Genomic DNA, 118,444 nt, shown 5'->3' with positions numbered 1-118,444 from the left:
TGAATACAAACAGGCTGGAAGTATTTCTGATGTATTGCAGCTGCCGACTTTAAGTGAGACTCAAGCTAAAGAGCTCTATGAGGCACTGCAACCTTATAGCAACACGTTTAGCACCAAGCCTGGCAAGACTCACTTGGCTCAGCATCATTTTGTCACGGGGGACACCCCCCCTATTTCCTCACGTCCATATCGAGTTGGTGAGGCACATGCGCAGAACATTGAGACTGAACTGAAAGAAATGCTGGAGTTGGGAGTTATAGAACCTAGTAAAAGTGCTTGGGCTTCTCCCATAGTACTGGTTCCAAAACCCGACGGATCCATTCGTTTTTGTGTGGACTATAGGAAAATTAATTTGGTCACTGTTCCTGATGTGTTTCCCTTACCTAGAATTGACACATTGATTGAGAAGCTGGGACGGGCGAGATTCATCACAGTCAGGGATTTGACAAAAGGGTACTGGCAAATCCCACTGTCCCCAGAAGCTTCTGAAAAGTCTGCTTTTGTTACGCATGTAGGCTTGTACCAGTTTAAAGTGTTGCCGTTCGGATTACGAAATGCTCCCGCAGCTTTCCAACGGCTAATTAACTCCCTGATTCATGACCTGAATGAGTTTTGCTGTGCTTATTTGGATGATCTAGCAATATTTTCTGAGACTTGGCCAGAACACCTTAAGCATGTGCAAAGAGTTTTGGCCCGGTTGCAAGAGGCAAACCTGACTGTTAAAATATCAAAATGTCAGTTTGCCCAAGGAGAAGTGGTGTATCTGGGATTCAGAGTGGGGTCGGGAAACATCAAGACTTTGGAGGCCAAGGTGCAGTGCATTCAAGAATGGCCTCGCCCCATCGTGAAAAAGGATGTACAGTCTTTTATAGGGTTGGTGAATTATTACAGGCGCTTCGTCAATCACTTCGCAACCCTAGCTGCCCCTCTTACCAACCTTTGTAAGAAATCTCTGCCAGTCAAAGTAAATTGGACTGAGGAGTGTCAAAGGGCTTTTGATCTGTTAAAACATGCCCTTATGAGCTCCCAAGTCATGTTGGCCCCGGATCAGAGACGTCCGTTTGTAGTGCAAACTGATGCCAGTCAGACTGGGCTAGGAGCAGTTTTGCTCCAAGAAGATAAAGAAGGGAATTGGCGTCCTGTGGTTTACTTGAGTAAAAAGTTGATCACTTCTGAACAAAATTACTCTACCATCGAGAAAGAGTGTTTTGCCTTGGTCTGGGCTCTGACCAAACTGCGTCCTGGGGTAACCCCTTTGAGGTTCAAACTGACCATTCTCCCCTGTGTTGGTTGGAGAGGGTAAAATCATCCAACCAGAAACTGCTTAGGTGGAGTATGGCCCTTCAAGATTTTCAGTTTAAAGTCACTCACATTGCAGGAAAGAACAACGTTGTTGCTGATACTTTGTCTAGAATGTATCAATCTGTTCCATGAGATGTTATTATTGAGAACTGTCTGAAAACTGTGTAAATATCGGATTAAGTGATGTATGTTTAAAAGCTGCTGGAGCCCCCTGGACCGGATGATCTACCTCAGTATGTAAATAATTTTCTTTGATGAAATTATGGGACTTCACCGTATAATTTCATCTTAGAGGGGAGGGTGTAGTAAAGTTAGAATTATTTAGAAAATTATTCTTTGGTCAAGCAAAAGGGAGTGAGGCCTTGTGGGGGTTTCACCAGCCACAAGGGCCCTGGGAAAGAAGTTGTGTATCTTTAAAACCCTAGACTAGCTGACTCCTCAGCTGGAAGGTTTATTAGAACCAAGGAAGTCTTGATTTAATGAAAAGAACTAACACCTGAGTTCGATGGTGTAAACATCCCCCCCCCCCGATGAGGCTATCTGTCCTTGAATTGCTTGGGAATGTGTTTCTGGCTAATTTCCACGGAAGGGAGGAAGCCCTTTGATTTAAAGTTTAAATTCCAAATTGGCCCAGCTGTCAAGAGGTAAATTGATTGACTAGCAAGCTGGTCATTGGCGCATTCAAAAATAATTTGAGTCTTATGATTGGCTTGAAAGTTACGACGCCAAGTGCCAACTGTGAATAAAAGATCAAGGAATTGTCTTGCTCTTTGCTCTCTGCCTTGCTCTGCAAATCGCAAAGATGCCCGGCTTTATTGTTCCAACTTAATAGCCGTCGTTTGTCCTTTTGAAATGGAGATCTTCGAAAGTATTCAACTTACAGATTCCTAAAGGACTTCAGCTATCCTATTTTGTGTTAGAGCTTGTGAGTATGTAGACTTAGTTACACTATGTACCTTTGTTATTTTCTTATCTGTAACGCTCAAAAGATGTGCCTGCTATTCTAGCATGTTTCTTATGTTATTTTAAAATAAACTTTTTAGAATGAAACTGTTTTAGTTTGCGTGCCTTTCCGGAGGGAATAGCTAAGTCCTAGCCTTACGCTGGGTTACGCTCTACCGTAGAACTTCTGCCTGCAAGTCTGTGGATGCAGCTTGTGGAGTGGGGGACGGCCAGGATAGCGGGTCACAGCCTTCTCCCTGGGTTGTGATTCTGGGTCCCCTGGACAAGAGGGAGTGGTGGCAGCCCTACCGGGTCGTGTTTGTTCTGTTTTGCAAAAAGTAAATACGTCCGCCAACCCTGCCCTGGGAGTCCTGAGTCTGGCCGGAGAGCAGAGACAGGAGAAGGGAGGGGCAAGAGGTTGGGGACGACATTACTACATGTTGGCAGCGTGGTGGGATTGAACTTCCCGCGGAAAGGCACTTTGATCTTTTTAACTTGGCACAAATCTTTTGTGGGTTACAGGTGGTTTATTTTTTTGGATAGTGATAGTTAGGAGAATGGAGGACAGTTCCGCAACTTCGCAACAGCAATCGTTACAGACTTTAGATCAATGGGGAGGAGAGGGAGAAGATAGCTCCCTCCCGGTGGAAACCGAACCCCCTAAAACTGTGAGCCCTGGGGTGAAATCCGCTTCCTGGTTTTCGGATGAATCAGAAGAGGAGGAACTGGTGGATGCCAGCGTAATCCGGAGGGGCCAACAAGAGTCCTGCATTATGGACAGAGGGAGGGGTACTCCCATTAAACAAACGCTATCTCCTCGTGAGGAAGTGGAGGCGGCGAGGGCCTCCACGCGTCCTAGGGAGAACTATTCTGTTTATGCAGAGCCTAAAGAGATGGACGTCTTGGAGGAGTATGATGTGGAGTGGGTCCGGGATCCGGTGAACGGTGGATTCCGCTGCCGAGAGAAATATCCCAAGATGGGCTACTCTATGAGACCGAGAGTCAGCCGGATGGCGTGCAACTAACAGGATCTGCCACAGCAGTTCCAGGAGGTGACTGTGGGAGACAGCCGCCGAGAACAGCTTGCGCCCGACGCCCGCCGGAAGGTGAGACAGCGTTCGTTCAGCCCAGGCAGGGTCTACCCGCCGGTTAGGGCTAGAGAGGTGCGCGTGCCGGTGCGAAGGTACGTGGCAGAGGAGGAGGAGTGCTTCCAGAGACCCCTGCGTGGATACGCAACAACGGCAGCGGAACAGCTACACGCCGAGGGGCAATTGCCTCCTGACCCTGCACCAAGGTATGAACTTGTCCCAAGGAGGGGGGGAGATCGAAACCAACGGTCCCCTCCAGGACTGACTTTAAGTAACCTCAACTGGAAGGTGTTCCAGAAATACCACCCCCCCCCACTGATGTCCTTAGTTATCTAAATCTTTTTGAGGTGACTTGTAAGGACATGAGAGTGGCACCGGAACTGTATATGGCTGTGCTACGTCCCTTAGTTTGGGGTGACTTGTCGGAGCTTATGGGGCACCTCCCCCCAGATGAAATAAATGACTATGAAAGCTTTAAAAGACTAGTCATGCAGCGGCATGGCTTACATCCTGAACATTATCGAAAAGCTTTCCGGAAAGTGGAAAAGGGTGGGCTCACTGACAACATTGCGGTTTTTTCGGCAAAAATGGCCCAAAACTTTGAACTGTGGCTTACAGCCGAGGGGGTGGAGGATTTGAAAGGGATCAAGCAGCTGATGTTAATTGAACAACTGATGCGCTCCCTGCCCCCAGAAATTGTTAGCTTGGTTGCAGATAAAAAGCCAAGGACGCTGGCAGAAGCCACCGCCCTTGCCGAATCTTTTTGGCTGAACCGCACCCATCTTGTCAATAAAGGACAGAGTAACATGTATAAAGCTACAGCGTCTTTGGGAAGGTCCGCCCCCCCCATCAAAGAATCCAACAAGGGATTGTCTACACCTGCTAAAGACTCTGTTGCAGCTGGGGGAGAGCGGGCTAAAGTGCCCCCGAGTTCTGGACTGTGCTTCTTTTGCAAAAAACCTGGGCACATGAAAACAGCCTGTCCCCAGCTGGCTGGGAAAAAGCCCCCTGTCCTTACCTCCACACCTGCTGTTCGCATGATACAGCGGCAGGAAGAAGATTGGGAGGAGGAACCGGCCAAATCTGGAGCGGTGGAGAGCTTGGCTCCGGAGGGGGAGGGTGGGGTGACACCTGTTGTGAGTAAACCTGAACCATCTGTTATTACCGTGGGTCCTGTCTGCACCCGGGGGATTCGAAAATCACCCCATGTGAATTGGGCAAATTTGGAGTTTTCTGCTCCTATAGAAATGAATAAAACTGTTGTGAACTCTTATCGTGACACTGGATCGGACATCACCAGCGTTTCGAAGGATTTGGTTTTACCCAGTCAGATGCAGGATAGACCCCTAAAAATCAGTCCTTACGGAGTGGAAGAAATTTTGCAGCCAACAGCAATAGTTCCCCTTAAATACAAAGGTTATAGTGGGGACCACCTGGTAATTGTCCATGATCCAGAAGTCTGCAAAAGTCCCGTTTTGGTTGGGAATGATCTTGGGTTCCAAGTTTATTTGCAACAACAGTTAAATGTGAATCCGGTAACTGTAGCAACCTTCCCCACCCTCTCCCCGGCAGGGAAGGATGTGGTGGAGCCTGAGAAAGGGTTGGAAGGAAAACCCGGAGGGGAGGGAGAGTTGCCTGTCTTGGCTGAGGATGCCAGGGAGGACCTTAATGGTTCTGTTGAACTGGGAAATTTGGGAGAGTTTGCTGCTGAGCAAAGGGCTGACCCCTCCTTACAGGATTGTCGGGAGGCAGTCGGAACTCCTCTTCGAGGAACAAAGAGGGCCCAATTTGTGTATAAAAAGGGACTTTTGTATCGACAATTTGTACCAAAGAAGGTGAGAGACAAAGATTTTGTTTTACAGCTAGTGGTTCCAGAAAAGAAGCGATCTACTGTTCTTAGCTTAGCCCATGAAGACGGCTTGGCAGGTCATATGGGACTACAAAAGACCTTAGAAAGACTAACTCGTTACTTTTACTGGCCTGATGTGTATCGAACCACTAAAGCATATGTGCGTTCTTGTGTGATTTGCCAGAAGGTGGGAAATGACCGTGATAATTTACCCAATGAGTTACAGAGTGTCCCTTTGGAAGCAAATGTTTTGGAGAAGTGGGGAATTGATTTAGTGGGTCCCTTACCAAAAACCCGCTCAGGAAAGCAATTTCTATGCGTGATCATTGATTATGCGTCTCGTTATGTTTATGCCACCAGTTTGACCAATACCTCTGCTAATAGTCTGGTTAAGGCTTTAATTTCTGCCTTTTGTTCCCTAGGAATCCCCAAGGTTTTGGTGAGCGATTTGGGAACTAATTTTATGGCTAAGGTAACCCAGGAGGTCTTGCGTTTGTCTGAGGTTCGCCACCATACCTCCATTGCTTATCAGCATCAGGGAAATGGGTTGGTGGAAAAAGTGCAAAAGACCTTGGTTCAGATGCTGCGCAAGTATGCCCTGGCCCATGGTTCCAGCTGGGACCAAGATTTGCCTTTGGTGGTGGCTGCTTATAATGATGCCCATCAAAGAAGCCTTGGGTTTGCACCCAATCAGTTAATTTTTGGGAGGCTTCTAAATACCCCCCTCTCAATGCTCCGAAAAGAGTGGGAAGGTTCTGAGGAAGAGCTAAAACTGCCTTCTGTCAGTGAGTATTTTGCCCAATTAAAAGGAACTCTGGCAGACGTTTGGCAACTGGCCAAAGAGAATTTAGAGAGTGCTCGATTAGAACAAAAAAGAGTACATGATGCCAGAGCTGTGTGCAAACAGTTTGAGGTGGGAGATCAGGTATGGATTTTAAGACCGTCTCGCCCCCACAAGTTAGATGTGAAATGGCAAGGTCCTGGTGTTGTGGAAGCGAGGCTGAGCCCTGTGCGTTATCTTGTAAGCTGCAAGGAATTGCACCCCACCGCTCGTGAGTATCATGTTAATTCTTTGAAAGAGTGTGTTGAACAAAAGATCTCTGTGCTGGCGATTACGCGGAGCCAGGAGGAGCTGTGCCTGCTTCACCTGTGGATCTTTTAACTGAATACAAACAGGCTGGAAGTATTTCTGATGTATTGCAGCTGCCGACTTTAAGTGAGACTCAAGCTAAAGAGCTCTATGAGGCACTGCAACCTTATAGCAACACGTTTAGCACCAAGCCTGGCAAGACTCACTTGGCTCAGCATCATTTTGTCACGGGGGACACCCCCCCTATTTCCTCACGTCCATATCGAGTTGGTGAGGCACATGCGCAGAACATTGAGACTGAACTGAAAGAAATGCTGGAGTTGGGAGTTATAGAACCTAGTAAAAGTGCTTGGGCTTCTCCCATAGTACTGGTTCCAAAACCCGACGGATCCATTCGTTTTTGTGTGGACTATAGGAAAATTAATTTGGTCACTGTTCCTGATGTGTTTCCCTTACCTAGAATTGACACATTGATTGAGAAGCTGGGACGGGCGAGATTCATCACAGTCAGGGATTTGACAAAAGGGTACTGGCAAATCCCACTGTCCCCAGAAGCTTCTGAAAAGTCTGCTTTTGTTACGCATGTAGGCTTGTACCAGTTTAAAGTGTTGCCGTTCGGATTACGAAATGCTCCCGCAGCTTTCCAACGGCTAATTAACTCCCTGATTCATGACCTGAATGAGTTTTGCTGTGCTTATTTGGATGATCTAGCAATATTTTCTGAGACTTGGCCAGAACACCTTAAGCATGTGCAAAGAGTTTTGGCCCGGTTGCAAGAGGCAAACCTGACTGTTAAAATATCAAAATGTCAGTTTGCCCAAGGAGAAGTGGTGTATCTGGGATTCAGAGTGGGGTCGGGAAACATCAAGACTTTGGAGGCCAAGGTGCAGTGCATTCAAGAATGGCCTCGCCCCATCGTGAAAAAGGATGTACAGTCTTTTATAGGGTTGGTGAATTATTACAGGCGCTTCGTCAATCACTTCGCAACCCTAGCTGCCCCTCTTACCAACCTTTGTAAGAAATCTCTGCCAGTCAAAGTAAATTGGACTGAGGAGTGTCAAAGGGCTTTTGATCTGTTAAAACATGCCCTTATGAGCTCCCAAGTCATGTTGGCCCCGGATCAGAGACGTCCGTTTGTAGTGCAAACTGATGCCAGTCAGACTGGGCTAGGAGCAGTTTTGCTCCAAGAAGATAAAGAAGGGAATTGGCGTCCTGTGGTTTACTTGAGTAAAAAGTTGATCACTTCTGAACAAAATTACTCTACCATCGAGAAAGAGTGTTTTGCCTTGGTCTGGGCTCTGACCAAACTGCGTCCTGGGGTAACCCCTTTGAGGTTCAAACTGACCATTCTCCCCTGTGTTGGTTGGAGAGGGTAAAATCATCCAACCAGAAACTGCTTAGGTGGAGTATGGCCCTTCAAGATTTTCAGTTTAAAGTCACTCACATTGCAGGAAAGAACAACGTTGTTGCTGATACTTTGTCTAGAATGTATCAATCTGTTCCATGAGATGTTATTATTGAGAACTGTCTGAAAACTGTGTAAATATCGGATTAAGTGATGTATGTTTAAAAGCTGCTGGAGCCCCCTGGACCGGATGATCTACCTCAGTATGTAAATAATTTTCTTTGATGAAATTATGGGACTTCACCGTATAATTTCATCTTAGAGGGGAGGGTGTAGTAAAGTTAGAATTATTTAGAAAATTATTCTTTGGTCAAGCAAAAGGGAGTGAGGCCTTGTGGGGGTTTCACCAGCCACAAGGGCCCTGGGAAAGAAGTTGTGTATCTTTAAAACCCTAGACTAGCTGACTCCTCAGCTGGAAGGTTTATTAGAACCAAGGAAGTCTTGATTTAATGAAAATAACTAACACCTGAGTTCGATGGTGTAAACATCCCCCCCCCCCCCCGATGAGGCTATCTGTCCTTGAATTGCTTGGGAATGTGTTTCTGGCTAATTTCCACGGAAGGGAGGAAGCCCTTTGATTTAAAGTTTAAATTCCAAATTGGCCCAGCTGTCAAGAGGTAAATTGATTGACTAGCAAGCTGGTCATTGGCGCATTCAAAAATAATTTGAGTCTTATGATTGGCTTGAAAGTTACGACGCCAAGTGCGAATTGTGAATAAAAGATCAAGGAATTGTCTTGCTCTTTGCTCTCTGCCTTGCTCTGCAAATCGCAAAGATGCCCGGCTTTATTGTTCCAACTTAATAGCCGTCGTTTGTCCTTTTGAAATGGAGATCTTCGAAAGTCTTCAACTTGCAGATTCCTAAAGGACTTCAGCTATCCTATTTTGTGTTAGACCTTGTGAGTATGTAGACTTAGTTACACTATGTACCTTTGTTATTTTCTTATCTGTAACGCTCAAAAGATGTGCCTGCTATTCTAGCATGTTTCTTATGTTATTTTAAAATAAACTTTTTAGAATGAGACTGTTTTAGTTTGCGTGCCTTTCCGGAGGGAATAGCTAAGTCCTAGCCTTACGCTGGGTTACGCTCTACCGTAGAACTTCTGCCTGCAAGTCTGTGGATGCAGCTTGTGGAGTGGGGGACGGCCAGGATAGCGGGTCACAGCCTTCTCCCTGGGTTGTGATTCTGGGTCCCCTGGACAAGAGGGAGTGGTGGCAGCCCTACCGGGTCGTGTTTGTTCTGTTTTGCAAAAAGTAAATACGTCCGCCAACCCTGCCCTGGGAGTCCTGAGTCTGGCCGGAGAGCAGAGACAGGAGAAGGGAGGGGCAAGAGGTTGGGGACGACATTACTACAGGTGGAGATGCCCAAAGATTAAGACCTTTTGGGAGATGATATATAATGAAATGAAAAAGGTATTTAAATATACCTTCCTGAAGAAACCAGAGGCCTTTCTCCTGGGCATGGTCGGCCAATTGGTGCGAAAGGAGGATAGAACTTTTTTTATTTACGCCACAACAGCAGCAAGAATATTCATTGCAAAGTATTGGAAAACACAAGATTTACCCACCCGGGAAGAGTGGCAGATGAAGGTGATGGACTATATGGAACTGGCTGAGATGACTGGCAGAATCTGAGACCAAGGAGAAGAGTTGGTGGAAGAAGAGTGGAAGAAATTTAAAGTTTATCTTCAGAAATATTGCAAATTTGAGGAATGTTAGAAAGATGTTGGGGAAACAAAAATTATGTGGTTTTAGCAGAAAGGATATAAAGGATTAAGTAAAAATGAATTGGTGAAAGAGAGAAGGCAAAATTATAATATGTTAAGATAAATTATTAGGATAAAAACAAAGTTGGAAGGATTTGCTGGAATATTTAATTGAATTAGAATACAAAAACGGGAGGCGTGAGGAGGTCACGGAAATAAGTAAATGAAAGACAGGACATGGAAAGATTGAAATGTTTTTATTTGGTTTTTTTATTCTTTTTTGTATTATCTATCCCTTTTGTGTGTTTTTTCCCCTTCTGTCTTTTTTCATATTTGTAATTTTGTTGAAACCTCAATAAATAGTATTTAAAAAAGAAAAAGAAAGGGGAGTGCCTGATCACCTCATCTGTCTCCTGAGAAATCTCTATGCAAGGCATTTGACAAGGTGCCCCATGATATTCTTGTAAAGAAGCTGGTAAAATGCGGTCTTGACTATGCTACCACTCAGTGGATTTGTAACTGGCTGACTGACCGAACCCAAAGGGTGCTCATCAATGGTTCCTCTTCATCCTGGAGAAGAGTGACTAGTGGGGTGCCACAGGGTTCTGTCTTGGGCCCGGTCTTATTCAACATCTTTATCAACGACTTGGATGATGGACTCAAGGGCATCCTGATCAAATTTGCAGATGACACCAAACTGGGAGGGGTGGCTAACACCCCAGAGGACAGGATCACACTTCAAAACGACCTTGACAGATTAGAGAACTGGGCCAAAACAAACAAGATGAATTTTAACAGGGAGAAATGTAAAGTATTGCACTTGGGCAAAAAAAAATGAGAGGCACAAATACATGATGGGTGACACCTGGCTTGAGAGCAGTACATGTGAAAAGGATCTAGGAGTCTTGGTTGACCACAAACTTGACATGAGCAACAGTGTGACGCGGCAGCTAAAAAAGCCAATGCAATTCTGGGCTGCATCAATAGGAGTATAGCATCTAGATCAAGGGAAGTAATAGTGCCACTGTATTCTGCTCTGGTCAGACCTCACCTGGAGTACTGTGTCCAGTTCTGGGCACCACAGTTCAAGAAGGACACTGACAAACTGGAACGTGTCCAGAAGAGGGCAACCAAAATGGTCAAAGGCCTGGAAACGATGCCTTATGAGGAACGGCTAAGGGAGCTGGGCATGTTTAGCCTGGAGAAGAGGAGGTTAAGGGGTGATATGATAGCCATGTTCCAATATATAAAAGGATGTCACATAGAGGAGGGAGAAAGGTTGTTTTCTGCTGCTCCAGAGAAGCGGACACGGAGCAATGGATCCAAACTACAAGAAAGAAGATTCCACCTAAACATTAGGAAGAACTTCCTGACAGTAAGAGCTGTTCAACAGTGGAATTTGCTGCCAAGGAGTGTGGTGGAGTCTCCTTCTTTGGAGGTCTTTAAGCAGAGGCTTGACAACCATATGTCAGGAGTGCTCTGATGGGGTTTCCTGCTTGGCAGGGGGTTGGACTCGATGGCCCTGGTGGTCTCTTCCAACTCTATGATTGTATGATTCTAAGAATCTACAGTTTGAACTGGATATGGAACAACTGACAGGTTCAAAATTGGGAAAGGAGTATGGCAAGGCTGTATATTGTCTCCCTGCTTATTTAACTTATATGCAGAATTCATCATGCGAAAGGCTGGGCTGGATGAATCCGAAGCCGGAATTAAGATCACCAGAAGAAATATCAACAACCTCAGATATGCAGATGACACAACCTTGATGGCAGAAAGTGAGGAGGAATTAAATAACATCTTAATGAGGGTGAAAGAAGAGAGTGCAAAATATGGTCTGAAACTCAACATCAAAAAAACAAAGATCATGGCCACTGGGCCCATCACCTCCTGGCAAATAGAAGGGGAAGAAATGGAGGCAGTGAGAGATTTTACTTTCTTGGGCTCCATGATCACTGCAGATGGTGACAGCAGCCACGAAATTAAAAGACGCCTGATTCTTGGGAGAAAAGCAATGACAAACCTAGACAGCATCCTAAAAAGCAGAGACATCACCTTGCCAACAAAGGTCCGTATAGTTCAAGCTCTGGTTTTCCCAGTAGTGATGTATGGAAGTGAGAGCTGGACCATCAAGAAGGCTGATCGCCAAAGAATGGATGCTTTTGAATTCTGGTGCTGGAGGAGACTCTGGAGAGTCCCATGGACTGCAAGAAGATCCAACCTCTCCATTCTTAAGGACATTAGCCCTGAGTGCTCACTGGAAGGACAGATCCTGAAGCTGAGGCTCCAAGACTTTGGCCACCTCATGAGAAGAGAAGATTCCCTGGAAAAGTCCCTGATGTTGGGAAAGATGGAGGGCAGAAGGAGAAGGGGACGACGGAGGACGAGATGGTGGGACAGTGTTCTCGAAGCTGCCAGCATGAGTCTGACCAAACTGCGGGAGGCAGTGGAAGACAAGAGGGCCTGGCGTGCTGTGGTCCAGGGGGTCACGAAGAGGCGGACACGACTACACGACTAAACGACTAAATGACTAAACGACTAAATTATTATTATTATTATTATTATTATTATTATTATTATTTATTAAACAACAACAAGTAGGTTCTTTGGTCCAGGGGGAGGCTTTAGGTAATTCCTGGAGGCTCCGGGTGGAGCTCTACTCGGTGGCAAGATAACGAATCGGGCTGGGGCTTAATTCCCTGATTGAATTCCCACACAAATACCCTCCCCTGAAAGAGTGGCGCAAGTCTTGTTCTTGCAGGAGCAACTGGGTGTTCCATTGTGTGGCAAGATTTCAAAACCTCATGTTGGAGCAGCTTTTTGATGTGAGCTTGCCGCGTCCCTTCCAGAGTGAAACAGCACCTGAAAAAAACAACTTTGACAAAGTTCCCAGAAAACTTTCACTTGCTTTTTTTTTTTTAAAAAAAGAAGTTACTCTTGAGGTCCTTGCTTAGAGCAGGGGGTGGGTAAACTTTGGCCTTCTGCGTTTATGTTGTTGTTTCCCCCCCAAGAATATTTATTAAGGTTTTCAATAATAATAGAATAAAGATCAAAAAGTAAAAAGACAAAGAGAAAAAAGAAAAAATACATAAACAATATAAAAATAATTAAAAACACATAAGATTTCCATGGCTTCTTTTTCATTAACTTATTTCCCAGACCTCCTCATACCTCCCTTTTTTGTATTCCAATTCAAATTATTAGTTCAGCAAATCCTTATTAATAAATTTTAGCCTATTTCTAAACCCTTTTCTTTCATTTTCCCCCCATATTCTCTTAAAGCATTACAGCAGGAAACCACTTAATTTCTATCCGACATCATTCTAACATTCATTAATTTTGCAGTATTTCTGTAGATAGTCTTTAAATTTCTTCCAATCTTCTTCCACCGACTCTTCTCCCTGGTCTCGGATTCTGCCAGTCATTTCTGCCAATCCCATATAGTCTATCACCTTCATCTGCCATTCTTCCAAGGTGGGTAGATCTTGTGTCTTCCAATACTTTGCAATGAGTATTCTTGCTGTTGTTGTTGCGTACATAAAGAATGTTCTATCCTTCTTTGACACCAATTGGCCAACCATGCCCAGGAGAAAGGCCTCTGGTTTCTTCAGGAAGGTATATTTAAATACCTTTTTCATTTCATTATAAATCATCTCCCAGAAAGCCTTAATCCTTGGGCACGTCCACCAAAGGTGAAAGAATGTACTTTCATTTTCTTTGCATTTCCAACATTTGTTATCGGGCAAATGGTAAATTTTTGCAAGCTTGACTGGGGTCATGTACCACCTGTAAATCATTTTCATAATATTCTCTCTTAAGGCATTACATGGCGTAAACTTAATACCTGTGGTCCATAACTGTTCCCAGTCAGCAAACATAATATTATGTCCAACGTCTTGTGCCCATTTAATTATAGCAGATTTAACCGTTTCATCCTGAGTGTTCCATTTCAACAGCAAGTTATACATCTTTGACAAAATCTCAGTTTTAGGTTCTAACAGCTCTGCTTCCAATTTTGATTTTTCCACCTGGAAACCAACTTTCTTGTCCAAATTATATGCCTCCATTATCTGGTAATAATGAAGCCAATCTCGCACTTTGTTTTTTAGTTTCTCAAAACTCTGCAGTTTCAATCTATCTCCTTCTTGTTCCAAAATTTCCCAATATTTCGGCCATTTGGCCTCCATATTGAGCTTTTTCTGAGCTTTCGCTTCCATTGGGGACAACCACCTTGGGGTTTTATTTTCCAATAGATCTTTATATCTTATCCAAACATTTATGTTGTTGGGCTTTAGCTCCTAATTAGCCCCAGGCAGCATGACCAGCAGTTCAGGATGATGACACAGCAGCCAAGAGATAAGCATGCAAAACTGATGTCCTACTACTTGCATGAACTGAGAAACAGTCTGTATTGCCTTTAGATCCAAGCCGTGCTGTTGCTGCAACAGCCTTTAGCAAGAACAGATGAGAAGGAATCATTTGGAGAAACCTTATTCCGTATGCTGAACAACCATTGTTGCATCAGGGCCATAGTCTTCCCACACAAAATTATTACCAACCATTCAGCAAAGGATGATCCAGTTTCTGGGACAGTGGGGGTGCACTGTGTTTGTTAACAAAGGGGAAAGCAAAGAAGAATCTGGAACCCGACCCCTTCGGCCGCTAGGCGTGGGATGGGATACTGTCTAGCAGCTACGGGATTAGCAGATGGTCATGGGGGGTATATTTCTAGCCCTGCCCGAGGGGTTATCTTCGGCCCATAACTCAAGATTCATGAGGCGCCAGTGTTCCCTGTTGCAATGTTGACCTCATGGGAACCTGCTTTTGTTGGGCCCGGTCTATCCTAGCAAGTCTCTTCCTCCCCTCTCAGGGCCATTGCCCCATATGCTCCCGGCTGGCGAGGTGGGGTCCAGGCAGGTCCCCCGGGGGGTGGGGGGGTGCCATGGGTGCCGGTCACAAAATGGCTGCCATGGAGGGGGAGCGGTTGTAGGAGGCTGAGCGGGGGGAGGGGAACAGCCTCCTGCCCCTTTTAGGGTTTCAAGGCGAGGATATTGTTGTAAGAATTCTATGGTCTCAAATATAAATTAAATGCTCATTGTTACGGTAAAATCTGGGTGCGAGGCTGCTCTGCCACCCAGCTCGTCGGACTAAGTCCGCGGGTCCCTGCGGAGGAAAATGAGCTCAGCCGGACAGGAGCAAAATGCGGGGATCCAAGGTTTATTGCGCAACAGGTTCAAGGCGAGATTGAACAACGAGAAAGGGGTGACATGAGTTTTTGAAACTTCCCTCTATGTCCGAGAATACATTGCAAAATACATCATAGTTGCGTCATGAATACATTAAAGAGAGGTTGGGTTACACGGATTGCATCATGAATATTTTAAGGAGAGGTTGGGTTACACAGATTAACATATGGAGGAGGGAGGGGGAAATATGCAGAGTTGAAGATATGCGCGGATAAGCGCTTCCTGAGTACCGTGATGGGAAGACAATAGTCGAAGTATGTAAAGTCTATCACTTGGCATTGCCCGGAGGAAAGGTTGGGCAGAGTGATTTGACCGGATTAAGGTCTTCCTGTGTACGTGACTCTTCGCTCGAGGGATTATGGAGGCAGAGGAGGTGTCATAAAGTCCTGAGGAAACTGAGTCGATTGGCACCAAAACGAAGGAAATCGGGGCTATGGTTGATTTTATACGAATTTCAGAAGTTTTTAGTCCATTTCGGTCTATTCTGATATTGATAATTGAAGTCGGAAACAAAATAGATACATTGTTGCGAGATTTGACATTTTTAGGAGTTCACGAGTTTCGGTTCCATTGGGGAGCCGTCAGCAGCTTGTCAAGAGGTTAAATGAGGGGTGCAGGAGCTCGCTGAGCCAGCTCTGCAAGACGAATGCATGGTTCTGATTGGGTAAAGCGCAGCCATTGTAGTGAGTGGAGGACACAATTCAATACGGTCTACCCACGTTAGAAATGGAGCGAGAGGGAGGCTTAAGGAAAAGAGCAGGGCTTATTTCGCCCGTATAGAGAGAGAGAAAAGCACTTTATTTATGAGGCTGAAGGAGTGAAGACCAGGGGTCCACTTTGGAGAGCCAGGCTGGAGCCATTTTATAAGCTGAAAGCCATCTTAGAGAGCAAACTAAAAGCCAAAAGACATTTCTCTCTCCCCTGCTTGCCCCTGCTTGCAAAGACAATATTTTGGCAACACAGCGAGTTTGCAAGAGGATGCGGTCAGGGGATTTTGCTAGTAGTTGAGCTGTTTCTGAGAAACTGTCTGTTTGCCCAGGATGTCTGCCCACCGCAGGATTCTAAATGCAGACTTAGGCCTAGCAACTGCTAAAACCACAGAAAGAGGTGGGGGTCAAGGAGCATTTACTGGAAACAGCAATTAGATCAAATAGTTTATAAGCTCGCAGCGCCACCTAGTGGATAATGCAGCTTGGAACCGAAAGGCCAACATCAATTCTTTCATTGGTTGAGCTTCAATGAATATGCATAAAGGGGGATGTCTGGGAGGTGGAAAGGGGGGCTGAACTGTTGCTTTGCCTTAGAGCATAAAAGTTGTCTGCATCTGACTGACAGTGGGCATTCTCTCATTTTTCCTGAATGCACCCCTTTTTGCTTTTGTCTGACAAAATCAAACTGCATTCCCAACTTTGAGCTATGTGGAGTTAAAAGGGACAACCCAGTTATCGGGCTGTCAGTGTGCAAAAGAGAACTGTCAAACTGCTGATACTGTTATTGGAGCTTAACTGATACATAGACTGAGACACTAACGTCTAAACATTGTTGCTGGGACCTTTCTTGACACCTTGTGGCTTTTCTTCAAGAAAAAGAAAGCCTGTGGAAACTTCCTTTTGTGCTCTGGAACTACTAAAGACTTAACATAGGGAATATAAGAACTTCAATGGCGGACAAGAGCTCTCTCCTTCCTTGAAACTTTGAAATACCCCCACCTAGAGGATTGTGGAGACATAGAGGCCTGGGAACTGTACTTTATTGTGATTCTCTGTGGTTAAATTGTTTACACTCTGGACTTTGTCTAACTTATGAAACAAAAGAAAATTTGACCTTGAACAGAGGCAGGTGTGGAATGAGTGGCACAGGGAGAACAAGAGCAGCTAAAGCTAAAGAAAAAGAAAAGAAACCAGGGCAACTTGTTCAAACAACCCTATCTCATCAACGAAGATCATCCGTCCCAACTGTGCTGACAGCACAGGAGGTGGAAATTGAAGAGCCTGCTGCAGAGCCTGCTGCAGAAGATATGGCAACTGGAGGATCTGAAATAGTCCTGAAACAAATCTTGGAACAACTTGGAATTTTAAACCAAAAAGTGGACAATCAATCATCAAAAATTGACCAAGCTACATCCTCTATTACTAAATTATCCGAGCAAGTTTCTCATCATACTCAGGCAATTGAAAAATTGCAAGGGGCAACGACTGAAAATTATAAACTTGCTGTGGAAGCTAGTCAAAAAGCAGAACAGGCGAACAAAAAGGTTGATGAGATTAGGGGGGAAGTAAGTCCTCTGAAAAGACAGGTAGGGGAACAACAAGCCTACCTGTCATTGGTTGAATTGAAAAGTAAGGAAAATAATCTCAGATTAAGGGCTATCCCAGAACTGGAGGAAGGGAATCTACAGGGATTTTTAACACTTTTGTTCTCCAAATTCTGGGGGATAGAGGAAGATAAGGACTTTAAAATTGTGACTGCCTTTAGACTGGGAAAATTGATAAAGAAGGACAAGTCCAGAGACTGTTTGGTTATTTTGAGATCGAGAGAGGAAAGAGACAAGATACTAGGCCTACATTTCAAAAAATCTTTGGAGATAGAAGGTAAAAAGGCTGAAATTTACAGAGATATACCTAAACACTTATACAGATTTGACCAAACTGGTGAGATACAACACAATCCCTTACAGGTGGGAGTTTCCGCAAGGACTATCATTTACCTACAAAGGAAGGAAAGTAAGAATCAAAACACCGGAGGACCAACAGAAGTTCCTACACGACCACGAGGAGGACCTCCAGAAAGGAGCTGCAGCTTCTTGGCCTCCACCACCACCGGGACCATCTCCAAAGCCTACACCGCCTGGATCTGGACCAACATTACCACCTCCGGGATCGGAGGGAAACCTAGACACCCCATTGTAGACCCACCAATTAGACCAGGATGTCGCTGCAGCTTCTTAGTTGGAATATAAATGGCGGAAATTCTCCGGAAAAAAGAAGAAAAGTATTTCATATCTTGAAAAAAGAACAATTGGACATTATTTGCCTGCAAGAAACGCATGTGACAAGGCTCCACAGAAAAGTGCTAATTAATAAAAGACTAGGCCAAGAATTCATCTCTTCGGACAAAGTGAAGAAAAGAGGAGTGGTGATATATGCAAAGGAGAGCCTGTCACCAAAATTCTTATTTAAAGATGAACATGGCAGAATTTTGGCGATTGAAATTCAGACACAAGGAGAAAAATTTTTGATATTAGGAATATACGCCCCAAATGAAGGAAAATCGGAATTTTTCAGGAAGCTGCATGAGATTATGCTGGACTACCTAGACTACAACAACATCATCATGATGGGTGATATGAATGGGGTTGTGTCTGTAAATATGGATAAGTCGCAAAGTGCCAACATAACGAAAGATGGCAGACTACCTAAAACTTTTTTTGAAATGACTGACAATGTGGACTTAATTGACATATGGAGGGTTAAGAACCCCCTAGGAAAAGAAGGGACTTTCTTTTCTGAAGCTCATCTGACATGGACACGAATCGACCAAATATGGATAACTAGAGGACTGGCACCTAAGACTAGAAAGGTGGAAATCTGCCCAAAAACCTGCTCTGACCATAATGCTTTGAAAATGGAACTCAGACTAAATACAACCGGATCCTTCAGATGGAAAATGAATGACACCCTACTAAGGGATGAGAAGATTGTTAAGAAGGCCCAAAAAACTTTAAAGGACTATTTCGAGATAAATTTAAATACTACTGTGGAAAAAAGAATAATCTGGGACGCAAGTAAAGCAGTTATGAGAGGGTTTCTAATACAACAAAACACGATCAAGAAAAAGCTCTGGAATGAAAAGAAGGAGAAGATATTGGAAAAAATAAGAGATGGAGAAAAAAAACTAAGATCCAGGCCCAAGTCGAAGGAAGTGCTGAGAGAAGTGAAATTTTTCCAAGCACAATATTTGAAATTGATAAATCAAGAGGTGGAATGGAGAATTAAACAAATGAAACAAAGATCTTTTGAATCAGCAAATAAGTGTGGGAAACTGCTAGCATGGCAGTTGAAAAAGAGACAAAAACTTAATACAGTTACAAATCTAGAGATTGAAGGGAGAATGGTACAGAAACCCGAGGAAATTAGAAAGTGCTTCCAGAGATACTTCAAAGAGCTTTATTCACAAGGGCCACAGAAAGATTCGGAGGTGGACCAATTTCTTAAAACCAACGGATTACAGAAAATACCTCAGGAAATGAGAACAACCCTGAATAGTAATATCACACAGCAAGAAATTGAAAGCGCCATTCAGAACCTCCAATTAGGCAAATCTCCAGGCCCCGATGGACTTACCTCCAAATACTATAAGGTTCTGAAGGACTATTTGATACAACCTTTGTTGGAGGTTTGTAACCAGATTATGGAGGGGAGGAAGGCACCGGAAACGTGGAAAGAAGCCTTCATCACACTGATACCTAAACTAGAAACTGAAAAGACCCAGCTTAAGAACTACCGCCCCATCTCACTCCTAAATGTGGATTACAAAATTTTTGCAGACATTTTGGCAAGTAGGTTTAAAAAAGTGCTTAATGAAGTGATCCATAAGGACCAGGCTGGCTTTCTCCCTGGTAGGCATTTGTTTGGCAACACAAGAAACATTATTGATATTTTGGAGCTTTTACAAACAAAGCTTAACACTAGAGCGGTGCTAATCTTTATTGATGCGGAGAAAGCCTTTGACAATATTTCCTGGATGTTTATGAAGAAAAATTTGGAAGGGATGGGAGTGGGGCGGGGGTTTGAAAATGGAATAGAAGCAATATATTCAGAACAAAAAGCGAAATTGATAGTAAACAATGTGGTGACAGAGGAGTTTAAAATTGAAAAAGGGACACGGCAGGGTGCCCCCATCCCCCCTATTGTTTATTTCAGTTCTGGAGGTGCTATTGAACATGATTAGAAAGGACCGGTTGGTACAGATAATTGAGGTCGGAGTGAAACAATACAAATTGAAAGCATTTGCAGATGACCTGGTATTAACATTGCAGGAGCCTGTCTCTAGTACTAAAAGAGTGTTAGAATTAATTTCGGACTTTGGTCGGGTGGCGGGATTTAAGTTGAACAAGCAAAAAACTAAGGTTCTAGCAAAAAAATTGACAATTACAGAAACAGATGAGTTCGTGAAAGAAACAGAATTAAATGTGGTTAAAAAAGTAAAATACCTAGGGGTGTATCAGACCTCCAAAAATTTGAATTTGTTTAAAGACAACTACGAGAAATGTTGGTCAGAAATCAAAAGAGATTTGGAAACGTGGTCAAGATTGAAACTTTCCTTGTTGGGCCGAATAGCAGCTATAAAGATGAATGTATTGCCAAAAATGTTATTTTTGTTTCAGACCCTACAGATCGTGGACAAGGTGGAATGCTTTGGAAGGTGGCAGAAGGATATCTCTAAGTTTGTTTGGCAGGGCAAAAAGCCCCGAATAAAGTTTAAGATATTAACTGATGCGAAAGAAAGAGGGGGATTTGCCCTGCCAGACTTGAGGTTATATTATGAATCCGCAGCCTTCTGCTGGTTGAAAGATTGGATCTTACTGGAAAACACTGATCTGGAAGGGTTTGACAGTGCTTTTGGGTGGCATGCATATTTGTGGTATGACAAGGTTAAAGTGCACAAATTGTTTAAAAACCACATTGTCAGGAGAGCAATTTTAATGGTCTGGACAAAATATAAAGACTTATTGGAGAGTAAGACTCCGAGGTGGCTCTCACCGGTGGAGGCCAAGGCACGTAAGAGACCTAATATGGAAGCCAATTGGCCTAAATATGAGGAAATTATTGAAAAGATTGGAGACAATTGGAGGTTGCAGAGCTTGGAAAAACTAAAAAACAAGGTGCGAGATTGGTTGCATTATGCACAAATTCAAGAGGTCTTTAAAGTAGACAAGAAGGTTGGATTCCAGGTGGAAAAATCGAAACTAGAGACAGAACTGTTAGAACCAAAAAGTAAACTACTTTCGAGAATGTATAACCTGCTGCTTAAATGGAATACTCAGGATGAGACAGTCAAATCCGCCATGATAAAGTGGGCGCAGGATTTGGGGCATAACATTATGTTTGAAGACTGGGAAAGGTTATGGAACACCGGAATGAAATTTACGGCATGTAGTGCCTTGAAGGAAAACATTATGAAAATGATATACCGGTGGTACATGACCCCAGTCAAGCTTGCTAAGATATATCACCTGTCTGATAATAAATGCTGGAAATGTAAAGAGGCGGAAGGGACATTCTTTCACCTCTGGTGGACCTGCCCGAAAGTGAAGGCCTTTTGGGAAATGATTCATAATGAACTAAAAAAGGTACTTAGATTTACCTTACCCAAGAAACCAGAGGCCTTCCTCCTGGGCATGGTGGACCAGAGAGTGCTTAAGAAGGACAGAACTTTTTTTATGTACGCTACTACAGCAGTAAGGATCCTGATTGCAAAACATTGGAAGACACAAGATTTACCCACACTGGAGGAATGGCACACGCAGTTGATGGACTACATGGAACTGGCCGAAATGACTGGCAGAATCCGAGACTTGGGAGAAGAAACAATCGAGGAGGACTGGAAAAAATTTAAAGACTATTTGGAAAAACATTATAAGTTGTATGAATGCTAAAAAACGCACCTTTTAGGAAATTCTAGCTTCAGTAATGTTAAATTAAAGAAATGGAAATTAAGGTACAAGAAGTCAGAGATAGAATAATGAAACAACTTTATTGTGTTAAAATGAAAACGTACATGATTTGGGTCATAATATATTTGAAATTGGGTAACATGATAAAATGGAAGATACAATAAGTATTGAAACAAGTTAACAAATTGCAGATGTTATGTATCACAGAGAATGCAGGGTTGGGAGGACGCGGGGAAGTCCAGTAGATTTGGAAAAAAGAATAAGAAAATTTGTAACTTTCTTTTTCTACTTTTATAATATGCTCTTTATTCTTTTTTCTGTATTTCATAAAACTAATAAAAAATATTATAAAAAAAAAAACAGAGTCAGAACGGTTTCAGAGAGAGACAGAACTAACTGTGGTTAAAAAAGTAAAGTACCTAGGGGTAAACATAACAGCAAAAAATCTGAGTCTTTTTAAGGATAACTATGAAAAATGCTGGTCCGAAATTAAGAGAGACTTAGACAGTTGGACAAAATTGAAACTTTCTTTTTTAGGCCGAATTGCTGCTATTAAGATGAATGTATTGCCAAAAATGTTGTTTTTGTTTCAAACACTACAGATTGTGGACAAGATGGAGTGCTTCTGGAAATGGCAGAGAGACATCTCTAAGTTTGTCTGGCAGGGCAAAAAGCCCAGAATTAAGTTTAAGATATTAACTGACGCGAAAGAAAGAGGGGGCTTTGCCCTGCCAGACCTAAAGCTATACTATGAGGCCGCAGCTTTCTGCTGGCTAAAAGACTGGCTACTTCTGGAGGACACTGACGTTCTGGATCTGGAAGGTTTTAACAATGCTTTTGGTTGGCATGCATACTTGTGGTATGACAAGGTTAAGATCAATAAGGCCTTTAAGAACCATATTGTCAGAAAAGCAGTGTTTAATGTCTGGACAAAATATAAAGACTTATTGGAAAATAAAACTCCAAGGTGGCTTTCACCACTGGAAGCTAAGGCCCGAAAAAGACCCAATATGGAGGCCAAATGGCCAAAATATTGGGAAATATTAGAAAAAGATGGAGACAATTGGAAATTGCAGAGTTTGGAGAAAATGAAGGATAAAGTGCGAGACTGGTTACACTACGCTCAGATTAATGAAGTTTTTAAAAATGACAAAAAGTTAGGGTTCCAGGTGGAGAAATCGAAATTGGAAACAGAACTGTTAGAACCTAAGACTAAGGTACTTTCAAGAATGTATAACTTGCTGTTAAAATGGAATACACAAGATGAAATGGTTAAATCGGCTATGATAAAGTGGGCACAGGACATTGGGCATAATATCATGTTTGAGGACTGGGAAAGGTTGTGGACCAACGGGCTGAACTTCACTGCATGTAATGCTTTGAAGGAAAATGTAATGAAAATGATATATAGATGGTACATGACCCCAGTTAAACTTGCCAAAATATACCATTTGTCTGATAACAAATGTTGGAAATGTAAAGAAAATGATGGAACATTCTTTCACCTCTGGTGGACTTGCCCTAGAGTGAAGGCCTTCTGGGAAATGATATATAATGAGCTGAAAAAGGTATTTAAGTATACCTTTACTAAGAAACCAGAGGCCTTCCTTTTGGGTATTGTCGGCCAGAAGGTGTTAAAGAAGGACCGAACATTTTTTATGTATGCAACAACGGCAGCAAGGATACTCATCGCTAAGCACTGGAAAACTCAAGATCTACCCACCCTGGAAGAGTGGCAGATGCAACTGATAGACTATATGGAATTAGCCGAGATGACCGGCAGAATCCGAGACCTGGGAGAAGAGAAGGTTGAAGAAGATTGGAAGAAATTTAAGATTTATTTAAAAAAGCACTGTAATTTGGTTGAATGTTAAGATGGAGGCTAGATCATAAATAATTGACCACCACTAAATTAGATGCAATTAGGATGATAAGTGAGATTGAGGAAAAATCATAAACCTTTAGGAGAATTATTAGATTATATTCTAAATGAATGGGACATAAGAATGTAAACAAGATGATAAATTGTGGGCAAGAATTGACAATGATGCAAGTGGGAGCGGGAGACGTGAGGGAGTCCAAAGAAGTTAAGAAATTATGTTATGATATATGTTATATTGTTCATTATATCTGCATTTATGTTTACAAATTTTAATAAATATATATATATTTTTAAAAAAGTTTGTATGCAAATGAAGGATCGAAAGTGACGTTCAGTGATTGGATAGTTTGTATGCAAATGAAGGATCGAAAGTGACGTTCAGTGATTGGATGGATACTGTAGATAGTTATGCTAATGAAGGATCGAAAGTGACGTTCAGTGATTGGATAGTTTGTATGCAAATGAAGGATCGAAAAGTGACGTTCAGTGATGGGATAGTTTTAGAAAATGGCAACAGTTACATTGTTCTGGAGCTCTATATAAGCAGGCTGACTGAGGCCTTCAGTTCTGTTCTGTTCCAGCTTACAAATAAAGAGCTGCTTTGGAAGAATCGCTGTGTCGTCTGATATGTTCACCCCCAACTTAACAGATTCAGCACGGACTGGAACAAAGGACAATGATCAGCTCTTCCCTCTGGGGGCAGGAAGCTGCAAACTCCCCTGGAAAGTACTCATGGGGAGGGGGAAAGGGGGAACCAGCCAGGTGACAGGACACTCAGGTTACCACCACCACCCCTCCCTCAACCCCTCCTTTCTGTGATGTATGCATGAAGTTTATAGGGGTGGGCTTGATCTACAGAGTGGGAATTTCAAAAGTCTTTATAAGGCCTTGCACACCATTTTTTCTGGGTCCTTCCTCTCTCCTGCAAGTGAGGGGAGCACTCTGTTGCAACAGATCAATAAGGGCCAAGCCCACAGGCTGCTGTTTTGCTCCAAGTTATCCTGGTTGGTGTCTTTGTTTTTGTCCAAGGGAGCCCTCGGATTTTCCCGGTAACAATGCTCAGAGGAAATCTGATTGTTTCTTATGAACACTGTAAAGGGTTCTTTTGTTAATAAAACAGCCTGGACGAGTGGGTGGCGATATGCACTTCCTCCCAGAGTCTTGCTGGTCAAGCCTCGTGTGTATTTTATTAATCAGAGTCCAATCCTTCCTTGCTTTTGGGAAGCAACATGTTCTCTCTTCCATGGGGTAGCCCTTGAGATATTTGAAGGTGGCTCTCTGATCTCCTCTCAGTCTCTCCTCTTTTCCAGGCTAAATATCCCCAACTCCTTCAACCGTTCCTCATCAGGCTTGGCTTCCAGACCCTTGATCATCTCAGTCACCCTCCCATTCCAGCTTGTCAATCTCCTTAAACCGTGCCGTCCAGACCAGATTCTAGTTGGGGTCTGGCGTGAACCAGCCTGTAACCCCCCCCCCCTGAAAAACACACCTGTGCCATGGCTGCCTGCCTGGGTAGTTCCTGGAGTGGAGGGCATTGCTGAGCTGCCTTGGCCCCCTCCCTCCCCCAGAGGGCAAGAGAAGGAGGAAATTATGCAACAGCAGCTTTAATAGCAAAAAATGTACACCCCTAAAGAAAGACCCCCCCCACCCCAAGGGCTGTCAAGGGCCCTGCCAGGTGCCACACCCCCCACGCGGCCGCACGGCGTCGAAGATGAAGAGGCCCAGGAGGACGCAGAGGGCAAAGAGCAGCGCCACGGCCAGGACCACGTAGATGGCGGTGGTGATGGCGAAGGCAAAGAGGAAGACGGTGCGCTGGCAGAAGGCGGGGTGGCCGGCCGGGTCGTAGTTGGGGGGGTAGATGGTGTAGACCCACACGTTGCCTGTTGGGAGAACGGGAGGCAGGGTTAAAGTGGGGGGGGGGGCAGGCGCAGACAGGCACCCGGCTCAAGGGCACAGGCCTCCATGCAAATCCCAGAATTGTAGAGGGACACCCGAGGGACATCTAGACCAACCCCCCCGGAGATTTTGTTGGGGGCCAAACAAGGGACTTGGGCGGGGAGGAGTAGGGGTCCCGCCTCTGACCTGCAGCTCTTCCCCAGATGCTTTTCTGCAGTGCTGCCCCCCCCCCCAGCCCAGGAATCTGCAAGCACGTTGGCACCAAGACGATGCCCCTTGCGCCCCTTTCAGGCAGGGAAGTACCTGCCTGCCTGCCCATCCGAGGCAAACCCACTGAAGACCCCTGTTTTGAATGGTTCATGGAGTCAGAGGGGGCACCCAGAGGCCATCCAGCCCAACCCTCCAGGATGCAGGAATCGCAGTTTAGGCATCCCAGCCGATCTCTGCTTAGAAACCTCCAGGGTAGGAGCAATGGAAAGCCTTGGGCTCCCTTTTATGGGTGAAATAAAAAAAATTAAGGTGTTTTATATATGTAATAAATGTTCATAAATGTACCAAGCAAACACGTACATAAATATATAAACCACATGTCTGAAGCAGCACAGGAAAACAGGCCTGGAACAATTTTGACCCCCAAACTGACCAAACGATTTCTCTGCAAGGTCAACGGAAAATGGAAAAGCCTCCCCATTGTCTTTTCCTTCACAAATCCTGCCTTAAGGGCACATTTTAAGATATGAATAGGGTGAGCCTGTGACCTGGCTCAGGAACTAAGTATTTGTCATGACAAAAGACTGGCCAGGCTCCCCAGGCAATCCAGTCAAGTGCGCATTAACAGGTAATCTGCCAGACATAAACAACACACCCAGATTTCTGTTGTAGACCACCTTTTATGTGATGTAGGTGTGATGTTTCTGGGGGTGGTCTTGGACTCCAGGGTGGGCAATTTAAAATGTCTATATGAGGGTGGGCACACCTTTGTTCGGGGTCCTCCTCCTCTCTCCTGCATGAGAGGGGAGCACCCCGTTGCAACAGTTCAATATAGATCAGACTAGCTGCTTTCCTTCTCCATATTCTCTGCTTGGCCTCTGTTCTTTTATCCAACCGAAGGAGAACCTGCAAAGGACTCTCTAAGGGCTCTTATGTCCCCCATAAGGGCAGATTTTCGTTTATTACAGCGGAAAAAGAGGGCCTTTCCCTGCCTCTCCCCCTCGAACCCTAGAGATTTTGTTGGGGGGTGAACAAGGGGTGTGGAGGAGTCCCATCACTGACCTGCATCTCCTGCCTGCCCATCCGAGGCAAACTCACAATTCATTTGTGGGAGTTTCATTGAACCCCCTTCTGAACCCCAGTTCTGAAGACCCCTGTTTTGAATGGTTCGTGGGAGTCATAAGGGGCACCCAAAGGCCATCCATCCCAACCCTCCAGGACGCGGGAATCGCAGCTTAGGCATCCCGGCAGACCCCTGCTTAGTGATGCAAAGCCCCGGGCTCCCTTTTATGGGGAAAGGGAAGGTTTCCGCCCGGAGCGGTGCCAGGCCAGGCCAGCCCCCACACACCACCTTCAATTTCCACTTCATAAACACCCCCTTCTGCCGGGCAGCAGGTGCCAGGTATGTGGGGAAGAGGCAGGTGGGGAGACTCACCTGCCAGGAACCAGATGCAGAGGAAGAGGCAGCAGGCGGCCCGGAAGCGCTGTGCCCAGGGGTTGGGCCGGTCTGTGCCATCTCCGCAGGGCAGGCAGCTGAGCAGCAGCAGGAGGAGGACAACTGCACTCAGGACAATCAGGTAGATGGGGATGAGAGGCTGCTGGGGACACTGGCCCAGGTAGACTGCTCCTGCAGGTGGAGGCACAGATGGAGAGGCTCAACACCCAGGAACCCCAGACTCTCCCCCTATGGGACCTCCTCTCCTGGTCTGCCCCGCAGAGGACCTTAAGGTCCATGAAGAACCATAGTTTAGAGGGCCCTAAGGAAGTCAGACTGTCCTCCACCAGGGCCAGGGCCTTCTCAGTGGTGACTCCGACCTGGTGGAATGCTCTGTCCCAGGAGACAAGATTTAACCTCCTTCTGTCGGGCCTGTAAGACAGAGCTATTCCGCCTGGCCTCTAATTTGAATTCAGCCTGATCTTTTATTTCCCTTCCCTTCCCTCACCCGCTCTGAGACCCCACAGCTAATTCTCCCCTGGTCTCCTCGCTGGTCCAAATAGGACCAATTCAGCCAGCTGGCCTTGGAGATTATCTAATGCCTATTTTCCCTAAATTGATTTTTTTTGAATTTTATTGTTATTCATGTTTTTATACTGTATTTTGTGCTGCTTTTATAATGAAGTGTTTTAAATTTGTTTGTTAGCCGCCCTGAGCCCAGTTTTTGAACCGGGAAAGGCGGGGTATAAATAAATAAATAAATAATAATAATAATAATAATAATTATTCCTCCTGGCCGCAGATGCGGACCCCCCCACTGCCACTGCTGTTTCCCAGTGCTCAAAGTTAGGAGACCCCCCCCCCCAGTGCAAGGAATCACAGCTGCTGACTGCCCTTCGGGTGCAGCCCATTGCCAGGGTGGGGAGCCAGGAGGCGGCGCCCTGCCCCAAACAGCAGCCCCAAGAGGCAGTGTGGCTTAGTGGTTGGAGCACCTGACTAGGACCTGGGAGAGACCAGGGTTCAAATCTCTCTGCTCAACCACATAGCTCGCTTTGCGTGACATTCGGGGTAGTGGTCGCAGGGTGGTTGTGGGGATTAAAAGAGGAGGGTAGAGAACCTCGTATCCCGTCTTGAGCATAAATAAAGCAAATACAATCCTATTATGGCAGCAGCAGCAGGAGGAAGACTCGCACCCGGCTCCAGGATGTTTGCCAAATAATCAGAGTTGGGGGAGAGCTATGCAGGCCACATGCAAAACCCCAACCAACTAGCTGAACAGCCACCGATCAGGGATTTTTTCAGTTGGGATTCCTTTATTTCAGGGGGTTGGACTAGATGACCGCATGGGCTCCCTCCCTAGTCTGGCCACAAACCAGGCCTCAAGCCCAGGACAGCGAGCGTTTCTGGATGAGCCTCTTAACAACACAGGCTGCTGCCCAGAGCTTCCCTGATCTGTGCTGGAACTGCGTGCGAAACACTTCCCTCGCTTTGAGCTCAAGGTTTTTCTGCTCTTATCGCTTTCAAGGTTGCATTTCCTTATCGCATTTCCTTCGGTTGCATCTGTACTTGCAGTTCTGAGCTGTCACAGATTGCAAGATAGCTGCTGATTTCCTGATGAATTAGTTGCCGCTCATCTGCGGCAGGGGAAGGTATGTGCATGTTGCGGAAAAAGAATACGAACTGTAGGAAAAAACCCAGCATTAAACACTGGTAGAAATATCTCTACACCTGTGCATAAAATCTGTTTAAACAGATAATGACAATAAAAACAGCACAGCACCAGCCCTTTCTGTAAAAGCAGCCTGTTCCCCATACAAGGAAATCTCCAAGCCTGGCTTCTCCAGGGAGAGAGTGGCCAAATCGTGGAACTGCAGAACTGGAAGGGAACCCAGGGGTCATCTAGCCCAACCCGCGTCTGCAGTGCAGGAATCCTTTGCCCAAGGGAGGACTCAAACCCACGACCCCAAGACTGTGAGCAAAGAGGTATAAACACTTTGTGCTGCTGCAAATTCCCTTGCCCTGCAGTGCTCTTTTGCTGAATCGGATCGGGTTAATATCGCCTTCTTTTAGTGGGTCGTGCAAGCAGCTATTCTCAATAATGCTTTTGTGCGCATGGTTTGGGGATGTTGGGGTGAGTTTCTAAAACTAAGGGGAGGCAAGGACTAAAAAACAAACAAACCTGGGGAATCTCTGGTCTGGTCAGTAGCAATGCATTAGCAGGTTAATCCAGGTTAATGCATTTTAATGTTGTATTTTAATTTTGTTTTTTAAGCTGTGCTTCAATCAATTGCTTTTATATCTGGTGTTAGCCGCCCTGAGCCTGGTCTTGCCTGGGGAGGGTGGGGTATAAATAAAATGTATTATTATTTATTATTATTAATCCACAGGTGCAGAGACAGACAGGCAGACAGAGATCGAGTTTCTGCGCAAGGAAAGCATTGCACATTATTTTTCCGGACTCACCTACAACGATCCCGGCAATGATCGGGGCAGCGAACAGGATCTTCACCAGAACTGAAAGGAAGAAAAAAAATCTGAAATAAGAGATTTAATGACGGATTGGTTGCAGTATCGCCAGGTAAACGATGTCTTTAGCAGCTAATCAAAGTTTGGGTTCTCTTTTGTTGGGGGCTTCCATCTTGTTCCACCTGGTGGCAGGTGGGAGTTGTGATAGGAATTCTGAGGTCTTAGATATATGTTAAATGTCCATAAGTGTACCAACCAAGCACATGCATAGATCAGCACAGGAAGACCGACCTGGAACCATTTTGATTCCCAAACTGAGCAAATGTTTTCTCTGCAAGGTCAAAGTGGGAAACCTCCCCATTGTCTCTTTCCTCACAAATCCTCTCTTAAGGGTATGTCTGTGTATGAATAGCGTGAGCCTGTGACCTGGCGCAGGAACTAAGTATTTATCATTACAAAAGACTGGCCAGGCTCCCCAGGGTATCCAATCAAGTGAGCGTTAACAGGTAACCTGGCAGACAGGAGGTAAACAAGGCACTCAGATTTCTGCTGTAGACTGTCCTTTCTGTGATGTAGGTATGATGTTTCTGGGGGTGGTCTTGATCTTCAGGGTGGCAATTTCAAAAGTCTATATAAGGCCTTGCACACCATTGTTCTGGGTTCCTCCTCCCTCCTGCGTGTGAGGGGAGCACCCTCTTGCAACAGATCAATAAAGATCAGGCTTACTAGCTGCTTTGCTTCTCAATATTCTCTGGTTGGCCTCTGTTATCTTCTACTACCAATAGAGAACCTACGTAAGGACTCTATATGGGCTCTTGGATACCCCATAAGGGGAAAAGGGCAGATTTTTGTTTACAACAGTATGGGGCTTCCATCTTGTTCCACCTGGTGGCAGGTGGGAGTCCTGTCTCGAGGGTCTTCAATCAAGACCAAGCCGACTGGCTGCTGTTTGGCTCTGGTATTCCTGGCTGGCGTCCTTGTTTTTTTGTCCAAGGGAGCCCTCCGATTTCTCCGTTCACAGCGGGGAGCAGGGTCCAGGGAGAAGGACCTCGCATGATGGTCACTGCTCACAGACGCATCACAGGGGGTGGTCTGGATGACCGCTGGGGGGCCCTTCCAACTCGACAATTGGCAAATTTGGGAAGGGAAGAGGCAGCGACTCACCCATCAGGACGGAGTGGAGCGTGGACTCCTCTGTGGCTGTCAAGAGGGCCGAACGGCTGCCCTCCAGCAGCGGTGTCTCCTCGGCCATGGTGCCAACGGAAGCTGTGAGCCTAGGAAATAAAACCAAGCAGGTGGAAGGAACAGGAGCATATCCCCCCTCCAAGCTTTAAGTAGCCTTTGCTTCTCTCTTAGGGGCTGCTGGGACCAGGTGTGGCCTGGCCTCACCTGCACCTGGGAAAGAGATGATTGTGCTTTTGCCCTTGCAGGATCAGGCCCAGACACCCTGCCTGCATTCAAGGGAAGGGAGGGCAGGTGAGCCTGGCATTGCCAGGTGCCAGCCCTGGGGCCAAATGCGCACCCCACCTTGGAGTGGGGCTCATGGGTGCTGGGGGGGCAGGCACACTTTGCGCCAAAGCACTTCATATCCGCAGACAGTGGGGCTTGGTCAGGGATGAGGCAGGTGCACTCTGCACATGCCCAGATGGCACCTAGTCTTCCTAATGCATCCTAGGCATGCACAACACAGATCCCAGGCCCTTGTTCCAGGCCATAATAATAATAATAATAATAATAATAATAATAATAATTTATTATTTATACACTACCCTTCTGGCTGGGTTTCCCCAGCCGCTCTGGGAGACTTCCAACAGAACACTAAAATACAATAATCTATTAAACATTAAAAGCTTCCCTAAACAGGGCTGCCTTCAGATGTCTTCTAAAAGTCTGGTAGGTCTTGTTCTCGTTGACATCTGGTGGGAGGGCGTTCCACAGGGCGGGCGCCACCACCAAGAAGGCCCTGTGCCTGCTTCCCTGTAACCTCACTTCTCCCAGGGAGGGAACTGCCAGAAGGCCCTCGGTGCTGGATCTCAGTGTCCAGGTGGAACGATGGGGGTGGAGACGCTCCTTCAGGTCTACTGGGCCTTTAAGGCCATTTAGGGCTTTCAAGATCAGCACCAACACTTTGAATTGTGCTCGGAAACGTACTGGGAGTCAATGTAGGTCTTTCAGGACTGGTGTTATGTGGTCCCGGCGGCCAGTCCCAGTCACCAGTCCAGCTGCCATATTCTGGATTAGTTGTAGTTTCCGGGTCACCTTCAAAGGGAGCCCCAAGCTGGAGATAACTAGAGCATGCACCACTCTGGCCAGACACACAGCGGGCAGGCAGGGAGGGTCTCATCCTGCGTCCCAGATGGAGCTGGTAGAAAACAGCCCTGGAGACAGATTTGACCTGTGCCTCCATGGACAGCTGTGAGTCCAGAATGACTCCCAGGCTTCACACCTGGTCCTTGAGGGGCACAGTGACCCCATTCAGGACCAGAGAGTCCTCCACTTCTGTCTTGTCAGGATTCAACCTCAATCTGTTAGCCGCCATCCATCCTCCAACCGCCTCCAAGCACTCACACAAGACCTTCACCGCCTTCACTGGTTCTGATTTGAAAGAGAGGTAGAGCTGGGTATCATCCGCATATTGATGGACACCCAGCCCAAACCCCCCTGGTGATCTCTCCCAGCGGCTGCATGTAGATGTTGAAAAGCAGGGGGGAGAGGACAGGCTTCAACGGAATGATACTCTTGGCATGCTCAGAGGAACTCCCGCCGTAATTATCCCTTCCTCAGTTGTGGCCGAGGCCTGCTGTTGTGCCCCCCACGCCCCACCCAAGACCCCCTCCCTGGGCCCTGCTGGCACCCTGAGCTCAGCACCCAAGCTCTGCGGTGGGATTCAGGAAATCCTGTCTCTTTTCCTGCCCCAGTGCAAACTGGAGGAAGGAGCAAGCGGGGGAAGGATGGGGCAGGAAATCTGGGGGTAATTAATTTGTATTATTTTCTTTACATATTCGTTTCTTACATTTCATCAACACACACCCATGACTCCCCTCCCTTCAGTTTGGTATCCCATATTCCATCCATTCGCCTATTTCATCTTTTCATTTCCTATCCTCTACATTGCAGGAGTTCCTTCAGTCCTGCGGGTGCCTTTAGTTTTATACAACTACCCTTTAAGCATACAGTAAATTTACTCCAATTTCCTTGGAATCTCCGATCGTCCTGATCCCGAATTCTTCCAGTCGGTTTGGCTAACTCTGCGTATTCAGTCATTTTCGCCTGCCGCTCCAAACTTCTTTCAATTTCCAATTTTGGGCTGACAAAGTCCTTGTAGCAGCTGGGGCGTAAATCATCTTTTATATTAATCTCCTTTCCTATCGAGCTGAGTAAAAGAGCCTCCAGCTTTTTGGGGAAGGTATATTTTAATATTTCTTAAGTTCATTATAGACCAGGGCGCTTTTCTGGGGTCGGGGTGAGTGCGCTGGGTGTTCAAAAAATGGGGCACCCACCCTATAGCCCTCTGTTTTCAAGATAGGGGGCCACCCACGGCCCTGCCCAGCCACCCTAGACCCCAAAGCATGCCCGGCTCACCTGCCAAAGCCCCCCAAGCCCACACTGCAGAGTTAGGGTTGCCCCCAGGGCCGAGGGAAGGGGGTCTGCCCCTCTCTCTCTTTTACCTGCGTCCGGGGAAACTGTGCACAAAGGACTTCGCAGCCTAGGGACCCCGATTTTGTGGGGAAACCTCACCCTTCATCTGCCGCCCGCAAGGACCAGCTGACTCTCCCCACTTCCTGCCTGGCCGTGGGGTGGGCGTTGGGTGGGGCGGGGGACCCTGGTGACGGAGAGACCCCATGACTTCTTCCTGCCCACGCTGGCCCAGCCCAGCCCCTCTTATCATCAACCTTTGCTTGGGCCCTATCTCAGAGCAGATGGAAAGAAGCCGGTGACGCAAGAGGACTCGGAGGCGGAAGAAAACGGTTTATTGTGGCTGCTCTGATTCGGAAGGCAGAGAGAGAGAGAGAGAGAGGGAGAGAGACGGAGGGCAAAGGTGCTCCTCTCGCTTCGACGCAGAAGCACCGGACTGCAGTGAAAGAATCACAGAATTGTCATGTTGGGACTCCCGGGGGTCATCCAGCCCAACCCGCTGCAATGCAGGAATCTCAACTAAATATAAATCACGGGACAGTAGAGGGGGAGGTCGGGAAGCCAGCGAGGGATCAGTGGTAGGTTTCCTGGAAAGACAAAAACAAGGCAGAGCGTGAATGTGGGGCAGAGGAAGGGGCTTTCTGTGGGGAGTGGGGAAGACCCCAGGCTTCCCTTGCCAATGCTGGCTTTGCAAACTGGGCCCAGTCCAGATCAGCGGCACCGTCCCTTTGAAGGACCACAGGGGCACCCCTCTCTGGCTGGCCAAGGGGGGCCAAGGCACAGCTATGGATCCGGTGGAGTTGGCGGGGACCCCAAAGGTCATCTAGCCCAACCCGCTGAAAGGCAGGAATTGCACACTCCCCGCCCCGCCCTCACTTTAAGCTCTCCATCTCGTCACTGGGACACATTGGTTAGGGCAGCAGCAGCAGCAGGAGTTGGAAGCAAGTAGGGCACCCAGGAAGCCCCCAGAAAAGAGGGGGTCTGCCCCAGACGTGCCCCATTGCTGCCTCCTCCTCCAGAGAAAGGGGGGCTGCAGGAGCTCCTCCTGCGTCTCCCCCCCGTCCGCCTTCCTGCAAGGCCTCTGCTCACAGGGAGCCGCAATCCCACTGAGTAAATAATAATAATAATAATAATATACCGTATTTTTCCATGTGTAACACGCCCCCATGTATAAGACGCTCCCTATTTTGGGGGACTCCAAATAGAGAAAACAGGGGGAAGATTGTATCCATCCGTAAGACGACCCACAATTTTGAAGGTAATTTTTAAATAAAAAAAAAACCCTGGTCTTACACACGGAAAAGTACGGTAATTGTTTTATTATTAGCTGGATATTAATTAACTAACTTTGCATACCACCCTTCACCCGTAGATCTCAGGGCAGCTGACGACATAAAGACACAAGCACAAAATACCAGAAAGAAGAACAAGAACAGACCGATAACTACCCCCTCCATAACGGGGGGGTTGGGCTAGAGGACCTTTGGGTTCCCCTCCAGCTCGACAGTTCTGTGGTTCCAGGAGCTCAGTGGGGCTTCCTCCGCAGGGCTGCTTGCGACTGGTCTTCCCCCACCCCCCAGGTTGGGCTAGTGAGGCAGCTGCCTTTGGTGGGGGGGGGGGCTGCAGCGAACCCACCTTTTCTTCCTCGTTGCAGGTTCCGCAGACGCAGCCAAAGAGACCGTTGAGGATCTGGAGGGCGCAGAGGCAGAACTCCACCAGGCCGGAGGCCAGGATGATGGAGAAGAGGATGACGTTGAAGCGGGTGACGCCGGGGGGGTCCCGGCAGACGTCCCACAAGCTCGTGTCAAAGAGGTAGTTTTTCTCGCTGGAAGAGAACGGGGCAGAGAAGAGATGGGCGGTCTCGTCACGCTCACAACTGTCTTCCTCACACAAGCCCTGGGCCCCTTTCTTCACCCTGAATGAGGGCAGTGAGGGCCCCCAAACTGGATGGTGAGAAAGATTCAGGGAGGAGGAGAGGGCTATGAAGGGCTGCTAGGGGGTTAAGCTTCTGGAAACCGCAGGAGGGGAAGAGTTGGTCTTGTGTTCGAATCCTGATTGCGGATCACCTGCGAGAACAAACGGGATGCTGGACCAGGTGGAACCTAGACTTAGGATGGGAGAAAACAAGGAGGGCCATGGCAGGGCCCCACCCTGGGATAAAGGGACCCCTGACCATGAGGTCCAGTCGTGGCCGACTCTGGGGTTGCGGCGCTCATCTCGCTTTACTGGCCGAGGGAGCCGGCGTACAGCTTCCGGGTCACGTGGCCAGCAGGACTAAGCCGCATGGAAACGCCGTTTACCTTCCCACCTGAGCGGTACCTATTTATCTACTTGCACTTTGACGTGCTTTCGAACTGCTAGGTCGGCAGGAGCAGGGACCAAGCAACGGGAGCTCGGCCCGTCACGGGGATTCGAACTGCCGACCTTCTGATCGGCAAGTCCTAGGCTCTGTGGTTTAACCCACAGCGCCACCCGTGTCCCTGGGTTAGGAAGAGACAAAAAGAGCTTTAAGTCAGCAAAGCTGATCTTGAAGGGGCAGCCTCTCTTTGCCTCCAGCGACGCTGTACATAAATCAAATACCAACAAAAAAATGGCTTTGTGCCTCCAGAGCTCTTTCCTTCAAAGGGAGCCTGGTTTGCACAGCCCCTGGAACTCCCTGCCACTTGAGACGCCTGGCGCGAGTAATGTCTCCTTTAAATTAATGTCTCTGAAGGGTCTCCCATGTGCCAAAACTGGAGCTAGCTGAAGCCGCTCCCCGCAACACCCTCCAGACCCCTGGCTCACCTGAAATCCTCCAAGCTGCTCTCAAAGGGGCGGCCCCACTCCAGCGTCCCGTTGGCCAGGGGGTACTGACACATGGGCCCGTGAACAAGGCCCAGACAGGAGGTGGCGACGGCGTAGACGCCTCCCAAGGCCCCCACAGCTGCGAAGATGATCGAAAGGCACATCTGGGGAGGAAATGTGGGGCGGGGGTTAGTGGGCAGCCCCAGGGAAACAAGAGCCCTGAAGGGGGGACTTGGTTCTGGGTGGAGCACCAGTTCCCCCTGATATTTAATGATAATCATGATAATCAAATAATTCTATTTATATCCCGCCCTCCCCAGCCAAAGCCAGGCTCAGAGCGGCCAACAACAATAAAAGCAACACAGTTCACATAAAACCACAATCCAGCAATTGAAATGCATTCTAAAATCAATTCATTTAAAATCAATTCAAAATCAAATTGATGGCAACCATTGGGCTAGAGTTCTGTGAGGATTACCAAAGGAGGGGGTCAGACTGTGCCCTGGCCAAAGGCCTGGCGGAACAGCTCCGTCTTGCAGGCCCTGCGGAAAGATGTCAAGTCCCGCAGGGCCCTAGTCTCTTGGGACAGAGCGTTCCACCAGATCGGGGCCACGGCCGAAAAGGCACTGGCGCTGGTTGAGGCCAGCCTAACCTCCCTATGGCCCAGGACCTCCAAGATGTTTTTATTTGAGGACAGTAAGGTCCTACGTGGGACACACCAGGAGAGACGGTCCTGTAGGTACGAGGGTCCTAGGCCGTATAGGGCTAATATTGTTATGAGTTTCACCCCCTAAATTCCTGGTTCCAGTCGGGGCTAGGATTTAACCCGTGCTTGGAGTCTTACTCGAGTGTCAGTCCTGAGATTTAGCAAGTGTTCCCAGCATGTTCGCACTCCTGTCTCAGGAAATGCTCTACGGGGAGCTGGTTTCTGGTACCAAGCCCCTTGGGCAGACCAACTCTGCACTACAAAGCTGTCTGCAAACGTGACGTGAAGACAGGCAACATCAACCCCGCCGTGTGGGAATCCCTTGCAGGAGATCTTGGTGCCTGGAGATGAGCAGCCAAGTCCATAGCAATGAACGGAGAAGAAATGACCGCCATAGTGTCAGGTGTGACTCATTCCCAAAAGGAAACACGGACGGAAGCGCCTGGAATCTCACGCCGCTTGGAGATTGGGGTGGCATGCAGTAATATATACCGTATTTTTCGCCCTATAGGACGCACCGTCCCATAAGGCGCACCTAGTTTTTTTTGGGGGGGGGAAATAAAGGGGAAAAAATTATTTTCCCCCCCCAGGCGCGGGGCTGGGGAGGCCCAAGCTTCCCCCGACCCCAGCCCCCAAACAGGTGGCTCTCTGCAAGTCGTGGGAGCGCTCCCGCTGCACACTGACCCCTCTCGCTCTCCAGGCTTCAGCGAAAGCCTGCATTCGCCCCATAGGATGCACACACATTTCCCCTTCATTTTTGGAGGGGGAAAAGTGCGTCCTATAGGGCGGAAAATACGGTATATATGGGGAGGGGGCTTTGAAATAACAGCATGGGAGCGCAGAATGGAGAGGGTGCCGAGGTGATAACGGAGAAAGGGGATGTTTCACGGCACTGCAGGGGGCCTAGACGAGGATGACCCGTGCGTTTCTTCCCGCTCTACAGTTTTATGAGCCTTTGCCTGGGAGTTTGTGGCACTTTGCCCGCCCCTGCTCCACGCTGGCATGTGCAAACAAACAAGGGGGTGGGGAAAAGCAGAGGTTTCTGCCCCACATCTCACCCCGCAGCGGTTCCCACAGCAGCCTTTGCGCCCGGTGGCCTGGATGTGGACAGCTGGAACCATCACCTGGGGAGGAGAGAAGACCCATCAGCTCAAGAAACGTGATCATAATGTCGCCCCCCCCCCGAAACACACAGATAACGCCCCCCCCCCGGTCTCCTGCTTTCTCATAACCACGACATCCTCCCCCCCCCATTCTGAACCCACAGGCCAGCTGTTGGCACTGGGTGTGAACAAGGCAGCCAGCCTGGCATTCAGATCCCATTTCTGCAGGAGACAAATCACACTCTCTCCCTTAGTCCTCACCCACCCGCCACAAGGGGAATTCTTAATCTGTATGGCAAGTGGCCTGCTCTTCAGGGTTGGCGCGCAGCTGATTAAGAACTGTTTCCCAGCTTTACTCTACTTATCACACACACACACAGAGAGTCATGAGGTGGTCGCAAAACCCACTAAAGGCAATTCTCCACCGAGATGTGGTAGCCGCGATCCCTGCCTTGCCCGGGGTTGGACTGGATGACCCTTGGGTCCCTCACGCCACGATTCTCAAAACCTCTCAAGGCAGCTTGCGAGCAAAATGAAAACACCTCAGGAGGCGAAAATGCCCAGGGTCCTTCCCTTAAGGGCTGTTCATCCTTCTAGGGTCCCAGAGAGAGTTGAAGAGGGGCAAGGAGGAGAGAAAGAGCCGGGTTTCGGCACAGCCCCCCCCCCAATATCCTCTGCCAGATTATTCCTTCTGTTGCAAAGACCTTACAGGATTCCTAATAGCGGCTCCCTCTTGCCGTGGCTGCTTACCATGATGCCCCCTCCGATGATCCCGCCGAGGTAGAGGATTTCGGGGGTCAGGTACTCTCCCCAGTGGTGGACATACTGGGTCTTCCAGTCCGGGAAGGCAAGGACAATGTTGCAGACAATGCACAGAAGAGCGAAAGGCCAGAGGGCAGCCCCCAGCACGCGGGAACAGGCCCCCGTGCACATGGCAACGCCGAAATGGGGCTCTGCGGGGCAAGAGGCAGCCTTATACGCCCGGGGGGTGGCACCTGGCAGACTCGAGAGGAGGAAGTGGGGAAAGTCTTTGGACTTTCTCAGCGCAATTGGCTCGTAAATGCCACCTTTGTCCCCTCGGATGCTGTCCAGCAAGTGGGGTGAGCAGATAGTGGCGCTGGGGGCAAGGGGTTTCTGGCGTGGGCAGAGCCCTCTCCTCCAAAGCATGAGTCAGAGAGGCATAGAGGAGCAAGGGACCTCCAGGGGTCATCCAGTCCAACCCCCTGCAAGTGCAGGAGTCGCAGCTGATGCAATGGCCACCCGACCGCTGCTTAAAAGGAAGTAGAAGCTGCCCCCTTCCGAGGTCGCAGAATGATAGAACCGCATTTCTCTCCTAAAATCTACACCCCGCATTACTGCAAAAAAAGAGAAAGACCTCTCACAGCGGTTTCACAAAAGGATAAAACGACCAAGAAACATTTTCAAGGCTTTAACGTACCCGAAGTTAAAAGACTGAACACTTTCTAAGCATCTGGGACGGCTTGTCTAAACAAGGAAGTTTTTAGAGAAAGAGAACAGGGAAGGTTCCTGCTTGATATCATTTGTATCAACAGGCAGGGAGTTCCAGAGTTCCCCCAACCGAAGCCGTCAATCTTGCATGTAAACTGGTCCCAAGTTGTTAAGGGCTTTGTGTACTAATAGTATTGCCTTGAACTTGGGCCAGTAGCAAACTGTTAGCCAGTTCAGATTTCTGGCACAGGTGTTGTGCACTGACAAGGCCTCCGTCCCGTCAGCAATCGTGCTGCAGCATCCTGCACCAATGGCAGCTTCCAGCTCAAGAGTAAGGGAAGCCCCACAGTGAGTGCATTGCGGTAGCCCAGCCTTGACGTAACGAACGGATGAATCATTGCAGAGTTGGGAAAACCTCTGAGGGCTATCAAGCGTGGGATATACAGCTGTCAGTCAAGTCCAACTTTCTGAGAGGACTAACTGCCTCTGTGTGGCAGGCAGTTTTGTCGGTTGCTGCAAGGAGCGTTAACTGGTAACCTTCTCATGACTCACGACTATCTAGGATATAGTTTATCTGTTATGTCACCTAAGCCTGCCTTCAGGAACAACTCTGTAAAACCTGATTGAATCTGATAATAAAGCATTTAATGTTAATACGATTCAGATTCATGTGCGCTTTCTTTAAGAGGGACAGAAAGGGATTATCAACTAGGAAGGTATTGATAGGGCTCAAACGAGTTAGTTGTCGCTGCATAAACTCAAACAGGGGACCGTTTAAACTCTGCTAAATTATATAAACGTTCCCACATGTAGTACAACCTCCTGCAACACAGGGATCCTGCGCCCTCCCCACCACCTCCAGACCACTAAGGGGATAAAAACAGGAAGCAAAGGAACAACAGCCAGAAAAGGCTCGAGCAAGCTAGCCAAGGTGCATCTGGCAAGGGAGCGTAAAAAAAAAAGTCCATCAGGGTTGCTAAACAGAGGGAGGAGGGTCTTCTGTGGCCACTGTCAAGGTGTTTCTGGGCGCAATTAGTACAAGGGTTAGGTAAAGGGACCCCTGACCGTTAGGTCCAGTCGTGACCGACTCTGGGGTTGCGGCGCTCATCTCGCTTTACTGGCCGAGGGAGCCGACATTTGTCTGCAGACAGTTTTTCCGCATCATGTGGCCAGCAGGACTAAGCTGTTTCTACCAAAACCAGAGCAGCGCACAGAAATGCCGTTTACCATCCCGCCAGAGATTTATCTACTTGCACTTTGACGTGCTTTCGAACTGCTAGGTTGGCAGGAGCAGGGACCGAGCAACAGGAGCTCACCCCATTGCGGGGATTTGAACCGCCGACCTTCTGATGGCAAGTCCTAGGCTCTGTGGTTTAACCCACAGCGCCACCCACGTCCCTTAGTACAAGGGTTAAAAGCCCAGAATTAATTGGAATTCAGGTACTTGAAAATATTTATTTATTTCATAGAATTGTAGAATTGGAAGGAACTCCCAGGAAACCTAACGCAGGAATCTCAGCTAAAGCATCCATGGCAGATGGGGCCGCCCAACCTCTGCTTAACACCCCCCAATGAAGGAGAAAGTTCCACCCCCCCCCCAAGTTTCCACTGTCAAAATGTTCTCACCGTCAGAAAATTCTTCCTGATGTTGAGTCGGAATGTCCTTTCTTGGAGCTTGAAGCCATTGGTTTGACTCCTGCCCTCTGGAGTGGCAGAAAAGAAGCTGGCACCATCTTCCATGGGGCAGCCCCTGAGATATTTGAAGTTGCCTCTCATATCCCCTCTCCTCTTTCGCAGGCTAAACTTCCCCAGCTCCCTCAACCGCGCCTCACAAGGCTTAGTTTCCAAACCCTTCATCCTCTTGGTCACCATTTTTGTCAGGGGATGCAGAGCAGCTCTGCAGCTCTTGGCTGGGGCCCTGGAGTCCACCCAGACCCTCCCCTCGAGACCCAACTCCTTCCCTGAAGACTTGGAAGGGTCCCCCGTGCCCTGGCACGATGAGGTCCGCCATGCCCAGGGCACGGGCCCTGCTCCCTGCCTGCCGTGCAGGGTCCTCGCTAAGCGGCTCCCAATCTCCTTCATCTCCCTCGCGCTCAAAAAGGTCTCCAGCCACAAGGACGTCCCCCAGGGAAGTGCCGCGGACCAGTAGGCTGACGTCGTTCCCCGTGTGGCCCGGGGTGGGCAGCACCTCCAGGTGCCCCTTGTGGAGTGGGTAGGGGAGACCCCGGCGCAGATCCGTGGGGAGGTAACGTCCATCAGGCCGGCTGACGTCCGTGCCCACGACCAGCAGGGCCTCGGGAAAGAGGTTGAGGTTGCCCACGTGGTCCGAGTGGCCGTGGGTGCAGACCACGTGGCGGACGTCTCGAGGGGAAACACCCTGCTCGGCCAGCCCCGCCAGCAGCCGCTCACGGCCCCAGGGACCCCCTGTGTCCACCAGGGTGAGGTGGGGACCCAAGACCAGGGAGACGGTCCCATCCGCTCGGGTGCTGCCGTCGCAAAGCTCCTCTGAAAAGCCCTCCTGGAGGACCAGCACCGAGTAGGGCGAGCCGGGGATCAGCCGTGAGGGGAAGGGGGCTGTCCGTGGCTTCGAAGAGGTGGAGGCCGGAGAGCAGAGAGCCATGGAGAGGGAGATCCGGAGGGGAAAGGGTCCGGGGGGGTCCTTTCTTTCTGCCTGGCGGAGGGGCAGCTTGAGGGCAAAACTCCCAGCGGGTCCTGGCAAAGCAGATCCTGAAGACCTTTAACACACAGGATAAGGAAGAGTTAGACGGGTGCCCCCAAAGTTCACCTAACCCAGGGGCAGCAACCTTTTTCAGCCGTGGGCCGGTCCACCGTCCCTCAGACCTTGTGGGGGGGCGGACTATATTTTTGGGGGGTGGGAAGGAATGAATTCCTATGCCCCACAAATAACCCAGAGATGCATTTTAAATAAAAGCACACATTCTACTCAGGTAAAAACACGCTGATTCCCGGACTGTCCGCAGGCCGGATTTAGAAGGCAGTTGGGCCGGATCCGGCCCCCGGGCCTTAGGTTGCCTACCCCTGATCTAGCCCAACTTCCTGTGACACAGAGATCCTTGACCAGGGGCTGGGGCTCTGTTTGCCAACCTGGCAGAGATTTCTGAGGCTGCCTTTTGACAGGAAGACAGGAAAATAATAATAATAATAATAATAATTTTTTATTTGTATCCTGCCCTCCCCAGATGGGGCCGGGCTCAGAGTGGCTAACATCATAAAGACAATACAATATGCATAAAAACAGACATCAATTAATTAAAATACACTACCGTTGCTAGTGGCCACCAAGCCCCCAGAGAAATGAGGACACAGCACCATCCATGGTAACATCAGGGGTGAAATGATGCCAGTGGAAAGGAGTGGACAACGGACCAGGCACATGCAGGGGTGGCCTCCCTGCGGCCTCCACTGAAGCCAAAACCCATCAGGCTCATCCAGGAGGATCAGGCAGAGGAGTAGAAGGTAGGCTGGGGCTGGCAAGAGGAGACACCGCAATGGCCCTTTCCTCCCTTGACTTTGGGGGGCAGGAAAGGTGCCCTGAGAGGCACATGCCGGGAATCTGGGGTGGGGAGAGGGTGGGGCTGTGGAGTTCACCTCCTTCCCTGGCAATGTGAGAACGGGGCCTTCTCTGTGGTGGCTCCCCGTCTCTTCCGCCAGGCCCTGGCTGACCTCCTGGTTTTTTATACCGTAAACCACCCTGGAGAGGGGCAGGGGGATTTCAGAAATAAATAATTTATTTATTCATACCTGTCAAACCACCTTTACCAAAGAAAAACAAAACCGAGAACCGCTAGGAAAAAAACCGAAAATAATTGGGAAAGCAATTAACTCGTAAGCCAACAGTGACCGAAGCAAATACACCTGGAGACTGTTTTCTATTTCCCACTTCGTGACGTCACGTCCGCCGCACGCGCCGGAAGTACGCGCGCTCACGCAGGCGCCGCTCTAGCACCTCCTCTTCCTCTGTGCTCTCGCCGCAGCGACTTCCTCCGCCAATCCCGAGAGGAGGAGGAGGAGGAGGAGTGCGCATGCGCGTGTGGATAAAAAAAACAAAACACCCCCACCAACCAGGAAAGAAAGAAAGCTCCGCCCACCTCCTCCTCGCCCTTTGAGCACTTCCGGTGGGGGCTGTGGGCGGGGCTTGGGTCTCCCCGTCGCGGGGCAGGGGCGCCGTCGGATGACGCCGCCTGGAGCGGGCTACCGTATATGCGGATGTAGGGGCGCCGCCTGAGGCGGCTGTACCGTATTTGCGGCCAGGGAGGCTTCCGCCGGCGGTAAGTGGCGCGCCGCTGGCTGGCTGCGCTCTGCACATGCCCCGGGGGCAGCGGGCGAGCTGGTTCCTGCCTGGCCGGGGGGGGTGGACTAGATGGCCCCTGGGGTCCCTCCCCGGCCCCAGAGGCGGGCAGCCTCGCCCCGGCTGGGCGTCCTTCTTCCCCCGGCGGCCTCGCCAGTCCGGCAGCTCTGCAGGGGGCTGGGACGCCGGTTCGGGCATTCAGCCGCCGTCGCCCTTTGGGCGCCCATTCCCTCCTCACCTGAAGGAGCCCAGGATGGCAGGCAAGCAACAGGACGGTGCTACCTCGGGGTACAGACCCTTCGCTAACCCAGAAGTAGTAGTACCTCGGGTTAAGAACTTTGCTTCAGGATGAGAACAGAAATCGTGCTCTGGCAGCGCAGCAGCAGCAGCAGGAAGCCCCATTAGCTAAAGTGGTGTTTCAGGTTAAGAACGGGCCTCCGGAACGAATTGAGTACTCAACCCGAGGTACCACTGTAATAGTTTAAAAACCATAAAAGCAGTGGTTTCTGGGTTGCCCAGAAAAGCATCATTTGGCCGTCGGAATACCTGCTCTTTAGATTTCCTTGCGAAAGTCCCTAATAATAATAATAATATATTCTTATTCATACCCCACCTATCTTGCTGGGTTTCCCAACAGAATATTAAAAACACGATAAAACATCAAACGTTAAAAACTTCCCTAAAGAGGGCTGCCTAGTGAGGGAGAGATTGTGGGCAAGTACAGTGGATGCACGTTCGCAACCCACAGCGTTCGCAACCCACAGCGGCACATCTACTCATGCGCAGGTTGGGATTCAGCGCTTCTGCGCATGCACAAAGCGTGATTTAACACTTCTGCGCATGTGCAACCGCCGAAACCCGGAAGTAACCTGTTCCGGTACTTCTGGGTTTCGGTGGTCCACAACCTGAAAAAAAACACGATCTGAAGTGTCTTAACCCGAGGTAGGACTGCATTGCAGTTCAGCATTGGGGTCTCTGCCTGCAATGCATAAAACTACTTCCATTTGTTACCCAGATTACCAACTCCACATCTTCTTGGCTTTCCTCAGTCGCCTCTGTTTCTTTCCCGTGCTCCAACAAATAATATTGAGTTCACAGATAGGTTTTGTTATGTATGTTTTGTTTCTTACCATGTACTTCTTACATGTCCACAGAAATCTCAATGAAAATCAGTTGGCAAAGCAATAATAGCAGGGGACGCAGCAATACGTCTCCAGGGAGGGCGTTATGCCAACGGGGAGCCACCACCAAAAAGCCTTCGCAATGAGTTGGCCAATGTTGGGGTCTGAGAGGGTTGAGGCAGAAGGCTGCCTGGAGTGAGGGATGCCGGTGACCAGAGCAGATCTTTGTGGTCTTTCCACCCGCAGGGGCAGCCGTTGAGCCAAGATGGCGGAAGAGAAGAAGTTGAAGCTGAGCAACATGCAGCTGCCCACCGAGTCCATGAAGGTCATGGCCGAGTCGATGGGCATCGGGCAAGTCCCTGAGGAGACCTGCCAGATGCTGGCGGACGAAGTCAGCTATCGCATCAAGGAGATCGCCCAGGTCGGTTCTTGAACACAGAGTTCAACTGCAGAACTCCCCCCCACCGGAGGCAGGGCTGGCCACCAACTCAGATAGCTTTGAAAGAGGATGAGCAAACAAACCCCAGTGTTGCAAAAAGTGAATCGGCAATAGGAAAAGCAACACGATGGCCAGAAACAATTACAATGTGAAAAACTTTATGGAATAATTCAGAACATCGGAACTAACAAACTGAAGTCTCTGAAAGTCCTGTTTCGTTGAATTCTTCATCATGCATGAGCCCTGTTCCAGAATATTTTTCATTCTCATGTACAGTGGTACCTCGGGTTAAGTACTTAATTTATTCCGGAGGTCCATTCTTAACCTGAAGCTGTTCTTAACCTGAAGCACCACTTTAGCTAATGGGGCCTCCTGCTGCCGAGGTACTATTTCTGGGTTAGTGGAGTCTGTAACCTGAAGCGTATGTAACCCGAGGTAACACTGTATATTATATCTATTCAGGGGGGAGATTGGTTAATCAAGAAATTACATATCTTTCTACTTACGAGTGTTGAAGTAATTGGCTGATGAAGAATTCAACGAAACATGTCAAAATATTGCTCTAAAAATGACATTTTAATAGGCTTAGAGTAAAAAATGTAAGCAATAACAAAACCAATAGAGAAAGAAGGAAAGATCAGAATTTAACAAAAATAATTTATTATAGAATGCAAGGGGGGAAAGGTAGAAAAAAATATAAAGAAGTCGAATTGCTGTGGAGGGAAGTAGAGGACGGGGGGGGGGGTTATAATTAAGTGTATAACTATGCAAGGGGACGCAGGTGGCGCTGTGGGTTAAAGCCTCAGCGCCTAGGACTTGCCGATCAAAAGGTTGGCGGTTCGAATCCCTGCGGCGGGGTGCGCTCCCGCTGCTCGGTCCCAGCGCCTGCCAACCTAGCAGTTCGAAAGCACCTCCGGGTGCAAGTAGATAAATAGGGACTGCTTACCAGCGGGAAGGTAAACAGCGTTTCCGTGTGCGGCTCTGGCTCGCCAGAGCAGCGATGTCACGCTGGCCACGTGACCCGGAAGTGTCTCCGGACAGCGCTGGCCCCTGGCCTCTTAAGTGAGATGGGCGCACAACCCCAGAGTCTGTCAAGACTGGCCCGTACGGGCAGGGGTACCTTTACCTTTACCTTTATAACTATGCAGCTCTTGTAATTTAGATATTATATTTTATGCGAGGGAATCATTGGGAATTTTGGTTATTGTGTATATATGTTAAGTTTCAATAAAGATCTTTGAAAATTTTAAAAAGAATTCAACGAAGCAGTAGTTGTTATCCGGAAACACTGTTGCAGAGTTCAGAGTTGGACATCAGAATTGGACATTTGCTGATTATACAAAGCTGTTCACAGCTTGCTTTCCGCCGGGTAAAGTCTGGCACCGTGATTCATTTAAGGACTTTCAGAGACTTCAGCTTGTTAGTTTTGATGTTTGGAATGATTCCATAAAGTTTTTCACATTGTGATTGTTTCTGGCCATCATGTTGCTTTTGAAAGATGACAGAGAAGAGGGCTTTGAAGGGCTACCAGCCACGATGTCTACGCTCTGACGCCAAGTTTGGAGGCAGTAAATGCTCTTCTCGTGTTCACGTAAAGATTCAGGGGACCCCAAAGGTTTGTGGGGCTGTGCGTATCATCTCCGCTCACCCTGCTTGACTTCTAACTGTGCTGGCCCCAGAAAGCGTCAGTGTGCCATCGGTTGATTGGCAGGCGGTTGCCCTGCCGGGTTTGGGGAGGTGGGTAGGGGAAGAGGGAGCAGAAGCTTTGGCCTCCCCTCTTTGAGGTGCACCCAACCCTTTGCCCCGTCTCTCTTTTCCCCGCTGCGACTTCCACCCGATCAGGATGCCTTGAAGTTCATGCGTATGGGCAAACGCCGAACCCTCACCACGGGGGACATCGACTTGGCCCTCAAACTGAAGAATGTGGAGGTGAGTGTTTGGGTGGGGCGGGCAATTTCGGCAGGGCTGGGGGTGTTTGTGCGGAAGCAGAACTGTCATCTCAAGCTGCATGTTCCTGCGTTGTAGGGGGTTGGACTAGATGACTCGTGGGGTCCCTTCCAACACATCTGTGATTGTGTGTTCATTGCTGCCTCAGAGAAATTGGCATAGTGGCTAAGAAGAAGAAGAGTTTGGATTTGATATCCCGCCTTTCACTCCCTTTAAGGAGTCTCAAAGCGGCTAACATTCTCCTTTCCCTTCCTCCCCTACAACAAACCCTCTGTGAGGTGAGTGGGGCTGAGAGACTTCACAGAAGTGGGACTGGCCCAAGGTCACCCAGCAGTTGCAGGTGGAGGAGCGGGGAATCGAACCCGGTTCACCAGATTACGAGACTACCGCTCTTAACCACTACACCACACTGGCTCTCAAGGGGTGATCCCATCTCTATTTGGGGTTTATTTTTTATTAAACATACAGGTGAAACTCGAAAAATTTGAATATCGTGGAAAAGTTCATTTATTTCAGTAATTCAACTTAAAAGGTGAAACTAATATATGAGAGAGACTCATGACATGCAAAGTGAGATACGTCAAGCCTTTATTTGTTATAATTGCGATGATCATGGTGTACAGCTGATGAAAACCCCAAATTAACAATCTCAAAAAATTAGAATATTGTGGAAAGGTGCAGTAGCTATTCAATCCATAATGCCTGCCATGGGTTCATGAGCCTTTAAATGGTCTCTCCGTCTGGTCCAGTAGGAAGCACAGTCATGGGGAAGTTCTGCTGACCTGACAGTTGTGCAGAAAGCCATCACTGAGACCCTCCATAAGGAGGGAAAGCCTCAAAAGGTAATTTTCCACTATATTCTAATTTTTTGAGTTTCACCTGTATGGCATCGCAGCCACATGGGTGCCAAATTCCTTACATTTGGCGGCATCTGTAAATAGATGAGCCTTTTCTTTATTTCCCTGCCTCTTTCATTGTGTCAGTTGTGTTTTCATGCCCCAGGTACAATGGCATCCATTTCTTTCCCCCCAGATTTTGACCCTGTTCTCGAAAGCTTCTTGTGCTGAACTTAACAGTACTTTCCCTCCTGATCCGTGTCATAGGAAAGAACTAAAAATAAATGAGCAATCCTGGATTCATAGAATTGCAAAGTTGGGAGGGACCCTGAGGGTCATCTAGTCCAACCCCCTGCAATGCAGGAATATTTTGCCCAACGTGGTGCTTGAACCCTCGACCCTGAGTTTAAGAGTCTCCTGCTCTACCAGCTGAGGCGGGGGAGGGTGGCAGCCGGGTGTTTTGAGTTGGATTCAGGGAGGGAGGCAGCAGGGCCTTATCCGGGGCGACCCCTTTTGGGTCCTTGACCCGCTTCCTTCCTCTCTTTCCGCCCCAGCCGCTGTACGGCTTCCACGCCCAGGAGTTCATTCCCTTCCGCTACGCCAGCGGCGGGGGGCGCGAGCTGCACTTCTACGAGGAGAAAGAGGTGGACCTGAGCGACATCATCAACACCCCCTTGCCCCGCGTGCCCCTCGACGTCTGCCTCAAAGGTGAGGTGGGGGGTGGGAGCCCAGGGGCTGTGTGGCGCTCAGATCCAGGGTGGGGGGCTCCGGGGAAGGTGGGCGCCTCCTGTTGGCAAAGTAACGTTCATGCAGGAGGAGAGGGCGATGGAGGCCAAGCAGCCACAACGTCTTAATGTTGTATTTTAATCTTGTTTTTAAGTTGTATTCATTCAACTTGTTTTTATTATCGGTTGTTAGGTGCCCTGCACCCGGCCTTGGCTGGGGAGGGCGGGGTATAAATAAAACTTATTATTACTATTATTATGAATGGCTAGTCACTGCCCTCCACTGTAGTGATCAGGTGGGATTGCTAGGAGGAATTATATGGAGCAAGCAATTTGTGCCAGCAGTGAAAGCGTAGCGTTGACTGGGTTTGAGCCATTTGGGTATGATTTCTGATCAATCCACGCCTCTGCATCCCTGTCCTATTTCTCTTGCTTGGCAAGTACACAGGCCAGTGGCTTCACCGAACATCCTCCGTACATGAAGATAGTAGGTCACTTTGATGTAGCTAATCTTTGGATAGATCTTAAGGGCCAGGAAGAGAGTTCACAAGGATACTGCCATCCTTGTTATTATAATCCTAGTTGTTATTCATGTCTTTTATGCTGCTTTTATAATTAAGTGTTTTAAATTTGTTGTTAGCCGCCCTGAGCCCGGTTTTTGTACCGGGAAGGGCAGGGTAGAAATAAATTTTATTATTATTATTATTCTTGACCCTTGGCAGTCCCTTCTGGCCCTGGTGTGAGGGACCTTGGCATTCTAGACTTAGAAAGAACCCCAAGGGTCATCCAGTCCAACCCTCTGCAATGCAGGGATCTTTGAAGAGGTGCTTTCCAAGCGTCTAGAAGCGACTCTTGAGATTCGCGCTGGGATCCTCAAGCTTGTGGGTCGGCAGCTGAGCCAAAGCGTGTGGGGGTTTGCCTCTCTCTTTCTCTCTGAGGTTTCTCTTCCCCTCTCTCGTAGCCCACTGGCTGAGCATCGAGGGGGTCCAGCCCGCCATCCCGGAAAACCCACCCCCAGGTGAGTCGCCTGCTTCAGTTGATGTCGTGAATCTGATGGGGCACTTTCTTTTTTAAAAAATTCATTTTTATTAAGTTTTCCACTTTTAACAATCCAATCCAATCACATTAAACATGTTGGAAGTTCAAGCCCTTCTCACGAGAAGCTGGCAGCAGTCCCAGGCACCCGGCTTGAATTCCTGTTGACCTCCCTGGCTGCATTCCCCAGCAGACGCAGGCAAGGTCTCGATCGGCGATTCTTCTCAAACGTGAGAAGAACACACCCCTCTTTCCTGCCTCCCCCAGGCAGGGGAAAGAGATAGATAGAAACGTATTTACATGCTTTTATTTCTGTCTTTGCAGCGTTACAAAAAACATGACTGCTCTCTCCATACTCCAGCAGTGTAGTGACTAAAACTTCCTGTACATCCAGTACAGCTCATATTACACTCTGAGGTAATTCCGGTGCTGCGCACTGTGAAATGACTGCCCCTCTGTTCCCACAGCAGTCCCAACATTCCCATCATGTTTACACTTCAAGCTAGGACTTTGCAGCTGCATTGCTTCATATCCAATAATCCAAATATTCTGCCAAATTATAATTTTTTTAATGGGACTTCCCATGTTAGGAGCGTTCTCTCTGTTTGGTGTATGTTAGGAAGTCAATAAACGAAACTTCATTTACACAAAGAAGAAGCAGACCCTGACTTCGATCCATCTTTTTTCCTTCCTCGCCAGCCCCGAAGGAGCAGCAGAAAACAGAGGCCACTGAGCCCCTCAAAGCAACAAAACCAGGGCAGGAGGAGGACGGCGCCCTCAGGGGCAAAGGGCAGACCACTGTGGCTCCCGATGGCAAAGGTCAGGTCTTGGCAGGGCAGCGGTGCTCTGTATTTTGATAAATGTTTGCCCATTTATTTTTTTGATGGAGTTACCAGCTTGGTGGACCAGGGGAACGCTGTGGACATAGTGCATATTCTTGCAGAGAAGCTGGTAAAATGTGGACTGGACAAGGTACCGTATTTTTCGCTCCATAAGACGCACTTTTTTCTTCCCAAAAAGTAAGGGGAAATGTCTGTGCATCTTACGGAGCAAATGTGTGGTCCCTGGAGAAGAATTGCCCAGGGGAGAAAAGCAGGTCATGCTTTTTTTTTTTTTTTTTGAAAGAGGTGATTGGCAAGCGATCGGGAGAGAGATAAGGGACGCTAGAGATAAAGGAGGCTTCCTGGGAGAGAAGAGGTAAAGACAAGTAAAGGAGTCAGGAAGACTAAAGCAATAAGGAGAGAAATGAGAAGAAAAGGAGGAGCAAAAAACTGCTCCAGCTAAGGAAAAGACACTAAGGCAAACAAGAGGGAAGGGAGTGTTGAAAGGAAGCAGCTGATTGGTAAGCGATCGGAAGAGAGGTAAGGGGGGAGGTAAATGCCCATGGATCCTCAGGATTTTTGCCGACCTGCGTAAGGAAGCTGGAGGGGTCAGCCAGATGGAGATGTCCGTTGTCAACCAACCTGGCGCCCAGAGTTCTCCAGCTGGTCAGTTGGACCTGCGCCAGTCGCCAAACCCTTTGCTGCCCCGCCGTGACCCTGCCTGCCTTCCTTCCCTCCCTGCCAGGCAAAGAGAAGAAGGGCCCCCTTTTGGAGGGCACCCCCCTGAAGCTGAAGCCTCGGAGCATCCACGAACTCTCCGTCGAGCAGCAGCTGTACTACAAGGAGATCACGGAGGCCTGCGTGGGCTCCTGCGAGGCAAAGCGGGCGGTGAGAAACCCTGGGATGGCAGGGACCCCTGAGATCCTCTAGTCCAGCCCCCTGCACAAGGCAGCAGTCTCAGGAGTTGGGGACCTGCTTCTGCCCAGAGGAAGCCGGCTCTGAATCCAAGCTCAGCTGGCTTAGGGCACCAGAAGAGCCTGGCAGCAGGATCAGGCCAGCAGTTGCCCATCTGGCCCTCTTCTTGCACTGGGCAGCCAGGTGCCCATGATGGGAAACAGGCAGCAGGATCTGAGCATGTGCACCCTCTCCTCTCCTGTTGTTGCCAGCAACTGCTGTTGTGGCAGAGCCCTCACTCCTTCATCAATTTGCCTAATACTCTTTGAAAGCCAGGTTGGTGGCTATCCCAGCCTGCTGTGGCAGGGAGTTCCACAGCTTAACCCTGCGCTGCAACAATAACAACAACAACAACAATAATAAATTTATTTATACCCTGCCCATCTGGCTGGGTTTCCCCAGACATTCTGGGTGGCTTCCAACAAAACACTAAAATACAATAACCTATTAAACATTAAATGCTTCCCTAAACAGGGCTGACTTCAGGTTCTTCTAAAAGTCTGGTAGTTGTTTTTCTCTTTGACATCTGCTGGGAGGGCGTTCTACAGGGTGGGCACCACCACCGAGAAGGCCCTCTGCCTGGTTCCCTGCAGCCTCACTTCTCGCAGTGAGGGAACCACCAGAAGGCACTCGGAGCTGGACCTCAGGGTCTGGGCTGGATGATGGGGGTGGAGACGCTCCTTCAGGTATACTGGACAGAGGCCGTTTAGGGCTTTAAGTTTCAGCACCCATGCTTTGAATGGTGCTTGGAAACGTCCTGGGAGCCAGTGTAGGTCTTTCAAGAAGTGCTTTATTTGTCCTGAATCTTCTTAGCTCTCCCTCCACCACCACACTGGAGAATGGACAGTGAGGGGCTCGTGGGGCCAGTTTATACCGTGGGACCTCTGTGAGTCCGCCCCACTTAGTGTCCATTTCGTGGAACGTCCGTGGCAAACCTGGAAGTACCGGAATGGGTTATTTCCGGGTTTGCCGCTCGTGCACGTGCAGAAGCGCTGAATCGCTCACTCGCGTGTGCAAAACGGCGCTTCGTTGAGCGTCCGGGGCTCCAGAACAGATCCCGGACTCAAAACAAGGTACCACTGCAATCCCACCTTGGAGGCCTCCTGCTGGTGACTTGGACTACAACTCCCAGTAGCCAGTATGCCCAGCGCTGATGCATCATGGGAAGTGGAGTCCACCACTTCTTGAGGCCTGTGGCTGGGAACCACAGGAAGGGAGACCATTGCTCTGCTGCTCAGATCCTGCTTCTGGAGTTCCCTTTGGGGTGTCTGGTTGTGAGACCAGGATGCTGGCCAAGTTTCCTACAATTCCCATGTGGAGCCTCCATGGACAAAGCCAGTCTACCTCAGAGTGGCGGAGAACAAGAGCAGGAGGAGGCCGCTGCCCTCACATCCTCCTTGGGGGCTTTCTTCTCTTTGGGGCGTTGGGTCAGCCACTGTGAGGATGCCAATGGCCTGATCCGGCTACAACGCCCTCCCTGTTTCCTGACATTCTGCCTTTTTTTCTGCAGGAAGCTCTTCAGAGCATCGCCACAGACCCCGGCCTGTACCAGATGCTGCCTCGTTTCAGCACGTTCATCTCCGAAGGGGTAAGGGGTTTGTGTGCAAAGGGCGGGGAGGATTTTAGAAAAGTATTTCAAAACCAGATTAAAACTCGCACCCGCTTCCTAAGCATCCGGACAGGTTTGCCAAAGCGAAGCATGTTCTCAGTAGGCGCCGGAAAGAGTACAGCGAGGGTGCCTTTGCTCGATCTCAAGAGGCAGGGAGTTCCAGAGTCCAGGCGCCGCCACACTAAACGATCGAGTTCTTGCAAATGTGGAATGGGTGTCGCACAACACCTGTGGCGGTGCCCCTCCTGCTGCTGAGATGGGCGCATGTGGAGTTAGACGATCATGCAGGTCTCAAGCTTTTTAAGGGCTTTGTATCCTGATAGTGAGGGACGCAGGTGGCGCTGTGGGTTAAACCACAGAGCCTAGGACTTGCCGATCAGAAGGTCGGTGGTTCAAATCTCCGCGACGGGGTGAGCTCCTGTTGTTCGGTCCCAGCTCCTGCCAACCTAGCAGTTTGAACGCTCATCAAAGTGCAAGTAGATAAATAGGTACCGCTCCGGCGGGAAGGGAAACGGCGTTTCCATGCGCTGCTCTGGTTTGCCAGAAGCGGCTTAGTCCTGCTGGCCACATGACCTGGAATCTGTACGCCGGCTCCCTCGGACAATAAAGCGAGATGAGGGCCGCAACCCCAGAGTCATCCACGACTGGACCTAATGGTCAGGGGTCCCTTTACCTTTACCTTTTAACCTGATAGTAGCAGCTGCACCTTGAAGCACGTCCTTTGCCGGATCAGACCTCCTCAGCAAAGGCACTCAGTGCAGGCAAGGCCTCCTTGCTCCTGTCAGCAATTGTGCTGCAGCATCCCACACTGACTGCAGCCTCCGGTTCAGGCATGAAAGAAGCCCTGCATTCGAGGGCACTTTTTTTTTTTTTTGCGTTTTTGATAATTTTATGCATATGAAACAAAGCCATTTCAAACATTAAAGTGCATGGTTCTTTTGAACCTTCAGACAACCATCCATCCTTCCCTCCCTCCTTCCGTTTGGTTCTATGTTTAAATTTCAGTTTGCTGCATCTTTTACCGTTATCCATCCATTATATGACCATAGTTGCCATAAATTGTTCCACAGTACAAGTGTCTTTACATCCCTGCCAAAGATTTTAACTGTTTACAGTGGTCTTTTAAACAAATTACAAGTTTACTCCAGTCTTTAGAAAACACTTGAGCTTCCTGGTTTTGAATCTTCCCCGTCAGTTTCACCATCTCTGCAAACTCCATCAGTTTCATCTCCCATTCTTCTTTCATTGGTACTTCTCCTTACTTCCATCTCTGGGCTAGTAGCATTCTCATTGCCGCCTTTGCATACATAAAAAGTCTTTTTGCTTTTTTGCCCCTGGGCAATTTGGCTCCAGGGACCACACATTCGCTCCGTAAGACGCGCAGACATTTCCCCTTACTTTTTAGGAAGAAAAAAGTGTGTCTTATGGAGCGGAAAATACAGTATACCATTTCCCAGAAAGCCTTTACCGATGTGCATGTCCACCACATGGGACGCAGGTGGCGCTGTGGGTTAAAGCCTCAGCGCCGAGGGCTTGCCGATCGAAAGGTCGGCGGTTCGAATCCCTGCGGCGGGGTGCGCTCCCGCTGCTCGGTCCCAGCGCCTGCCAACCTAGCAGTTCGAAAGCACCTCCGGGTGCAAGTAGATAAATAGGGACCGCTTACCAGCGGGAAGGTAAACGGCGTTTCCATGTGCGGCTCTGGCTCGCCAGATGCAGCGATGTCACGCTGGCCACGTGACCCGGAAGTGTCTCCGGACAGCGCTGGCCCCTGGCCTCTTGAGTGAGATGGGCGCACAACCCCAGAGTCTGGCAAGACTGGCCCGTACGGGCAGGGGTACCTTTACCTTTTTTTACCTTTATGTCCACCACATGTGGTGAAAGATGCCTAGAGGCCGGCTGCCTTTCCCAGTCTGGTCTGGAGTCTCTCACCTGAGGCCCCCATCTCCCCATCCCTCTCTCTCTCCCTCCCTCCCTCCCTCCAGGTGCGGGTGAACGTGGTACAGAACAATCTGGCTCTCCTGATCTACCTTATGCGGATGGTGAAGGCCTTGATGGACAACCCGACCCTCTACCTGGAGAAATACGTGAGCCCCTCTCTCTCTCTCTCTCTCTCTCTCTCTCTCTCTCTCTCTCAGGGATGGAGGGACCATTAAGCAAAACAAGGCCGTTCTTAGGGCATCAAAGTAAGGGGGGAACCACAGGCATGGTCCATGGGCCACATGGTGCCGCTGAACCAGGTTCCACCGGTGGGGGGGGGGGGGAGAAAAAGGCTGAACTTATGAAATAAGTGTAGAAGACTATATTGAGCGTGGCTCATCCAAACACTTTGGTATACAGTGGTACCTTGGTTTACGAACGTAATCCGTTCCGGAAGTCCGTTCTTAAACCGAAGCGTTCTTAAACCAAGGCGTGCTTTCCCATAGCAGCGGGGGGACTCAATTTACAAATGGGACACACTCAACAGGAAGCGGAACATGTTCTTATTCCAAGGCGAAGTTCACAAACCAAAACACCTACTTCCGGGTTTGCAGCGTTCTTAATCCAAGCTGTCCATAAACTAATCTGTTCTTAAACCAAGGTAGCACTGTATTTGCCTTGGTGTATTTTTAACAAGAACGGTGTCAAATGGCTCAGCTGAGCGTTCCTTTTCTCAGCTAGAAATCCCAGCAGAGCAACTAGGCAGGCCGGACGCCCAATCTCGACAAAGTACAGAAGCAGGTGTGTTACGTAAGATTAGTTTTGAGGATCCGATCAAGGTGAAAATTACCATATTTTTCGCACGATTGGACGCACCGGACCATAGGACGCACCTAGTTTTTTTGGGGGGGGGGAATAAAGGAAAAAAAAATTCCCTTTATTTCCCCCCCCCCAAAAGCAGGTCAGGGAAACCGAACCAGGTCGAGGAACAGCGGGATAGTGGTACTGCGCCTCCCTGCTGTCCCCCGAGCTTGTGGGGCTGGCTGATGTCTGCCTGGCGTGCGGGGCGCTCTGCTTCAGGGCGCCCCACCCGCCAGGCAGCAGGCTGCTATCCGCAGCGTGGGGAGCCCTGTGGGGAACTCCTGCAAGGCTCCCCATGCTGTGGATGTGTTCCTGAAGCGCCGGGCGCTCTGCTTTCAGGGCGCCCGACGCTCCGGGAAGCAGGCTGCTATCCGCAGCCTAGACACGCTAGCGGAGCGCTAATCCCGAAGCTTGGGGCGTGCGGAGCTCAGCGCCCCCAAGCTTCTGGGTGCCGGCAAGGTCTAGACGGCTAGCGGAGACCTTGCCGGCACCCAGAAGCTTGGGGCACGCTGAGCTCCGCACGCCCCAAGCTTCGGGATTGATGCAGCGCTCCGCTAGCCGTGGGAGAGCTAGGTCTCCCACGGCTAGCGGATAGCTTCCTGAAGCCTGGAGAGCGAGAGGGGTCGTGCGCACCGACCCCTTTCACTCTCCAGGCTTCAGCGAAAGCCTGCATTCGCTCCATAGGACGCACACACATTTTCCCTTGCTTTTTAGGAGGGGAAAAGTGCGTCCTATGGTGCGAAAAATACGTAACCCACACATTCTTTTATAAGCAGTTGTTAACAGTCGTCCACAGGTTTACCATACCCCTTAAGTCAATCCCCCATCTCCCTCTACCCTCCTGAGAAAAACCCCACCCCACCCTCCCACTATATATAAGGGTCTGGCGACTTCTGTTTCAGTGTATCTGAAGAAGTGTGCATGCACACGAAAGCTTAGACCCAGAACAAACTTAGTTGGTCCATAAGCTGCTACTGGAAATTGTTAAAAAACTTTTTTATTCTTTTATAAATTATATTTATTATCTGAATAAATAAAAAAGGTAGCAGGCTATTAATATTTACATATCAACTCGTTCCAGATAATCGCCATACGGTGGTACTTCGGGATGCGAACGGGATCCGTTCCGGAGCCCCATTTGCATCCTAAGTAGAACGTAAGATGCATTTGCACGGGTCACGCTTTTCCCCTTCTGCGCATGTGCGTGACGTCATTTTGAGCGGCGAAACCCGGAAGTAACGGGCTCCGTTACTTCTGGGTTGCCGTGGAGCGTAACTTGAAAACACTCAACCTGAAGCACATTTAACCCGAGGTATGACTGTATTGGTTCAAATAAATTCTCCGTCTGCAAGTGGCTCAGTTTTTTTTATTATCTTTTGAATTGGGTATATACAGGGGCACCAAAATCTTTCCGAGTGCGAAAGGTCTTAATCCAGCCCTGCTCTGGGGGGCTGGGGTCCACTGGGCAGGTGGGTGACGGGGAGACACCCAAGGGAGCCTCTGCCAGCTCCCTTTGTGGCACAACCGCAACACAAGCAGCCTCATCTTGCTGCTAGCGGGTCTTAGTCTTGTACTGAAACAGCCCTTCCTCTTCTTCGTCCAGCCCGGGGTGGGTGGGTGTCCTGGGGTGCCCCAAAGTGAATCGGGAACGGGCGCTGACCTTAACGCCATGGGCATCTTTTCTTCCCCACCCCCTGGCAGCTCCACGAACTGATCCCGGCCGTCATGACCTGCATCGTCAGCCGCCAGCTGTGTCTTCGGCCGGACGTGGACAACCACTGGGCGCTGCGGGACTTCGCCGCCCGGCTCATCGCCCAGATCTGCAAGAACTTCAGCACCACCACAAACAACATTCAGTCGCGCATCACCAAGACCTTCACCAAGGTGCATTGTAACGCCGGAACACGCGGGCCTCCGATGGAGCTGAGCGTGGGGAGGTTGAGTTGGACTGCGGAACTCCCTGCCACCGCAGGCAGCGATGGGCTTGGATGGCTTTAAAAGAGGGTTGGGGGGATTCATGGAGGAGGGCAGGGCTATTGAGGCCTCCTGGGATGTTTCTGAGCACAATTCAAAGTGTTGGTGCTGAGCTTGAAACCCCGAAACGATCTCAAAGGCCCAGTATACCTGAAGGAGCATCTCCACCTCCATCGTTCAGCCCGGACACTGAGGTCCAGCCCCAAGGGCCTTCTGTTGGTTCCCTCCCTCAAGAAATGAGTTTAGAGGGAACCAGGCACAGGGCCTTCTCAGTGGTGGCGCCCTCCCATCAGATGTCAAGGAAATAAAGAACTATCTGACTTTTATAAGATATCCGAAGGCAGCCCGGTTTAGGGAAGTCTTTTATGTTTTATGGTGCTTTTAATATTCTGTTGGGAGCTGCCCAGAGTGCCTAGAGAGGTTTTAAAAACGCACCTACCGTAGTTTTTAGAGGAGAAAAGGATATCTGCCCGAAGCGGGAACTCCCGCGGGCTCCCCAGGCTTGCGGATAGCTTCCTGAAGCCTGGAGAGCGATAGGGGTCCGTGCACACGGACCCCTCTCGCTCTCCAAGCTTCAGCGAAAGCCTGCATTCGCCCCATAGGATGCACACACATTTCCCCTTCATTTTTGGAGGGGGAAAAGTGCGTGCTATGGGGTGAAAAATACGGTATTTATCTACTTGCACTTTGATGTGCTTTCGAACTGCTAGGTGGGCAGGAACAGGGACCGAGCAATGGGAGCTCACCCCGTCACGGGGATTCGAACTGCTGACCTTCTGATCAGCAAGTCGTAGGCTCTGTGGTTTAACCCACAGCGCTACCCGTGTCCCTTCCAGACTCGTCCTACATGGGCCAGAAAAAAGCCAGGGAAGTCCCGAAGTAGGAGTTCCATCAGAAGGAGAAAGGAAAAAGGAAAGAGGGGAAGGGGATCACATTGATTCCAAGCCAAAGGCCAGGCGGGACAACTCTGTCTTACAGGCCCTGCGGAAAGAAATCAGATCAAAATATGCATTTTGGGAGCCCCCTCCCCTACCTCTGACTCCTCTCTCTCTCTCTCTCCTTCCCCCACTAGAGCTGGGTGGACGAGAAGACCCCCTGGACAACACGCTACGGCTCCATCGCTGGGCTCGCTGAGCTGGGGCACGACGTGAGTAGCCTCAGACCCAGTTGTGGGCACGGCAGGGGCATCCCGGGGGCTCACATCTCCCCCCTCACTCTCTCTCCTCCTGCCTCCCCAGGTGATCAAGACCCTCATCTTGCCACGGCTGCAAGTGGAGGGGGAGAGGGTCCGCTCCGTCCTCGAGGGGCCGGTCGTCAGCAACATCGACAAGATCGGGGCCGACCACGTCCAGAGCCTCCTCTTGGTAAGGGGGCAGCTGGCGGGGGGTGGGGGGTGGCTGCTGCCGAATGGCTTGCCTGCGTACAGAGAAAGAGCTGGTCCCAAGCACAGGGAGAAGCTGTGGGGAGGAAAATATAGGTCACCCGTGTGGGGTAATTGATCGGCTGGAGCCCTAGATTCAAAGTTTGGGGCCGGACAATCTCTCCAGCAAGAGGGGAGCTCCCAGAAAAGTATTAAGGTCACAGAATGAAGCATGAGGAATGCAGCAGAATTGGTTGGAAGGGACACCAGGGGTCATCTAGTCCAACCCCCTGCAACACGAGAATCTTTTGAACCCACAACCCTGAGTCTCATGCTTGACCGACTTAGCTGCCCCTTATATAGGCAGTTGGAGCCTTTAAACATCCCATTTAGTCCAATGCCCGTCTCTGCCCCTCTGGCAACGAACGGACCACACCGTTAGGAAGTTTAAACGCTTTACTTACAAACTCCAAAGGTCAGATTCATGCGTTACTGCATGCAGCAAGGAGAAGAACATGGGTTGGAAATTCAGAAAAATATTTCTGAGCGCATGGTCTGGGCAGTGCATCAATCTCCTCCTGTGCAACTTCCCGGCGCTTGAATCCTGCTTGCGGGCTTGCCAAGGGCATCTAGTTGGCATCTGTGAGGGCAGGACGGTGGAATAGGTGGGTCCCCTTTTTGCCCGACCAGCTTCAGGGCTCTTCTGCTCTTCTGATAGAACCTCCACATCCAGGGGCACTCTTTCTCGATGCCCGGGCTCTTAGTCGCTTACGGCTGCCGCGAGGCTGGGACGCTGGGCTTGGGTGGTCCTCTCCCCCCGCTGCTCTTCTTAAATCTCTCCTACGCCCTCCCCCCACCGCAGAAACACTGTGCTCCGGTCCTGGCGAAGCTGCGCCCCCAGCCCGACAACCAGGAGGCCTACCGGGCGGAGTACGGGGCGCTGGGCACCCTCCTGTGCACCCACGTGGTCAAGGCTCGCGCCCAGGCAGCCATGCAGGCCCAGCAGGTGAACCGCACCACCCTCACCATCACCCAGGTAAGGGCAGAACCCCCACCCCCAAGCACCCACGGGCTCTGCCTCTTTCCCTGGCTGCGGTTCCCCTCTCCCTTCATAAAAATAATAAATTTTGAAATTTTATTTAAACAGGCAGCCCTGTTTAGGGAAGCTTTTAATGTTTAATAGGCTATTGTATTTGTTGGAAGCTGCCCAGAGTGGCTGGGGGGACCCAGCCAGTTGGGCAGGGTATAAATAATAAATTATAATTATTATTATAATTATTATTAGGGCCTGGAACAAGGGCCTGGGGTCTGTGGTGTGCACGCCTAGGATGCATTAGGAAGACTGGGTGCCATCTGTGCATGTGCAGAGTGCATTTGCCCTGCCGCTGAAGGAACTTGCACTTGGTAGTGGCACCTGCCCTGTGGAACTCCCTCCCACCAGATGGGAAAAAACACCTAGCAGACTTTTAAAAGACTCTGAAGGCAGCCCTGTTTAGGGAAGCTTTTCATATCTGAAGGGCTATTGTATTTTAACATTTTGTTGGAAGCCGCCCAGAGTGGCTAGGGAAGTATTATTATTATTATTATTATTATTATTGTTGTTGTTGTTGTTATTGTTATTATTATTATACCTCCCCAGCCAAACACCAGCTATAAAACAATTGATTCAAATACAGTTTAAAAAACAAGATTAAAATGAACCTGGGGGGGGGGATGTAACACGCTCCACGATCCTCTCTCTGTCTCTCTCTCTCTCTCTCTGCAGCCTCGCCCCACGCTGACCCTGTCCCAGGCCCCCCAGGGGGGCTCCGGCAGCGCCTCTCGGGCCCCCAGCATCATCAAGATGCCCGGCTCCCTGGCCCTCCCCATGCAGACGCTGGTCTCTGCCCGGCCGGCCACCCCCACCCAGCCCTCCCCGCCGCCCACCAAGTTCATCGTCATGTCCTCCTCGGCCTCGGGGACGCCCACCTCGCAGCAGGTGATCACGCTCAGCGGGGGCCCCGCCTGCACCTCCACCTCCCCCGTCACCACCACCGTGCCCAGCACCCAGCCCCTGGTCAAGCTGGTCTCCGGCGGGCAGGCTGCCCCCAGCCCCCCCGTCTCGGGCAGCGTCCAGAAGTACATCGTGGTCTCGCTGCCCGCTGCCGCCGAGGGCAAAGGAGCGGGGGCTGCCCAGCTCTCGCCCTCCTCCTCCTCCTCGGGGGCCGGCAGCTTGGCCCTGGCAGGGGGCATCAAGCAGGAGCACGGCGAGAGCCCCCCGCCCCCCGGGAGCAGCGCCAGCACCTCCGCCGCCACCGCCTTCCTGGCCAAGGCCAACGGGGCACAGGGCCTGGTGCCGGAGTCCCCGCAGACGCCCTCCCTGTGAGGCCAGGCATGTCCCTGGATTGCAAGACGGCTGGGGGGCCGCAACACAGCACAGCACCTCCCCTTGCCCACTGTGTGCCAAGGAAGGGGGCGACGGTGGCATCTCAACAGCCTCTGCATGACGTTAAGGGTGCTGTCTATTCCCTCCCCACCTTTGGAGCAACTTGGGGGGCAGAGGAGAAGGAATCGAGACTCTTGCGTGATGTTTTTTCTGCCTGCGAGCAGCAAGGCCGAATTGGGGGGCGTGTGTGTGTGTTTGTGAACGTTGGGGGGGTCCCACGTTTGATGTAGTAGGAAAGCCCCCTCTGTCCTTTTGTCTGTGTCGCAGAACTGTAAATAGATCCTCTTTTAAGTTCCAATAAACTCAAGTCTTCTACCTGTGGTTGTCTGTGAGAGTGGTGTTTGCCCTGTTCCCTTGTGGGATTCCCCCCCCCCCAAAAAAAAATCTAGGACACAGTAAAAGGAACCCCCTTCCTCTTGAAAGGCACAGGGAGATTGTGACGGCCAGCTGGGCTTGGCAGGGCAGGCCTCTAACCCAAAGCAGGCAGCTGTGAGTGCGGCAGATGCAGCTCCCATCAGAGAGTCCTGGACTTGGAAGGGACCCCGAGGGTCATCCAGCCCAACCCCGAAATAATAATGCAGGAATTGCAGCACAGGAATCCCCGACAGGTGGCTCTGCTGAGAAACCTCTGAGGAAGGAGAGCCCCCCTTCTTCTGCGGGTGCCCGGCCCTCTCTCCTACCTTCAGAAAGTTCTTCCTAACATCTACTTGGAGAATCTCGCTGGTGTGGACGACACTGCAGGGACCCCAGTTCTCCATCTGCTGCTGCCGTGTGCAAATGAGGCCCTTGCTTTTGCTGCATCCTGGCGCTTTCTTGGCACGCCAGTCCAGGGCGTGGGGGATCCTGGCTCCCCAACCGGTTCTGCCAGCTTCCCGTGGGGCTCCCTGGTAGGTCTGGATGTGGGCCTGCCCCTCTCTGCAAGCTCCAGCCTGCGCCTCCCGCAAAGAGGAAGCTGTGCTGGACCCACGGGAGGAAGCAGGTAAGAGGCCTCACCTTTGCCCACCTGTTGGGAGGGGAGGAGAAGTCCCTGGGGTGGGACCAGCGGCAGAGCGCAAGGCCTGGGAAAAGGGTTTGTGTAAAAGCACCAACGCCAAAAAAAGAGCCTGGGGCAGAAGCGAGAAAGGGGTGCCTCTGGAAGAACTTTCTGAGGGTGAGATCCTCAGAAGGAGGTGGCCTCTCCTTCCTGGCTTCTTAAACAAGAGTTTGGGTGGCCAGGGATTCCTGCAGCGTGGGGTTGGACTAGATGGCCCCTGGAGGCGCCTTGCAGCTCTATAATTCCAGGGTTGATTTTGAAGCCCCGCAGGTTGGACGCCCTCGCTGCCTCCGGAGATGGCGAGTGCCACCACTTTTGGCTGGCAAGGGTCCTCTAGTTGTCCAGCCCCCTGCGACGCACGGTGCCCCTCACTGCCTCTCCGTCGGTGAGGGGCAGGATCCGGCTTCCCTTTCCCACGGATCCCTTCCTAGCCCCGCACCAAGGCCGCTTTTCGGAGGCGAGCCTCCCAGGGCGCGCGAGCGCCCGGGCACACGGTGGCAGCAGCCTCCGCTCCCCACAAACACGCGGACAGGTCGGGGGCTCACTGGGCGACTTCTTTACTGACCCGGGCGGGCGAGGCCCCCCCTGGCCGCCTGACGGGGGGCGTCCGGCTGCACAGCTCCCGGAGCTGCTGGGGGAGCAGCGTCGCCTGTCCGCCCTCGCCCAGCACGCAGGGGAGCCAGCGCGCGTCGTAGACCACCTGCCCTCGAGGGGCGCCGCCGCAGCTCCCTTTGGGGACTTCGCCCTTGGAGTCCGTGCGCAGGATCAGGATCTTGGAGGGGCAGGGGGCGCGCAGGCGGCGCTCCTGAGGGGACGGCGATCGGCTCGGCACCTGCGGCCCCGAGCGCCGGTGCCGCCCCGACGGGTCCTCCAACTCCTCGGGTTGCTGCTGCTGCTCCCGCCGCCGGGCGCTGCTCGACGGCTCGGGGCGCTTCCCGTCGGTTCCGTCCCGCCTGGAGCCCCGACGGCTCACTCCGCTGCCGCCGCCGTCGAGCGCTGCCAGGCTGGAGCTGTGTCGGTGCGTCCGGGGAGCCGCCTCTGGTCGAGAGGAGGCGCGGTGGGTGCTGCGCGCCCTCTTGGGGCGTCCGCCTTCTGCAAATTGGGGTGCGGGGGGGAAGAGAGAGAGAAATTGTGAGGTCCGAAGGAGGAGGGTCCCCAAATTGCTGCTCCCTCTCTGTGCCCCCGTCCCAATTTCGTGCAACTCTGCGCGCCCCGATCTGCGGACCTTTCCGTGCGCCAGAGGCACTCGGCCGTTCCGGTACCCAAAGCCACACCGGCCCACCGAGGGGAGATTTTTATTGCATGAGATTTTTTTTGGAACTGCCTGTTTGTAGGCAACGGCGACAGCAACGCCCTCCAGCGGTTTACCAGGAAAATATACCGTTACCCAGGAAAATGGGGAATAATTTGCAACCCGACTTTAATGCGCACAAGACAGAATGCAATTTCTAAGCACCTGGCGCCGGAAGTAGTGCCGTTGAAGGCTCCTGCCTGGTGTCAAAGCGCAGGGAGTTCCGAAGTTGTATGTGCTGCCACACTATAGATTTCGTGCAAGGGAAGCCCCTCCAAGGGAGCATTGCTGGAAGGCGCTCTGCACATGCTTGAGAGCAGCCTGTCCTATGCGCCTAACTCCAGTTGCTACTGGGCTGAGTTCTGCTGGGGTTGCAAGCCAGGCAGCAGGGGCTGGGTGTGTATGTGAGAGTGTGGTTGGTCCTGCGAGCTACGGAGAAGTTTTCCTGCCTCAACCACAACAGCAAAGACTCTCTCTCTCTCTCTCTCTCTCTCTCTCTCTCTCTCTCTGTGTGTGTGTGTGTGTGTGTGTGTGTGTGTGTATGTGTATGTGCATAGCAGCCAAAGTCAGCCAAGTCTTGGAGGTCCCGGGCCATAGGGAGGTTAGGCTGGCCTCAACCAGAGCCAGGGCCTTTTCAGCCGTGGCCCGGATCTGGTGGAACGCTCTGTCCCAAGAGACCAGGGCCCTGCAGGACTTGACATTTTTCTGCAGGGCCTGCAAGACTGAGCTGTTCCACCAGGCCTTTGGCCAGGGCGCAGCCTGACCCCCCTCCTCTGGCAATCCTCAGTGGCGTAGCGTGGGTTGTCAGCACCCGGGGCAAGGCAAGTAATTTGCGCCCCCTAACCCGTGGATTTGCGCCGCCTAACCCTAACCCCCAGACGTTGTGCCCGGTGCGGCCGGCCCCCCTGCACCCCCCACGCTACGCCACTGGTAATCCTCACAGAACTCTAGCCCAATGGTTGCCATTAATTTGACTCTGAATTGAATTTAGAATGAATTGATTTTAGAATGAATTGATTTTAGAATGTATTTCAATTAATTGACCGTGATTTTATGTAAACGGTGTTACTTTTACTGTTGTTAGCCACTCTGAGCCCGGCTTCAGCAGCTGGGGAGGGCGGGATATAAATCATCATCATCATCATCTGAGCTAGAGAATCCTGCAAGCAGCAGGTTTTCTTTCTTTTCCACTTACTTTTTAAATGCAACTATTAAAATTCATTTTCTCAACACCCCAAAACCAGTCGCCTGAGGCGGCCACCTCACTCTGCTCAATGGGAGGGCTGGGCCTTCTTGGGCGCGAGTGACTCTGCCCCCCAGCCATGAGTGGAGCTAGGATTCTTGTTAGGTGCGGCAGGACTTTTGGTTTTTTTTGGGGGGGGGGAGAACCAATGTGGTTGGTCAGTTAGTTAAGTGTTTCTATTGTTTTGCTGAAGACAGGAGTGCCTGGCGTGCTCTGGTCCAGGGGGTCACGAAGAGGCAGACACGACTGAACGACTAAACAAACAAAATTGTTTTGCTTGATGGGGGGGCAGCTGCCCCCTGCCCCCCCCCCGGCTACACCTGTGCCATCTCCAAACTGCCCAGCCCTTAAATCCAGTTTTTCCTTGACTTTTTATATACACCCTGTCTTGGACCTAAAAGCAGAGAGGGAAGAGAGTCTCCCATCTGACACACCGTGGGGCTGGGGCCTTGGGTTCAGGGCCCCCTCCACAACACACCCAGCTAGGCCTGGCAAGCCCCAGAGACTGCTGCTGCTGGCCCGTGCAAACAGTACTGGTCTAGATGCACCCAAAGGGGGCTTGGATTATTTGTGGGTTGGGGACATCCTCACCTGGGATGGGGCGGAGAGACAGGAGGAGCCTCAGATCCGCTTTAAACAGCAGTGCAGACAAGCCCCGGAAGTTTGGGAAGGGGGCTCTTCCTGGCGGGAAGATGGGCAAAGGGAGGGAGCCTGGAAGAACCTGCCTGATGCTCCAAGCTAGGCCAGCGGCGCCTACACAGCGCCTGGACTACAACTCCCATCACCTCCTCGTGGTTGAGGGAGGTGGGAATTGTAGTCCAGGCAACGCCCGAGAGCCCAAAGTCAAAGAACAGGGCCCTATGCCCACTGGCCGGCCGCATCTCTCCTTGGGTTGCCCGTCTGCCTGCAGATGCTGTCAGGACACGAACTCAGGGCCTTCTGCAGACAGGAGCAACACAGGCCATCCTGGACTGTGCAGAGTCCAGGCAAAGATCCTGTGTGGGGTCCCTGCAGAGTCTGGGGGAGAGCATCTTTTGGGGGCCCTGACGTGGACAGGGATCTCAGTCCAAGGCTGCCCTGCGTTGTTCCTGCCCCCCCGGCCTCTGGGGGCTCCCCAAGTTTTCTCATCCCACAAAAAACGACCCCCCGACCTCGGCTGCTTGTCGGCTCCAGCGCCTCCTTTGCCTCCTGCTCCTCTGTCTCCTGCTTCTCTCTCTTGCGCTTGCTCCGGGGAACCTCTTTGCTGCTGAAGGACGGCGGAGGCAGGCAGAGCTGGGGCGGGGGAGAGAAATAATAATAATAATAATAATAATAATAATAATAATAATAATAATAGTAATAATTTCTTTATATCCTGCCCATCTGGCTGGGTTTCCCCAGCCACTCTGGGCAGCTCCCAACAGAATAATAATAGCGATAAAAGATCAAACATTAAAAACTCCCCTAAACAGAGCTGCCTTCAGGTGTCTTCTGATAGTCAGATCGTTGTTTATGTGGGTGTTCCAGGCAGGCGCCACCACCAAGGAGGCCCTCTGCCTAGTTCCCTGTAACCTCACTTCTCCCGACCAAGGTGGTTCCAGTCCCGTGATGAGGCCTGAATCCCGACTGGAAGGGATCCAAATGGTCTGCTTCTTCCAGGTGTGCCTGGAGTCGTTCAGCAACCACCCGCTCAATCACCTTGCCCAAGAATGGAAGATTTGAGACCGGGTCTGGGAACGCTCCTTCACAGAGGAAGGCATTCCCTGCCCCACAGAGCCCATCACCCAGCCCTACCCTGCTACTTTTTATGAGGTCAGCAGGTCCAGTGAGCGGGGCATCAGGTGCCCTCCTCCAAAATACAATCCCAGCTTCAGGTGGGCCACCTGGGCTTGGGTCATTCCTGCATTTCAGGGGGTTGGTCTAGATGACCCTTAGGGGTCCCTCCCGAATCTACAGGTCTACAATTCTTGAATTTCCTGCCCCAGAGCCAGAGGGAAGAGGTCAGGGGTGGACTCTGGCACCCCTGGCTGGCCACTGTTGGCAGCTGGAGACAATATTTGGGGGTGTTAACGGAGAAATGTGAGGGCTCCCTTGGACAAAAAAACAAGGACCCCAGCCAGGAATCCCAGAGCAAAACAGCAGCCAGTCGGCTTGGTCTTGATGGAAGACTGTCGCGACAGGACTCCCACCTGCCACCAGGTGGAACAAGGTGGAAGTCCCAAACAAAAGAGAACCCAAACTTTTATTAGCTGCTCATCCCCATGTTAAAGGTAAAGGTAAAGGGACCCCTGACCATTAGGTCCAGTTGGCGCTCATCACACTTTACTGGCCGAGGGAGCCGGCATACAGCTTCCGGGTCATGTGGCCAGCAGGACTAAGCCGCTTCTGGCAAACCAGAGCAGCGCACGGAAACACCGTTTACCTTCCCGCCGGAGGGGTACCTATTGATCTACTTGCACTTTGACATGCTTTCGAACTGCTAGGTTGGCAGGAGCAGGGACCGAGCAACGGGAGCTCACCCCGTCACAGGGATTCGAACTGCCGACCTTCTGATCAGCAAGCCCAAGAGGCTGTCTAGGACTATCAAGGTTGGCATGCCAACTGGGTAGGGCTCCTGTAGACGTGTTGGTATGCTTAAGGGATTATGGCTGCCCTGTATCAAACCATCCTCCTTTGATAGTTCTTCCTTCATATAGGAAAATAAAAGTGGAACGGTACAGATCCGATGCATGGGTGATTTTCTATGAATTTATAACAGAAGTGTTGCGTATGTCATGTGTGAATATGTGTGTGTGTGTGTGTGTGTGTGTGTGTGTCTGTCACGTTTGTACAAACTGAATGATCGGGGTGTTTTTTTTACTGCGACACCTGTGAGTCAGTACATAGATCCATTGATCAGTGAATTCTGACATTTGGTATCATGCAGCAGAGGCCCTTTGAATAGACAGGAAGAAACTGTGATGAAGTGTTTTGTGGGGACAAGTCACAAAAGGGATTGTGCTCATTTTGGTAGTGGGCTGCAGGTGCAGGATATCTGCTGGAGGGGCAAACACCCCCCCCAACCTGTACATTAATTCCTGCAATAGGGGGCTCTGGCCTAACAGGGCATTATTCCTCCCCCCCCCAACTCCTCGCCCGTCCTCACCAGAGCAATGACGTTGTTGGCTACGCAGAGCAAGACCAGTCCGCCCAGAAACTTGATGGCCACGTCCCCAACCTCCTGGCAGGAGTTGTGGTTGGAAGACATGACAGGAGGTAGGCAGCCATTGCAGACTGAGGACCAAGAAACCAGCCGGTGTGGTGGGGGGGGGCAGGGAGGAGAAGCCATTGTGAGGCGGCAGCGATGAGCTCACAGTAGGAGAGGAGGGGGCAGTGAAGGCCTGGCATTGTGTGGGGTCTTCCCTCCCTGCCCTATAAGCCCCCCGTTGACCCACAAAAGGCAAACTCTCAGGGATTTTTAAGGAATTGGCAGGCTGCGTTGATTCCTGTATTGCGGGTTGGGATGGATGACCTTTAGGGGTCTCCCTTCCCACTCGCCAATTCCGTGATTAGTTTTCAAAAGAATAAAAGTCAAATCTGCCTCCTATTTTTTCTTCTTCCTGTTTTATTCTGTCACTTTGGGGGCTGCTTCTTCTTCTTTTGAATTTGCATTTTATTTATTTGTTAACATTCTTATATTACATCGGTAAACATTGTCCTATTACATTACAGGACTTACTGTAATATAGTTTCCAACGTGTATACCAAAATTATATACAAATTTTATATACGTAGAAAGAAAATGAAACAAAAAAAAAGAAAGAACAAACAGAAAAAACCATTCCCCCCCCTCAAATCATATACATACAAACACATTTGACTTCCTGTCTTTCCCGTTGTATATTCCTTTTTTTACAAATGAATGTACTCTTATTATTGTATGTTTCTTCACATTTTATCTAATACATTCCTGTATCAATATGTGCTCTTAGTCTTATTTCTCAACTCAGTCTCACTCCAACGTCAATCAAATGCTAGCTATGGAATTCTGCCTCCTAACCTGCGTTTTTGTTTTATTTCCCCCCTACCCCCATAATTCTGACCCAGGGTCCCTCGTCCCTCCTCCAAGGGCTACAGCCCCCTGCCCTGTTGAGGCATCTGATCAAGGCCTGTATTTTAAAATGAGCTTAAAGATTTGCAAATGTTTCATGCCAGGCAGAAAACCAGCTGGCTAAGGACTTTGGCAGATGTTTATCCTCCTGGACAAGGGCCCCCCTGATTTATAGCAGAAGCAGGAGACAAAATTCTCAAAGTTGTAAAAGGGAATTGCAGGCTGAGAGCAAAGGTTACACTGACCCTACATATTACAGAATACAATCAAGCTGCAAAAACACTAATTAAGTGTTAGTAAATAGTAGGATTTATTGTTTAACAGAAAATAATACCATGCGCCTGCCATTAGAGACTAGCCACATTTTCCTAAGGTTAAAGGGCAAGAGCTAATGGGAAAAGCAGCTGGCTGGGGTGTAAACTGAAGAGTTTTACTTTGAAAAGGCCTTTTCTTCTAAAAAGCTATCTATGTTAATGTATGAGCTTTGTTGGCTTAAATGTAATTATGCAAAGGATTTAGAAAGTAAGAAATGTTAGATTCTTATGTTAGATTCTTATTTCATTGATGGTGTGTGAGAATGTGAACCCAAGATCTGTTTAAAACCATGAGCATCTGTTTTAGCCATCTATTTTGGAATAGGGCAATAGGGCAATAGGGCAAAAGATGATCTGATAATTAAAGTGCTTTGTCGAGGCAAATGTAAGATATATGGCTACTTGTTTGCCATTTATAGATAGAAGGAAATATAGCTCTTTGTCTCCCATAAAAGGTAATAGGAAATGGGTGTATCTTTTATTATTGGTTCTAGCAAACAGCCAATAGGAATTTCAACCAGGCTGATTGGACAGAGGCAGCCAAAGGAGGAGCAAGGGGGCTGGGTTGAGGAAATATAAGTGCTGGCCAGAATGGCAGGAGGATGGGCAGAGCTTTGGTAACCATATACCACTGTGCCTCTCATTTATTTGTCTGACAAATAAATTATTATTTTAATTTCTCTATTGCTGCGTTGAATATTTCATTCCAGCTAAGCGTTAACCACAAGCAGGGTGCTACACTGTGCCCCCCCCCCCAGGTCGCCATGCCTTCCAGGCTGAAGTTCTTCCGGGGACAGCGCTACCAGCACCTGAAGAAGCGCTGCCTGCAGCAGCAGAGCCTCTTTGAGGACCCCGAGTTCCCGGCCACAAACGCCTCCCTCTTCTACCGCAGAGACCCTCTGCAAGGGGTCTCCTGGAAGCGCCCTGGGGTGAGCAGGAGACAGGGGCGCCTAGCGGTTAGAGCACTGGAGAGGCCAAGGTTCACATTCCACCACACAGCCCCCGTGAAGCTCCCTTGGGGGGTGGTCTCCCCACCTCTCTCAGGCTGGCCTCCCTCGCAGGGTTGTTGCAGGGATTATTGAGAAGAGGAGTCCCCCCTTGAACTCTGTGGAATCACAGAATTGTGGAGTCTCAAGGGACCCTCAGAGGCTCTCTAGTCCAACCCCGTGTGCAATGCAGGAATCCTTTGCCCAATGTGAGATTAAGAATCTGCCAACTGAGCTATCCCTGTATTAGGAGGGAAAAGTGGGGTGGGAATTAAATGAATACATAAATATGGGGTCTTGGGGTGGGATGGGGAATCCTACTGTACCCAATGGATGGCAGCTTGGCAGACCCCCATAGACTTGGGGTCCCCTCCAAGAGGAGGGTGTGTCCTTGACCCCAAAGGGGTGGGTGGGAGAGAGTGGGGGCCTGGGCAGGTGTGATGGACTCCCTGGTCGTGAATGGGGTAACTGTGCCCCTGAAGGACCAGGTGCGCAGCCTGGGAGTCATTCTGGACTCACCACTGTCCATGGAGGCGCAAGTCAATTCTGTGTCCAGGGCAGCTGTTTATCAGCTCCATCTGGTATGCAGGATGAGACCCTCTCTGCCCACAGACCATCTCACCAGAGTGGTGAATGCTCTAGTTATCTCCCGCTTGGACTACTGCAATGCACTCTATGTGGGGCTACCTTTGAAGGTGACCCGGAAACGACAACTAATCCAAAATGCGGCAGCTAGACTGGGGACTGGGGGCGGCCACCGAGACCATATAACACCGGTCTTGAAAGACCTACATTGGCTGCCAGTACATTTCTGAGCACAATTCCAAGTTTTGGTGCTGACCTTGAAAGCCCCAAATGGCCTCGGTCCAGTATACCTGAAGGAGCATCTCCACCCGCATCGTTCTGCCCAGACACTGAGGTCCACCTCTGAGGGCCTTCTGGTGGTTCCCTCATTGCGAGAAGCCAAGCTACAGGGAACCAGGCAGAGGGCCTTCTCGGTGGTGGCACCCTCCCTGTGGAACACCCTCCCACCAGATGTCAAAGAGAACAACAACTACCAGACTTTTAGAAGAACCTGAAGTCAGCCCTGTTTAGGGAAGCTTTGAATGTTTAATAGGTTAATGTATTTTAGTGTTCTGTTGGAAGTCTCCCAGAGTGGCTGGGGAAACCCAGGCAGATGGGCGGGGTATAAATAATAAATTATTATTATTATTATTATTATTATTATTATTATTATTATTATTATTATTATTATTATATAAAGTGGGGAAGGCAGGAGCATCATTTCCCACATTGCCAGGGTTGGACTAGATGCCTCTGGGTGCCTCTTCCAATGTCTTGATTCCCTGCAATGCCGCCTCTGGCTTCTGCTTGTGCCGCAGACCTCAGCAGTCAGGAGCGCTTCAGCCCTGTGTTTGAGTCTGTTTGAAACTTAAAACCTCAATTTCTTAATAGGGCTATGTTTAAAACTTTTTTGAGTTTCTGCCCTGTTTTTTGAGTTTGTTTGAAACTTCAAACCTCAATTTCTTATCACTTCTTGGTTATCTTAAATAGGGCTATGTTTAAAACTTGTCATTGAGGTTTCCCGCCCTGCTCTTGAGCTTGTTTGATATCACTTAAAATCTTATAATTTCTTCATTTCCTTTTGAGGAAACGGATTAGATCAGTGAAACGAGTTTTGTAGCCGGCATCTCGTAAAGTCTTTCTTTAATTCTAGTTCATTTTTTGATTTTTGTTATTTAATTCAATTCTATATTCGATGACTTCTCGTTTCAGGGATTTTCACGGTAATATTCTTTTGTTTGGTGTAATCCCTCCCTCCCTTGGCCAGGAGCTGTGCGCTGACCCCCGGCTCTTTGTGGACGGCATCAGCCCCAGGGACCTGCACCAGGGCAGCCTCGGGAACTGCTGGTTTGTGGCGGCCGCCTCCTGCCTGGCCAGCGAGCCCAGCATCTGGAAGAAGGTAGGGGTCCCTCCTCTGCCCACCCCACCCCCCTTCTCTCCCCCCTCTGCCCAAGCAGACACCAGCCTCTCTCTTGTTTGCAAGCGGGATTGAGCCCTGATGTGAACCGGGGCTGGTTGGTTCAGGCCAGGGTGCCCCTGGGCATGTGCAGAGTGCCCGAAAGAGAGGTGCAGCCCTGTCCAGAGGGCTGGCCTCTGAGGGGTGTCCGGGTGCCAGGCCTGCTGCGCCCAAACAGAATCCAGTCTCTCTCTTTTTATTTTTCAAAATTAATTTATTTAACATAATTATTAAAAAATATAAGCTAAATATTGCAAATGCATACATATGTATATATTTCAGATAAGCACAAATATATAAAAAAAGAGAAGAAAAGAAAAAAGAAAGAGAAAAAAAGTCTCTGTTTTTTTTAAAAAAAAACAAACCAACCCAGAACCTAGCCTTGATTCTGGCTTCTTTGAGTGCCTCTGGGCATGTGCAAAGTTATGAGGATCCATTCAGGGTTCGGTCAGTCAGCCAGCTACAAATCCACCTAACAGTTACCTCGCCGCACCCCCATTTTACCAGCTTCCTCACGAGAATATCCTGGGGGACTTTGTCAAAAGCCCTCCTGAAATCAAGATAAACTATGTCCTCAGCATTCCCCTGATCTGCCGAGTTTGTATCTCGGCCTTTTTCTTTGACCTCCTCCTGCCGAGTCCAAAGCCCTTCCTGCTTCTCTTTCCTCAGGTCATCCCCAACCCCCGGGAGCAGGATTGGGACCCTGGCCGGCCCCACGCCTACAGCGGCATCTTCCGCTTCCGCTTCTGGCGCTGGGGCAGCTGGACGGAGGTTGTGGTGGACGACCGGCTGCCCTGCCGCCAGGGACAGCTCCTCTTCTGCCGCTCGGCCGAGCCCCGCGAGTTCTGGAGCGCCCTCCTGGAGAAGGCCTACGCCAAGTGGGTGGGGCAAAATGGCGGGGGAATTGGGTGGGGGTCTTCTCAAGGGCGTAAGGAGAGACCTGCTACTGGATCAGGCCAGCTGGTTCAGCATCCTGGCCTCAAAATAGCCAAGGGACCCCAAGAACCTAGGGAGCGAGATATATGGGCAAAAGCTATTGGTATTTTGCAACTTTCCGACTCGTTGCAGGAGCTCAGCCAGACCTAGCAGAGTCAACGCAGAATCCACGGAAGCAATTGGCGACTTGGCTGGAGACAGGATAGACGAAGCAGGAACCAGGAACTTGTAGTTAGGTGTTTATTATATACAGCGGACTGTTTACAGGAACACCAGGACGCGGGTGGCGCTGTGGGTTAAACCACAGAGCCTAGGACTTGCCGATCAGAAGGTTGGTGGTTCAAATCCCCACGACGGGGTGAGCTCCCGTTGCTCGGTCTCAGCTCCTGCCAACCTAGCAGTTCGAAAGCACCTCAAAGTGCAAGTAGATAAATAGGTACTGCTCCAGCGGGAAGGTAAACGGCGTTTCCGTGCGCTGCTCCGGTTTTGCCAGAAGCGGCTTAGTCCTGCTGGCCACATGACCCAGAAGCTGTACGCTGGCTCCCCTGGCCAATAAAGCGAGATGAGCGCCGCAACCCCAGAGTTGGTGACGACTGGAACTAATGGTCAGGGGTCCCTTCGCCTTTACCTATTTACAGGAGCAGAACACGGATCTTTTGCTAGCTCTCTCTGACACGACTCACAACTCTACACTCACTGACACACTGAACCACTGAACTAACACATTCCAGTTAGTAGGCCATTAATTATCACTCCCTTGAGAGAGCTTGACCAATCAGGGAGCTGTCTCCATGTCTCTGTTATCACCAGGCAGACTTCCTCCTTCACATGACCTTCTGGCTGTCTGGCAAACCTTAATTGACTCTGTGGGAGCAGCTGCACGTACAAAGTTTCCCAACAAAATAGACTGCCTCTGCAGCTGGAGGCTCCATTAGAACTTCTGAAGAGCCCCCATTGGCTGCTGGATCGGGCCAATGGGAGCCCATCTAGCCCTGTTCTCACAGTGGCCAAGTGGATGCTCCAGTGCGGAAGCCTGCGGTCAGGATTCGAACACAGGAGCGCTCCCCCGTCCCGCGATTGCCTGCAAGTGGGATTCAGAAGAATTGACTGCCTGTGAACGCAGAGCAATAATCGATAGCCCTCTCCTCCTCCTCCATGAATTTGTGTGATCCTTTTTTAAAGGCATCCAGGTTGGCTCCTGTAGCAGGGAGTTCCGTAGTCGCAACGCAGGAATCGCGACTCAAGAACCCCTGACGGAAAGCCGTCAGATGTCATGTAGCTCTTTTTATAATATTCCAGAGTACTTAAAAAAAATAAAATCTAATCTAGAAAAATGAACTGGAGAAGGGGAAAGTAAAAGGAAAGGAAACATAGAAAAAGATGAAATGGCTTCTGATTTTCCATCTGCTAGCTAAATATACTAATATATTCGCTCAAATTAATATTCAGCTACAGTGGTGCCCCGCAAGACAAACGCCTCGCAAGACGAAAAATCCGCTAGACGAAAGGGTTTTCCGTTTTTGGAGGCGCTTCGCTAAACGAATTTCTCTATGGGGTTGCTTCGCAAGACGAAAAAATCTTGCGAGTTCCCGCGTTTTTTTCTCGCTTTTTTCTGCCCTTTCCCTTGCGAGGCACCACTGTATTCTATTTCCTATCAACCATTATTTTTTGCCAGATATTATTATTTAATTTTATTTAAACCCCGCCCTCCCTGGCCAAGATCGGGCTCAGGGCGGCTAACACCAGGTATAAAAACAATTGATTAAAATGCAACTTAAAAACAAGATTAAAATACTACTTAAAATGCAGCCTCATTTCAGTGGAAGCCCAGATAGAAAACTGTTTGGGGGCAGAAAACGGCAAATCTTCACAAAGGCCAACTCTCCAGACTGGTTCTACGTGGGCCAGAAAAGACAGGGAAGTCCCCAAACAGGGATTCCATCACCGAAGGAAAAGGAAGTTAAAGTCTGCTTTCAGTCATAATAAATGTCAATAATGGGCTTCGCAAGTGTGGGGAGGGCGGCTGGGGTGCTCAGGCCCTCCTCCTGACAGACTCTCCATTGGGGCAGCTGGCTGGCGGTAATCCCCCCCAGGGCTGTGTGGTCGAATGGTTAGAGCACCTGCTCTGAGGATGAGCCTTGTTCCTTTGCCCAGAAGACCGGTCATTGGGGAGTGACCAGCACACCCCAGCCCCAACTTCAGCATTCCGGCCCACCCACCCTTTCCCCCCTCTCCTCCCCAGGCTGAATGGGTGCTATGAGGCCCTGGAGGGCGGCAACACGGCCGAGGCGCTGGTGGACTTTTCGGGGGGCATTTCGGAGCCCCTGGCGCTGGACGAGGGGGGCTTTGGCACAGACCCCGAGAAGCGGAAGGAGCTCTTCCAGCAGCTGAAGAAAGCCCACGCCCGAGCGGCTCTCATCAGCTGCTCCATCCGGGTGAGAAAAGAGGCCGAGGTGAAGGAGAGGCAGCGCGGCGCAGTGGTTAGAGCGCCGAAAGAGACCAGCGTTCGAATAACCCCGGCGCTCTCTGGGTGTGACCCTGAAGGCCAGACTCTGCCTCTTGGCTTTCCTCGCAGGGCTGTTGTGGGGATTGAATGAGGAAAGGGAGAGAGAGAGAGAGAGAGAGGGAAAGGGTTGGGATATCAGTGCAATAAATAAATTAAATAAAGATTAAGCTGGCATTATAAGTAAATAGAGAAGCTCAGCACCCGCTGCTGCTGCGAAGGCTTGCAATAAATAAATAAGAAATCAGTAATAAACTGGGGGTATCTGTGTGCTTCAGTTGTGGTCTGGTTGGGCCACAGGGCCGGCGTTCTTTGTCTCTCCCCCCCCCTTTTATTTCTGCTTTTCAGACATATACATTTCACTGCTTTTACAATCCTTTTGACATTTCAGAACCTGACTTCCTTCCCCCTCTTTCTGCGGCTCCTTAAATTTATTTTTTAACATCTTCTGCATATCCAAATTCACTTAACTCGCTCGTTTATCTTCTTCCAATATTTACTCTTACGTAACTGCAGGTGGTGGGACGTGGGTGGCGCTGTGGGTTAAACCACAGAGCCTAGGACTTGCCGATCAGAAGGTCGGCGGTTTGAATCCCCCCAATGGGGTGAGCTCCCGTTGCTCGGTCCCTGCTCCTGCCCACCTAGCAGTTCGAAAGCACGTCAAAGTGCAAGTAGATAAATAGGTACCGCTCCGGCGGGAAGGTAAACGGCGTTTCCGTGCGGCTTAGTCCTGCTGGCCACATGACCCGGAAGCTGTACGCCGGCTCCCTCGGCCAGTAAAGTGAGATGAGCGCCGCAACCCCAGAGTTGGTCACGACTGGACCTAATGGTCAGAAGTCCCTTTACCTTTACCTTTAACTGCAGGTTATTACAGTAATCCTGCCAGTGTGTTTTTTTATCTGTTTGCAATTTACCTGTAAATAATTCAATAAACCATTTCCACTCTTTTATAAAAAAGTTCGTTATCTAGATTTCTTATTCTTCCAGTAAGTTTCGCCATTTTGGCATATTCCATAAGTTTTTGTTGAGACTTTTGCTGAGACTTCTTCTCCTTTCCCTTTTTGGGCAAATAACATTCTTGCCGCTGTAGTTGCAGACATAAATAAGTTTCTATACAGTTTAGGTGGTTCTACCCCTATAATTCCCAGATGAAAAGCTTCCGGGTTTTGTTTGTTTTTAAACAAATGTTGCTTTAAACATCTTTTTCAATTCATTGTATATCGTTTCCCAGTAAGCTTTAACTTTACTGCAAGACCACCCCATACGATAGAAAATAACATTCTTGCCACTGTAGGTGCAGACATGAATAAGTTTCTGTACAATTTAGGTAGTTCTGTTCCTATAATTCCCAAGAGAAAGGCTTTGGGGTTTTTTTTACAAATGTTATTTTGAACATCTTTTTCGTTTCATTGTATATCATTTCCCAGGAAGCCTTAACCTTCCTGCAAGACCACCACGTGGTGTTCTTAGTGTTGCATGGCCGTTCTCTGAATCTGTGTGTCTTGTGTGTCCCCCCCATAGTCCCTCCCTGGCGAGGGGCCCGAGGCCGAGCTGCCCTGCGGCCTGGTCCGGGGCCACGCCTACGGGGTCACAGCGGTCCGGACTGTCCACCTGCGCAGGAGGAACCTCCTGGAGCTGTTCAAGGTCAAGAAACTGCAGCTGATTCGCATGCGGAACCCCTGGGGGACGGTGGAATGGAACGGGGCCTGGAGCGACAAGTAAGGGGGGGGGAGGCGCGGGAAGGCAGTATTGGGGGGGGCAGAAGGGGCCCAGGGGGAGCAGTCAGCCCCCTTAGTCACAGAATTATGGACCTGTAGAGACAGGAGGGGGCACCAGTGGTCATCTACTCCAACCCCTCAATGCAGGAGTCAAGGGGAGAAGTCAGCCCCCTTAGTCGCAGAATAATGGGTATGTAGAGATAGGAGGGGGCACCAGTGGTCATCTAGTCCAGCCCCCACAATGCAAGATTCTGGGGGGAGCAGTCAGCCCCCTTAGTCACAGAATAATAGGACTGTAGAGATAGGGGACCCCAGCGGTCATCTAGTCCAACCCCCACAAGGCAAGAATCGCAGCTGAATAATCCCTAAAGAGATGGTCGCCTGATCTCTGCTTAAAAACCTCCAACGAATCCTAGAATGTAGAGCGGGAAGGGGAACCCAAAGGTCATCCAGCCCAACCCGCTACAATGCAATGTGGTGGGCTCCCCCTGGAGGGGAAAGGAGACAGGGTGGGCTCCGGGGGGCTGTTAGAGAGGGTCCTGCTCGAGGGGCGGAGGGTCTCACTTAAAACCTTCCCCCCCCTTCACAGGTCCCCAGAATGGCAGAAGGTGAGCCAGAGAAACCGGAAGCAAATGGGGGTGACCGTCCGGGACGATGGCGAATTCTGGTAAGTTTGGGGGGGTTGGGGGGGGTCTCCATTGGTCTCTCTGTGATTGTGGTGCAACTTGGGGTCCGATCCTGCAAGGCTCCATTTTAGGGGTTGGCTGCGGGTCTCTAGGACAGGCAGAGGCAAACTCCGGCCCTCCAGATGTTTGGGACTACAATTCCCATCATCCCTGACCACTGGTCCTGTTAGCTAGGGATGATGGGAGTTGTAGTCCCAAACATCTGGAGGGCTGAGTTTGCCTCTGCCTGCTCTAGGATGTGGAAAGACCCCAAAGCAGGCTGGCCCCTCTTTCCCTCTCCATGGGGCAGCCCCCGCAGCCCCACTCCCAGTCTGGCAAGACCAGACTCTGACAGCTGATGGATGGATGGATGGATGGATGGATGGATGGATTGACTGACGGACAGTATTTCTGTTCCGGTTCAAATGAGTCCCAGAGCAGCTCACAAGCAACAAATAACCGCACAATGTCAGTAATTGCAACCGATAAAACACTATATTAGCAAACCAGCAAACTAAAATATAGCTGGACGTCACAATTGGAGCATGACACACCATCTGATTAGCAAACCAATAAGGTGTTTTAATCTCTGAAGCAATATTCACTAAATTGCAACTAAAAAAATAAGCTGCAAAGTCTACACACCCCAATGTTTTGTAATCTTTCGCTCTCTTTGCTTCATTGAGAGAGTGTGTCTAAGGAGCTCCAGGTGGCTCGAGTAAGTGAGCCAAGCCACACACATGTACAGGAAGGTTGAAGGAGAATATTTCCGACCTCACCAGTCCCAGCCTGACTCTTCTTCCCCGTCTCCCTGACTTTCCCGGCAGGATGAGCTTTGAGGACTTCTGCGCCCATTTCACAGACGTCGTCATCTGCCGCCGCATGAACACGGCGAGGCTGAGCTGCCGGAGGAGCTGGGTGGAGGATCTGCAGTTTGGGGAGTGGGACCCCCAGAAGAGGCGGGCAGGGGGCTGCCTCAACCACCGGGACACCTTCCTGGAGAACCCCCAGGTGATTGGGGGGAAGTGAAGGATGTTCTGGGACCGCGTATTTCAAAAACCTCATCAGTTTCGGTTTGCAAGCTGAGAATAAGGGCGGCAGGCTGAGTTCTCATCTTTTTAGTGTTTTATTTCTTTTGCTTTAAATGCCCTTGCTTTTCCATTTTTGCTGCGATTCCTGCATTGCAAGGCGGGTTGGACTAGATGACCACTGGGGTCGCTCCCAATTCTGCAGTTCGATTATGTAAATTTATTGATTTATTAAATTTCTATACTGCCCTCCATCCGTAGATCTCAGGGAGGTGCACAGCATAAAAATGCAAGATAAAAAACACAAAATACCGTATTAGCCCGAATATAAGCTGCACCTTCAAAATTCAAGGCGGGGGGGCGGGGAGAAAAAAAGACAATACCGGAATATAAGCCGCTCCCTTAAAATTCTGCAGGCACTCACACCTGTTCCCTTTTACCATATATCTGTTTCAGCAACGATATCGTAAAAGCCAGTTTTTTAAGTTTGTGAATTTAAGACACATTTTAACTTTTCATGGTTGGAATTTGGAAGGAAAAAAAAGGTGAGGCTTATAGTCAGGCCTATACAATCATACCTCTTCTTGCGAATGCTTCATATTGCATTTTTTTCAGGTTAAGAACATGGTAAACCCGGATGTGTTTATTTCAGTGTTTCGCCACAGAAGCGTTCTGCGTGGTTCACGTATGTGCAGAAGTGCTCTATTGCGCTTTGCACATGCGCAGAAGTGCCGCTCTGGTTACGGACTTTACAGGGTGCAAAAGGCACCCCGGAATGGATCGTGTCTGCAACCAGAGGTACCCCTGTATGGTACATAATAAAAATAAGAACAAGAACAAATATATGTGTGTGTGTGTGTGTGTGTGTGTGTGTGTGTGTATACCATATAAGCAGTCAAAACAATAGGCTGACGTTTTCTCTCTTCTCCCCCCAGTTCTTCTTCGACGTGTCTGGGGTTCGAGACTCGGTCCTGATCTCATTGCAGCAGGAAGACACCCGTCAGCTCCGGGGGTCCGGCTCTGGGGGGCACAACCTCCCCATTGGCTTCGAGCTCTTCAGCGTGAGTCCAAGCACCTTGTTCTGCGGGGGGGGGGGGGGGGCTTGGGAGGTGCAGGAAGCTCTGGGTGCGGGGGAGAGTAGGGCGGTTCATAAAAAACTCTTTTTTTGAAAATGCCTTCTCCAAAGGTCTTATCTTGCTACACTAGGGATTATATAGCTATATCTGAAATTTCAAGCATATCAGTTACCGGATTTTTCGCTCCATAAGATGCACTTTTTTCCTCCTAAAAAGCAAGGGGAAATGCCTGTGCGTCTTATGGAGTGAATGCGTGGTCCCTGGTGCCGAATTGCCCAGGGGCAAAAAGCAGATCATGCTCTTTTTTAAAAAAGAGGGAAGTGGGTGTTGAAAGGAAGCAGCTGATCGGCAAGCTATCGGGAGAGAGATAAGGGAGGCTAGAGATAAAGGAGGCTGCCTGGGAGGGGGAGGTAAAGACAGCAAACTTGAAAGGAGAGGAGACAGGAAGACTAAAACAAGCAATGAGGAGAGAAATTAGAAGAAAAGGAGGAGCAAAAAACTGCTCCAGCTAAGGAAAAGTCACTAATGCAAACAAGAGGGAAGGGAGTGTTGAAAGGAAGCAGCTGATCGGCAAGCGCTTGGGAGGGAGATAAGGGACGCGGAGACTGCCTGGGAGGAGGGAGGTAAAAGGCCATGGATCCTCAGGATTTTTGCATTGGGTCACCCCAAATTCACCATCAGATCACATAGCATGTCCATGGCTACAGCCTGCACCAAAAAAATCGCACACACACTGTTTCGTGGGGCTGCAATGGCACAAAAACGTGGTTACAAAGCACGAGACCACATGGATCCTCAGGAGTTTTGCATTGGGCTACCCCAAATTCAACATCAGATCACATGTCTGTGGCCACAGCATGAACCACAAAAATCATACACCCACTGTTTCGTTCAGAATATTTTTTTTCTTATTTTCCTCCTCTAAAAACTAGGTGCGTCTTATGGTCAGGTGCATCTTATGGAGCAAAAAATATGGCAATATCTTGACCCTGCTCTGCTGAATTGAAATTTCATCCTTCACAACATGGGAAAACGGCCAAGTAAACAGCTATTTTCATAGAGGACGGTCAAGATATTAACTGATATGCATGAAATAGCTACACAATCCCTAGTGTGGTAAGATAAGACCTTTGGAGAAGAAATTTTCAAAACAAAGCTTTTAATGAACTGCCCTAGGGGGGAGGCCTTGCCTGACCTGGCAGGGGAGGGGCTGAGGAGGGGGGCGTTGGCGCTGCAATTTGAAGGGACCCCCAAGACTCATCTACCCCAACGGAGGCCTTTGAGCAGAGGCCGGCTGGCCACCCCCCAGGGATTCTCGAGCGGCGATTCCTGCCTTTCCGGGGTTGGGCTGGATGACCTCTGGGGTCCCCTCCCCATCCCATGTAATTCCCTTCCTCGCAGGTGGAGCAGAACCGGACTTGGCGCCTGCACCGCATCCCGCCCCGAACGGCCGGCTCCACCTACATCAACTCCCGCAGCGTCTTGCTCCGGGCGGAGGTGCCCGGGGGCCGCTACGCCCTCCTGCCCACAACCTTCGACCCCGGCCAAAGCAGCGCCTTCCTCCTGCGCATCTACAGCGAGCGCCCAGCCAGGCTGCGGTGAGCAGGGCCCCTCGAATCCCAGTCTCCCTCTGCCTCTGAGCATCTGCAGAGTGCATCCGCCTCGCCTGATGGGTCTCTTCGCAGCAGCCCCTTTCAGCTTGGCAACTTGAGATTTCACGATGGTGACAAGTGTTCCTCTGGGCATGGGCAGAGTGCCTTTCCCTCTCTACAGATGGAGCTGGTTGTCTGATAACGTAAAGACAGAGGCTGGTGGGGCTTCTCTCCTTGGCTGTGTATTTAATTTGAAAGCACCCCCCCCCAAAGAAAAAGTTCCTGGGAGCTCACGTGCCCCTCGCAGAGCTCTGGTTCCTGGTGTTGTTGGCAAAATGCAGTTCACAGGGGAGTTGGGTGGGTGGTCTTTGGACGAAGGGGCCCTAAGCAGGGATTACAGGGGGTGGACTGGGTGACCCCTGGGAGACCCATACAGATCTATGTTCCTGTAATGCTATTTCCCCCCATATTTAAATTGCATTTTAACCTGTATTTTAAATTGGTTGTTTTTTTCCTATTATGTTTTTACTGTAATTTTATTGGTGTTAGCCGCCCTGATTATATTAGAATAAAAGTACACTTCTTTCCCTCCCTCTCTGCGCCCCCCAGGGCCGTCAACCGCAATGACCCCCCACCTCCCCGCTGCAGCTGCTGCTCCGGATCCCACCAGCTCATCACCTCCGTTTGTGTCCATCGGGCCGTGGGGCTGGCACTCCCCAACTCCAGCAAAGGTGAGCTTGCGACGACTCCTGCATTGCAGCGGGTTGGGCTAGATGACCCCTGAGGGTTCCTCCCAACTCTGCAGTTCTGTCATTCTGCAGAAAGACACTCCCCTCTCCCAAATGCCTTGCCAAAAGGCACAGGGTGAATTCAAGGGGGAGGCGGCAGGAGAGGCCTGCCAGCAGCTGTGAGCTGTCTTGCAGAGCCTCCACATTCAGGGATAGTCTACCTTTGCCCAGGGGGGTTGCTGGTGAGGGAGGGGCTCTTGAGGAAGGCCTAGGTCCCGGGAGAGGGGTCCCACAAGAGGCCTGGGGGCAAATGACTGGGGTGTGTGTCCCCCTCCTCTCTCTCCAGCCCCAGATGTCTACGTCAAGGTCTGCTCCGAAGGGCAGGCGGTGCGATCCTGCCTCCACAAGGCCACCTCCAGCCCAGACTTCAACTTCAAGGCCGTCTTCTGCCGCCGGCGCCCGCGGAAGCCCATCCGCATCGAGGTGGGTGGAATTGGGGGGGGGGGGACACACGGGCAGCAGCATGATCTCCCACCTGAGACCATATAACACCAGTCCTGAAAGACCTACATTGGCTTCCAGGACGTTTCCGAGCACAATTCAAAGTGTTGGTGCTGACCTTGAAAGTCCTAAACGGCCTCAAAGGCCCAGAATACCTGAAGGAGCGTCTCCACCCCCATCGTTCTGCCCGGACACTGAGGGCCTTCTGGCGGTTCCCTCCCTGCGAGAAGTGAGGTTACAAGGAACCAGACAGAGGGCCTTCTCGGTGGTGGCTCCCGCCCTGTGGAACGCCCTCCCACCAGATGTCAAAGAGGGGGAAAAAACTACCTGACATTCAGAAGACATCTGAAGGCAGCCCTGTTCAGGGAAGTTTTTAATATGTGACATTTTAGTGTATTTTTCATCTTTGTTGGAAGCCGCCCAGAGTGGCTGGGGAAACCCAGCCAGATGGGCGGGGTACAAATAATAAATTATTATTATTAGTAGTATTATTACTGTTACGTTCTGAAGGCAAAGGAAGGATTGGACCTGGGTTAATACAATACACACGAGGCTTGGCCAGCAAGACTCTGGGAGGAAGTGCCAGTAATAATCTGTCCCAACCTCGCCCAGGTCCCTTTTATTAACAAAAGAACATTTAACACAGCACTTGTAAGAACCAGTCAGATGTTCTCTGAGCATTTTAAAAAAAAACCTACCAAGTTAAAACTACAAAGAACTAATTTGAGTGTGCATACGTTTTGGGTAAATAAAACAGGAATGATGGAGGAATGCATTTAGCAAACCCCAGAGGTCATAGGTAAAGGTAAAGGGACCCCTGACCATTAGGTCCAGTCGTGGCCGACTCTGGGGTTGCGGCGCTCATCTCACTTTATTGGCCGAGGGAGCCGGCGTTTGTCCATAGACAGCTTCTGGGTCATGTGGCCAGCGGGACTAAGCTGCTTCTGGCGAACCAGAGCAGTGCACGGAAACGCCGTTTACCTTCCCGCTGGAGCGATACCTTTTTATCTACTTGCACTTTGACGTGCTTTTGAACTGCTAGGTTGGCAGGAGCAGGGACCAAGCAGCGGGAGCTCACCCCGTCGCGGGGATTCGAACCGCCAACCTTCCGATTGGCAAGTCCTAGGCTCTGTGGTTTAACCCGCAGCGCCACCTGCGTCCCTCCCAGAGGTCATAAACAGGCAGTAAACAGGAAAGGAAGGATGGCAAGGAAAGATAGTATTTACCAAGCCAGAGGGTTACGTATGTGGAAGTAATTTTCTTTCAATTCACAACACGCCGTAAATTACAAATCTGTTTTCCATAACTTTTCTTAATGTGCCATCTCACATTCCTCTCTTTTTGTTCCCCGCTCCACAGGTGTGGGCCAGGCGGTTCCTGCGCAGCACCCGGCTGGGGTACGTCAAAGTCTTGGCTGTGGAGAGCCCCCCGGACGCCGGCAGTGGGCAGGTGCTGCGGCTGCAAGGGGGACCCCCTTCCTGTCCCCCGGGCTCCATCCTCGTGGAGACCTCCACCAGCTCCGACCTCCTGGCTCTGTGAGCTCGGCTGAGGAGCCCTTTGTGGTCGCCAGGGAGTGCATTGGGTGCCCGCCTAGGGGTGGGCATGTTAGGATATAATTCCATTCCACCAAAAGGGTACGGGCATGATATTTGTGTATCACATGCCTGTTTACTTCCAGCACAGTCTGCTGGGAACTTCTGTTGTGTGTTGCTTTTGCTATACTGCTCTTTTGCCGGAGACGAAGGGATGCAGACATGTTTTCCTTTGTTCCTGAACTATGATGAATAAATGCTGTAAATAATGCTTAAAACTTCCTCCGTCCGCCTCATCCGCTGTGTGATGGTTTACACACTCTGCTGATAGAGTGTGCACAAGTCTCTAAGCGTATCTGAGGCTCATGTCTCTGGCTGACCGATGCTGTTCCACGGGAGACCGGTGATCGTCTGGAGCAAGCTGGGGGCCTGCCTGATGCCCCCTTCTCCCCGGCAGTATCCCAACAACATAGTTTCGGGCCCAGATCCATGGCGCTTACAGGAGAGTAAGACTGCTGATGGCTGCAATCCGATCCCAGCAGTAACAGGGGCATGTGAAGCGAGGCTTTTCTGTGCCGCGGCAGAGACCTGTAAGCACACACGCAAGGACCGCTGTCCTTCTGCTCAAGAAGAAGCCGTGCTGCTTGTTGTCATTGATTTCTGTTGCATTCCCAAAGCAAGGAAGGATTGGACCCCGATTAATAGAATACACAGGAGGCTTGACCAGCAAGACTCTGGGAGGGGTGCGTATAATAATAATTCCTTCTCCACCCCTCGGCCCAGGTCGTTTTATTCACAAAAGAACTTTTTACACAGTGTCCGTAAGAACCAATCAGATTTCCTCTGAGCATTTCAGAAAACCCCTCGCAGGACAAAGTCAGATCAGAAGAAATCCTGTTAACTACAAAGAAACGATTTCCTACTTGAGCATGCATAGTAGTTCAGAGTAAATAAAATAGGAAACAAGGAGAAATGCTTTTAGGAAACCCCGGAGGTCATAAACAGGCAAGGAAAAAGTATTTACCATCTCCTTGTGAACTCTGCCTGAGGGATAATCCCTGGCCTCCTGATACACATAGGCGCCGACTCCATGGGGCCTGAGGGGGCCCGAGCCCCCTCAAAGATTCGTTTGGGGGGGCTCTGCCCCCCCAATAATTTAAGAAAATTATTACCGTAAATTTCGCTCTATAACACGCAGATTTTTTCTCCTAAAAAGTAAGGGAAAATGTCTGTGCATGTTATTGAGCGAATGTGTGGTCCCCGGAGCCGGAGCGCAGGGGCAAAAATCAGGCAAAAATAAGATTGGGCGGTCGGGCGGAGGGAAGGCAGAAGCTGCTGCTTTCCTGCATTCTGCCTCAGGGTCTTACTGCCCACCCGCTTCTGTTGCTGCGTTTGCTCAAACTCAACAAAGAGCAGGGAATCCCCTGCCCTCCTGGCAAGCAGAGGGTTAAGGAAAGGATCGAGTCCTTCCTTCTAATTCTTTCCTAGTCACACTGCGTGTAGGCTCCAGCCCACCACCTCCTCCTCTCCGTGCTCTAGGGACTTGCAGGCAGCCGAAAAACATGCAGGTGCTACTGGAAGGAAAAATTTTTTTGTTTTGACTATGGCAGACCAACACGGCTACCTATCTGTAGGTGGGAGAGACAGAGAGAGGGCTGGCTTGGGGGGGGGGACTTTTGCCTTCCTTTCCTCCCCCCCCCACCCCGTTAAACTCCTCCCCTGCATTCTTAGCCAGCTGCTTCTCCGCACACCCCTCTTGTGCTTCTTGTCCCTTCTGTGTTTTTCCTTCCCTCCCCATTTAAAACGTGGTGACAAAGCACAGATCCACATGGATCCTCAGGATTTTTGCATTGGGTCACCCCAAATTCACCATCAGATCATATTACATGTCCATGGCTACAGCCTGCACCAAAAAAATCACGCACCCACTGTGGCCTGGGGCCACAATGGTGCAAAAACGTGGTTACAAAGCACGGATCCACATGGATCCTCAGGATTTTTGCATTGGGTCACCCCAAATTCACCATCAGATCACATAGCATGTCCATGGCTACATCTTGCACCAAAAAAATCACGCACCCACTGTTGCCTAGGGTCACAGTGGTGCAAAAACGTGGTTACAAAGCACGGATACACATGGATCCTCAGGATTTTTGCATTGGGCTACTCCAAACTCACTGTCAGATATTAAAAATCTTTATAAAATAGAGAATTAAATACATACAGAATGTTAAATTTTCAGTTTTGAAATATTAGTACTAGTTTAGTACTGTATTTCTATATTACTATAGTACTGTATTAGTTATTTTCAAATACTTAAATATTTTTAGGGTGTAAGACCCAATTAAAGCCCGTTATTTACATACAGTATTACAGTATTTACATACAGTATTAGGCATACTGTATTAACTTTATTAACTGTATTAAAGCATTAACTTTGAGATATTATTTTTATTTAATGAACCCTCAGCCTTATTCAAAGTAAGCTTAAATTAGCTATTTCACTTATTAATCAAAGTGCTGTTACTGTGCGACAGCAATATTTTATGTTTTATTCTTTTAATGATAGTTTAGGATTTATTTAAATATCATTTCAGTCTTTTCAGAGCTATATATTCACTGCTCTGTAATAGTCTATAAGCATAATTGTTACTGTAAATTAAATTAGCTTTTTACGAAAATACCGTGTGTGTTTATGTTTTGTTTCTTTTTTCAAAGCCAAAAAGTGTTTCAGGCTTGTCAAGTTTCCCGGAGTGTGCAGTTATAGAGAGTCGAGTTTTCGGGGTTCTAATGTTGATCATATGACTCTAAAATACTTTTAAAAAACTTTAAAACTCACTAATTTTCATCTAAAATTTAGAAAACTTCCCGGGGCAGGACCCCGGTATGGGCCCCCCCAATATTTTTTATAAGTCGGCGCCCCTGCTGATACCTGAGTGCCAGACAGGTAGCCATTCCAGAAAGAACAAGCCCAGAGGAAGACAAAAGGGTGGGATGAACTTGGCTGGGAAACAGGGAAATGTAAAGATCTCTTTTGTTCCACTTGGTGGGTGTTTGGTGGAGGGCAAGGGGAACCATGGGGCAGGGTCCAGGATGCTCAGATTACTGCCACCTGACCTCCCCTTTCATGATGTAAACGTGATGTATGAGTGATGTAGTTTAGGAGGGGTGTAACATGGGGATGAGCAGCTAATAAAAGTTTGGGTTCTCTTTTGTTCGGGGCTTCCATCTTGTTCCACCTGGTGGCGGGTGGGAGTCCAGTCGTGACAGTCTTCAATCAAGACCAAGCCTACTGGCTGCTGTTTTGCTCTGGGATTCCTGGTTGGGGTCCTTGTTTTTTGTCCAAGGGGGTCCTCAGATTTCTCCGTTAACAGTTGGCATCACTGTCTCCCACAGCAGGGAGTTCCACAGTGTAACAGATGTGCTGGCTAGCGCTGACAGGATCGGCAGCCCAAAACATCTGGAGGGCCACCAGGCTGTGAGATGCCAGCCCTGACGGCTTCAGGTTGCTCAGTAAAACATCAAAGGCACAGGACCTTTCCTTGGAGGTTTTTAAGCAGAGGTCGGTGACCCTCTGTCAGGGATTCTTCAGCTGAGATTCCTGTAAGGCAGGGGGCCAGACTGGATGTCCTTTGGGGGTCCCTTCCAACTCTACAACTGTGATTCTATGTCCAAAGGAAAAAGCTCCCGGCACCAGATGTTGGCTTGGGGAGGAGAGGGGAGGCAGAGGAAGCTGAGCGGAGGGAGGTTGGGGTGAGGAGAATTGTATTTCAACATTCAGTTCATAAGTTTAGTGCAGGGGTAGGCAACCTAAGGCCCAGGGGCTGGATCCGGCCCTGTTAAGTTGTGGGTGAACATATCAGACGACACAGTGATTCTTCAAACAGCTCTTGTTTATTCAGAGGCCAGAACAGAACAGAACTGAAGGGTTGAGTCAGCCTGCTTATAAAGAGCTCCAGTACAACGTTACTGTAGCAACTTTCTAAAACTATCCAATCACTGAACGTCACTTTCAACCCTTCATTTGCATAACTATCTACAGTATCCCCCTGCTGGCCCAGGGTGAGAACTTCAGTACATAACAGGCCCAATTGCCTTCTCAATCTGGCCCACGGACGGTCCGGGAATCAGCATGTTTTTACATGAGTAGAAGGTGTCCTTTTATTTAAAATGCATCTCTGTGTTATTTGTGGGGCAAAGGAATTTGTTCATTATTCTGCGTAACACAGAACTAGCCAGATTGACGGGAAGAATTTGAGACCAGGATGAACAGAAGTTTCAAGGAAGTTGGAGTAAACTTATGGTGTACTTAAAAGATAATTCTAAAACCTTAAAAACACTGGCAGGACTGGAATAACACTTACAACATATGGCAGATATAAAGTTAAATAAATAGAATACGCGATATAAGGAAATATAAGATACTCGTTGAAGGGGTGGAGGGAAGTCATGAGCTCAGCAGAGCTAAGGTAATTACTATGTGATATATGTGTATTACAACTGTATGTTAAAGGAAATTAAAAAAAATTATTGGGGGGGAGGAATTTGTTCATTATTTCCCCCCAAAAAAATATAGTCTGGCCCCCCACAAGGTCTGAGGGACAGTGGACCGGCCCACGGCTGAAAAAGGTTCGCTGACCCCTGGCCTAAAACTTGCCTCTCTAAGTTGCAAAGGGATGCTGTCTGCTGAACTCTCAAATAAGGAAGGAGAATCTCTAATGCTCTCTCAGCATCTATTCACATCCCTACAATCCCAACTTTACAATTCTACGATCTCTTAGTGTTGGGTCACCCAGTCCAAGCCCTGGGAGCTCCCCTGCCAGCCAGGCTTGAATTCGTTCATTATTATTTTTTCAAATATAGTCTGGCCCACCACATGGTCTGAGGGACGGTGGACCAGCCCATGGCTGAAAAAGTTTGCTGACCCCTGGTTTAGTGTTCTAGCCAAAGGCCATGTCAAATGTGTATTTGGCAAGAGTATTAATAAAATTATACAGAACATCCACCCATAATCTTAAAACCCACAATATAAAAACTTGACTTTGCAGAGTTCCTGATCATTAAAATGCAGTTTCCCTTGTGCATCTCCGACAGCTCCAATTCTAACAATATTTCGCCTTTTTAAGATTTTCCAACATCCGCGAGTTAAGAGAGAGAGACGATGCCAGGGACAGCAACAGACGTACTGTGGGATATTTACAATCCTCTCCTTGCATCTCTACACATCCCTACACCTAAATCTATCTTGATTTCAGATTAGACCTCCGAATCATCAAAACAATTTATAGCAATTTTATCCGACTCATTCTTTTCCTGTTGTTGTTTTTCCCAGCCTGTGCCAAGAGAGCTGCTCCATCTCTCACAAAGCCATGATTGTCGCTCAAAAGAAACCGATGTCTTGCATAACCACAAGGTGCCTACAAGGTCTTTTCATAGTGGCCTGTATATAAATTTAATTAACAATAACAAACAAATACATTTATTAATGAATCAAATATATTTATATTATATTATATATCAAATATATTTAATTAATATTAACAATAGCTGTCTCATGGTGCCAGAGGTTAAAGAAAAATAGGGGTCGCCGCTGCAGCCCACACCTCACTCGAGGGTCTTGCAGTCCTGCAAGGTCCACTTGTGGGTCAGGAGGAAAGCAAGAAACTGCAGCCAGGTATATAGAAAGCAGGGCAGCTAGTAAGCCTGATATTTATTTTGCTGAGGTGGCTCTCGAAATTCCAGGACACTTGCTGTTGCTCAGAGAACCACTCCGGTTCACTCTGTGCATGAGGTCTTTGGTTTGAGTTCCATTCACAAACTATTCCATTCATTAAACTATTTCCATTCACAAAACAGGACTTAGCCCGTGTCTCCACTTCACTGTCTGCTGTTTGACGGACAAGGTCGCTGTTGAGCAAGGGGGTCACAGTTTCTTTAAATGTTCAAGGACAAGAGGAGGCAATCCCTCCCCCAATGATTTTTATTAGTTTTCCAAATTATTACAAATCAAATTGAATTAATTTAACACAATTTCTTAAAATCTGGTTTCCCGCTCCGGTTCCAAGCATAGGATCATCATCATTTCCTCGCATCGCCGCATCATTTCTTATTTAGAGTCCAGTTGACGTCGTTCACTTGCCGTTAGACATTCTTCCAGCTGGCCGCTTTTCCCACCTTACAAACAGCACCTCCGTTACATCTTTAAAATAAGTAATCCGTTTCACACGTTTATTCCTTCATGTACATTGTTGTTCCAGACCTGGTGTGCTGGGAGAGTTCATTACAGTGGTACCTCGGGTTATATTTGCTTCAGGTTACAGACGCTTCAGGTTACAGACTCCGCTAACCCAGAAATATTACCTTGGGTTAAGAACTTTGCTTCAGGATGAGAACAGAAATCATGCTCCGGCGGCGCGGCGGCAGCGGGAGGCCCCATTAGCTAAAGTGGTGCTTCAGGTTAAGAACAGTTTGAGCTTAAGAACGGACCTCCGGAATGAATTAAGTACGTAACCAGAGGTACCACTGTACTATCTTCCATTATTCAGTTCTTTGCAGTGTTTACCTGGATGGTACAAGGTCACATTCTGTTCCTTCCGCTGTTTACAGACTAGCGTGTGAGCTGCAGCCATAAATAACTCACAGAGTGCATCTCCAGTCTCCGCCATAAAAATTCCGCTCTGGAGTTCTTCCTCAGCACACAAGATTTTTTCTCAAATTCAGCCTCTTTGCCAGATCTGTTCAGCAGTAGTTCGTTCTTTTTCCACTGTGTTGCTCCATTCACACTCCTGCTCCAGTCCAAGAATAATTTTAAATAAAGTCCATTCAGCCTCGGTTGAAGATTTGTTAAGTTCCCCTCTTTTCTGAAGTAACAAACAGAATAGCACAGCAGCGGCTGCACACGTCTCTTTCATTTTGCAGGGGAGGACAAGAAGAAAAGAGACAATTTGAAACCCATAAGAAAGCACAAAGCCCCTTGTCCTCCCCTTCCTTTCCGGGCTGTTGTCAGGATTCTCAAGCTTCAGGGGGGGAAATATTCAGATACCTTCAAAGAGCCAAGCCCAGTCCTTTCGGCAGCTGACTGATTGCAGCCCCATCGCATATGTCGGTCCAGGAGCGCCTCTTGATTCATGCCAATTGCCCGAATTATGGAAGAAGTAGGCAGACCCTTGCTCTTCAGCGGCGCAACGGGGTGCAGGGAGTGTGGGATGTAAAACTGCAGTCAAGCACAACATTCCTACAGTGGACGTGTCAGGGGATGTTTTGTCCCACTCAGGAGAAGACTTCTAGTTTCCTCCTGAGCTGGGACAGACTTGAAGAGGGTGTGGTTTGTTGTTCTAGCATGGAGGAGCCCACTGCCTCCATGTTCGGATCCGTGTGTCTTCTCCATTTTGGATGTTGCTGTGTGTTTGGAGAAGCGGCTGCTTAGTCGCAGTCACTTGGGACTCACTTCTTTATGGAATGCTTCTAGTTGTTATGTAACCTAAGTCTGCCTTCAGGGATATGCCTGTCAACCTGAATTAATCTGTCAGTAAACAACTTTTATATTAACATTAGGCACATTCATGTGTTTATTCTTTTTAAGAGGGATTAGAAGGGTGGTGCTGTGGGTTAAACCACAGAGCCTAGGGCTTGCCAATCAGAAGGTTGGCGGTTCAAATCCCCACGACGGGGTGAGCTCCCGTTGCTCAGTCCCAGCTCCTGCCCACCTAGCAGTTCGAAAGCACGTCAAAGTGCAAGTAGATAAACAGGTACCACTCTTGTGGGAAGGTAAACGGCATTTCCGTGTGCTGCTCTGGTTCGCCAGAAGCGGCTTAGTCCTGCTGGCCACATGACCCAGAAGCTGTACGCCGGCTCCCTCGGCCAGTGAAGCGAGATGAGCGCCGCAACCCCAGAGTCGGTCGACTCCTCAGCTTGGGAGCAAGGTGGCACTCTGGGGCCACCTTCCCACAAATGCTGCTGGGGGGGGTTTGAAGTCCGAAGTGGAGGCAGCAGCAGCAGCCCTTGCCCTCTTCTGGAGACCTCTCAGGTTTCCTGGGCGAAGCGAAGGGCGAGGGCCGGGCTCTCCTTCAAGCTTTCATAAGCCCAACGTGGGATGGTCCTCAGACGGAGGCGTGTGGCAAACCCAGGAGTCACCTCCAAGGCTGGTGGGCATCCAACGCTGCCGCTTTTAGTTGACGCAATGCTTGGCTTGCCCGGGCACTGGCAACCCGGGCTACGCCACTGCTCAGGGGAGCCCATCGAGGCCAGCCTCCTGTTCTCACAGTGGCCACCCAGATCCCCCAGTGGGAAAACCTGAGCACAAGACCAGCTCTCCTGTCCTGCTGTTTCCAGAAGGTGGCATCCAGAAGTTTTGCTGCCTTTGACTGTGGTGGCAGAGCAGAGCCATCCTGGCCAGCAGCCCTCAATAGCACCCTCCCTAATAATAATAATAATCATAATCATAATATTTTTTTATTTATATCCCGCCCTCCCCAGCCAAAGCTGGGCTCAGAGCGGCTAACAACAATAAAAGTAACGCAGCATTCTAAAACCAATTCATTCTAAAATCAATTCAAATCAAATTAATGGCAACCATTGGGCTAGAGTTCTGTGAGGATTACCGAAGGAGGGGGTCAGACTGTGCCTTGGCCAAAGGCCTGGTGGAACAGCTCTGTCTTGCAGGCCCTGCGGAAAGATGTCAAGTCCCGCAGGGCCCTAGTCTCTTGGGACAGAGCGTTCCACCAGATCGGGGCCACGGCCGAAAAGGCACTGGCGCTGGTTGAGGCCAGCCTAACCTCCCTATGGCCCGGGACCTCCAAGATGTTTTTGTTTGAGGACCATAAGGTCCTCCGTGGGACATGCCAGGAGAGGCGGTCCCGTAGGTACGAGGGTCCTAGGCTGGATAGGACTTTGAAGGTTAAAACCAGCACCTTAAACCTGATCCTGTACTCCACCGAGAGCCAGTGCAGCTGGTATAGCACTGGGTGAATGTGATCCATGAATTGGCCCAGTCCTCTTTCAAAGCCATCTGAGCTGGTGGCCATCGCTGCTTCTGGTGGAAGGGAGTTCCACAGTCTGCACTGCGTGAAGGGTTTTGTTTCATCTGCCCTGAATCCTCCAAGACCTAGCTTCGTTCAAGGTCTGCAGGTTCCACTGTTATGGCACGAGGTGCCAGGCAAAGTTTCGTAATTCCAGTCTACCCCCCTCCCCCACCAGCTGGAAGGCCTCCCTCCCCCCCCCTTCAACTTCCCCCTTTCCTCCCCCTGGGCTCAAGTCTAGTTGCACCATTGCCTCAGAGGAAGGAAGGAAGGAGGCTGGTTCTGTGGCAGTGAGTCAGGCGACTGGGGGCACCTCGACTGCCCCCCCCGGCACTTTGCTTGTGTCACAGCAAAGGAGGAAGTGGAAACAACATCCGTAGCATTGCAAATACTTAAAAGCTGATGGGCATTTTGATGGCATCAGCAAGCATTGCAGGGGATCCTGAGAACAATATCTGGAGGGTACGGGGGGGGGGGTCGTTGGTTGGCTCAATGTGGCAGGATCAGGCCAAAGAGGGATTCTTGAGCTGTGGTTCTGGCATTGCAGAGGGCTGGACTAGATGGCTTTTGGGGTTCCCTTCCAGCTGTGCCGTTCTGTGTCCCTGAATCCCCTTCTTGCCTCGCAGGGGGTCCAGCAGGTGCCTGTTTCTTGCAAGAAGGGGCGATCTCTTTCTTGACTGAAAGCACTCCTGAGAATCTGATCTTTTCCCTGCAGGGCAGGAAAAAAAACAGCCTAAGCACGCGGCGCTGTGGGTTAAATCACAGAACCTAGGTGATCAGAAGGTCGGTGGTTTGAATCCCCATGACGGGGTGAGCTCCCGTTGCTCAGTCCATGCTCCTGCCAACCTAGCAGTTTGAAAGCATGTCAGAGTGCAAGTAGATAAATAGGTACCGCTCTGGCGGGAAGGTGAACGGCGTTTCCGTGCGCTGCTCTGGTTCGCCAGAAGCGGCTTAGTCCTGCTGGCCACATGACCCGGAAGCTGTACGCCGGCTCCCTCGGCCAGTAAAGCGAGATGAGCGCCGCAACCCCAGAGTCAGCCACGACTGGACCTGATGGTCAGGGGTCCCTTTACCCTTTACCTTTTAAGAGAAAAATGAGGGAATAATCCCAAGAAGAAGAAGAAAAATGAAATATCCAGTTTCAAATGAAGCAGCATTAGCTGCGGAAATCCAAATGCCCACACGCGCAGACTCAGGGCAAAGGGGGCACCTTCACTGGGCAACAACATCAGTCAGTGTTGTGGTGTGAGAGCCAGCTCTGCACGGCAACGTAGAACGGGAGAGTCGAAAGGGACCCCCAGTGGTCCTCTAGCTGAACCCCCACCATGCAGGAATCTCAGCAAAAGCATTCCAGGCAGGAGGCCATCCAACGTCTGCTTAAATATCTCCAATGAGGATGTCCTTGGCCAAGGAGGTAGGAGCCCACCTGGTGGGGCAGCCAGGAAGGTGGGGGCCTCATCCATTGCTGGCCTGGGTGCCTTTGCTCAGAGTCCTCCCAGATTTTCAGGCGAGCGACACCCCACTTCCTCCTCCGTTGCCTATCTCTTGGCTGTGGCAACAGGACTTCCCTGTCAGATGGGCTCTGCTGTTGCGCAATCTGCCACCCGAATCTCCAGCGCTCAAGGGAGAAGAGGCTTGCTGGATCTGGCTGTGTGTGGGTCCTGCAACTGCAGCTGAGCTTCCAGGGAGATCTGGATCCTGCTCCCTGAAGCCACCAGAGAACCCCCCCCCCCAGCAAAGGATATGATCCACCAGGGACTGCTGCTGCTCCTGCTGGTCCTGCACGGAGGTAAGTGAAAGGGCGAGGCAGAGGAAGGAAGGAAGCTCTGGTGGGGAACAGAAGGGGAGCCCTCCTGGATCAGGCCAAAGCGGCCCACCTAATCCAGAATCCTGTTCTCACGGTGGCTGAAGAAAGCAGGTGTAATAAATGAAAATCTGCCCTTATTCCCTTATGGGGGACACAAGAGCCCTTATAGAGTCCTTGGCAGGTTCTCCATCGGTCAGAGAAAAGAACAGAGGCCAAGCAGAGAATATTGAGAAGCAAAGCAGCTTGTAAGCCTGATCTTTATTGAACTGTTGCAACAGGGGGCTCCCCTCACACGCAGGAGAGAGGAGGAGGACCCCGAACAAAGGTGTGTCCGCCCTTATATAGACATTTTAAATTGCCCACCCTGGAGTCCAAGACCACCCCCAGAAACTTCATACCTACATCACAGAAGGGGCGGTCTACAGCAGAAATCTGAGTGCGTTGTTTACCTCCTGTCTGGCAGGATACCTGTTAATGCCCCTTGATTGGATACCCTGGGGAGCCTGGCCAGTCTTTCGTAATGACAAATACTCAGTTCCTGGGCCAGGTTACAGGCTCACCCTATTCATACACAGACATACCCTTAAGACAGGATTTGTGAAGGAAAAGACAATGGGGAGGCTTCTCCATTTTCCGTTGACCTTGCAGAGAAAACATTTGGTCAGCCAAAATGGCTTCATGGCTGTTTTCCTGTGCTGCTTCAGGCATGTGGTATATATATTTATGTAGATGTTTGCTTGGTACATTTTATGAACACTTATTATATACATAAGACCTTATTTTTTTTATTTCACAGGATTAGAGCAGGAGAGTGACTCTCCCCTCCTGCGGCCCCCGACACCTGGGGGGGGGGTCCTGCTTGGCCCTTGGAGACCCCTTCCAACTCTTCAGTCCTATGGTTTTAGGGGCGCATAGTTCCAAAGCTGGCTTCATGGGAGGGAGTCTCAAGTCGGAGGCCAAAGCTTGTTGCTCTTCCAGTTCCCATCATCATCATCATCATCATCATCATCATCATCATCCCTGACCATTGGCCATGCTGGCTCCCAGGAAAACAGGGCACTCCCCTAGACCGAGTCTAGACCTTTGAGCTCCATCCAGTCCTTCTTCACACAGTACATACCATATTTTTCGCTCCATAAGACGCACCTGTTTTTAGAGGAGGAAAACAAGGGAAAAATATATTCTGAACGAAACAGTGGATTTATGATGTTTGTGGCTCATGCTGTGGCCACAGACATGTGATTTGACAGTGATTTTGGGGTAGCCCAATGCAAAAATCCTGAGGATCCTTTTGGATTCGTGCTTTGTAACCATGTTTTTGCACCATTGCAGCCCCACAAAACAGTGGGTGTGTGGTTTTTTTGGTGTAGGCTGTAGCCATGGACATGCTATGTGACCTGATGGTGAATTTGGGGTGACCCAATGTAAAATTCCTGAGGATCCATGGGCTTTTACCTCCCCCCTCCCAGGCAGCCTCCTTTATCGCTAGCCTCCCTTATCTCGCTCCTGATCGCTTGCCGGTCAGCGGCTTTCTTTCAACACCCCCTTCCCTCTTACCAAAAAAAGAGAGCATGATCTGCTTTTTGCCCCTGGGCAATTAGGCTCCAGGGACCACGCATTCGCTCCATAATACGCACAGACATTTCCCCTTACTTTTTTAGGAAGAAAAAGGTGCATCTTATGGAGCGAAAAATATGGGTAGTTAGACTGCGGAACTCCCTCCCACCGGAGGCAGGGATGGCCACTGACTTGGATGGCTTCAAAGGAAGATGAGACATATCCATAGCCCTGGTCTGCCTCCATTTCTCAGAGACAGCGGTGCTTCTGAATGCCAGTTGGTGGAAACTGCAGGAGGGGAGAACGGCTCTTGTGTTCGAATCCTGCTTGTGGGTTTCCCTTTGGGGCATCTACTTGGCCCAGGCATAGGCAAACCCGGCCCTCCAGATGTTTTGGGACTACAACTCCCATCATCCCTAGCTAACAGGCCAAGTGGCCAGGGATGATGGGAATTGTAGTCCCCAAACATCTGGAGGGCCGGGTTTGCCTCTGCCTGGCTTGGCCCCTGTGAGGACAGGAGGCTGGACCACATGGGCCCCTGGTCTAAGCCTGCAGGGCTCTTGGTCTATGTTCTTGAATGATAAATTAGTCCCCTGATTTGCCGTCACAAGACACTTTTGGTTGTGTCCCTCAGAGCTGACGTGTGATGACATTTCCTTCTCCCTGAAACCACCAAGAGCTTTTGCTACTTCCTTTTCAAAGCAGAAACCCACAAACTTCTGCCTTTTAGGGTCTGGGAAAGAGGACGCTGAGCTATTGGCCATCTCCCAAGATCTCCCCATGGAAGAGGGAGCAGCCTTGTTTTCTCCTGCTCCTGGAGGGCAGGACTCGAACCCGTGGCTTCACCTCTTGAATTATTCTTATTCTTATTTTCCCGCAACAGGGAGTACGGACTCATCCAAAACGCCGCACGGGGAAGCAGCTGGCGAGAGCAATGGGGCGTTTCAGAGATGCAAGCGCTTGGAACCCGACCCTTTGAAGTGGATCGGAGGAATGCAAGGTTGGAAGGGGGCACAGAAACCCCCCAGGGCACTCTCACCCCCCAGGGCAGAGGGGGAACCAGGGCCTTCCTCCAAGGACCAGAAGGAGGGCCTGCAGGATCAGACCAGAGGGGGGGCCTACCTGGAAGCAGAGAACTACCGTTGTGGCACATGTCCCTGAATAGCTCTCTCCAAAAGATTTGCAAAATCCTCTTTTAATGCCACCCCCTCCAACCCACTGGGACCCCTTTCCCATCTGAGTTGCAGAGGGGCAAATGGAAACAAGAATTTTAAAATAACAATAGCCCAACTCACCATACGTCCAGGTTTTCCTGGAAAACCCGGACGTACGGCAGCCCTTTTTCTAAGAGATGGGTCAGATGAGCCACACATGTTGCAAGATTCAAGACAGATAAAATGAAGCCCTTTCCTCACAGACTATGGAACTCCCTGCCACAAGAGGCAGCAATGGCCACCAGCTTGGATGGCTTGAAAAGAGGATTGGGTGAATTCATGGAGGGAGAGAGAGCTCTGCCCTCCTCTGTTGGGGGGCAGTGGTGCTTCTGAATCCCAGGAGTGGACAGTGTTACTCTTGTGCTCAGACCCTACTTATGGGTTTCTCTTTGACCACGGTGAGGTTGGGATCATGGACTAGATGGGTCCCTTTGGCTTGGTCCAGCTGCTGCAAGCCTCTTCTTAGCTTCTTATAGTTCCTAAAGGGAGCCTCCATGGGCAGCGCTAGTCTATCTTAAAATACTGGAGAATAAGAGTGGGAGAAGGTTTTGCTCTCCCCTACTGCCTGGGGCTTTTCAATGTTCTGTTTTACCTGTTTTTGTGGGATAAATCCAGCCTTAGTCCTATAGATTAGATGGAAAAAGAATATGGAAATTTGTTATTTTTCTATTCTATTTTCTTATAACCACCCTTTATTCTTTTTTCTGTATTTCTGTATTTCTAAAAAGCAATAAAAAATATTTAAAAAAAAAAAAGATAAATCCAGCCTTATATAACCAACCTGATTAATTGAAATTGAAATACTTGATTGTCACTTGTACAACTTGTATACAGTGAGATTACATGAGCACCCCCAACTCAGCTCTCTTTGTCTTAATTCCCCTCGTTTACTGGCACACACCCACCAAACCTGAAAGTCCGTTGCCCTGTTGTTATCTTTTCATTCAGCAGCCTAACAGCCTCCGGATAAAAGCTGTTCTTTACCCTATTGGTGTGACTAATCCTGCTTCTATATCTTCTGCCCGAGGGCAGGAGATCAAGAAAGTGCCAACCAGGGTGTGAATCATCCCTGAGAATTTTCCTCACTCTTCTTCACTCTTCTTCCGCTATTTCATCCAGCGGATTCACAGGATAGCCCATAATATCTTGTGCTGTATTCACCACCCTCTGTAGGCACTTTCTATCAGATGATGTCAAACCAGCGTCCCACACCGTGATTAACCACCTGGGTTGTATTGATTTTCCAAGTAAGGCCTTGACTGAGATAAACTCCTAGGAATTTAAAGGAAGAGACTCTCTCTCCCCACACAGCGGGGCTAGTTCTCCTCTCTTCCTCCAAAAGTCCAACACCATCTCCTGTGTCTTGCTGGTATTAAGGTGCAAGTTGTTCCCTAGGCACCATGTAGATATTTTTTGGACCTCCCCTCTATACGCTGATTCGTCTCCACCTGTTATTAAACCCATTATGGTGGTGTCATCTGCAAATTAATAATTGCAATAGACGGATCAGATGCATAGCTGTCAACCGTCCCTTATTTGGCGGGAAAGTCCCTTATCCGAGCGCTGTTTCCCGCTGCTGTCCCTTCTTGATGATGTCCCTGAAATTTCCCGGGTTTCAAAGGAAGCAGCTCCTCTCCCTCCCTCCCTGCCGGCCAGGGAGGAGGGAGGCTCCAACTGGGTTGCTTGGCTGCCCGGCCTGCCCCCCTGCGGCCTCCTCTCACCAGCCCCGGTCCCCGGGAGCCCCTGCCCGCCGGGACTGAGGAGCCTTGAGAGGAGAGCGAGGGAAAGCAGTTCAGAGAGAGGAGGAGGCGGAGGCACAGGCAGGTGTTCCAAACCATAGAGGGGGAAAGCGGAGGAAGGACCGCAAGCAATTCTCCCATACATTTGTAGTGGTAGACTAGCATAGATGGTCTGATCTGTGGGTTTACTTCGGGCGCTATTCCTTCTTCCCGCCCCGCCTGATGGAACTGAGAGCTGCAGATGGAGCACGAGAGAAAAGATACAGATCCGCATTAGCATCTTCGTAGCTTGGACTTTGTTTTGCGCGAAACGTGGTGGCTTCTTGTAGTTATTTATTGCAGTGTTTCATCAGCTGGTGTCTTGAGCAGCAACCTCTGGAAACGAAGGGCTAAGAACCGGCGCTGCTCTCCCAAATTATCTGTAACCCTTTTAACTTCGTATTTCAGCTGGTTGGCTAAAACCCCTTATTTTGGCTGCTGATCCCTTATTTTCAAGGCTGCTGGTCCCTTATTTTCAAATCTGTAAGTTGACAGCTATGGTCAGATGATACACAATTGTATCATGTATACAATGAATACAGGTAGGGACTTAGCACACATCCCTGTGGTGTGCCAGCGCTGATTTTTAAGGAATTAGATGTTACGTGTCCAATCCTCACTGTTTGTGTCTGATCTATCAGAAAGTCTTTAATCCATTTTTAACTCTAATGCATGGAGAGGTTAAGATCATAGAGTAAGCTGTCCTGACAGGTTAGCTAGGTCACATGTCCTCAACTTGGGAGGAAGAGTTATCAAACTTTGTTCTTTCTTTCTCTTTGTTTCACCGTGTGAAACATAAGGATGTTTGAGCTAGATGCTCTGAGCTCAGACCTTATGGAGAAGCTGTTTAGTCCTGCTGGCCACATGACGCTGAAAGCTGTCTGTGGACAAATGCCAGCTTCCTCAGCCTGAAAGCGAGATGACCCCATAGTCGCCTTTAAGTGGACTTAACCGTCCAGGGGTCCTTTACCTTTTTTACTATTGTGTTTCTGTGCAAATAATTCTGAAACTATGACCCTTTTTGAAAGTAAGTTGCACTGCCTGTGTTTATTGCTGCTGTATGGGAAAACACATGAAAATGACCTTTAAAGACTTTGTAAGTAAACCATTTTAAACTTACCAAACAGGTGGTCTCTTTTTATGCTAAGGGAGGTGGGAAACTTTTGGAAGAGACTTAGAAGGGGATATTTTAAAGGTAAAACAGCCTATATTCGGCTGCCGCCTGTTTTGTGATGTTAAATTTCTGCTGGGGCTCTCTCATCAAAAAGCGCTTTCTCCCAAACTTGGATTTATGCCTCCAGATAATTTTCCTTTTATCCGTTGACCCCAATACTAAAAGAACCAGTCTTTTCTCCTTTCTCTCCTTCTCTCTCTCTCCGTTCTGCTTCCTTGGCAGACTGTACCACATGCTTCCCGAAATACCACATCTGGCAACCTTGCCATCTCACGGCCAGGCCAAGGGAGTCCATCACCCTGCCCTGCACCTTCAGCTACACCTGGGAGGCTAAAGAGACGGCTCAGGTGTATTGGCGCCTAGGAAACTTTCACGGAGAGTTCCTCTTCAACTACACCCACAACCCCACCCACTGGGACACCCACCCGAACTACACAGGGCGGGTGTCTCTGGTCGGGGACCTGTCAAAGGGGCTTGATGCGTCAATCCAGATTGAGAATCTGCAGGAGTCGGACTCCAATCTATATTTCTGCACCGTCCTGGTAGAGACAGTTCGTGAAGGTGTGAAGTATTGGCGAAACATTGCGGGGACAAACCTCACGGTCACAGGTGAGCTGCCCCATCCTCAGGAGGACCCCTCTGTGCCTCGATCTCTCTTGGCCCTCTGCCCCACACCTTTCTCCGCAGCAGCCCCCTTCTCCCCAGGGCTGGCCCTCTTTTCTGCTCAGTTCAAAGGAGTATGGGGGGGGGGTGGCCGTGGTGCCTGAGGCAGAGCAGAAAATGGGTCTCCACCCCCCCCCAGCTGAGGGGTCGCAGGGTACCCAAAGGTTAATACCTGAGGCAGTACCTGAGGCAGGGAGGCAGTACCTGAGGCAGGGAGTACCGCAAGTGATGCTCCTCCCAGGCAGCAGAAATAACACAAGAGGTTGAGAGCATAGCAGCCTTCAAACATCTGAAGGGTTGCCCTGTGGAAAGTGGAGCAAGCCTGCTCCCTGGTGCCGCTCCGGAGGACAGGGCCCGATCCAGGAGTAAACATGAGGAAGAACTTCCTGAGAGTAAGAGCAGTTTGACAGTGGAAGAGACTCACTCATGAGGCCTCTCCTTCCTTGGACGTTTTCTATTATTAAAGGTAAAGGGACCCCTGACCATTAGGTCCAGTCGTGGACGACTCTGGGGTTGCAGCGCTCATCTCACTTTATTGGCCGAGGGAGCCGGCGTACAGCTTCTGGGTCATGTGGCCAGCAGGACTAAGCCGCTTCTGGCGAACCAGAGCAGCGCATGGAAACGCCGTTTACCTTCCCACTGGAGTGGTACCTATTTATCTACTTGCCCTTTGAGCTCACCCCGTCAAGGGGATTCGAACCGCCGACCTTCTGATCGGCAAGCCCTAGACTCTGTGGTTTAACCCACAGCGCCACCCGTGTCTATTATTATTATTATTATTATTCTAAAATGTTTCTTTATTATTTCGTTATCTCGTTTTTGCCAAGGGCAGCTTCAATTTCATCAAAACCTGGCACGGGTCCTGCCTAGTCATTCGTCTGTATAGAGTCTAATTTCTACTGGTAGTCCACTGGCAAACCGTTCTGCTTTGCACCCATAGAAATGACCTTTTTATATTTCGGGGAATGAAGGCCTAGGACATGGTCTGTCATCTGGAAGCTAGGACTATTAAGTATTTTCCCTTCTTGAGTCTGGACTGTAACTTCTATTGGGATGTAAATGCCTTCTTCAACTCCCTCTTGTCTATCCAGAGAAGGTAAATCGGTAGTACCCATTCTCTATACGACTCTCCACACTTCATCGCCAGGATGAAGTGGATTATAGTTGCTGTACTTCCATGCCAGTTAGATGAGAGCCAAAAGCAAGTTTGTAATCCAGTAGCTGTGCCAGGGTGAGAAAAACCCCAGGTGGGTTTCTTAACATTATCCTCTCCTACAACCAGTTACTAAAGGTCAAGGGGCCCCTGACCATTAGGTCCAGTCGTGGCCGTCTCTGGGGTTGCGGCGCTCATCTCGCTCTATAGGTCGTGGGAGCCGGTGTACAACTTCTGGGTCATGTGGCCAGCAGGACTAAGCCACTTCTGGCAAACCAGAGCAGCGCACGGAAAGGCCGTTTACCTTCCCGCCAGAGTGGTACCTATTTATCTACTTGCACTTTGACATGCTTTTGAACTGCTAGGTTGGCAGGAGCAGGGACCGAGCAGCGGGAGCTCACCCCGTCGTGGGGATTCGAACCGCCGACCTTCTGATCGGCAAGTCCCAGGCTCTGTGGTTTAACCCACAGCGCCACCCGCATCCCTTAACCAGTTACTACCATAGGCAAAATATGATCAGCTTTCATTCCCAAAGCTTTGGACATCCCGCCTTTCACCCAATCCGGTTGGTGTACAGTGCTTAAAGGTTTCCATCTGCTAGAAAGGAGCCCTCAGCCCTGCCTTCCTTGGAGGTTTTTAAACTGAAGTCAGATGGGCACATGTCAAAGGGCCTTTGGCTGCGAGTCCTTCACTGCAGCGGGTTGGTCTGGATGACCTTTGGGGGTCCCCTCCAACCGTACGATTCTCTGTTTCTGCAAGATGTTGCCTCTTCTCGGGCGTCTGCCTCTCTCGGCCTAACGCTGACTCCCAACTCCGGGCGCAGGGAACTGTCTCCACCTGGGGGCTGCTAGGTGTGGGCCCCCCTCCTCAGAAGAAACGCCCTTGTGCCTGGCCACTGCAGCGGGGAGGGGGCTTGTGGGTGCCCCCTGCTTTTGCCTCAACCCCTGCTTTCTCTCCCCCCACAACCAGGTCCTCCAATGCCGAACCCCCCCAGCTTCAACCTTGTGGGTCTGGCGACCGGAGGGGCAGCCGCTGCTGCCGCTGTTGCTCTGGGCCTGCTGGCATTCGTCGCCTGGAGAAAAGGTACGGGGGCTGTTGAGGGGGCAGGGAGAGGGCTGTGGCTGTGCCAGGGGCCGGCTCTCCCTCTGACCTGGCCCTCCAGGTGGGGCTTCTTCCCAGTGTGGTGATGGCTCCTGCATCTCACCTGCGCAGACACCTGGCACCCCAGCCCTGCCCCCACCCCATTCTCCAGGGCTCCCCCCCCCCAAGAGCTGCTCTCTCTGAAGGCCATTTTCTCCTCTCTGTTCCTCCCCAGGTTGCTGCCCAAAGTGTGCCCCAAGGAGGTGAGTGCCTTTCCTGCCTCCTGCTGGTCTCCGGGGGGGGGGGGGGCTGACTGTGGCCCCAGATTGGCTCTGCCATGGCTGGTGACCTGTGGGCAGGACATCCTGTTAACGGAGAAATCTGAGGGCTCCCTTGGACAAAAAAACAAGGACCCCAGTTGGCTTGGTCTTGATTGAAGACTGTCGCGACAGGACTCCCACCTGCCACCAGGTGGAACAAGATGGAAGCCCCAAACAAAGGAGCCCCCAAACTTTTATTAGCTGCTAATCCCCATGTTACACCCCCCCAAAACTACATCACTAATCCAGCATGGTTACATCATGAAAGGGGAGGTCTGGTGGCCGTAATCTGAGCATCCTGGACCCTGCCCCATGGTTCCCCTTGCCCTCCACCAAACACCCATCAAGTGTCACAAAAGAGATATTCACATTTCCCTGTTTCCCAGCCAAGTCAATCACACCCTTTTGCCTTCATCTGGGTTTGTTCTTTCTGGCATGGCTACCTGTCTGGCCCTCAGGTATCAGGAGGCCAGGGATTATCCCTCAGGCAGAGGGGCTGCTGAGGAGCTGAGCTCACAGGTCTAGATGAATTTCTGGAGTTTTCCCAGTGAGCCAGTACAGAGATACATCTATCAGTGAATTCTTACATTTGGTATCGTGCAGCAAAGGCCCTTTGAATAGACAGGAAGAAACTGTAATGAAGTGTTTTGTGGGGACAAGTCACAAAAGTCACAAAAGCAATTGTTGTTTTGGTAGTGGGCTGCATGTGCATGATATCTGCTGGAGGGGCAAACACCCCCACGTATACATAAATTCCTGCAACAGCCCTTTCTCCCCTCTCTTATATCATAACAATGCAGAAATCTCTCATCCCATCTGTTGCTCAGTTCAAATCCTGGCCATGGATTCATCATTCTATAACATTTCTTTGCATAGACCGAAAAAGGCTTCCATTCATCCACAAAACAACCGTCATTTGGTTCTCTTATTTTAAGTTGCTATGCTTTCTGATTCAAGGCTGCCAATCATCCCTTTACCAATTATTCGTTCTTCTTCGGTGGGAATTTCTTCATCTTTCCATTTCTGGGTATAAGGAATTCTAGCTGCTGTAGTTACAGGCATAAACAACCGTTTTAAGCCTGATGGTGAAAATCTGCCTCTTTCCTTTTACATCAGTTAGTCTTTTGAATTCAGTCCTTCTTGCAAGGCACCCCCTACAGCCCCAGGGTGCTTCGGGGGGGGGGCACCCATGTGACCACCCAGGACTTATCTTGCAGGAGAGCTTCACCCCAGAGCAAGGAGACGCCAGAGGAGAGAGAATACGAGGAGTTTCCCATCGAAGGTGAGCTGGGGTGGAAAAGCAGATAAAGGGTAAAGGGACCCCTGATCCTTAGGTCCAGTTGTGGCTGACTCTGGGGTTGTGGCGCTCATCTTGCTTTACTGGCCGAGGGAGCCGGCATACAGCTTCTGGGTCATGTGGCCAGCAGGACTAAGCCACTTCTGGAGAAGTAGATCAATAGGTACCGCTCCGGTGGGAAGGTAAACAGCGTTTCCGTGCGCTGCTTTGGTCCGCCAGAAGTGGCTTAGTCCTGCTGACCACATGACCCAGAAGCTGTACACCAGCTCCCTCGGACAATAAGCGAGATGAGCGCCACAACCCCAGAGTCGGCCATGACTGGACCTAACGGTCAGGGGCCCTTTACCTTTAAGGTGCTACTGGACGTTCTTTAATTCTTTAATTTATTTCGACTGCCTCAGACTAGCACGGCTACCTACCTGAATCTCATAATGCTGTAACTCTGGGCATACCGTGAAGCAGAAAATTCAGGGCAGATAAAAGGAAGTTGCACCTTTGTGCAGCGTGAAGTTAAACTACGGAACTCCCTGCCACAGGAGGGGAGAGTTGCTCTTGTAGCCAGGCCCCGCTTGCAGGGTTCCCTTGGGATGCTGGACTAGATGGGCTGGTCTCTTGTGGCCTGATGCAGGTAGCCAGGCTGTTCTGATGTTCTTGTGGATCCTCCATGCCCAGAGGCAGTCTACCTTGTTTCCTAGGTTCTTAGGGGTATTTGGCCACTGTGAGGACAGGGTGCTGTGCTGGGCTTTTCCTCTGAGCAGTCTCCTCCTCTGCCCTGAGTTGCTGGAGGGAGGAGGAGGAGAAGGGTGGCATTCTGTTCCTCTTTCTAACCTGTGTTGTCCCCCCTCCCTCCTCCTCTTCCAGGTCCAAAAGCCCCCCCTCCTGCCTCCCCCCAGCCTCCTCCTCGCGCCCCACTGTCGCTTGCCCCCAAAGACTCCAGCGGCCTCCTGTACGCCGACTTGAACTTGGCCGGAGGCAGAGGCAAGAAGAAGATGCCCGAGGGAAGAAGGGCCGAAGAGAGCACCTATGCCATCCTGCGCCACTGAGAGGGGGCAACGGACGACTGGGGGGGCGCTTTCCTTGGCTGGCTCCAGCCCCCTCCTGCCCCCAGCCTCCTCCTCTTCCGCTTGCGTCTCCCTCTCCCAGATGGGAGCGAGCGACCTCCCTTGCAGGATCAGGGCCCTGAGTGGATGGCCTTCTGGCTGCAAGGGGAGGTTGCTGGAGCCGGCCTGCTCTGCAGGGGTGTCGTAAGGAGCCCTGAGACAACCAGAGGGGGTCGTACTATAAACGCTCCCCCCTCTGCTGCCAGCCAACTGCCCCCGAATAATGCCCGAACGATTTTTTGCAATATGGGATCACAGCGGCAAGAGATGCACAGAGACGGAAAGACAGCTCCGTCAGTAGAGCGTGAGACCCTTGATCTCCAGGTGGTGGGTTCGAGTCCCAGGTGGGGCGGAAGATTCCTGCACTGCAGGGGGCTGGACTAGATGATCCTCAGGGTCCCTTCTAACGCCACGATTCGATGACCTATGACTTATTATTATTGCCCCCTGTGGAAGAACGGTTGCTGAAATTAAGGGATTTGCCACAGAAGGCCAAGTTGACTTTCCGAATTAGAGAAAAAAACATTGTTGTGTTTATGAATGATTGGAAACCCCTTACGGACTTCCTGTGCGAAAAAGGAAAAAGAGCTCAGAAGACTGAAAAGTTTGGTTTACGGAAAGTAGGAAATTTGCACGTTGTTATGGAGTAAGAGGTCTGCAGTTTTTAAAGCTGATAGTTAGAATAAGGTTACCAGACGTCCCCGTTTCCGAGGAACAGTCCCCAGATTTACATATCAGTCCCCATACAAAACCCATTGAAGTTGAAAAGTGTCCCCGGAGTACCAGTAATTGGAAAAAATCTAGTAACCTTAAGTTAGAATCCGAAGTCTTTGCCTTTCCTTTTTTTTCTCTCTTCTTGTTGTTGTTGTAAAAAATAGTCCTTGCTATTAGATGTTGATTTCTGTATGTTGTTTTTTCTTCCATTTTTCAAACTTTAGTAATAATAATAATAATAATAATAAACAGCTTTGGAAATAATAATAAATAATTCCAGTTGGTGGAAATCAGCAGTGAGGAGAGTTGCTATTGTTGCTGCTCTCTCAGGTCCTCCTCCTGTGTGTGCAGGATGAAGCCCTGGCACTTTTCTTGAGGCCAACAGAGAGCAGGGCGCCCAACCTCTCAAGGGAAAGGGGTGATTTTGGGGGCTAAAGCACCTTTCTACTTGCATAATAATAAAGTACCAACGGGTTCGTGTGTCTCCATTCCAAATATTTGCAGAGGCAAGGACTGACCCAATAGGGTGGCATTATGGGATGGAATGATGGGAGGAGGGGCAGGGGAGTCCTGAATTCTGGGGCACCTGCCTGGCCCCTGAGGGAGAGGCAGGGGGCATCTTGGGCCTGATCCTGCTGCTGCTGCTGCTGCTGCTGCTCTCTTCCTACATTCAAGACACCACACCTCCCTGTGGGGCAGAGCCAGGTGGGGACACAGGTCGGCTGGTGTGAAATCATGGCAAAGGAGTGCCCCTGAGCATGTGCAAAGTGATTCCCTCCAGGCTGTGCCTGGGGTGGCTTCCTTTTTCGGTCTGTGTCCCCTTTAACTTGCTGGGAAGGGGGCGGAGGTTTCTAAGAGAGAGGCGGGAGGGCCAGGCCACCTGCCAGGGATTCGTCAGCTGCATTGAAGTGGGGCTGGACTAGATGGCCTTTGGGGGTCCCTCCCAGCTCCACAATTCTAGGGTTCCTTAGGCCCCTGAATAAAAGCGGCGTTTCAGCTTCCGAGCCCGCACAGGCTCGCCCTTTCTTGCCGCATCCCAGCCCGAAACAGCCCGTCCGCCTCCTCCCTGCGCTTCTACAGGCGCAAATCCAACCGGCGCAGCTTTTGCCCGGTGGGATGACGGCCTGCCAGGTGAAGCCTGCCTATTTGGGAGGCGGGCGGGGCCGCTGCCCGTCCAATGGGAGCCTGGGGGGCGAGGCGGGGCGGGACTTTGCCCCTGATAAGCCCGGGCTCCGGCGCGGGCGGCGTTTTCTGCCTCCGGTCTCTGCCCCGCGGCGCTCGCGATGCTGGTCCAGTTCGCCCCGCTGCGCCTGCCGCTGCGCCGCCGCCTCCAAACCGCCGCGGTGCTGCAGTGGGTCTTTTCCTTCCTGGCGCTGGGTGAGGGCTCTGGAAAGGGGGGGGGGCTTCTCCTATGGGGCAAGAACCAGGGCGCTGCTGCCTGGGGGGCGCGTGGGGAAGGGGCTGGCTTGGAGGGGGGGCGCTGCCCGCAGGTGGGGAAGAGGCAGGTATTCATTTCGGGGCGGGGGGAGAGGAAACTTTCACGTGCCTATTTCGGGGGGGGCTGCAGGATTTTCGCTTTTTGGGGGGCTGTGCAATTCCGGGGATTTTTTAACAAAAGAAGTCGAGGCGCCTTTCAAGGAGTTTGTGGGCTGCCTTGCTTGGCTGAACATGCATTGCCTCCGGGGGGGGGGTCCCTCCTCCTAGCTCCCCACTAGGAAAGGGGGCGACTCTGCCAGCTTGGCTGGAATCAGGGTGCAGAATTCGCTCTGCTAAGAGGGTGTCGATTTGGAGGAAGCAGGTAAGAGCTTTGGGTTGGCTGCGCAGGTGGGTGGGAGGCTGGGGAAGGGGGGGCGGCTTGGAGAGGGGTCTCTTCGGCAGCATCCCATCAGCGTCTGCTCCAGAGCCAAGGCCACAGCAGAGTGCCTCTGAGCATGTGCAGAGAGAGGTCCCTTTTGCTGGCTGTTTGAGCAGACAGTCATCGCCACTTTCCTGCTTTGTTTAACTTTGCATACTGACCTTCGTCTTGGGGCGGTTTGCAGCTTAAAAATGCCACGTAAAAAACGCAAAATAGATAATAAGACAAAATAATAAAGAAGAGCAAAGACAAAGAAATACATATTTCAAAAGGTATTGGGTGTTAACCAGCCAGAGGCAGAGGCTGAGACATGGAGCATGCACAGAGTGCCTTTCCTTTCACAGGGCAGGGCAGCCTAGCCAGATGGGTGGGATATGAATAATAAAATTATTTTCATCATATCATGTTCAAGAGAAACATTTTTATGTATTGTGAAGGAGTAAGCTGAGCCTCCCTTGAATGGGACCCCAAGGGGTCATCCAGCCCAACCCCCTTCGAGGCAGGAATTGGCTGCGGGTGGAGCAGAGGCTGGTCCCTTTCCCAGCAGCCAACCTCTCGGAGGGGCTTGTGGTGTGGGATGTGCAGGCATTGTATGTGTGTTGGTTTTCCAGAGGGGGGGGGGTGAACGCTGAGGACTAGCCTCTTGAGGGCACCTAACCTAACCCAGGCTTGCCTCTCTCCCCAGCACAATGCTGCCTGGTCTTGTTCCTTGTCCTGCTCCTGGGAGACGGCTGGGTGCTGGCTGTCCTCTACGCCGCCTGGCTGTACCTGGACTGGGAGACCCCGGCCAGAGGGGGCCGCCGCTCCAACTGGGTCCGCAACTGGGCTGTGTGGCGCTACTTCCGAGACTACTTCCCCATGACGGTGAGCAGGGTGTGTGTGTGTGTGTGTGTCTTTGGGCTGTGAAATCTGAGGGCTCCCTTGGACAAAAAACAAGGACCCCAGCCAGGAATCCCAGAGCCAAACAGCAGCCAGGAGGCTTGGTTTCGATCAGTGGCGTAGCGTGGGTTGTCAGCACCCTTGGCAAGGCAAGTAATTTGCGCCCCCTAACCCTAACCCCCAGATGTTGCGCCCGGTGTGGCCGGCCCCCCCTGCACCCCCACGCTACGCCACTGCTTGATTGAAGACTGTCGCCACAGGACTCCCACCTGCCACCAGGTGGAACAAGATGGAAGCCCTGAACAAAAGAAAACCCAAACTTTTATTGGCTGCTAATCCCCATGTTAAGAGGGACACGGGTGGCACTGTGAGTTAAACCACAGAGCCTAGGGCTTGCCGATCAGAAGGCTGGTGGTTCGAATCCCCACGACAGGGTGAGCTCCCGTTGCTCTGTCCTAGCTCCTGCCAACCTAGCAGTTTGAAAGCACCCTCGGGTGCAAGTAGATAAATAGGTACCGCTCCGGTGGAAAGGTAAACGACATTTCTGTGCACTGCTCTGGTTCACCAGAAGTGGCTTAGTCATGCTGGCCATGTGACCCAGAAGCTGTCCCTCAGCCAGTAAAGCGAGATGAGTGCCGCAACCCTAGAGTCGGCCGTAACTGGACCTAATGGTCAGGGGTCCCTTTACCTTTAATCCCCATGTTAAAGGTAAAGCAAAGGTACCCCTGCCCGTACGGGCCAGTCTTGACAGACTCTGGGGTTGTGCGCCCATCTCACACCCCCCCAAACTACATCACGGTTACATCATGAAAGGGGAGGTCCGGTGGCAGTAATCTGAGCATCCTGGACCCTGCCCCATGGTTCCCCTTGCCCTCCACCAAACACCCATCAAGTGGAAGAAAAGAGATATTTACATTTCCCTGTTTCCCAGCCGAGTGAATTCCACCCTTTTGCCTTCATCTGGGTTTGTTCTTTCTGGCATGGCTACCTGTCTGGCCCTCAGGTATCAGGAGGCCAGGGATTATCACTCAGGCAGAGGGGCTGCTGAGGAGCTGAGCTCACAGGTCTAGATGAATTTATGAAGTTTTCCCATAGATACATTGATCAGTGAATTCTTACATTTGGTATCGTGCAGCAAAGGCTCTTTGAATAGATAGGAAGAAACTGTGATGAAGTGTTTTGTGGGGACAAGTCACAAAAGTGATTGTGCTGGTTTTGGTAGTGGGCTGCATGTGCAGGATATCTGCTGGAGGGGCAACCCGCCCATGCGTAAATTCCTGCAACAGGGCCTGGCGTGGCCTGTGCCCTCCTTGGCAGGGTGGCGTGCAGAGAATTGCAGACGCCTTGCTCTGCCTTCCTTTGGGGGCCAAGGGGTCTTGGGTGTCTGGGCAGCCCAGGACCTCCAGACACACTGCCCAGGCTTGTGCACTTCGGCGCTGCAAACCCAGCAGTTTGACTTCGCCCCAGGAGACAGAGAGATGCCAAAGGCAGGAGTCGGAAGGGGGACCCCAAAGGACATCTAGCCCAACCCGCTTGCATTGCAGGAATTGCAGCTAACGAATCCCTGATTCGGATGGCCGGCCAACCTCTGCTAAAATCCCTCTGAGGAAGGGGAGCCCACTGCCTTCTGGGTCAGTTGAATGCCTCTTGCAGACAGAAAGTTCTTATCTGTAAAGTCAAATAAGAGAAATGTATAACACATTGAGAATTAATTGGTTAAAGTGATGAAAATCTAATATGCAGAGAGATATAATCTCTATATCCTTCTGGCTTCTCCACATCCTCCTTTGGGCACTACCCGCCTCCCCATGCCCTCGCCGGACTTCCCTCTCTGCCCCACTTGACCCGGGCACAAATTCCTCCTCTGTTTGAACAGCAGGAGCAAACATTCAGGAAAAGCCACATTCCTTCTGTCCTGTGGAATAGAGAAGACTTCCCTGGAGTCCTTCGCAGACCCATAAAAGCTCTGCAGCCCCATGGGAGGGGGTCAGTGTCTGCCCCATATTGAAGGGATGTGTGGGAGGCGGAGGCTGCAACGGCAAGGCTGAGCTGAGACACGGAGCATGCGCAGAGTGCCTTTCCTTCTACAGTGTGGAGCCGGCGCTGCTGCAGGTGCCTCCTAATACCCTCTCTGCATTTGTAAGGAAACTCTGGAACTCCCTGCCTGTTGATATCCGTCAGGCGCTTTTGCAGGACTCTTTTTGCTGAGAACATTTCTGCTTAGAGGCAGAGCTTCAGGATAGCTCAGACACTTAGACCGCGGTGCTGATAACGCCAAGGTTGCAGGTTCGATCCCTGTGTGGCACAGCTGCCTATTCCTGGGGTTGGACTAGATGATCCTCGGGTCCCTTCCAGCTGTTATTCCAAGGCCTGTCCAGTTGTTTAGATAGCCAATGTCTTAATCTGTTTTTAGTTGATTGCTGGCTTTATTCTTCGATTGTTCTGAAGAGTTGCTTTTACCAATACTTTTATTGACTGACTCTCTTCAGTTTAGTTGGCCTTGGTGAAGATTTGATGTTTTCAAACCCACAAAATTTTTGGTTTGAGTTTCTACTGAAATGAGGCTGCATTTTAATGTTGTGTTTTAATCCTGCTTTTATGTTGTATTTTCATCAATTGTTCTTTTTATACCTGCTGTTAGCTGCCCTGAGCCCGGTCTTGGCTGGGGAGGGCGGGGTATAAATAAAACCTATTATTATTATTATTCACCAATTGCTCTCAGGTTTTTATTTGTGTGTGTGCAGTAAATGAAACCCAACAGGGGTGCTGCAGCTTTCCATCTGGGGTCAGAAGTGGGGCTCCCCAATGGGGCTGGCCCTGGGAACCAGAGAACGGCTTTGAGCCGCAGAATTGTAGGGTTGCGTGGGACCCCCAAAGGTCATCCAGCCCAACCCTCTGCAGTGCAGGGGCCCAGTGGCAACATCTGGGGGAAACACCCATATCCCTCTAGGGTAATTCATTGCGGGGGTCACCAAATAGCCCTCTCCCCCTACCACCTTTGGGTGCCCTCCCCTGCCCGAAAAGTGAGGGGTGTGTGTGAGGAATCTCCCCTGCCTCCCTTCCTGCCCCCTTGTGCTGCCTGCCCCCCCATGTTTCCGGCTGCTTCCTCACCCTGCACCCCTTTTTCTCCCCCCACCCCACGGCAGCTGGTGAAGACGGTGGATCTGGACCCCTCGCGCAACTACCTCTTCGGCTTCCACCCCCATGGAGTGCTGGTGGCTGGCGCCTTTGGGAACTTCTGCACAGAGGGCACCGGCTTCTCTGCCCTCTTCCCGGGACTCACCCCTCACCTGCTGATGCTGCCCTTCTGGTTCAAGGTGCCCTTCTTCCGAGACTACATCATGAGCGGCGGTGAGAGGCTTGGGGGACCCGGGCAGGGGGCTGCAGGGCTTGGGTGGGTGGATGGTGTGGGGCAAGAGGAACCTCCACGTGCCATTATATGAACTGAATATTGCATATGGTTCTGGTCGCCTCGCCTTGAAAAGGATATCGAAGAGCTGGGAGAAGTTCAGGAGGAGATGATGGAGCGACTCTCCTGTGAGGAAAGGGGGGGCTTTTAAGTTTAAAGACAAGCAAGAGGCTATGAAATCATGTGTGGCATGGAGAAGGTGGATATATTAATAATAATAATAATAATATTGAATTGAATTGATTTTAAAATGAATTGATTTTAGAATGTTGTGTTACTTTTATTGTTGTCAGCCACTCTGAGCCCAGCTTCAGTTGGGGAGGGCAGGATATAAATAAATTTATTATTATTATTATTATTATTATTATTATTATTATTATTATTACTACTACTACTACTAGTACAATTTATTGTTTGTAGGCCACTCATTCAACTGGGTTGTCCCACCCACTCTGTGGGGGCTTAACAGCAAATAAAAACATCACAGAGGAAAGTTTTTCTCCCTTTCTCAAAGCACTGGGACTTGGGGGAATCTGAATGTTGGAAGGTTCTGGACACAGAAAGGAAAGTCCTTCTTGTAGCACAGACTGTGGAACTCCCTGCCACAGTTTGTTGTCTTTAGAATTGAAGAGTTGGAAGGGAGCTCTCTCTCTCTCTCTCCCCCCGCAGGGCTGGTTTCCTCGGACAAGAGCAGCGCCGCCTACCTCCTTGGCCACGAAGGCGGGGGCCAGGTGGCCGTGATCGCTGTTGGGGGGCCCCCCGAGTCGCTTGACGCCCGACCCGGAGCTCTGACCCTCCAGCTTCACAACCGCAAGGGCTTCATCAAGATGGCGCTGCAGCACGGGTGAGTTTGGGGGCGCAGGGGGACCTCTGCTGTTGCTCCTCGCGACTTGTCCGTAGCGAAATCCCCTAGCCCTGATCAAGCCGGGCTCTTTTTAAATATAATGTTCTTAAGGCTTTTCAACATGCAAAAAAAAAAAAAAAAACAAGAACAACAGAAGCAAAACAAAGATATCAGAAAGAGAACAGCAGGAGGAAGAGAGAAAGGAATAATAACAGGAGAGAGGGAGGGAGAAGTAACAGTGCGGGGGGGGAAAGTATTTGATCCCCTGCTAAATTTGCCCTTCTGACGAACAAAATGACCCGTCCATCATTTTAATGGTAGGTTTATCGTAGCTGTGAAAGACAGAATAACAACAGGAAACCCCCCCCCCCCAGAAACCCAGAAGACAAAAGTCAGAGATTGGTGTGCATTATAAATGAGTGAAATAAGTATTTGATCCCCTGTCAACCAGCCAGATGTCAGGACTACCTGGTATCTTCACAAATACTTATTTCACTCATTATAACTCACATCAATCTCTGACTTTTGTCTTCTGGGTTTCTGTTGTTATTCTGTCTCTCACAGCTAAAATTAACCTACCGTTAAAATTATGGACGGGTCATTTCTTTGTCAGAGGGCAGACGGACGAATTTAGCAGGGAATCAAATATTCCCCCCCCCCACTGTAAAAATGACTTGCAAGTATCCACCCATCAGTTATTCCTGCAAAATTCCTCGTAATAATCTGACGTTCAATCCCGAGTAATGCCCAGATATTTCTCCCTCTGCTAGCTGACGCTTTCCCAATTTTAAATCCAGGCACCACAGGTTAATTCCTTTTCCTTCCCACCCAAAAGTCAAAAATTATTATTTATTGTAAGTGTCAGCCTTCATCTTCCTCCAGTCCCAACCTCACAACTTCACTGCCAGATTTAGAAAGAAATATTCACTCCTTATTCTTTATTCCTCATGAGCTTTTTTGCTGCGTTTATAGAAAAAGACAGTGCTTAGGGAGTGCTCGCATTTTTGACTCAAGAAAATCACCATTTTATAGTTCAAATCAGGAAAAATAAATAAAGTAAATGGACAAAAGTACAAAGATTCACAAAATATTTAGGCGTATGCGTACCCCTGCATACCCCCCCCCCAAAAATCTATGGGCTACTTTTAAAATGAGGCTGCATTTGCATTTTAACCTGTATTTTAAATTGGCTTCCCCCCTCTTATTACGTTTTTACTGTAATTTTATTGGTGTTAGCCGCCCTGAGCCCGGCTCTGGCCAGGGAGGGCAGGGTATAAATAAATTTTTTTTTAATTATTATTATTATTATTATTATTATTATTATTATTATTATTTTTCAGTGGAATAAGACCCTTAGCTGTAACTGATTACGAATTATACCAGCAGGGCTCCTTTTATGGAACCTCCTGTTCCAAGAGCAGTCTATCCAGATTTCTAGATTTCTTAGGAGTATTTGGCCACAGGCTTCTGGACTGGGTGCCCCCCCCCCCGGCCTGATCCAGCAGCGTCCTTAAGGTGCAGCCTGCTGGCCAGCCCGCCCCCCCGCGCCCCATTGCTCATTCTCTCTCTCTCTCTCTCTGCCCCCCCCATCTCTCCCTCCCTTCCAGAGCTGGCCTTGTCCCCGTCTTCTCCTTCGGGGAGAACGAGCTCTTCAACCAGGTCTCCAACCCCCAGGGCTCCTTCATCCGGTCAGCGCAGGAGCGGCTCCAGAAGGCCATGGGGCTGGCGCTGCCCCTCTTCCACGCCCGGGGGGTCTTCCAGTACAACGTTGGGCTCCTGCCGTTCCGGAGGCCCATCTACACCGTCGGTGGGTAGAGCGCAGGGGCAGCGTGGGGGTCTCCCCGGTGGGCTTGACCTGTTTGCCAGCAGAGCGGACTCCCTTGGAAAGTTGACAATCCGCCTGCCTGGGACTCTTTGGCCGCCATCTCTGCATTGCCGGGGTTAGGCTAGATGGCCTCTGGGGGGTCCCACCCAACCCGCGTACGGTTCTTTGCTTCTGCGACCTTGGAAGGCGGTGGGCTCTCCTTCACGGGAGGCTTTTAATCAGGAATTCTTTGGCTGTCACTCCCTGCATTTGAGAGGGTTGGGCTGGATGACCTCCAGGGAACCCCTTCCGACTCTACAGTTCTATGCAAAGCCATTTCTGGGTGAGGCCGGTGGGGCCTCCCCTCCTAACCACCCAACCTGGGCCTCTTCTGCCTGCCCCACGGCACCTCTCGTCTCTGCCCCACTTTGCTCCTGGGCTGATGCAACACATACACACCCCCAACGCTGACTTCTGTACCGTCTCTGCCTTTTGCAACCCTCCCTCCCCTCGGGGCCTTCCTGGCAGCAGAGCTGTCGCCTTGGACTTTGGCCTTGGCAGAAGGGGGGAATTTCAGGCTGACTCAGCGTGCTGTAACTCCCAGGGGGGCTGGTCTCTCTTTGCAGAAGCCAAAAACTCTTTGACACTTGGGCGCATTATTTTTTTTGCGGCGAAAGGCTAACCCTCCCTCTGCCGCCTTCCTTTCCCAATTCCCAATCCTTTCCCAATCCCCGCCCAGACTTTTTGCTGCAAGCTTCCACATTTGCGACCCAAATGCTATGGGGGGGGGAGGGAGCTGGTGTGTTTGCCTTGGGATAGAACTCTAGCATTGGGTGGGACCCCTAAAGGTCCTCTAGTCTAGCCCCCTTTCACAACGCTGGGAGTTGTAGTGAAGGAATCCCTTCCCCCAGCAGCCCCCTAAGCCTGGTGTGTGTGTGTGTGTGTGTGTGTGTGTGTGTGTGTGTGTGTGTTTTATGAAGGGGGGGCAGTGCAACTAGCATCCTTCAGGGCCGAATCCTGGCCTTGCCCGTTGAGTCCTGCTCTAACCACTTAGCCAGCAGGAGTTTGTTGTGACCCTAAAAGAAGCCATCAGTGGGGGGGGGGGAGGTAACCCTAAGGGATAGAATAACAGAAATGAGTTGCAAGGGACCCCCAGGGGTCATCCAACCCCCTGCAATCTGGGATAATCCAAGCAGCTGGAATACTTCTTTGTGCCGAGTTCGAGCACTAACGCACTCTCTGTTTCCCACCCACAGTGGGGGCCCCGATCCTCGTGCCCAAGACCCCCCACCCGTCATCTGAGGCCATCGACGAGCTGCACAAAACTTACCTGGAGAAGCTCAACCAGCTCTTTGAGGAGAACAAGGCCGCGTACGGCCTCCCCGAAGACAGGCACCTCGAAATTGTGTAGGGCAGGGTGGGGGAGAGAAACCCGTGGACACCCCCCCACCCTGAAAGAAATCCCCTGTGGGGAGAGGAGGGGCGTCACAGCCTATTTCCTGGACTGCATGAAGGGGTTTCTGGCGAAGGAGACGGATGAGGAACCATTCCAATACTGGGGTGTCCCCCAGTCTCAGGAAGGGGGCACCCTGATTTTTGACCCTTGAAGGATTCCAGGGAAGGAGGTGGAGGGGGTGATGTGCACTTAAATGGGGGGGGGGAGCTGGATAATGGCTGCTTTTATGAAAGCTGTATACTTGCCTCCTGGGGGGTAGTTCCCTGTTCTGTGCCTGCCTCAACCAAGGGGTGTGTGGGTTGCCCCCCCCTTGTATGAAATGCTCCTTCAGCCTCTGAGCAGTTGCCCCCCCCCCTTGTTCTCCTTCTGCAGAAGTAATAAAGGGCAGAACTGTCTTTTCAAAATGATGTGTGGTGCAGGGTTTGTGCAAAAGACAAAGTTGCCTGCCCTCCTTGCCCCCTTTACCTGATTCAGAGATGGGCTGCCACCTTCTTCTCCTACTGCCCCCACAATCCACTCCTGAAAAATACAGCGTGAAGAAAGCCGCAAGACTGAAATAATTATTTGCATGGCGCAGAGTTAAACTGCGGAACTCCCTCAGGCTGTCGATGGCTCCTAGCCAGGAGGGCTCTGGTCTGAATTCCAGAGCCTGGGAAGCACAAGGAGTGGAGATTTGTGGGTTTCTCAGCTGGCAGAGCACGATACAGTGGTACCTCAGGTTAAGTACTTAATTGGTTCCAGAAGTCTGTTCTTAACCTGAAGCGGCCTTTCCCATTGAAAGTAATGGAAAGTGGATTGATCCGTTCCAGACAATGAAAAACACCCCCTAAAGCAGCAATTTAACACAAGTTTTACTGTTTCACAAGACCATAAAATGAAGGCAAT

The 118,444-nt window shown here is 50.2% G+C and overlaps 6 protein-coding genes and 2 pseudogenes across 10 annotated transcripts; 4 read left to right on the top strand and 4 right to left on the bottom strand.

The window, feature by feature from the left end:
* Positions 1 to 24,844: 24,844 nt before the first annotated feature.
* LOC310828977 lies at positions 24,845 to 30,849 on the bottom strand (annotated as a pseudogene). The gene is made up of 4 exons (XR_014568588.1): positions 30,357 to 30,849; positions 29,190 to 29,240; positions 26,727 to 26,918; positions 24,845 to 25,065 (listed from the first exon to the last, which is right to left on the bottom strand). The product of XR_014568588.1 is annotated as an uncharacterized misc_RNA (transcript).
* Positions 30,850 to 33,141: 2,292 nt separating this feature from the next.
* On the bottom strand, positions 33,142 to 42,797 carry LOC310828926 (uncharacterized protein). The gene is made up of 6 exons (XM_083707004.1): positions 42,633 to 42,797; positions 40,497 to 41,605; positions 37,377 to 37,442; positions 35,613 to 35,776; positions 34,464 to 34,653; positions 33,142 to 33,415 (listed from the first exon to the last, which is right to left on the bottom strand). The coding sequence occupies exons 2-6, from the start codon at positions 41,343 to 41,345 to the stop codon at positions 33,401 to 33,403; spliced, it is 1,284 nt and encodes a 427-aa protein (XP_083563130.1). The 5' UTR covers positions 41,346 to 41,605; positions 42,633 to 42,797; the 3' UTR covers positions 33,142 to 33,400.
* A 204-nt stretch (positions 42,798 to 43,001) lies between these two features.
* Positions 43,002 to 61,518, top strand: TAF6 (TATA-box binding protein associated factor 6). 2 transcript variants are annotated; one of them, XM_083706721.1, is made up of 14 exons: positions 43,002 to 43,159; positions 44,547 to 44,721; positions 46,582 to 46,668; positions 48,077 to 48,230; positions 49,209 to 49,265; positions 49,982 to 50,101; positions 50,849 to 50,991; positions 52,568 to 52,645; positions 54,649 to 54,750; positions 57,146 to 57,328; positions 58,491 to 58,565; positions 58,657 to 58,782; positions 59,641 to 59,814; positions 60,544 to 61,518. In XM_083706721.1, exons 2-14 carry the CDS (start codon positions 44,566 to 44,568, stop codon positions 61,141 to 61,143), a joined length of 2,055 nt encoding a protein of 684 aa, XP_083562847.1. In that variant the 5' UTR covers positions 43,002 to 43,159; positions 44,547 to 44,565; the 3' UTR covers positions 61,144 to 61,518. The 2 variants fall into 2 exon arrangements, with proteins under 2 accessions (XP_083562847.1, XP_083562848.1); XM_083706722.1 differs by lacking the exon at positions 43,002 to 43,159 and having other exon boundaries at positions 44,454 to 44,721.
* A 1,254-nt stretch (positions 61,519 to 62,772) lies between these two features.
* LOC310828984 (uncharacterized protein) lies at positions 62,773 to 68,552 on the bottom strand. The gene is made up of 3 exons (XM_083707113.1): positions 67,895 to 68,552; positions 65,922 to 66,042; positions 62,773 to 63,328 (listed from the first exon to the last, which is right to left on the bottom strand). Exons 1-3 carry the CDS (start codon positions 68,075 to 68,077, stop codon positions 62,778 to 62,780), a joined length of 855 nt encoding a protein of 284 aa, XP_083563239.1. The 5' UTR covers positions 68,078 to 68,552; the 3' UTR covers positions 62,773 to 62,777.
* Positions 68,553 to 69,894: 1,342 nt separating this feature from the next.
* LOC310828835 (calpain-5-like) lies at positions 69,895 to 84,716 on the top strand. The gene is made up of 12 exons (XM_083706761.1): positions 69,895 to 70,082; positions 71,971 to 72,102; positions 72,829 to 73,037; positions 75,338 to 75,530; positions 77,120 to 77,316; positions 77,906 to 77,983; positions 78,809 to 78,992; positions 79,945 to 80,070; positions 81,487 to 81,683; positions 82,287 to 82,408; positions 82,752 to 82,888; positions 84,266 to 84,716. The coding sequence occupies exons 1-12, from the start codon at positions 69,918 to 69,920 to the stop codon at positions 84,443 to 84,445; spliced, it is 1,920 nt and encodes a 639-aa protein (XP_083562887.1). The 5' UTR covers positions 69,895 to 69,917; the 3' UTR covers positions 84,446 to 84,716.
* A 10,307-nt stretch (positions 84,717 to 95,023) lies between these two features.
* On the top strand, positions 95,024 to 107,371 carry LOC310828941 (uncharacterized protein). Of its 2 annotated transcripts, XM_083707047.1 has the most exons (7): positions 95,024 to 95,244; positions 97,703 to 97,819; positions 101,208 to 101,594; positions 103,771 to 103,884; positions 104,117 to 104,144; positions 105,419 to 105,483; positions 106,360 to 107,371. In XM_083707047.1, exons 1-7 carry the CDS (start codon positions 95,199 to 95,201, stop codon positions 106,539 to 106,541), a joined length of 939 nt encoding a protein of 312 aa, XP_083563173.1. In that variant the 5' UTR covers positions 95,024 to 95,198; the 3' UTR covers positions 106,542 to 107,371. The 2 variants fall into 2 exon arrangements, with proteins under 2 accessions (XP_083563173.1, XP_083563172.1); XM_083707046.1 differs by lacking the exon at positions 95,024 to 95,244 and having other exon boundaries at positions 97,532 to 97,819.
* Positions 102,449 to 103,745, bottom strand: LOC310829093 (gamma-glutamylcyclotransferase-like; annotated as a pseudogene). The gene is made up of 2 exons: positions 103,285 to 103,745; positions 102,449 to 102,920 (listed from the first exon to the last, which is right to left on the bottom strand). The product of its transcript is annotated as a gamma-glutamylcyclotransferase-like (transcript).
* A 1,150-nt stretch (positions 107,372 to 108,521) lies between the features above and the next one.
* Positions 108,522 to 117,963, top strand: LOC310830661 (2-acylglycerol O-acyltransferase 2-like). Its single transcript, XM_083710468.1, has 6 exons — positions 108,522 to 108,689; positions 109,853 to 110,031; positions 113,193 to 113,397; positions 114,125 to 114,299; positions 115,907 to 116,106; positions 117,360 to 117,963. Exons 1-6 carry the CDS (start codon positions 108,596 to 108,598, stop codon positions 117,512 to 117,514), a joined length of 1,008 nt encoding a protein of 335 aa, XP_083566594.1. The 5' UTR covers positions 108,522 to 108,595; the 3' UTR covers positions 117,515 to 117,963.
* The last annotated feature ends 481 nt before the right edge of the window (positions 117,964 to 118,444 follow it).

The sequence above is a fragment of the Podarcis gaigeae genome (assembly GCF_964106915.1).
Source record: "Podarcis gaigeae genome assembly, chromosome: 13".
In the NCBI taxonomy this organism is placed as follows: Eukaryota; Metazoa; Chordata; class Lepidosauria; order Squamata; family Lacertidae; genus Podarcis; species Podarcis gaigeae.
This window is presented reverse-complemented; position numbering and strand designations above follow the sequence as displayed.

Coding starts and splice junctions, on each gene's coding strand:
- LOC310828835 (XM_083706761.1), top strand. CDS start 69,918: ATGCCTTCCAGGCTGAAGTTCTTCCGGGGACAGCGCTACCAGCACCTG. Junction 75,531..77,119: donor TCATCAGCTGCTCCATCCGG/GTGAGAAAAGAG, acceptor TCCCCCCCATAG/TCCCTCCCTGGCGAGGGGCC. Junction 77,984..78,808: donor CGGGACGATGGCGAATTCTG/GTAAGTTTGGGG, acceptor CTTTCCCGGCAG/GATGAGCTTTGAGGACTTCT.
- TAF6 (XM_083706721.1), top strand. CDS start 44,566: ATGGCGGAAGAGAAGAAGTTGAAGCTGAGCAACATGCAGCTGCCCACC. Junction 44,722..46,581: donor GCATCAAGGAGATCGCCCAG/GTCGGTTCTTGA, acceptor CCACCCGATCAG/GATGCCTTGAAGTTCATGCG. Junction 48,231..49,208: donor CCTCGACGTCTGCCTCAAAG/GTGAGGTGGGGG, acceptor CCTCTCTCGTAG/CCCACTGGCTGAGCATCGAG.
- LOC310828926 (XM_083707004.1), bottom strand. CDS start 41,345: ATGGGACCGTCTCCCTGGTCTTGGGTCCCCACCTCACCCTGGTGGACA. Junction 37,443..40,496: donor TCAGGAAGAATTTTCTGACG/GTGAGAACATTT, acceptor TCTCCTCCCCAG/GTGATGGTTCCAGCTGTCCA. Junction 35,777..37,376: donor GCTGTGGGAACCGCTGCGGG/GTGAGATGTGGG, acceptor TTTCCTCCCCAG/ATGTGCCTTTCGATCATCTT.
- LOC310828941 (XM_083707046.1), top strand. CDS start 97,600: ATGGAAGAGGGAGCAGCCTTGTTTTCTCCTGCTCCTGGAGGGCAGGAC. Junction 97,820..101,207: donor GTGGATCGGAGGAATGCAAG/GTTGGAAGGGGG, acceptor CTTCCTTGGCAG/ACTGTACCACATGCTTCCCG. Junction 105,484..106,359: donor CGAGGAGTTTCCCATCGAAG/GTGAGCTGGGGT, acceptor CTCCTCTTCCAG/GTCCAAAAGCCCCCCCTCCT.
- LOC310830661 (XM_083710468.1), top strand. CDS start 108,596: ATGCTGGTCCAGTTCGCCCCGCTGCGCCTGCCGCTGCGCCGCCGCCTC. Junction 108,690..109,852: donor CTTTTCCTTCCTGGCGCTGG/GTGAGGGCTCTG, acceptor CTCTCTCCCCAG/CACAATGCTGCCTGGTCTTG. Junction 110,032..113,192: donor GAGACTACTTCCCCATGACG/GTGAGCAGGGTG, acceptor ACCCCACGGCAG/CTGGTGAAGACGGTGGATCT.
- LOC310828984 (XM_083707113.1), bottom strand. CDS start 68,077: ATGGCTTCTCCTCCCTGCCCCCCCCCACCACACCGGCTGGTTTCTTGG. Junction 66,043..67,894: donor CCAACAACGTCATTGCTCTG/GTGAGGACGGGC, acceptor CCCCCGCCCCAG/CTCTGCCTGCCTCCGCCGTC. Junction 63,329..65,921: donor GGAGCCGACAAGCAGCCGAG/GTCGGGGGGTCG, acceptor CCCAATTTGCAG/AAGGCGGACGCCCCAAGAGG.